The 144,179-nt window shown below is 42.9% G+C and overlaps 2 protein-coding genes, 2 long non-coding RNA genes and 2 pseudogenes across 7 annotated transcripts; 3 read left to right on the forward strand and 3 right to left on the reverse strand.

Moving 5' to 3' along the window:
* The first annotated feature begins 387 nt into the window (after positions 1-387).
* Positions 388-3,181, forward strand: LOC149354272 (uncharacterized; annotated as a pseudogene). Its single transcript, XR_016289641.1, has 3 exons — positions 388-1,210; positions 1,288-1,514; positions 1,643-3,181. The product of XR_016289641.1 is annotated as an uncharacterized LOC149354272 (transcript).
* Positions 3,182-3,852: 671 nt separating this feature from the next.
* LOC149354273 (uncharacterized) lies at positions 3,853-16,495 on the reverse strand (annotated as a pseudogene). Its single transcript, XR_016289336.1, has 4 exons — positions 16,178-16,495; positions 14,924-15,047; positions 6,249-6,640; positions 3,853-5,748 (listed from the first exon to the last, which is right to left on the reverse strand). The product of XR_016289336.1 is annotated as an uncharacterized LOC149354273 (transcript).
* Positions 16,496-18,030: 1,535 nt separating this feature from the next.
* LOC149354274 (uncharacterized) lies at positions 18,031-29,077 on the reverse strand. Its single transcript, XM_089577478.1, has 2 exons — positions 28,070-29,077; positions 18,031-18,205 (listed from the first exon to the last, which is right to left on the reverse strand). The coding sequence occupies exons 1-2, from the start codon at positions 28,901-28,903 to the stop codon at positions 18,032-18,034; spliced, it is 1,008 nt and encodes a 335-aa protein (XP_089433604.1). The 5' UTR covers positions 28,904-29,077; the 3' UTR covers position 18,031.
* A 4,379-nt stretch (positions 29,078-33,456) lies between these two features.
* LOC149354275 (uncharacterized) lies at positions 33,457-107,235 on the forward strand. Of its 2 annotated transcripts, none has more exons than XR_016291263.1 (4): positions 33,457-33,507; positions 36,432-36,734; positions 57,409-57,523; positions 103,104-107,235. It is a non-coding gene; the product is annotated as an uncharacterized LOC149354275 (long non-coding RNA). The 2 variants fall into 2 exon arrangements; XR_016291264.1 differs by lacking the exon at positions 103,104-107,235 and adding an exon at positions 93,322-94,066.
* Positions 78,721-90,926, forward strand: LOC149354276 (uncharacterized). Its single transcript, XR_016289642.1, has 3 exons — positions 78,721-78,879; positions 79,555-79,645; positions 90,467-90,926. It is a non-coding gene; the product is annotated as an uncharacterized LOC149354276 (long non-coding RNA).
* A 2,669-nt stretch (positions 107,236-109,904) lies between the features above and the next one.
* Positions 109,905-117,839, reverse strand: LOC149354277 (uncharacterized). Its single transcript, XM_089583254.1, has 2 exons — positions 115,419-117,839; positions 109,905-112,376 (listed from the first exon to the last, which is right to left on the reverse strand). The coding sequence occupies exons 1-2, from the start codon at positions 115,635-115,637 to the stop codon at positions 112,212-112,214; spliced, it is 384 nt and encodes a 127-aa protein (XP_089439380.1). The 5' UTR covers positions 115,638-117,839; the 3' UTR covers positions 109,905-112,211.
* Between the last annotated feature and the right edge of the window lie 26,340 nt (positions 117,840-144,179).

A 144,179-nucleotide genomic window follows, 5' to 3' on the forward strand; every position in this document is an offset into this window, starting at 1 on the left:
TTGGCCACCGCGTAAACAATCTGAAATACGCTCCAATGAAACCAAAACAGGAATTGTGGGCAAGTTGCTTCATCAACCGGTGGGTGTTTTAAAAAAGGTTTGAGCGGCACGCGAGCAATCCGAAATTCGCGCTAGTGAAACCGAAACAGGAATTGTGGGCAAGTTGCTCACACTAACGGCTAGGGGGGCTAGAATCGACCGGGCCTCTAGGGTCTAAGGGAGTGTCCTCTCTTATTCTACTTTCAATATGCTAAATCACTATTTCGCTAACGTCGTCGCGCAAGCAGTAGGCCTTCCACTAAGACGACGGACGAGCCGTCGCCGCCTCGGTTTTCTCGCCTGTACTGGACGGCTGGTGCGTCGCAGAAACGACAGGGTCACGTTCGACGGAGAGTGTCTAGTGACGCGACCTAACAATGCAAAATCATCCGCATTAGCCAAACAACAGAATCGCACGCCAGAGTTACAACTTGTCGTTGGTAGGCTGGATTGTGGTTCTAATCAACACTAAGTAATGTCAAGCTCAAGTAAATATCAGCGATGTTACCTGGCGAATTCCACCTGAAATTACGGGAAAACTCTCTTTGAAAATTTGAAACTTGAAATTGATTCGTAGGTTACCAAAAAGCTATATAGAGAAGGTCCCAGAGCCAAAGGCTGCATAGGGGCCTCCTCTTACTTGGAAATAAGCACGGAGCAAGACCGCATTACATTGGTATATAAGGAAACGGGAAAATAAAAAGTATTGCAGCGTCCAAGAAACCCTCATGGCCATTTTTAGGCATTTAAAACTTCGAAAACATGGTATAATGTTTAGAAAATAATACATAGCTTGCACCGACGTCACATCCGGTGGCCGTCGGCTGCTAGTCGGCCATGCTGCCGAACCACCGCCGCCTATCCGCTTCTAGCATACTGCCGGCGTGGAAGCATTTGTCATCGCGCGTCGTTTTTGTCTGCGTCTCTCCACAGCTTCAGTATGGTTTTGTGCGCTGTAGTAGGTTGCTCAAACCGTAGCGATAGCTCAAGGAGAAGAAGAAGCCGACGAACAGAAATTTCTACCGAATTCCGAGGATCATAGCAGACAAGTGCGAGCGTTCAAAGGCGCTTAGTACAAATCGGCGCACATTGTGGTTGTCACTTATTAAGCGAGCCGATTTGGACCCGGACAACCCCAACTTACGTGTGTGCGGAGCGCACTTCATAACAGGTAAGTGGCTTGTGTCATGAACTAAATGTTAGCGAAAACTTGGGAAGCAAGGACTACACCCTGATTTTGAATTGCAGGGGCGCCGGCCGATTTGTTTGTAAACACGAACCCAGACTGGGCCCCGTCATTGCAGCTCGGCTACAAAACTAGGCGAGTCGGCTCGGATCGCCACGAGCGCAGCCAGCAACGGCGGCAGCGAAAACGACGTGCCGAGACCGAGATGACTGGGTCCGAAGAGCCATGCCGAATGTTCCCCCATCGCCGCAGCAGGCTGAGGAGGTCGACGCCGGAGAAGAAGAAACAGGTGAGTCGGCCTTGCACCATGCCTTCATAGCCTTACCTTAAGAAATAATTACGTGGTCGTCCTACAGTCTGGCCCTTTGCCAACTCCTTCGTTCACACGACCGCTAAACGATGAACGTTCTCTTCCAGGTGTTTATGTGCAGACAGATATGGGCTTGAGCGACATTGGGGCATTGGAACAGGAATGCATCAGACTCAACGATTGCTTGTACACTGGACGTTCCGAAAAGGTGCAGCTTGAGATGACAGAAGAATCATTGAGAAGTTCAGAGCCCAAGGTAGTGTTCTACACAGGGATGACAAGTTTCACGATGCTTCTTGCAATTTTCAAAATGCTAGAACCATTTGTTTCACATAGTGTGAACAACAGCCTGGCAAAGTTTCAAGAATTCGTGCTTTTCCTAATGAAGATCAAGCTAAGTATTCAAAATGCTGACCTTGCCTTCAGATTCAATGTGTCTGAATCTACTGTCTCGCGCATTTTCAAGAAGTGGCTTCATGTAGCTTACTGCCGCTTGAAGTCTCAAGTTAGGTGGCCTGAACGAAGTGCGCTGCAGCGCACCATGCCGCTAACATTTTATGATTCATTCAGCAGTGATGTGGCCGTCATCGTAGACTGTTCTGAGATCAAGATTGAGAGGCCGTCGTCATACTTTCCGAGGAGTGAAACCTGGTCGACTTATAAGGGCAGCAACACTGCAAAGTACTTGATAGGAATTGCCCCACAGGGTATTGTTACGTTCATCTAGGAGGGCTGGGGAGTCCGAGTAAGTGACAAACATATCACGGAACACTGCGGGCTCCTAGACAACTTACTCCCTGGAGACGTCGTTCTAGCAGATCGAGGGTTTAACATAGCAGACAGTGTTGGTTTCTACTGTGCCCGGCTACATCTGCCAGCATACACAAAAGGGAAGAAACAGCTGTCGGCTGCAGAAGTGGAAAGTACAAGGAAGCTTGCTAATGTACGCATTCACGTGGAAATAGTAATTTGACTCATAAGAAACAAGTTTCTGTTGCTGAAGTGTGTCATTCCGATCGACTATGTGACATGTCGACAAGGTGACAGCATCACTCCACTCGACAAAATTGTGACCGTGTGCTGTGCACTGTCCAATTTATTCCCTTCTGTTGTCGCAGCATTGAAGGAACCGAGCAAAGGGAATGTGTCCGAATCTGTTGATGGGTGTCCACCATGACTGGTGATTTATGCACGAGTGCAAGAATGTGGTAATTGAAGAAGTTTATGGGATGCAGATGAGCAGAAAATAATTTATTTGTGCCTCCTCTCACTAGTCAATCAAATGGTATTTTTTCATGGAATGGAGCATACATGGCCCCTCATGCTTTTTGCCTGAATACACAAAAGTAAATTTTTTCGGCAATTTGGCATCCTACAAACTTTTGTTACACTGTACCTACTTTTACAGGTGTGGGCATAAGCAAGTAGAGCACACTGTAGTGCTCTGGTTTGGTATGGTTTGCACTTTGTGTGAGGAATGCATATACCAATTACTGGTGGTATATGTGGTACTTCCCTGTCCTTATATTTTTGTCAGCTGCATATCAGGTGTTTAGAATTAATTTTAACAGTTGCCATGACCAACAAGTATCCTTTCCTTTTGTATTTGCATTTTTAGATTTGTAATAAACCACTTCATCGTCAAACATTGACATGTGTGAACAGTTCATATGTGAAAACTTCTATGAGTACAACAGGTTCTACTCAGAGTGGTAGCTAAGCTGGTGCAAGACTTCAAAGCTTTTTATTACACTGACTTGGGGTCAACTGAAAAGTTTGACGCCAGTGGATGGCATGGCTAACACTAAAAATTCCCGTGTGCTGTTCAGTGCACGTTAAAGAACACTTTTGGATACGACAAGTTGTACTGTCAAGAATATTGGGTGGCAGTGATTGACATGGCTAATAAGCTAAAAAACCCTGTGTGCTGTTCAGTGCACGTTAAAGGACGCTTCAGGATATGACAGGTTGTACTGTCAAGAACAATTTTCAAAGTCCAAAGCAAACATCATGTGTTAATGCGTCATACCTGCACTGTTCGTACTATACATGGAGTTGCAGAATCAGTGGGCAGCTCTTTAATGGCAGGAAGTGAAAGGCTGCGAAGCTTCATTTTTGCTTGTTTTGGCTGCAGTTTCATAACACTTATAGACAGCAGCTGTTGTATGGTACTGGTGTGGTTAGCTTTACACTGATTTATCAACAGCTCCATAAACCCAGACAGACAGTATTTCCCAAACAAAGCAACACATGGGAAGTGTAACTGGCCACAGGTTATAATACACTGAGCTCTTGTGATAGCAGTACACATATGCACTACAGAGGAAAAGGCTTTTTTATTTGAACATACTGCTAGCCTCACATTTGAGGCCGTCGCAGGAGAGGGGCATCATATACACGAAAATAACACAGTGCAAGTATATGTGAACACAAAGGCAATCGTAGTCCAGCAAGGCAATATGCATTTTACAAACACTAAAGAAAATGACAAAACAGGAGCAAGTCGCATATTTCGGCAAACAAAACAACCACAGTAACGAAAATGCAGACAAGTTTTAAAGTTAGGAAGCAAGAAATGAAACAATAGCTACTGACGAATAATACTGTCGTGAGTAACGCACAATAAGGTTAGAAAAAAAACAATTTAGATAAAGTTAGGATGTCAAGGCAACTAAACATCCGCTGTAGAGACGCATAAAAGTTGGACAACAGTCTGAAGCACACTGAAGCCTCTGCCACCACAACTACCGTATGCAAGAAAACCAAAATTAAGCACACTGCTTCTCGTTGCTTTCTCTGCACTGTGGGCAGTACCACTGCTTTGTTTTAGGTGCTCGTGTTAGTCCAACACGAGATAAATGGAACCATTTGTATATGCAGGCTTCACTTTCGCAAGCAACCATTTTGCCAGTCTCTGGTCCATTGCAACAACAATGCACTTGTTCACGCATTGCAGTTGTTCCAACACTGTTCTTCTGCCTGGTGAAATACTTGGCATACAGTTCGGGGAGCACTGCGTTCACAAAAAACCTCTCTGAAATTGAGAAAATATTTCCACAGAAATATTCATCCAACTTGATGCGTTCGATGTGAACAAGACTCGGTGCCCAAACTACAAAATCACAATACTTCACTTGGCACACAGCCATCTGTGTCTAAACGTGATAATAATATGCGTGTGTTTTCTGAAGCTGCATGATTCCATTGACTTCAGTCAGGCACGTGTTTTCATCAGTGAATGCAGTTGCATTCATAAGCACGTATGGGCATTTGAACTCTGCCACACCTTTTCGGCAGCAGCTACATGAGACCAGAGCATCTGGTGTAGCCCCAGGAAAAGGGTACCTAGTGCTGAGGTGCAGGCCTGACTTAGACAGTTTCAAATTTTCATGTTTTGTGCTTTCACTACGTGCGTAAGCCGCTAAGGCATCCGCCTCATGACTCCTACCCCACATGATAGCTGGCACCTTCATAGTTTGGGCTTCTGGGTAGCAAATCTCTTTGATTAGGGACACACTAGGATTTGCTACTTTCGTGTGGCATGCTTTCTTCATAAAAGAAGCAGCTATTCTTCCTGCTCTGCGAAGGAACCGTTGTGGAGAGTCACTCTCCTGCTTCGTTAAAGACTCTACTTCCTTAACGGTGTCCTCTGAAATGCTGAAAATAGACATGAAATCCTTTGCTTTGTTCACGAGCACCTCGTAGCTGTCGCCTAACGCATCGTCAATGAAGAGATTTCTTAGGTGTGCTGCTGGCTTTTTAATTGGTTCCTGGAACACATCGCATCTATCCTCAAGCACAGAGAAAAGCGCTGGTACTGCACCATCTTTTCCGATGTCTTTATAAAGTGCACTCAACTCCTCTGCAGAAGTTTCTGGGATTTCCAACCTCCTCTTCTTCTGCTGGCCTTCAGCGCGTGTGCCATCGATCTGCTATTTGCGCCCCCTCGATGAAGTGAAGTTTATGTCTCTCAGCCGTTTAAACTGCACCTTTTCAACATAGGCTGGCAGCCAGATATTCTTTTTCTGGGTGCATGAAACTGAGTTTCTCATGCGCACTCCAGTTTCCGCAGCAAAGAGACAAGCTCCAACATGCGAGCACTTCCACCTGTACCTGCCATGCAGGTGCAATGAGCAACAAGCACAGTGCCATTTGTCTTGCATAATATCCAGGCTTTAAGTGGGTGGTCGCTGAGCCTTTGGGAATGGTTGACCTGCGAAAATATTATGAAGTTGTACATAACAGTGCACTTTTTTTTGTTTGCACAAAATGAGCATATGCACACCCCACAAAGTGGTCTCGGACAGAACAAGTTTCCAGTGCTCCGGCATTGTAAGTGGACAGGCATAGTTTATCTTCATTACTGCATTTTTGCAGTGAAATTTCTGCTAATCGCCATGCTCCGTTAATTTTCCTACTAGGACGTCTTGAAATTTTCCTCTCACTAAGTCTCGGACAGAACAAGTTTCCAGTGCTCCAGCATTGTAAGCGGACAGGGATAGTTTATCTTCATTACTGCATTTTTGAAGTGAAATTTCTACTAATCGCCGTGCTCCGTAAATTTCCCTACACGGATGTTTTGAAGTTTTCCTCTCACTAAGCGCTGCCGCCATAGGCAGAAGCACGGTTTATTTTTCATTTGCATAAATTTCAACTGTCTTTTTTTTGCGTATGTTCACTGAGAGACATGCCAAAAAAGTTCCTTGAGCTTACTTCTCCGAGCAGAAGCACCTTTTCGTCTTGTAGGCGCACCGCAGATAGGCTTCTCACCCACCCGCTGGTGAAATAGTTATGCGCCTCTAATGATTTAAATGCTTTCATTTCTTCTAATGTCACAAAACTAGAGCAGTACACTAAATAGTTCACGATGTCCCCGCGAGTCACTTCAGGGAACACACCAGCCTCCATCGTTGTATCAACACCCAGTCGCAGCGTGTACGGATCTCTACCGTCGCACATTTGCACTTTTTCTTCATAGCGTACGCCCGCCGATCCAACAAGTTCAGAGACATAGCTCGCATTGAACGGCTCATTCCTCTGAGGAGGAGGCGTCGCGTCCGGATATGTAGGAATAGTCCAAAGCGTCTCGGGAGCGGTCCGGTGTCACGGGTCTACGGAGCGGACGCATGCGGACGGAGGAATGGTTCGGCAGCATGGCCGCAAGCGCCTCATATGGCCGGAAGTGACGACACGTGCAAGGTAAAAGGTAAAATGCGCGCGGTCCCTTCACTGCCCCTCTGCAGCTCTAACCGTTTCTCCTACAACCTCTTCCCCCTTTCGTGAGAAAGGGCGAGAAAATACCTATTCGGCCCCCAATGCGTTTAATTTGTACGTTATCCTTTCAGATTTTTAGGAAGGGCGCGTGTCTTGTCCGGCTTCTTTCGGGCTCTTTTGCCAAGGATTTTGTTTTCTACCGTGAAAGGCCAATTCTTCTGGAAACGCTTTAAATTCATTTTCACTTTTCTGTGAAACCCCTGTTTTGAAATGTTGTTCATTGCGGACTACTGTGCAAAAGATATGGGCAGCCATTGGTCAATGCTTCCAACCTCTTCCACGCCCTTTCGCAACAGGCATCAAGGTACGTAGGGGCGCTGGTTCAATACAGAACGCCACGCGCGCCTTCTTGCTACGCCTTCGCGTCACTCCCTTCAGGCTGCGAGGCCCTGATTGGTGCGTCGTGCCGGCAGCAACACGTGGAGTCTGCTCGACAGCCAATAGGCCAGTGGCTGGGATCCAGCATCGTGAGACCGGATGCCGTCTGCGCACCGCGCCTATGGCTCAGTTTTCTTTGGGATGGCGCGCCGTGCATGCGCGTGCTATACACGTGACGGAAATGTACGTGTAACAGACCGGATTCCGGAACGTGATCGGTCCCAGAGAACAATCGGCTCCCGCATAGCGCCCGCGCCTGTCGGCCAGCGCGCTGTCGCTAGGGCTGCGACAACCGTCCTTCTGGGGGGTTTTCCATTGCTGGGCGCGGCTTCTCTCAATATATGGCGCTGTCAGGCTGCCGAGGCGCTCTACAGTTAGAAAAAATTTTTTTTAGAAAGCACTTCGTCGCTCTTAAAGATCAGAGAGCGGCTACGGCACACAGAAGGGGCACCGCTCAACGCCCTCACTCGCGGCAGAACAGTGCTAACCTTTCCGGAGAACAACGGCAAGGAAGGGGTCAAGGTTTAAAAATAATCGGACATGTAGAGGCTATATTTTTATATTGTCACAAAAGAAATGCGTATGAATTTTGCTTATCACTGGTTTTTCATATGAGAAGAGAAATTCCAGTCAAGTTAAGCGAAAAAACAATAATGAGAGAGAGGCGGTTTTGCACATCTTGTATTCTTTATTTTTTTCCGAGAAAATGCTATGGAAGAACGCTACTCTTTTTGAGTGGCACTTTTTGTTTCTGTCAACAGGAAGCGCGTGATGAAAAATGTATGAGACTAAGTATTCTTTTACAACATTTAAAGGGCGCCACATTCGCCAAAGGCGCAATTTGACGTTACTTTCCACCCTCAGTTCTATATTTTTGCGGTATGAGTAGAATTGTTTTCATCTTTTTGTGTCAGCTAAGAACTCTTTTAGAGCTCTAAAGCTCTTTGGGGGACTTGAAGTATTTCCGTCGTGCGAAGAAGCCTCAGGCTTAATGAAGTCAGCATTACCTAACTGGTTGGTCGGGCTGCGAGGTTCGTGAGCGCACCGTTTTTGAGTCGCTTACTTCTGTTGTCCAGAAGATGGGGAACCGATGCAGGAGTCGAATAAGAACCTCGCGAATGTCGTTAGGATCGGGTGAAGATCCGAAGTTTCGCGCCCATGAAGCGGAGCGAAAGCTTCAGACGGGAGCGGACCCTCCTCTGCACGCTCGCTATGCTGAGAAGGCGAGAAAACGGAGAGAGGATCAGGAAATTCGCGTACACGAAGCGCAGGGCACCGGATGCCGAAAACTGAAGAACGACGCTGGTGCCACACTGGCGATTCAGGGACAGTTCTAGGACAGCCCGTTCGGCTAGGCGTGCTTGTTTAACGGCAGAATCTCAAAGTTGATGGTAATTTCTGAGGTAAAGCTGTACGCTTATCGGCCTAATTTATCAGCAACACCAATGTGAGGCAGGGTTTAGCCAGCAGCTACATCTGAAATTCGCACCAGGTAATTTTTTTTGGTAATTCGCGCCTTTCGCTTTTTCTCCAAGGACGAAGCCAAAGCAATGGTTGTAGTGCTCTCCGTGAATGCATGTGCTCGCAGGGAAACCGTGGTAATGTGAAGAAAGTGGCGTATTCCAACCGGACGCACTGCCCAGCCCACCAAGGGGTATATATAGTGGGCGTATGGCGAGACTACCCTTCTTCCGCATGCATGCCCTCTTGCGAACGCTCGAGCGCTGTCTGCTGCGGATGTTATGTCGCCAGATGCCGATTGTGTCAAACGTTTGTCCTCATATCTTCTCTAGAAGTTCGTCAGTCCTGCGTTCATTGTTTACCCCAAAATGTCTAGCCTTATACCTTTCAGGACAAGCAGCGAAGCAAGTCTTTACTTTACCACCAGCCTCTTCATGTGATCTGAATCACACAGCAGTCGCTCGAGTGCTTCACTTCCTAGGGGTAGCCAGGAAGCTCGCATAAATGAGTTCCCCGGACAGTTTTTTCACCTCTATGAACACCCCACTACAAAACTGTTGTTTTCTGGTATCGTTGAGAGCTTACGTGAGGCAAGAGCTTCGACTGACCGCGATTATAATTTGTCGCGCACCTTTTGCTCCGTAAAATGCAAGAACACAGGTGATCGGCCGTCTCCAAAAACATTTCACAATAAAGAAATGAGTTTAGCTGCTGATAAATCCCTTGTATGAATGAATAGATAATTGAAATGCCTCCTATAGAAACTAAGCTACTGACGAAATGTCTAAGCAACGCCAGTCGCACTGTATTAGGCGGAGGATATATAATGATCGTAAAGAGAATAGTGTTCAGTGTAAAAAAAAGCCAAGAAAAAGTACGTGTTGAAGAAATTTGCAGCTTGTTGCCAAAATAAAAGGAAAGAGAGCTTGGGGTTTGGTTAATGTAATGGTGTTAATGGGGTGGAGCGGTAATGGTAGGTTCTCTCATGTCATGAATGGCAGTTTATGTCTCAAGAGAAAAGTAAACAACAGCTGTATCTTACCGGTACTCACCTACAGGGCAGAAACATGGAGGCTAACCAAAAGGTTTCAGCTTGAGTAAAGGACCACGCAGCGGGCTACGAAGATAAAAATGGTAGGTGTAACGTTAGGAGACTAGAAGTTGGCAGAGTGGGTGAGGAAACAGACGCGGGTTAATGACATCCTAGTTAAAATTAAGAGGCAGGGCATGTGTTGTGAAGGCAAGATAACAAGATAACCGCTCGTTCTTTAGGGTAATGGAGTGCATTCCAAGAGAAGGCAGGCGTAACACGGGCGGCAGAATGTTAGGTGGGTAGATCAGTTTAAGAAGTTTGCAGGGATACGGGGGCCGCACCTGGCAAATTGCAGGCGTATTAGCCTTTGCCCTGCAGTGGGCGTAGTCAGGCTCATGATGATGATGTTGAATGGTAGGCAGGCGCCTGAAAAAAATTTAAGCGTTTTGATGCAAGAAGCTTTTCCGTGTTACTCTCATCTTACTCTCGCTAATGATTTCAAGAAGTATACTTTGAAGAGTAAGCGGTAAACTAGGAAAATAAAATCAGCGAAAATAAAATACTGTATAATCACTCTAAAACAAACGGTCAATAAAACTTCGGTTACGGCTAGTTAGTGAATGGTATTCTTTAGGCGAAAAAGTAAACTGAAGGCACAGCGCACGAAAGACGGGACTGAGGCAGAGACAGAAGAGGAATTTCTTCTTCTAAATAAATTCTGTCCGAATAAGGCAAGAAAGGAAGCACTGCTCAGGTGTGAAAGGCTTGGCTTGGACAAGTTGGCGAACAGTGTGAAGAAAAGCACCGGCTTGAGCTTGCAATGCTTCTCTCAGCCAAAACCCGCAAGAAAGAATGTCCTTTCCATTCCATTATAACCGAAAAGAGTACTTGGCAACTTGCCCTCGGGTCCTACCTGAAAAACTGTTTTTTCGGAACTAACCATCAATAACCCTTTCCTTTTACGCCGCCCAGCAGCTGTGTCTGATTTTTTTCAGGAGAAACCTTTAAAAAATGTCAGCGCCTTGTCTGTTGACATCAAGGACATGTTCTACTCCGTCCCTCAAGACGCCGTGCACACCGCCGTGGGTAGAGCAATTGACTTGTACGGTGCCACCAAATTCCAAAACCACTGTGGAATTGAGGTTGCCAGCCTCCTTAATCTACTAGATCTATATCTGCGCTCGACGGTCGTGTCATTCAACGGCAGCTACTTTATCCAGAAGGAGGGCGTCTGTATAGGCTCGGGCCTCGCTCAATTCTTCAGTGACTGTCTACTAGCTTCCTTGGACCAAAAGCTACACCATGCCTTACTTCGATCCTCAGTGGTACGTGTGTTCCGATACGTTAATGACTTTCAGCTGATTTTCAGATTAAGAAGTGGCCACAGTGTTGCAAAGCAAGCCAGTATTATACTCACTTTATTCAGATCTAATCTAAAACCATTTCAACTAACGATGGAAGTTTCGGATCATGACGGCATACGCTTTCTGGACCCACAGATAATGGAGTGCGACGAAGGGGTATGCTGGCACTACGCACCCCGAGCACAAAAAGGGATTTTATCATACTCATCCTCTCATTCAAAAATAGTAAAACTAGGCGTCGTGACAGCAGCCCTAAAAAATGCCATTTCCAGGTCATGTTCTCATGAAATGCAATCTAGCTTCAGATGCCAGATCATGAGGCTGAAAATGGCGGCTTTCCAAACCACATCCTGCGTGCTGTAGCGGAGAAGATTGTTGCCTAATTCAGACAAAAACAACGAGTTTTCTTGTTGCAGATAACCGAAACTTCGCGGTGATACCTTATGTGCACAAGGTATTACATAGCCTGAAAAGAATTGTTGGAAAATCCGGGGTCAGAGTCCTCTTTTCTGCCCCAAACTGTAGTGCTTCTGTAAAACCGTCAACCGTGAAGGACCTCCACCTGCCGAATGTCAAAAAAGTCACGATTCATCATATGTGCAGTGCCGTAAAAATGTTCTGTATAAGAAAGAGTTATCCTGTGGGCGGTGCTATATTGTTCAAACAGGCCGTTGCCTCAATGATCACCTAATTGAACATAAACGCTCCCTAAAACCATCCCCCAAAAGCAATCTAGCTCTACACTGGCTTTCTTTTAAATGCACCCCTTTTTTAAGCGGTACTTCAATACTGTATAAAGATAAGGACCAACGTACACTGGAAATCGTTGAAGCTCTTTTAATTCACCGGGGTCTTGACAATTGCGTCAGCAAGCCTTCCGTCGCGCTAACACAAAAAGAAATTGACTATCTTAATAGTTGAGTACGCTAAGCTGCCATTGCGTGTTTGTTTTTTTTTTTTTTGACGATCATCACTGATGCTGCTGTATCTTTTGATTGTGCTCCTTTTCGCCTATTTATTGCGTGCGAACAGTAAACCCTTTTAGTCGCAAGTCAGCGCTGTGTTTGTCTCTGCCTTAGTCCCGTCTTTCGTGCGCTATGCCTTCAGTTAGAACAATGTGCCGACAAGCCCACACAAAAACCTTTCTGGAAAGGTAAGCCCAACCCCAAGGCGACCCGCAAAGGAGAGACAAGTAGAAGCGCTGCACTAACAACTGCTTTATTCCTCCTGTAGCAACGTATACATATAACCACTGGTCTTACATGTGCAAGCATAGGAAAAAAAAATACATATGTCGTTCCAGAGGAAGTTACCACAGCAGCCTGCACAAGAACTTATATGCGGCTATGTATAAAGACAAGGAAGTATCGCCGATACAGTCATCTGCTTTTCTTCTTTTGGTGATAAGCCTCGACGGCCACCCGCGCCTTTTGTTTTTACTTCTGCCGAAAATTGAAGTCTGATTGAGCCCTGGTGCACAACTGCGACCGTAATTAACGTAAGGCACATGATTTTTCTCCTTCGACAACACTGTTATTTTCTTTTTGCGCATGTTCCCAGAGTGTCTCGTTTAGTGAGCGCCCTGTGTGTCTGATATCTGTTTTTCCACGCGAAAGTTGGAGGTTGGAGGGCGTACACCCTCACTGAGTGAAAATGGGATGTAGGATATCTCGTGCCAGAATTGGCATAAACGTCAGCTTTCACCACATATGCGGGAGCACAGCTTAGCCAATTTATTTGGCGCAGAAAACAGCAGAGAGGCTCCATTGCTACCTGAAACTCTCTTGAGGCGATGAAAAACCTCGGGTAAGCTTCACGTCAAGCCGGCGCAGTAGCTTGGTGGTTATGGCGCTCGGGTTCTCACCCCAAAGACGCAGGTTCGATTCCGGCCGCGGAGGTCGCATTTCGATATAGGCGAAATGCTAGAACCGCGTGTACTGTGCAATGTCAGTGCACGGTAAAGTACCCCAGATGATGTAACTTTCCAAAGCCTTCCACTACGGCGCCCCTCATAGCCTGAGCCGCTTTGGGATGCCCCTTAAACCAAAACCAAAGGCAAACAGTTTCATGTACCACTGCCGCCCTCCGACTCGGCGATCTGCCTTTCCTGCTGGGTCAGGCCCTCGGAGACAGCTGACAACAGCTACATAAGAAAACCTGCTCCCACATACCAGCTTCTTAACAGCTTTCCAGTATATCTTCTCCGCACCCAACTTGCTAGTCGCGCTGAATTTTCATTTTCCACACATACGTCGCTCCTAATTCGTTGAGAACTACATATGGGCTCTGCTTGCCGCCTATTATTGTACAAATGAATTAAGCCAACGAGCCAGACAGTTGGCTTCCTTCATATGGATCTCATAAACGAGACACTCGATATTTTATTAAACGATATATGAGCGTAGATAAGTTGTAATAGGTAAGAATGCGGAAGCTTGGATGCAGTATAAGAGGAGCTGTCAACGGAAAGAAGAATTAAACGAAGGCCAAGCAATTGACTGTTGCGGGCAATACCTTCCGCCTCTCTTTCCCTGATTTGTTCACTACATTGCAAAGAATCTGCAATCAACTTCACTTCACTAAAGGACTGTGTCTAATGTTAAAGGGATGCTGAAAGGTTTCCCAAAAAAATTGAGTGAAGAGATGCACTTTACAGTTTTCCACCCTCGGAATTCGAATTTCTCATCGAAATTAGGCAAAGGAAAGCGCAACCCATTTTATTTTGGCGAAAAGTGCAGCAGCAGCCTCGGGCCAGCTCGCGCGCCTCGTTGCCGCCTGTGATTGGTTGAGCGCCTCGTGACGTAAACACTGGCGTTGGCTCGGAGAGCCCGGCTCGGTCGCCGCCGATGTAGTACATGAAGCGCGGCGCGCGGTGGTTCGGGCTGTTGGTTTGATGCTTATATCACGATATAACACATCGAAGATTACCAAGAGGATCTTGGCGTCATCCCCAACATGTACGAACCAATCGCAAAGAGCAAACCGCTCCAAGGAAGCAACGATGCAGGCGCAAGCGGTGCTTTTGGCTTGAACGAAAGCGAAGTGTCAGCATCTCCACGTGTTGGAAATGTCCATTGGTAAGCATACTTTTCTAGCCAAACTTCATTCAGTGATACAATAAATTAATTTTGAAGCGAGCAAATGTAGTATAGCACTGCCCCACGAAATTTTCCTAATGCAATGTAAGCGGATGCGACCGTCGGCATTGTTGTCTTGCCGCTTGTCGGTGCTGCCGCAAATCTGCTTGTAATCCACACAGGCCATTCACATGCGCAAGAAGTTATCAGGCTCTTTTTAGACGCAAATTTTATGCTGGCATCGCTTCATGGTCGCTGCGTGCAGGCTCGGTGCATAACACACGTGGAAAACAGAAGTTCGCGGCGCTTTGCGGCAGAACTCGTCGAGGTGACAAACGTGCGCCCTCCGTTCTGCGTGCCAAGATGGGATCTGGCAGTAAATTGAAATCCTTGTTTAGGCGAGTTGCTTCATACTGCAAGCCCTTGTAGGAATATCTCCATCCGTTTGCGGTCGCCTTTATCGCGCTGTTCTCAGATAAAGCGAGAAGTGATTTTTTTTCACTAACTCGATGGCCTCGTGCTGCAACCCAGCAGGCCGAATCGCAAGGCTGGCTGTAGCACACGTGGCGCATAATTATATATTATTATTAATGTATGAAGCCATGTTGCACTCGGCAATTTTTTACGACTACATGTGTTATTATAAATGTATTCCTGGCAGAACACTTTACTGGTATTTGCTGCATTAGAACTTCAACAGACTTGTGAGCCTTGTCATCACTTTTAGAAAAGTTCGATGCAGGGTTCTCAGCAGCATCTGCCAGTGGCATTCGACTTGTTGCACAGTCATGATTGTATTGCTGTTTGGTGTGCATTCTTGACTGTCTGGTGTGCAGCCTCCAGGTGTGATGTTATTTTCCATGCACTCTTGATTAGCACTATCGTCTGGTGTGCAGTCTTGATCTTGCAGCAGTTCGGCAAGAACCTGAAAGGCATAAGCCATATGATGTTATTGTTGCAAACAGAACAAAAGTGTGCTTCAGTATGAGTAAAATCTTCTGGTTTATTTCATAAACCATTTTGTTGATTGGCGAGCTCCGTGAAAAGTGAGATCATTTATTATATACCAGGTGTTTATTTAGAAGGTCCAAAATTTATTTTTAAAAACGGGTAACTAACATTGTATTAATTTTATCCCTGGGGCTATATTGGGGGATAAGGCAGACACCAGAAATAGGCAGAAGGCTTCCATTAGCTCACTAAACTGCATATCTTAATTAAATTTTTATTTTCATATTATGTTGTATTTGCAGATTTGGAGCACCTCCTATATATACTATAGCCAAGCAAAAAAGATCGCTTTAAAAACTTACACCCTGACAGGCAACTTCAAGCGCTAACACAGCGCTAGCGGCCGCGTCCGACGTAGATCGCTAAAAAAAAAGTGGACGCTTTGGGGCCAGACTGCAAGCGCCATGACTGCGCACATTTCGCGCTGAGGAGGCGGCTATCAGCCAGGCCCCAGGCGAAACCAAACTGAAAACGAAACGCCGCGCGCCCGTATACCAGAAACATCTGCAAACAGTTTTCTCGGCGCTCCGAGCACGAAGAAAAATGTGCCCCGTACTACTCCCTATGTTCTCGCCACTGAGGGCTACGCATGAATCCTAGAATATGTGAGCTCAAATGTAATTGATTAAAGATTCTGCATATAACGTCTTTTCACGTGCTCGCTTACCGAACGAAGTTCTCTGCTCACGCGCGGCGCGCAGTCTCCGGTTGTGAGGAGCACTTCGCGTCGCTCCACCTCTTGCAGTATTAGTAGCAGTTTAAGATTTTTATTCTTCCAAAAAATTTAGGGCCGAGCTCTGATATGAGTAATGCTGTACGAGATGCATGATGCATCTCATACAGCTAAGCACTTATATCAGATGCATAACAGCTAAGCACTTATTTTGTAAGCTGCAGTTTGCTGCCGTCCTGCCGTTCTCATTCCAGCGCCGTTCATCTCACTACTACCGAAAGTCTTGCATCCACGAAATTACGCGCCACACACTACACACAACACCGGTTCGCGCAGTCAAATTCTCATAGAGTTAATACACAAATACTTACCTTGAGCTTCCTCCTTTTCGCGAAAGCTGGCCTCGGTGGCGGTGACGAGCTCCTGTGCGCGAAGACAGACGGTATTGCGCCGGGTTTCAGTCGAGCTGACTTTGTTGACAGGCCCAATGAACGCATTATCGACAGGCTCTGGTTATAGTCTTCATCACGAAAGTGTTCAGAGCATAGCACTGTAGTCTTTGACGGCTTGAAATCCCTTCGCTTCACAGCAGCGACCCACCTCGCGGAAAGCTTCTTATTTTGCGCGAAATAATGAAAGACCACATCGTCGCGGCCGCTGGTGTTAGTGCAGCCGAAGGCTGCGCAGAACGCCGGTATGATGGTCCACCGCTTCACTCGATGCTGCAAACGTTTCTGTACGTCACCACAAACATAAAAACGCACAAATACACAAACACACGGCAGATCGAAGCAGCTTACGATGACACGCACGCAGAAACAAGCACGGTCGCGGAGGCTGCGAGGCGACGGAACACCAAGGTTTACGTCACCACCCCACGGTTTCCGGTTTCGGCTCGCATCGTCAGTGTCATCAGCAGCGCTCGGCGGACAGCGGGGGGCGGAGCTACCGCGCAATTTTAAACGGCGATTTACGTCGCTCCTAAGTGATTAATCTGCAAGAAAATTTCACCCGCATGATTTTTAAGGTTCCCACATCCATACGTGAGCATCTTAATGAATTCAAAAATCTCTTCAGCTTACCTTTAACAAACACGCGTATGTCTGGCTCAAAATGACACTCTGCATTCACAAATTTAAATCCAACTTGCTTTTTGTGCCTTCTACAAACGGTGCCCTTCATGCTGCTAGCGTGAGTTTACGGGTGGTGTTTCCTGCCATGGTCCCATTGTTGCAGCACTCATGAGCATGCGAATTACTCCGGAAAAGAATAAATTCTTGACCCGCACTAATGAATGTGCTGTTTGTCAAGTTTTCGCCTAATACACTTGTCGGCTGCTATACCCACTTGACAGCATGTAATAATCCGTGTTTTTATCCTGCTTCATTGACTCGTCTCAGCTGATTTCCCACATGTAAGTGCATAGTCCAAATTATCAATCAGAAGCAAATAGTGCCAGTGGACCCCAGCTGCACTCATTTGGCTGCATTTGCACATGACGTGCGCTGGGTCCTTTCTGCAGTTTCAACGGATATAATAAATTTTTTGTGTCGTGTTGAGAGGGTCTGTGTCAACTGAGAGTGGCATAAAATATGCCAGTACAGAAAGGTAATAATCTACCAAAGAGGCGACTAGAGACGCAATCGCGAAAAAGAAAACAACCTCATAATCCAGTTGAAAAACATCCGTGTTCGTGCTGCATTTTTACGTCACTTAAGGCAAAAATAACTACTCCGACCTGCAGACAACTCCACGGGCTGCCAGGATTCAGGCGTTTGAGCATCTGTGCAAGCTACGCTGCCATTTTACACCCCGAACTATAAAGGCGGTGTTGTTGATAACGCCTTTAACATCAGTCAAGTTCTCAACATTAAACATTTGTAGTATAAAAATATATTTGAAGCCGCATGAGGCCCCTTGACTGAACATTGCACGAAGTAAATTTTTATCTCTACAACTCTAAATCGCAACTGGCGACCAAGGCACGAAAATGAGATGCATGTGCAGGAAGCGCCAGTAGAAGGGGAGAGATTATCCGTATCAAAGCAATGATTATTCCATCAGTACCAATGAAAAGCACACCTCTTTCTTTGTTCTAAATAACTCTCCTCGGCGCGGATAATAACCAAGAAACCTTATAGACTTCAGTGAAGAAGTTATTGGGGATACCTGCACGTTCTCATGTTGTGTATTTTTGGCACGCAATTGCAACCGCCTGTCTACGTTCAAGTGGTATAAGGCCACCCACAGATCTTAGCTCTATGGAACAATTTTAGGAGCTCACCTTGATTGCATTTAATGTGGTGTCGGTGCCCTGTCGCCCGGTTTGTGCACTGCTCGTCCCTCTGGCTGCAATCCGCCTTCTGCGTCGGTATGCGCCACGTCATGTTCACAGGGTCCTGAGAACAAAAGATATGCCGAGCAGCAGAGGCAGCAGTCAGGGCATGGTGTGAAAGAAGACGCGCCGTCGCCGATTCCCTTTTCTACCTCGGTGTTGGGCGGCTGAGGCGTCCGCAATTCGACGGGGTGACGCGCAACCAATGGTTTCAAGTGACGGTGTCTAAGAACGCAAAATCATCCGCCCTAGACAATCAACAGAATCGCATGTCACGCTATTGCTAAGGCAGGGACGTTCGTGCTTGTGATCAACGCAAATACGGAGCCGAGCACGTGTCAGTACAGTCCTTATTCATAACCTGTAGAGGTGTGCTTATATCATGGTTAGCCAATTACTGACAATGAAACGGTCCAGGTCAAATTAAGACAGTTCAGACTTGAAAGCGACTGACAAACTTGAATTCTGTTGCATTGTGCATCATGTTTTCATGAAAAAAAAACGCCTTTGGAACGCAGCCAGGTGAGGATAAGAGATGTATAACTCTATTAAATAGTAAAGTAAGAAGGGAATTAAAGGTTGGAACAGCAAAACAGGGAGATGCACGCCAGAAGGGTCCTGCTTCTCCAAGCGGCCACCAAGCGATAACATGTTTTTTGCGCAAGGTGAGGTTTTGGTAATGTGGCGAACTTGCGACTGTGTTTGGCTCAGTTCCGTTTGTGTGTGGATGAGCATAAAGAGGCTTATCCAGAAGAAAGGCCAAAATAAGGGTATTAAAGAGATGTGGAGTATACCTACAAGCTTTCGATAATCTAAGCTTCCGCCACATCGAACAAAAATTTGCTAAACCTACTAGCAGTTAACGCGAAAACACTTTTCATAATAAGGGAGTATTTGCACAATACGATACACTCAAGCGCCGTTATACTGCATCAAAGGAAATCTTCATAGCTTCCTCAGAAACTTCGTAGTTAAAGAAAAAGAAACTTTCCTAATGCGCCCTTGTTCCTTCATTACTAATCTACACCACCCTAGGGAATTCCCATAAACATGAGAGCTAGGATTCTATGTGTCAGTGCTGCATCTCATGAGGGGAAATATGCCACGAAAAGCTGGTGCATTGTGTTGTAGGCCTGCACCTGAATTCACCATTTCGAAAACCTTGTCGTTCAAGTAGTAGGCCTTCCACTAATCCGCGGATTTTATTCACGTAATTAGTACATTAATCTGTAAGAGGAAACAGCGTAATGTAGAACAAGGGAGTGATTTGTACAGAGGTGAAAATTTCTTCCGAGTGCTTGAAATTACAGCAGATAAGACAACAGGCTGTAGATATGCAGGACAAGGACGGAGGAGACATCGTTTAAACGAAAGAAACTTCCACCCTGGGAATGAATGCTGCTTGACCTCAAACGTGCCGAAACTTGAGAACTGTGATGAAACCGTACTAGTTCATTAGGAGGGTGGCACTTAAAGAATTCAAAAAAATAATTGACCGATAAGATTATTGTACCTTCCTAACAATATATGCGCGAACGCTGAACGAATCAGAGAAGCCTTAGACTTCAATCAGCAAGAACAACGAGATTTTTAAAAAAAGCATTTGATAACAGACTATTTTCGCCCCATCAGTCAACTGATCAGAAATTACCGAAATGTTCTCTAACATGGCTTTCATATAAAGCATTAATCATTGTAGCCTATCTCCTTGATATATGTAAACGTGAAACGGACTGGAGGAGCTTCGTAGGCTACTAGCTGGCGGAAGCTGCCCACTTGTACTGGCCAGGTACTTGTACTGCAGAACATGACTTGGTTGCTTTCCCGACTCCACGAGCTTCGGCATCTTTTCTCAGCTGGCCAGTATGCTCGGTTTCCTTCGCCGCTTTGGGGCTTTACGTGCAGGCGCGTGGAGGCAATCGTTTTTCTTTTAATTTTTGGCAAAGCTGTCTCCATTCTCGCTGCTGTCGTTCTTTGACTGACTGCAGAAAATTTTCGGTTCTCAGAACAAACGGCTGAAAGTTGAAGAAGGCGAAGATTTGGAATACATGCAGGAAGCTGGAATTATTTAAAACACTCAGCACGTGTGGTTGCGCAGATGACGCAGTGGTCAAATGTGGCGGCAAAACAAAGCTTCCTTTCTTGCGCCGCCGTTGATTCCAGCGCATACTCAAGTATAAAGTATGAAGAATCTTATACCGAAATTTTACACTGAATGTTTCCTCGAAGGATTAGCAGCATCACGTCAAGTGGCCAGATGTAATTGGCCCCGTTACCGGAATGAGATCACGGGTTATCACGTGACCAGCGCCGGCAAGTTGCCTGTTGAGATCGTTGTGCTGGCTAAGTTACCACAAAGTCTATAGGTTTTAGCGATTAGGGAAATACAGGAAGCAATACAGCGACAGCACAGCCATACCCAACAATTCTGGACAAAATCATTTTTAAAAGAAAAAAAGTATTGTGCGAAATTTTTTATATATCGTAAGATTTCACAATAACAATCAATACCTCCCCAGATCTGCCATTGGCAGGCGTGCATTTTTTTGCTACTAATGTGTTTGCTATCGTAAGAAGCGTTTCCTATTGGTTTTCTATGGCAGTCTTAGCTGCCGGATGCGAGCGATTTTAGAACTTTACGAGAAGGATTTTGGGACACATCTTAAGAATGGACCATTACCTTCAATATTTCTGTAACACTGCCTTACAATTTTCAAATATTCAAAATTTTTGTGCAAGAATGTTGGATACAGAGAGGCTCAATGAGTTCAGCTCGCTGCGCAGCAGAGCGTAAACACTTGAAAAATTTTTTTCTGGTGTATAGCATACTGAGGGAAAGCTTCAGAATGTTTCTAGTAAGTTATTCATGTCATGCTTCTGGTTCGCCTCGACACCGGGTCGATCTCCGCCTTAGCCTTTTTTGGAAGAAAGGGAGCTGAACGTAAAGTATTTCATGCTTCACGGGATTTCATTCGGTAGAAACATCGGTAATCACGCGAGCATTCCGCATTCATGCTGTAGAAGAGACGCGTAATGGGGCCAGCAAGTATTTGCGTTGTAATAAAGTTACTGCTGTCTCTGTACGTATCTATACGTCTGCACAGAACGATCGTAGCTCTGCACCGGAAAAGTTCTTAAATACAAGTCAGGAAGGGTGACGGATTCTCGCCACGACTATTAATCGCATGCTTTGAAGTGGTATTCAGAATTGTTGGAGCGACAAAATATGGGGATTAATGTAACGGGCGAAAACCTGAGTAACATTTGATTTAGTGATACCATTCTCCTCCTTAGAAAGTTAGGGAAAGAATTACAGCGCGTAAAAGATTACAACTTGATGTGTTATCGACGATTCAGAAAAATTTTGACTCAGAACTTCGCATTTATGGACGCGTAGACACTTCTGTGGTTAGTTTCAGCCCGATGTTGCAGAAATCGCCTTCTGGGAGTTTGGTCACATCCTAGTCCTCCTTTTTTGCGCTAGTTTGCAGTCACTGTATGAACTTCATCAAAAGTTCCCCGACGTTGTTCGAGTTACCGCCAGTGAGGACACCACGCTTTCTAAGCGCCGCCGCGCTTCCGCGAGGCGATGCCGGACTTCGTGGATGAAAAATTGCCAATGAATTTCTCAAGTTTTCACCTGCCGTTATGCAGAACATGTATCGACATCCACCCTGCCACGCAATGCATAGTTTGTCCTTTTAAAGACAGCCCCTGAAAGAGAATTGTCAGGGCGGACTCAACGCCACCGCACTGATTACGCCGCGTACATACGTTCTCTTTTCGAACATTGCATGGTGTCCTTCTTTACAGTTTAGGAAAAGTAAAGGGAGAGCAACGGGTCATTTGAAGCGCAGTGGATTTGAAAATAGAGACGGCGGTTGTTGCGCCTGCTTCCGGTTTATTACGAGACACAAAGAGCGAAAAAAAAGAGAGAAAATAAGTTCAGAGGAAGCGCACTAAAAGTACCGACCCGCTAAGTCGTCGCTAGGTAAACTAAATACAGCAGCCCTCCAACTATGTTGATGTAGTGACAAGTGATGTGGAAAGATAGCTGGCGTTGATATTTTATTTGTTTTACTGCTTTTACTACTGCCCATGGCCCACCTATAATTCTGTGCTTCTGTCTGCAACAAGCAATCATCGAGTTAAAAAAAATCCCCAGACTCATCGAAACTTTACTTTACGGCTGCGGTCTGAGACCTTAAATGCCTTCGAACGTATATGTTCTACAACGGGGCTTGATCGTTTGACCTATAAATTTCAGATATGGATTGTACATGGCACTAACACAGGAGAGCTACTCGTGCGTGGTGTTTCTAAGTTCGAGCCGCACAATTCCTTTGAAATTTTCAGCTAGTCGGTGAATGAGGCAGGCTAAACAACTCAAGGTTTCTCATCGGTCTGGTGGCAAATTTTTTCGTATTTGTGTGGCTTGCCTCGCAGACGGCACTCTTTCCTCTCATTTTAGTAATTTCGTAGATTGCGCGCTCTCTGCAGGTTATCGAGTGCAGCTCTCGATGCGTTAACCTGTGCCGCAAAATATCTCATTTTTTCTGAAAAAATAAAATTGCGATGTGTTGTACCAAAACTTGTGTTGAACCGTGTCCTGAACCAGTTTAAAAGGGATCCTTCGAATCGTTCTAGTTCGGGTTTTCATTCAATATGGCGAAAAACAAAAGGCTTGGTTCAGTATTGATTGCCGGAAAAAATACGGGCTTATTTGCGGTTTAGGGCTCGATTTGGTCCTAGTTGGACACCCTGTTCGCATACAATGCAGCTTTCCAGAGCTGAGTTTAAAGTATTCCGTCTAACTCTTGGTGCTTGACTATCGAATCTTTTTCACCTGAAGCCTTGAGGGGCCGGCCACAAATAGTGACCAATCCCGGCAAGGCCCCAGGATAGACACCCAATTAGCACGGCGCCTCGGCCTCACATAGGGCACGCGAAGTAGATGTGGATCTTCCTTTAGAGAGGACGTATAAAAAATTTCGCTGGCTAGAGTTCAACGCCCAATCCATGAAAGAAAGTGCCTTGGAGGGGTGCACGGTGTTGTAGCATGGCGATATTGATTGTCTGGGGCGCCTGTGAAGGCGTGGTTCGCGAGCGATTTCGGATAAAAGAAAAAAAACGGGTTTATAGAACGTTTCTTGGAAAATGTTTTGGGGGCCACCGGATTGTTAAAAAATGTCGACCTTTAAAAAATTTGCCCTTTCAAAATTGGAAATGCCAGCGGGATAAACACCGGGTAATTCCAGTAGACCGAGAGGCACCTTCTTCTGATGATGGGGCAAGTGGGCAAAACGGAAGGTTTAGCATTGAGATCGCTTCACGCTGATGGCGAATAGCCGATGTGTAGCGAGCGTTTGATGCTTCCAATCTCTTTTGCGTCCCTTCCCAACGGGCACCAAGCGTTGTCGGGGCGTTGGTGCGATACAGTATACCACGCATGGCTTCTTGCTTCGCCTACGCATCACTCTCCTTGTGCTGCGACCCTCTGATTGGCGCGTCTTCTCAGGCAGCAACATGCCGAGGCTGAACGGGCACTAGTAGGATAGCGGCTGGAATCCTCCATTGAGAGACGGGATGACTACGGATGACGTCCGCGCGGCGTACCTTGCCTCGGTTTGCTCATTCATTCATTCATTCATTGTACTCTTAAAGGCCCTTTTCGGGCATGGCATAAGGGGGGGAACAGTTGAAATACAAAGTAATGAGAATAACAATGTTAATACAGTAAAATACAACACAATGCAATGCAAGAAGAAAAAAAAGAAAAACAAAAAAAAAGAACTGGAATACACTGTGAAATGTTAAGATGCAGTTCTAATCAATACATGGTGGCAGATAGGCTAAAGGAGGGAATAGTAACAAGAAAAACAAATGGTAAAAATCAAAGCATGAGGTTGTTTTTTCATTTTCTGTGATGTTCGATTAGTGCTTCTCTAAATTTACTAGCGTCACGCTTGTTTACAATGTGGTCTGGTAACTGGTTCCAATTTTCTATTGCTGTAGGTAGAAATGATTTATTGAAGGCTATTGTAGAACCATGTAAACGGTGAACACTCAGGGAATTGAGGAGGCGACGCGATGTTCTGGTGGGAGGTAGGAGTAATGAGTCGCGGAGGTGAGGAAAGTTGTAATACACTTTATGAAAAAGGCAAAGTCTTGAGATTTTTCGACGGTTCTCAAGTGGTAGAAGGTTGAGTGTTGATTTAATCCTGGTGATGCTGTGGTATCTGCCATAATTTGAGGTGATGTAACGTGCTGCGCGGTTAAGAATAGCTTATAGGGTGTTAATTAAGTATGCTTAATGAGGGTTCCATATAGAAGATGCATATTCAAGTTTACTACGGATCAAGGTTTCATATGCTAATTTACGGACAGAAGGAGGAGCCAAGTATAACGATCGTCTGATGAAGCCGAGTGATTTTGATGAATTGGCTGCTAATTTCAAGATGTGTTCGGACCAGGTTAAATTGCTGGAAGTGGTGACTCCGAGGTATTGGTAGGATTGCACGTTTGTTACTGTGTTTAAAAGCAATGAATAAGCGTAATTGAGGTTGGAATGTTTGCTAGATACTTGCATGTATTGGCATTTTGAGATGTTTAGCGATATAAGCCACTCAGAGCACCATCGTTCAATTATGTTCAAGTCGTTCTGGAGTAATAATTCGTCCCTGTTAGCAGCAATGCGGCGATAAAGAATGAAATCATCTGCAAAGAGGCGAATTGTGGAAGAAATACCAGAGGTAATATCATTAATGAAGATGAGAAAAAGAAGAGGGCCAAGGACCGACCCTTGTGGTACACCAGACAGCACTTTAGTAGGACCTGAACAATGATTGTCTATTACCGTGTACTGAGAACGATCTATTAGAAAACAGTGTATCCATGCTACAATTAGAGGGTCAATGGACAGACCGGAAAGTTTAGACATGAGACGATGGTGGGGTACGCAATCGAAAGCCTTAGAAAAGTCTAAAAAAATGATGTCAGTTTGGAATGAAGAGTCCAGATTTAAGTGCAGATCAGTAGTCATTTCAAAAAGCTTAGTTTCGCAGGAGAGACCGGAGCGGAAACTATGCTGTTTAGTGAAAAAGAAAGAGTTATGATCGAGATGCGATGCGACTTGTGAGTATATTATGTGTACGAGAAGTTTACAGGCAATGCATGTCAAGGAAATGGGGCGATAATTGGATGGGTCTGAAGGTTGCCAGCCTTAAACACCGGCACAACTTTACTTATTTTCCAATCTTTAGGTAGTTCACCCGTTGATATAGACTGTTCAAAGATTACTTTCAGGAATTTACTGGAAATGTCCTTAGTACTTTTAAGTAATTTCGCGGGCATTCCATCAGGCCGAGGTGCGCTCGATGTTTTAATGTTGTCAATTAATTTTGTAATACCATCTGTTGTAATGCAAACTGGGGGCATCTGAGAAAAATTTGAATCTGGAAATGGTGGTATGTTCAAGGGAGGTTCGTGGGTGAAAACTGATGAAAAATATGAATTCATGACGTGTGAACGGTGTTCAGTGGGAAAGGATGATCCATCTTGGTTAACCAAGGTGATGCTTTGTGAACGACTGGTGCCTGGTGTCAGTAAGGTCCAAAACTTCTTCAGGTTTGTGTGCATAATATTCATCAGGTCCTGGTGGAAGAATTTTTTTTAGTGCTCCGTAACAAACCTGTATATTGGTGAACACATGGAAAGTATTTTTCCATTTTGAAGGAAAATTAGAATTTTTGGCCTCACGGTAAAGGCGTTTTTTCTTTGTGATAGTCTTCTTAGCGCGCTAGTGTACCACGGTCTTCGAGCATCACCACGTATACGAATGAGGGGAACGTACGTGTCAACGAGTGATAATAGTTTGTTTTTATAAAGTAGCCAGTTTTGGTTTGGTTTATTCGTTTATTGGGGTTTAATGTCCCAAAGCGACTGAGGCTATGAGAGACGCCGTAGCGAAGGGCTCCGGAAATTTCGACCACCTGGGGTTCTTTAACGTGCACTGACATCGCACAGTACACGGGCCTCTAGAATTTCGCCTTCAAGAAATTCAGCCGCCGCGGCCAGGATCGAACCCGCGTCTTTCGGGTCAGCAGCCGAGCGCCGTAACCACTGAGCCACCGCGGCGGGGTAAAGTAGCCAGTTTTCCTCCACTGTTCGACTACATGGCGATAATAGGAAGTGCGAAAAGAACTGGCTCAGCTCGATGTTGATCTTAGCGAAATCGGCTTTCTTGTAACTGCGGACGTATTTTATGGAAGGTTCACTGACGGGAATTGAAATCGAGAGATCGAAAAGTAACATTTTATGATCACTCAGGAAATCAACACATGACAATGGCTGGATGAGTTCGGGATCTGAGGCAAAGATAAGGTCAAGAATGTTTTTGCCACGAGTTGCTGTTTTAACTGTTTGGGTATGGTTAAATGAGAGAGTCATATCAAGAAATTCGTTTGACTGATGAGAAGGTGCATGCAGATGATTCCATTCAATGTCTGGGAAATTGAAATCCCAACAAACCACGTGTTCAGCGTTTGGAAAGAGGGAATGCAAGTTCAAACGGACACTGTTAAGCTCGTCAAGAAAACAGCGATCACAATCAGGCGCGTGGTAGCAAGCAGTAATAATGACTGTAATTGACGGTAGGGATATTCGGACACACATTATTTCGTGGCTGCAATTAAGTTTGACAGGAAATGAGGGTATACTAGATTTTATAAAAACAAGCACTCCGCCTCCCCTGCGCCCCTCTCTGTCAAGCCTATGAATGGTGAACACTTTGTCATCATGAAGTAGCTCGCGGTTTTCGATGTCAGAACTTAGCCATGATTCAGTAAAAATGGCGATGTCGGTGTTGTTATCATGCAGGAGGGATTCTATGCCTTCTCTTTTCTCTTTTTAACTGCGGATGTTTGCGAGCATAACAGCCATGTTCTTATAAGCAGGTTTTCTATTCCGACTTGTAGAATAGGGAGGACGAAGGGAAAGCGCAGGCGTAGCCGCCGGCGATAACCGCTATGTCTTGGTCTCTAAAACGGAATCAGACTCGGCATCCATCGTAGAAAAGCTGCTTTTCGTCCATGAGAAGTTTATCGAAGCGGATCTTGTACTTTCTACCATGCTCCTGAGCAAAACTGTACATTTTTTGACGGGCTAATTGGACACGTGCTGAGTAGTCTTCTCGAATTGAGTAGGCTGAATTTTTTTAGCTTTGGAGTAGCAGACAAAATATTTGTCTTATCTTTAAAGTTAGTAAATGCGGCAATAATGGGGCGGTTCTTTCCGGGTTTGAAACGGCCAAGTCTGTGAGCGCGTTCAATCGCATTCTCACTGATAGTTATGTCTAGTTCCTTTGAGCAGACAGAGATTGCATGCGACTCAGACTGTGTCCATGCTTCGTCACTGGCATCGGGAATTCCTAAGAACAGTAGGATTGATCGGCGAAGACGGTTTTCCGCGTCATCGCATTTGTCGTTCGGCCGTTTAACTTGCGCTGTCAGTTTTTGCACACAATATGAGTCTACATTGCTTGACTTCTGATTTTCTGCTTTTTCCAATGCGTCTACCCGCAAAGAAAGGCTGCGCACAATGTTATTGATGTCTGAGCTGAACCGATAAGTGTAAGTTCTGAGAGTACGGAATTTTGTGCGACTTCTAATCGGGCTATTGTCTCACTTGAAACAATTGCCTCAGCAATTGCTTCAAGTGAGACACCTGCGCCATTTTTGTCGGGTCCGGGATTGAGTTCCACATCACCAGACACGACAAGCCGTAAGTACACAGAACACGCATTGAGCGAGGTCCAGCATACATAACATAATAGACGACGGCAAAAATCACTCGTGCCTGGGGGGCACGACACCACGAGAAAGAACGGATCACTAGTGCGAACGCTAGCAGCGTGCGGAAAGTAACTGACCTGCATTGCAAAGGGCATGTTCATGACCGTATCCTCTGCGGCGTCGTGCCCCAACTGATTCCAAGGTGTCGGTGGCTTTTCCAGTACTCGAGTAACGCCTCCCGCGCAGATAGCGGGGTTAGGTTGCCAGACAGGTGGTTGGTAGAGTGCTGCAAATGGCGGGCGGGAAGTGGCCTCAGCTGCAGGATAATTCTTTGCCCGTAGGTTCCAAGCAGATCCGTTGCTGTGGTCAGCCGGAAAATCGCTGTCGCTGGCGTTGAAGACGAGCGTTATGCTCCATAGGATAGCCGTATCCTCTGCGGCGTCGTGCCCCAACTGATTCCAAGGTGTTGGTGACTTTTCTAGTAGTCGAGTAACGCCTCCCGCGCAGATAGCGGGGTTAGGTTGCCAGACAGGTGGTTGGTAGAGTGCTGCAAATGGCGGGCGGGAAGTGGCCTCAGCTGCAGGATAATTCTTTGCCCGTAGGTTCCAAGCAGATCCGTTGCTGTGGTCAGCCGGAAAATCGCTGTCGCTGGCGTTGAAGACGAGCGTTATGCTCCATAGGATAGCCGTATCCTCTGCGGCGTCGTGCCCCAACTGATTCCAAGGTGTTGGTGACTTTTCTAGTAGTCGAGTAACGCCTCCCGCGCAGATAGCGGGGTTAGGTTGCCAGACAGGTGGTTGGTAGAGTGCTGCAAATGGCGGGCGGGAAGTGGCCTCAGCTGCAGGATAATTCTTCGCCCGTAGGTTCCAAGCAGATCCGTTGGTGTGGTCAGCCGGGAAATCGCTGTCGCTGGCGTTGAAGACGAGCGTTATGCTCCGTAGGATAGCCTGCATTGCAAAGGGCATGTTCATGACCGTATCCTCTGCGGCGTCGTGCCGCAGCCTTAATCAAGCGGTAATCAAGCGGTAAAAAATATGCGACTATGCTACAGCAAGTTTAACCGGCGCAGGTTTCTTCGTTACTTAAAAAGGGCTGAGGGTGCAAGTAGCGTCAAATGTCCTCTTTCGCCGACGATGTGCCTTTTAATTGTCGTGAAAGAATGGTTAGTTCCATGTGTTTTTCTTCGCGCACTTTCTGTTCGCGCAAAATAAAAGTAACACTCAAAGAGAGTAGCGTTTCTGCGCAGCCATTTTCTGTGTAAAATTATAGAATACCCCATAAGCACGCTGCCTCTATTTTATTTTTGCCTTTTCGCTTAACTTGGCTAAAGTTTCTCTTTCCATATGAAAAATAAGTGACAAACAAAATGCATATGCAGTTCTTTTGTGACAATTAAAAATATAAGCCCGACATGTTCGATTAGTCTTAAATCTCGACACCACCTTGCTGTTGTTTTCCCGGATGGTAAACTCTGGTCGGTCACGAATAAGGGCGTAGAGCAGTGCTCGTTTTGTATGTCGTACGGCACTGCGGTCTTTAAGAGCGATGACATGCTTTCTGAAAGTCTTTTTTTTTTCTAATCGTAGAACCGGCCTCGACCGCCTGACATCGCCATGTCTTGAGAGAAAGCCGCGCTCAGCGACGGGAAAAACCCCAGAAGGACAGTCCCCGAGAAGGAACCCCAGCGGACGTCATCCATAGTCATCCGGTATTTCGGTGGAAGATTCCAGCCGCTATCCTACTGGTGGCCAATCAGTCTCGGCATGTTGCTGCCCGAGAAGACCCGCCAATCAGAGGCTCGCATCACAAGGAGCGTGATGCGCAGGCGTATAAAGAAGCCATGCGTGGTATGCTCTATCGCATCAACGCCCGAATAACGCTTGGTGCCTGCTGGGAAGGCACGCGAAAGAGATTGCGAAGCATTCAACCGCTTGGTACACATTGGTTATTCGCCACCAGCGTGAAGCGATCTCAGTACTAAACCTTATTCTTTTCCCCCTTCCCCCATCATCAGAAGAATGTGCTTCTCGGTCTGATGCAATCACCCGATCTTTTTTCCGGCTTGGATTTCCTGTTTTGAAAAGGCAAATTTTCTAAAGGTCGACATTTTTTAACAATCGGGCGGCCCTGCACCATTATCCAAGAAACGCTCTAAGCCGTATTTTTTTTCCATTCTATCTGAAATCATTCGCGAACGGCGCCTTTACAGCCGCCCCAAAGAACAAGTCTGGCCAGCCTACAACACCACCGTGCACCCCTCCAAGGCACTTTCTTTCATGGATTGGGCGCGGGGCTTCAGCCAGCGAAATTTCATATACGTCTTCTCTAATGGAAGGTCCACATCTACCTCGGGTGCCCTTCATGAGGTCGAGGGCGCCGTGCTAATTGGGTGTCTCTCCTGGGACCTTGCCGCGATTGGTCACAGCTTTGTGGCCGGCCTGCTCACGCCTTCAGGTGAAATAGATTCGACAATCAAGCACCAAGTGTTAAACGTAATAATTTAAATCCACCTCTAGAAAGCTGCATTGTATGCGAACAGGGTGTCGAACCGGGACAAAGCTTGAGCTCGAAACCGTAACTAAGCCCGTATTTTTGTCCGCAACCAATACTCAAACGAACGATTTGCTTTTCGCCATCTTGGAACTAAACCCGAACTAGACCTATTCAAAGCATAAACTCCTGACCGGTTCAGAAAACGGTTCAGCCCAGATTTTCGTACAACACATCGAATTTTTTTTTTCAGAACAAATAAGAGGTTGTGCATCAACTCAAAACTGAATATCGGCTACGAAGGCATATTGCTAGTGCCGGAACAATAAGCCAAAGTGAGGAATAAAATATGCCAAAATCTGAATGACCTATATTGCTCAGAACACGGGCCGAAATTTACCGAACAATGGATGGGAAGTATACGCCTAAGTATAGGTGAAAATATTGGAAGATATTTATAACGACTGCGCAGCTACTATAGTTCTCCATAAAGTCAGCAATAAAATTCCAATACGGAAAGGTGTCAGGCAGGGAGACACGATCTCGCCAATGCTATTCACCGCCTGCTTACAGGAGGTATTCCGGGGCGTGAAATGGGTAGAGTTGGTGATGAGAGTGAATGGAGAATACCTGAGTAATTTGCAATTCACTGATGACATTGCCTTGCTAAGCCACTCAGGACAAGAGCTACAAAGAATGATCTATGAGTTAGACAGGCAGAGCAGAATGGTGGGGCTAAAAATTAACATGCAGAAAACCAAAGTAATGTTCAATAGCGTAGCAAGGGAGCAGGAGTTCGCCGTTGATAGCGAGATGCTGGAAGTAGTAAGAGAATATGTCTACTTAGGGCAGGTAGTGACCGCCGATCCGGATCATGAGAGAGAAATAACTAGAAGAATAAGAATGGGGTGGAGCGCATATGGCAGGTTCTCTCAGATCATGAATGACAGTTTACCATTATCCTTCAGGAGAAAAGTATACAACAGCTGTATCTTACTGGTACTCACCTATGGGGCAGAAACGTGGAGGTTAACAAAGAGGGTTCAACTTAAGTTAAGGACAACGCAGCGAGCTATGGAAAGAAAAATGATACGTGTAACGTTAAGATATCGGAAGAGGGTGGAGTGGGTGAGGGAACAAACGCGGGTTAATGATATCCTAGTTGAAATCAAGAGGAAGAAATGGCCATGGGCAGGGTATGTAATGCGAAGGCAAGATGACCGCTGGACCTTAAGGGTAACGGAGTGGATTCCAAGAGAAGGCAAACGTAGCAGGGGACGGCAGAAAGTTAGGTGGGCGGATGAGATTAAGAACTTTGGGGGATACACTGGCCACAACTGGCAAAGGAAAACGTTAATTGGAGAGACATGGAAGAGGCCTTTGCCCTGCAGTGGGTGTAGTCAGGCTGATGATGATGATGATGATGATGATGATGATAGGCCTAACTTGCGTCCTAAACAAACCCTGGTAAGCAAATACAACGCGGAACGCTAAAATACGGGGCTCATTAGCCCAAGTGTCGATTTACGTTATCAAATAGTATTAATTATCATTAAGCTGAGCTTTACTCCCGTGAGTTCTCAGGTGGCCGAGATATGAAGATAAAGGAAAATATTTTTTCTATTCCGCGCCTGATGCATAGCGTGGAGCATCTGGAGCGCCGGGCAGCACATAAGCATTTGAGCAGTAAATCAGAAAATTGCCTTCACGATACGACAGCGCCATCTGCGCTGACAAGAACCGCCCTCAAAGGTGGAAAAATACCAGGTACTGTTCTCGCAGACATGGCGACAGCGTGCTGCGCAGTCGTATATAGTCACGGACTGTACGCGTGTGCATCGCTGTCTGGAAGAGATCGGTTTCTGCCATCCGGTCTGTCACCAGAAGCTTTCCTTTGTGAGTCTTGAGCGCGCGTTCGCCGCCGACCGTCCGGGTAGAAAACCGAGCCAGGCGCTGCGTGCAGTTCGTCATCCGGTCCCACGCTGGCCGACTCACGCCACCGGCGCTGCTCTGGGCTCCCATTGGCTGCCGAGCTGCCACGACGTGTTGCTGCCCGAGCCGGAGAACCAGACGACGGGTCTCAGAAAAGCGCAAATAAAGAATCGGTGACGCTGGCGCTCAAATAAGACCCGTGTTGCTTTTCGATGATCACCTTCAATATTTAGGGCTACCGATCTATCAATTTTTTTTTTCAACTTTGCGTTATGCAGAACCCACACGGCCTTGGCGGAGCTAGGATTATTAGAGTGCTCAGAGTTATGCGGGTGCTGGTTGACTTTTGTGGAACTAAGATCGCACTATGAACGAGTTATTAAAGAACTGGACATAGTTTACGCCAACAGCAAGTTTTTTTTTAACACTAAAGCGTACTTTGTTTATGGCATTGGTTACATCGCAGTCGCGTCCTGCGTGGTCCAAGCAGTAAGACAGAACGTGATCTACGTTGTACATGGACTGAACCCGGACGCCCGTACCTCTGCGCATGTAATAACAGGTGGCGTCGCGAAACCCGCTACCTGCTGCTCTGTGCAGGGGTCCACGCTCTGCTCGCTAAGCTGCCAGATATGTTGCCGCTATTAGTGTACGTCTTGGTGCGCCACTGATGCTGAGGAGAGCGGCGCGCAACGACGGAATATCCCCATAAGGGCAAGTGTTGCGCCCATAGCAGCAGCGCGTATTGGGGCAGACTCAGAGATAGTGTGCGAGGCGCTTGGTTTCTGAGAGCGATCGCATAATGCCATCCGGTCTGTCACCAGACGCTTTACGTCGCGCGTCTTGCGTACATGAATTCGTTGCCGACCGCGTTGGAAAAAACCGAGTTACGCGAGGAGCCCAGGCCGCCATCCGGTGTGACTGTTGTCAATGCGTGTTACCTTTTTTTCACTGCGCTGCCATTGGCTACCGCGTAATGTCGACGCTTTGCTGCCCGAGCCGAAGCACCAATCAGAGGATCGCGGCTCGAAGGGATTGAAGTGCAGAGGTAGCGAGAAGATATTGGAGAGTCTCCGGTAGTCGCAGCACAGTAGGCGTATACCGGACAACCTCCTCACCTGGCCACTGCGCATGCTGAGCAAGCATCCGATTGGTACGCTATAGGTCCACGCGACTATGTTGCCGCTGCATGCTAGAACTCTCCAATGCCCGAATACTGCTTATGGGTAGGAAAACTCCTTGGGTAAAAAAAAAAAACAAGATTCGTTGAAAGAATCTGTTTCAACTTCGCGTACACTGAGCTTCAGCCGTGCTAAGGTTGCATTAAATATTTAACCCTGTTCTTCACAGGTCAGCAACTGTGTTGTTTAATTAAGAGTTGCAGTGATTTAATTTCGAGAAATTGAAAACAGGCAGAAGTACACTTGTGCCTTGAGGGGGGTCTTACCGAAGCCGGTGCGAAGTGCGCAGCGGAAGCCCAAAATTGACGACGGGGGAGCTTAGAGTAGAACTTGAATCACTTGTTAGATGTATTACATACAGTTGGTCTCAAAACAAGAGAGCTCGAAAGTGCCTGTTAGAATCTGCAGGGCGTAGCCCATCACCAGGCAATGTTTGGAAGGCACTTAAAGTTGCAACCGGAACCTCAGCAGAGACAGTAAGTAAAATAATAAAAGATGGAATAGAGTTACAAGGTGCTGAACTAGCCAACGCCTTTAATACTTTTTTTCTGTCACTTGGCGACTTTAGCGAACCAACCGCTGACTTTTCTCTTATGAATGACCGAAATGAACAAACAATATTTTTAGAACCAGTCTCGGAAAGTGAAGCTGTTACTACATTTTTGGCAGTTAATAACAGCAAAGCAACTGAGGCCTGGGGCTTTCAGATAGAGCCTATAAAGTCTCTAATAAGAGAAATAGCCCCTTGGGTTACCCACATTTTCAATATATGCTTGTTGACTGGAATTTTCCCGCATGCCTTGCAAACAGCAAAGGTAACTATTATATTCATGAAAAGTGACAGGAATGATAGGTCAACTTATCGTCCTATATCGATTTTACCCATTTTTTCCAAAGGCCTGGAGAAAATAGTTCTGAAGAGCCTATCCTCATTTACTGATCGTCGTAACATTATATGTTCCGTCCAATATGGGTTTCGAAGGAACACGTCGACAGAGCTGGCACTTTTGGCTCAAAAGGAATTTATTTTGTCAAATTTCGAACGCAAAAATATAGTGCTTGGACTGTTTCTAGTTTTCTCAAAAGCGTTTGACCTCATAAATCACAATATTCTCATTAAAAAACTGGAGCATTATGGCATTAGGGGGAAAGCACAAGAATTAATCACATCTTATTTGCAACATAGATCTCAGTTTGTAGTAATAGGAGGACAAAATTCTGCAGTTCAATCAGTAAAAACAGGTGTCCCACAGGGCAGTATTCTGGGCCCATTTCTGTTTATCCTGTACATAAATGAAATAGTACGCCTTGACGAAAATGCCCACTATATAATCTATGCATATGACACTAGTTTATTTTTTTTCAGACAACTCATGTGAGACCTTAGCTAATCAAGCCAATAGCGCGCTGTCTAACATAAATACGTGGGCTAAAACAAACTGTTTAGCACTTAACCATCGCAAGACAAAAGCTGTACTATTTCACCCCCGCCACAAGCAAATCCAGTTGGCGCACATCGTGTTGAAATAGCAAAATTGAAATAGCAAAAACTTTTAAATCACTAGGTGTACACTTTTTTGCAGATATGACATGGGATGAACACGTCGGGTATATCGTAAATAAGTTGTCGAAGACTATTGGCATCATACGCCGCCACTGTTATTATTTCCCTACCTCAGTTAACGTCCTTTTATATAACTGTTTATTTTCCTACACATTTAAGCTTTGCCTTTTTAGTATGGTCCACAACAACACCACCAAACATTAGCAAATTGTTAATATTGCAGAAACGGGTCTTACGTCTGGTCTGCAATGTTCCGTACCACTCCCATACTGCGGACCTATTTAAAAAACACAATATCGTTCCTATTACGTCGCTGTACAATTACAAACTATCCCGCCTTTATCAACAGGGAATACTAAAGAATAATGATGCATTAACTAACCTAGCAGGATTGCAGACAAACACCACCACCTATAACGTACGTTATTTGGAACCCTGGAATGTCACCAAATGCCGGACTAAGTACGGGAAACAGATGTTGAAGTGCTCATTGCCGACGGTTTTAAATAATATTTTTATTGAAACAAATAATGACATTTCCGCGATTTCCTCACATAAATTGCGTACCTTGTTTTTATAACCTGTTTTCTTTTTCTTCCATTGGTTAGATGTTGACGTGTACGCCTTCGCCGCACGCTGCTGCGCTAGTGTGTATGCTGGGAGGTCAGGACTCCTCAAGCTGTTTTTTCAGCTTTTTACCCGCCCTCCTCGCAACATTCCTTTCTTGTTGCGGAATAAAAATTTCAGTTTCAACGTGTTGTAACCTGTTCTAGCGGACTCGAAAGTCATTAGCCTCGTGGGCTTCCAGCGTGCAATAGCGGGGCGACACGGAACTCACCCTTGGCCGAGCGCAGCGCAAAAGCGCATGTTTGGTTTTTGGTGGCGCAGGGTAAGAGCGTTGGCACAGGTATCTTGCGACCAGACGCCAAACTAAACAATTCACCCTTTGGTGAGGATGATGGACTAATGAAATGCGGGCGGACCCGCTATGTAGCAGGTCCGCCTTCTCCCGGAGCCGCTGAAAGATGATGTGGTTGAAGGGTTTGGCTGGGGCGTTGAGAGAAAGAGCGCAGGAGGGTTCGGATTGAATTTTTGCCCTTGGCAACGCGCATGGCTGAACTATTTACAGATGCGGTTGCGGCAAGCTCTTAACATTTGGAACGTTTAAAGGCAGCTTGGGGCCTCTGGATGTCATGGACAGGAGTGGCTTCAGAATGGCAACAGCTCGCGCCGATATGATACCCTTTATACTGAGCAGAGCTGCGACATACTCGCATAAACTTTAATGGAGAGCCTCCCTTATACAGCAAGATCATGCCGTGCCTTTCGCAGGCGATTCTGTTCCGGCTGGGGCAGATAACGTCGTCACATGCAACGGTGTCACGAGACGCTCGCCGTTGCACTCCCCCTGCCGTCGTGCGTGCGCATTAGCCGCCGACTTTGGCGAGATATCCGAGTCGCCGGTAAGGCCTCGTGGTCCTCCCTCCCACCAGGCCACATTGCCCTACTCATCGTCGCGGCCTTTCTTTCGTCTCGGCGCGTACCGACGCAACAAGGGGATCCCAACCAGTGCAACGCTTAGGGCACAGACCGGCCAACAGGGCGCCGACAACATATATATCCAATGTCCTTAAGGTAAGCACTGTGGGGGAGGTTTGTTTTCGAAAATGAACATCTCGATGAGCGACCCTGCTTCGGATGACTGGCTATTTTAACTCGACGGCCAAGGTTAGACTCTGCACGGGACTCTTATACGCATAGAACCTTCTCACCTCACCCCATAGAAACCTCTCATCCCCGTCACCAGCCTAATTCTGACTACTTCAGCTACTTTTTCCTTCCTGGGAATTTGTGCAACCGGGCGACCAAAATGCCAACAACGACCTACTCCGCCAACATTTACCTCATACTGCGTGAACTATTCGTAGGCGCATTATTGAACGAGATATCAACGTCCACTCAGGCTCAATAAATCTCTCTGCGGACAAGAATATTGGGTACTGAGACAGTGAGAAGCACTGTCTGCAGTCACAGACGATCCGTCATGCGACTTCCTGTGTGAAATTGGTTGATGGGATAGATGAAAGCTCCCAGCGCCTTGCTACTCTCAGCTGGCATCGTGATTCCAACCTATGCCCTTCGAGTCATTCGCCTGTTACGGCGAGTCACTGAGAGGTCCGTGCTGTGTCATAACGCAAGTAGTGCCGCCCATCTGGTCTCGCAATCGGTTTAAGCTCAGTGGGTCACACCCGACCTTTTCGGTCCACGTACGGGGGACGATTTAGCGGCTCGGCATGCAGCGACTCTTGAACCTGGATGATGCTGGCATTTCTTCTCATAAGAAAGTAACACCCCCAGAGTCGCACACGTGCACTTGTTCTCCATAACAAACATGGCAGCAGTCAAAGTGCAGTAACACAGTTACATTAATTCAATAATTTCAAAATAAATTGTGGTCTTACGTATCCTGCCCATTAAATTAATAAGGCAATGAATCAGTTTGGAGCAGTAAATTACCGCAAAAAGTATTATTACTTTTTAAGTTGTTTTTATTAAAATGAACAACGGCTCTTTATGTCGTAAAGCTACGCTATCTTGCTATCTGCTATCTTGCTATCTACTTAAGTTGTATGATACTATTATATTTCGTTTTCCAATGAATACATAGTAATTCATAAATAAAAAACTAGCCGCAGCGTACGATCCACGCCATAAAAAGGTGTAGAGGCAGCACCAACCTTAAGTCGCATCATGGAGTCAAATCAAACCTGGACGGAGCCGAGCACCGGAATTTGAACACAGTCCAAGGACTCTGCTTCTGAAATTTGTTCAATTTAATTTGATCAAAGTGAATTCAGTGTATCGCAGATCCTTGAAGGCTTGAAGACGTTACAGATATGAGTGGTAGTTACATATGAAAAAGCGCAATTTCAGAAAAATACAATGCGGAAAAGTACGGCAGAATTGTGTATTATGCGCTGATCAAAGCAGATGCAATTACTTTTTTAAACATGGTTCGGTCGGTTATTTCGCAAAGTGACCCCTTCGTTATATTTGATTGTTAGTGATATTTAGATTCGATAAAAAAAGACTAGATGCGGCTGTCAGAGACAGCTATGATTAGTACATGAGGGCGCCGGTTTAGAAAGCAATTTCTTCAAAGGTTAGTAGCGATGGCTGCTACGATATTCCAATTGTATACCCCATAATTTCTTACTAAAATAAATTTGACGTTTCTACGTTTCATTATGCAACGGTCCAGGACAACCCCGGGAGTAGTCATGGAAAAGAAGAAAAGAAATTATTGCGAAGTACATTTAAAAACAAAATTTCAATTTATTTGATTTTCTCCACTTCTTCACTTCTCCAATTAGGCTTTCTCACCTTAAGTTTTCTCCACTACATCATGCCTCATGGCTCGTCTAGCTTCAACAGTTATAATAATGGATTATTTTTTTGTTGAATGAGGCAAATCCGGAAACCGAAACAAAGTCCAGTTATGCTGCAATGGCAAGCACGTCCATCATCCTTTTGTGTAAAAACCATTGGAACGAAATGGGCCCGCAACAACTAACATGTGGGCAAATCCTACGTCAAATAAAACGTGAGGCAGAACCTGCTGTTGTATGGATAAAAATAAGCAAAATTCACTCGTAAGAGCCTTTTTCGTTAGCTTGACCTTAACAGAGTGGGCTGTTTTGAGCGTGGTTTCATTTATTCCGTCTTCAGCGCTACATTCTGATCGGCTGCGAAGGACACGAAGACATTGGCGAAAGATCTGAACCCTGCAGACGACGATAACGACGATGGGGTAACGATTAGCCTCGTCGCCGAAGAAGGAAGGATGCGTGTGTACTACACGGAACGCTAAAGCATTTAGTTGTACTAGTTGTTCCTGGCTTCCTAAATACTCTGCTAGCGATATGGCAGTCAGACAAGAAACGACAGGACAGCGGTTGTCTCGTTGCTTTGTATTGTGTTTCATTCTACCCTTTCGCTTACTAATCATTGATTTAGGATTCTGCAGCGAAGTTGAATATATATCTGATCTCATACACCCTCACATTGTTATTTTTTCGCTGTTGAAGTGTGAACAGAAGAATAGAAAGCTGTCATGTCAGAGCTCGTGACAGCTATCCTGCTGTCTCCTTCACTTGCTTGCGTTGGTGGACCACAGCAGTGCTCTTTACTGCACACAATGAATTGTTATGACTCGCTATTCTGCTGAATTCACAGGATATTCATTTTAAGCATTATTTTTATAAGAGAGCTGGAATTTTTCTGTAGAAATAAGGTATTCTGAACAAAACTAGGTTGAATCGGGCGAGCCACATCGAAAATATCCAAATCCAAAGTTTACAAACGCCTCAAATATTATGAGAATAAGAGAAGGTTGCAAGTGCGGACGAGCAAAATGGATGCGGCAAGGCCTATACAACAGATGTCTTGGAGGGGTTTTAGAAATTGCGAAGCTCATTTCAGACGGCAATAGACTGTTTATGTGCTCGGTGGAAAGGAATGCTGTGCTAACACCAGGACTGATGTGGAACCAGGCCATTTTCTGCAACGTATTTAGGAAACTTGCAACAAAGGGTAGGCATATACACTCGCGAGAATCCTCGCGAGACACCAGAGCGAGTGTTTAGTCATACGTTTTTTCTATTCCAGCTTTGATCTGGTCGTTCAACAGTATTTTCCCTTTTCTGTCACTGACGTTTCGTCTGTTAAGGACTAAGCATAACTATAATTACTGATTATTAACCTCTGTTGGAAGCTCCTCGCGACAGCAGCCGGACAAGTCTCACGGCGAGGGTTAGAGTCGAGAGGCCCGGCCGCTGCGGGAGTCATGCTGCACTCAAGTGATTCCAATCCGACGAGCGCACCCACTTTTTTCAAACCCTCTTGTTGACAGTCACTGGAGAGGCTTCTGTGCCTGCACGCGGAATCGCAATAAGGAAAGCGCTGAATACGTCAAGTGATGAACGTTGCGACCTTTGTGCCATTTCGGCTCACGAGACGCTATATGACCTGGCCATCAGACGGGTGGTTTACCATGCGGTCTTACGAGCTTTTAGGCAAAATACTTGAGTTTTCTCGACGCTTCCTTGAAGGCTGTCGGTGTAGATGGATGCGGTAGAGCGTGACTTAAGGCCTACCGACAAAAGTGTCCTGCAAAGTAAGAAATCCAGTGGGCGGGCATAAGTGTAGTTTAGCTAGGGGCGAAGGAATATGTTCTTTGCTCCCCACGCGCGCCAAGAGCAAGCACGTCTGGGGACCAAGCAGAATGCTGTCACTGCATCGAGAATGGCAGATCACGATCACAAAATGTAATTCCTCTAAAGAGCTTTTTAATTATTGTTAAACTGCATGACAAGAAGAACCTGAGTATAAAAACTTTTGGACAACCTTGGCCAATTGCCAAGCTAACGCAGAGTGCTATGGACTTAAAAATTTAGGTAATGATTTTTGCACTCGGTTCTAGTTATTTCAGCCTCTCAATCTGAAAAAAGCGGAAATCAGGCACGCTTTTCCGAGCCATTATTTACTAATCTTGAGTCTACGCTTTACGCGAGAATGGGGAAAAGCACGACATTCTGTTACTTTGCGCCTCGAAACTTTTAAACGTGCATTAAAATTACATTAATATTTTACTTTCGTCACCCACCACGTGCCTAGAGCAACTCATCTTATGGCTGACAAAATTGGTCGTTTCCGTGCTGAAAAAAGAATTGCGGGATGAGACTTGGCAAAGGAGACAGCAGCCGTAAATGAGCGATTTTCGTCAGGCCGCCCTTGTTCGGTACTGTGCAGGGCAACCGAAAAAATTGCCCTGAATTACGGAGCATTTATTTATGGCAATAAGTTATTCGTCTTAACTTTTGAAGCGTTTATCAGTGTTTGCTCCTCGTGTTCTTAAAGTGAAAATCTCTTAGCAGCAGGCTACACGTGGGGCAAAAAGTGAAGTCGTGGTTTTATGCGGGGCCTAAATTAAAGACATTTGTTTTGTGGCTCACTCCAAAACATTAACCTCGTTTTGTCGATCTCTGGGATTGTCCGAACGTACAAAAAAAACTGATGATTGGTGAAAAGAAGACAAGAAGGAAGTTCTGGAGAGCATCAAGAAGCGCCGGGGCAACGAAGCCTTTTGGGGCCCTAAAGACGCCCGCCACAAAACAGTAAAGAAAATGACGGAGCGGGAAAAACAGGAACTGCAGAGTGTTTCGTTGAAATCTAAGCGGTAGACTTTTTTCGGGAAATAATAATGTTTTCCCGCACAAATACATTCTGACAATACAACAATCTCTGTTCATTTTGACCTACAACCACGTCGAATAGCATCTGTTCACGTTCTGCGATCGAACCTAGTCGCACGTCCATTTCACTTAGAGGAAAGGGGATGGCTGCAGCTGCGACGGTGAAACAAAAAAAAAAGTTGCCAGGAAGGCAGGAAATTCAAAACGGTTGCGTAGATGGCCTATATACGCAAACCCTGGCTGTTGAACCGCCTGTAGGCTATAGCGGGTCATGGAGCAGAGCAGTTCCGGTTTCTGCCTGGCTACAGTGTTTATCATGTGGATTTGGGTGTCAAATAAAAAAAATCAAATCAAATCAAAATTTTATTCATCTGTATGCGTACACATTCATAAATTCTGATCTGCCTAACCACATTTTGCTTGTTGGCTGATCAGGCAGCGGGTGGAGAAATACCTCCATATGCATACATTACTTGTCTGAACACTCATGCTAACAGTCAGCAAAAAAATAAACAAAAAACAAACAAACAAAAAATTTGAACACAAAATTGCACATACGAAAGAACTCAAGCTATACACAGGGAAATACATTTGCACACCAATTTCTCATGTCAGTCATCATCGAACGTTTGTTTGGTTTGGTTCATGGGGTTTAACGTCCCAAAGCGACTCAGGCTATGATGGACGCCGTAGTGGAGGACTCCGGAAATTTCGACCACCTGGGGTTCTTTAACGTGCACTGACATCGCATAGTACACGGGCCTCAAGAATTTCTCCTCCAAAGAAATTCAACCGCCGCGGCCGGGATCGAACCCGCGTCTTTCGGGTCAGCAGCCGAGCACCATAACCACTGTGCCACCGCGGCTTTTTTTTTTCTTTACTGATGAGCCACCACGGCGGCCCCTGCCCTACGTTTGCTACTTGCAATACATAGATCATCAGGAATTTCATTAAATACTGCCGGTACATAATAACTGCGCATCTTTTTACCATAGTTTGTGTAAACCCGTGGCTTAAAAAAACGTTCCGTTTTTCTCAAGGTGACATCTTTTTTTTACGGCAGTCTTATATTCATTTGAATAATAATACTGTGTCAACACAACAAAGTGAAATAGTTGTCGAATTTGAAGGATGCCTAACTCATCGTATTTCTCTTTAATGTCTACCGAGTGTAGTTTTGTGCCGTACGATATAGTGTTCACTATTCTCTTTAGGATAACATTTAATGCTTCTTTCTTGTATTCGGAGCAGTTACCGTATAGAGTAATGCCGCACTTTAAAACAGGTTCTACTAATGCTGTATAGATCAGTCGCCTAAGATGGAGCGGAGCTTTACCACGAAGGTGATACTTCATAGCCGCAATGGCCCTTATCTTTCGAGAGAGGTAGACGATGTGGTCGCTCCATGTAAGGTGTCGGTCAAAGTGGATGCCCAGATACAGAACTGTTCGCTCTATTTGCATAGGTTTACAATTACACTGGTAACAATGGGATGTATGAAGATACAGTGGTTGGTTGAAAGCAACAATTTTATGAGGGTTTTTAAAGCATGTCAGTTTTGTTTTGCACAGGTTTAAAAAAATGAAATTTTGCGAGAACCAGTCAACGACTTCACTTATATCTGTTTGAAATGACTCCACGCCTGTACGATAATCAGTAGCTTCAAGCGCTAGCGCTGTGTCGTCAGCGTATTGAAAAACGTTTGACTTAAGCTTTAACAAACCCAAATCGGATACATATATGTTAAAAAGTAGTGGGCCAAGTGTACTTCCTTGAGGTAAACCGAATTTAACATTTTTTAAATCTCCGTGTGTATTATCAAGCATTACACACTGCGATCTACCTGTTAAATAATTGACAAAAAAGTTGTTAAAATGACCGCGGAACCCAAGTGAGCTTAATTTTTCGAGTAGTACTGTATGGTCTATTGTGTCAAATGCCTTAGTTAAGTCCAGGAATAAGGCTAACACGATGTGATTATGTTCTAGTGCATTGTAAACATAGTCAGAAAATTCTTCAAGAACTGTAGTCGTACTTCTATTCCTTGTGAAGCGAAACTGCGCAGCATTGTTTAAAGAGTATTTTTCACAGAATGATTCCATAACATATGCAACATGCTTTTGCATAATATGTGCTATTGATGAGAGTATTGCGATCGGCCTACAATTTGTAAAATCACCTTTCTTCCCGTGTTTGTAGATTGGTTTGACAACAGATATTTTATGTTCTTCGGGGATAGCACCAGTTTCGAATATACCATTCAATATGTTCATAAGCACTTCTTTCAAAGCGTCAAAGTTTCTGCAAAGATCTCTCAGACGAATGCCATCATACCCAGGTGGCTTGATCTGCTTCATTCTGCACATAATGCTCCATAGCTCGTCCACTGATATCAGTGGCAGATATGCAGTATGCACACATGCCCGCTTCGGTCGATGTGGTACAGGCCTACTGACAGCTATATTCCGCAACTTTTCTGTTGTGTGTATAAACACGTCATTAAATTTATCACGCAGCACTTTGACGTTCTCTTTTGGAAAATTCTTTTTTACTGCTTCATCAACTGAGGCCTTTTTCTGTCTACCCATCAGTTCATTGGCAATTTGCCACGTTTTCTTTCCGTCATGTTTGTTCAGTGAAAACTGTCGTGCGTAAAAGGATCTTTTCGCAAGTCGTATTTTCGCCGTTACCTGATTCCGCAATGCGCGATATTCATCTCTTCGAGCTTTATCTTCACGTTGCTTCCTACATTTTTGCCACGCTTTATCTTTCGCACAGCACAACTCTGCTATCTCATGAGTTATCTACTTCTGATCTGGTGTCCTTATTTTGATGTTAACAGATTTAGTTGACTGTGCATAGACGTTGTGAAAGATTTCAATAGTTTTGCTATATAAGCTGATATGATCTAAATCTAAAAAGGAACTCCAGTTAAGATTGCGAATTAATTGGTCTACTTTTCTGTTATCTAGAACAGAACCTGTAATAATACCTCCATCAGTTGTATGATCCTCAGAGAGAATTGAAACCGTCACAAAGTAATGGTCAGCTAGTTTTCGCTTGATAACTCTAGAAACACTCATTGTTTATACACAAACATTTTTTATACACCCATGAATGTATGTTTTGGAGAATTCTTTGCAATATTGAGTAAAATAATCTTTTAGTAGCGCGTCTCATTCTTCCCCACATGTTGGGACAAAATTCAACATTATAAATTTTGTAATATAAAATTTTACTGTGTCCTGCCTCTGCTAATGGCAGAGTGGCAGCGAATGATTCTGGTATATTTGCTTGTCGCTGTTTGGGAATGAGAAAAAGAAAGCAATGATTGGTCCGCGTTTTGTCCCACCATCCCCTCTATGTGAGGTATGCCTGCGCTCCTCGCAAAATGTTATTTAGTCTACCGTCTGACTGCGGTGCTCAGACGAACATAGGATGACAGAGGTGCACTGAATGCCACTTCACGTAAATGCGTGCATTTCGCGAAAACAAAAGCAATTGCGGAAGCGAGGTTCAAATGGCCAGATCGCGAAATTGTTCAGAGGTCTCGAACTGTTTCAGAATGTTTGTTCGCCGCACGAAGCCCTTTCACTGCGTGATAAGCACTGTAGCAACAACCTCACCATCCTTCCTTGATTGCCCTCGCAGCAAGCCAATCAGCGCCAAAATTTGTTTCCGTATCCTCGAAGATCAGAATAGTTCAAGAACCGTGCATTTCTACCTGTCAATAGAGCGTAAGCTTGATCAAGGCAAGCGGCCCAACCTGAAACAGATGACCGATGATCAACTGTAATTTTAAGCTACCTGCCGATTGTCTGTAGCGCAGTGACCGCTTTTGGTAACGCCTGTCGCTGAGGGCCGATACCACGTTTTTCAACTCAGCGTGCACTTTTTTGCTCTGTGTGCACGCACAGCGACACCCGGGCACGGAGTCCAGTATTGTACTTTGTTTGGCTAACGCCGGGATGGCACAGGAACCATGTGACAACTTGATGGGGAAGAAGGTTGTGGTTGAGATTCCGACACTACCTTTAGTAACAAAATTTCTTGTGAGTAGGCAAACGTATCTGTATTAAATCGCAGAAGACTGTGAGCGCAGCAGGCTGACAGCTGCTAAAATAGAGACTTCCGCCGGTCGACAGATCGAACATGGAAAGGCACAACGCAGCTCTGGTCAGGACGAGGACAGAGAAGTTGACGGTCACAGCTTTGCCTGATAACTTATGACCCTGATGATGATGTTAACCAAATAGAACACCTCAAGGATGAAGGCAACAGGGCTGGGTCTTTCTGAAATGCGAAAGCACCACTTCACTAGCATTTCTGAAGCAGCCGATCGGTCCCTGAAACCTCGACCTTTTACATTTCACCACTGAGTTGAAATGACCTTGGCTGAATTTTAGTGAAGGTGAACTTGGGTGTGTCTGGGTAGAAGACAGGCATAACATAATCTCAAAATGGAATCGGCCCACCTTCATAAATGGGGTTGCCCACCCCTGAAATATGGGCGTAACACCGGTAATTTGAAAATTGAGTTTACCCACGTTCGGAACCGAGCTCAGACACCGTCAAAATGGGCTGGTCCATTATGAAATTTGGGTGGCCCATTCCCGAAAATTTCAACATTAAGTTGACCGAATTTCGTAACCCAGCTGAGACACCACAAAAATGCGGTTGCCCACCCATGAAATTTGGGTGCCCCACCGGAAATCTGACTATTGATTTGACCCACGTTCGGAACTGAGCTGAGACATCCCTAATTGGGACTTGGCCCGTCCCTAAAATTTGGATGGCCCACCGGAAATTTGAAAATTGACTTAATCCACGTTCGGAACTGAGACACCCCTAAATGAGCTTGGCCCACCCCTGAAATTTGGGTGGCCCCCCAGAAATTTGAAAACTAAGTTGATCCACGTTCGGAATCAAGCTGGGGCATCCCTAAAATGTGCTTGGCCTGTCTCTGGAATATAGATGGCCCACCAGAAATGTGAAAATTGGGTTTATCCACTTTCGGTGTACCCAAGATCTAAAATACCTCAGAATTCCATTTTCAGTTACGTTTGACCAGTTACTACAAAAACAAGACAAAAGGCAGATTTTTTTCCCCGGCTTTTTCTACTGGAAGGTGCAAACCTACTGAACTGTAGAAGGGTAAATATCTACGAAGTAGGCTTTCTTTTTTGTATATGAATTTTATTCTATCAGAAGAGAAAAAAAATTATGGTGTCAGAAAAAAGAGGCGAAACTGAAGATTTGCTACCAAGCCATAATTCTTGTGCAGTAAATATACGCTAAAGTGAGTAATAAAATAAGCGAAAACCCGATTGCGTTATGTTGCTGAGAAAACGGATCCCAAGTATATCGAAGAATGCATGGCAAATATAGGCCTACCCTGCGCCCTTTAGCAATACCAGGCGGACAAATATAATACGGAACCCTCAGGTACGGGGCTCATTAGCCCAAGTGTAGGTTTGTGGCATGGGACTCCTTTAATTATTATGAAGCTGAGCTTTACTCCCGTGAGTTCTCAGGTGGCCGAGATATGAGGACAAAGGCAAACAATTTTTCTGTCTCTGCGTCTGATGCACAGCGTGCTGCATCAGTAGCGCCGGGCAGCACATAATAAGCATTTGATCATTTAATCAGAAAACCGCCTTCACGATACGACAGCGGCACCTGTGCTGAGAACAACCGCGCCAAAAGGTGGAAAATCCCCAGGGCTGTTCTCCCAGCCATGGCGACAGCGTGCTGCGCTGTCGTAGTCGCGGACAGTGCACGTGTGCATCGCTCTGTGGTAGAGATCGGTTTCTGCCATCCCGTCTTTCACCAGAAGCTTTCCTTTGTGCGTCTTCTTCGCACGTTCGCCGCCGATTGTCCTGGTAGAAAACCGAGCCAGGCGCTGCGTGCAGTTCTTCATCCGGTCCCGCGCTGGCCGACTCACGCCGCCGGCGCTGCTGCATTGTCGATGTTCGGTTTTGTTGTACTCACAGTTCAATAATCACTGCCGAAAGTTGGTAGAAAGCCACAGTTGGCACGGTGTACGAGTGGAGCCTACCAAGTGAAGCGATGACTGCCGCAGTTGCAATGGGACATCTGTTGGGATCGGACGACTACTAACCAAGGAACCGTTGCATATCAAGGCTACCAAACAACAAAGACAGACGTACAGCCGCAGTACTAGGAGAAGAGTGCAACCGGTAGATTTTACCATGCGCGAATTGGATGGTTATCTTCACTAATACAAGCAGTGATAAACGCTGCAACACGCCGAATGCCACAGAAACAAGACCTGGAAGCCTCCCATCTAATACAATGTCCACCGTTTATGGCGCAAAAGACAACTTCACCAATCATGTTTATAAGCCATGGGCATTTTATTAGTATTAAGCACAGAATCTCAATGTTTTAGCGTATTCAAACGGTGTGAAATGATATCATTTGCTGCTTAATACCTTTGCAGTATATTTCCTTCGCCTGCCACTTGTCAGTCGCGCTGAATTTTCATTTCCCACACCGACGTCACTGCTAATTCATTGAGAACTACATGTGTGCCTCAGCTTGTCCCCTATTATAATACGAATGAATGTATCCAACGAGCCAGACAATTGTCTTCCTTCATATGCATGTCATAAACGCTCCACTAATTATTTTATTAAAACATCCGATCATATATAGGCTACAATAGGTAAGAAAGCCGATGCGTGGACGTGGTATAGGACAAGCTGCAAGTGAAAACGAAAATTAAACGAAGGGCAAGCAATTGACAGTTGCGGGTAATACCTTGTGCCTCTCTTTCCCTGATTTCTTTACTACATTGTAAAGAATCCGAAACGACTTCACTTTATAAAAGGCTGTGTCTAATGCTAACTCACGCATTTCCGGTTCTATATGACATTCCCTTTTCACACATTTAAATCCAACTTGCTTCTCGCGCCCTCTTCAAACGATGGCCTTCATACTTCTAGCGTGAGCTTACGAGTGTTCTTTCCTTGCATGGTCGCAATGTTCCAGCACTCATGACCATGTGAGTCGTTTCCGAAAAGAATAAATTCCTGACCCGCACTAATAAATTTGCCGGTTGTGAAGTTTTGGTGTAATACACTTGTCGCCTCTTATTTCTACTTGATACATTGTAATAATCCGTGTTTTTTTCGTCCTTCGTTGAATCGTCTCAACGGCCCAAATTTGCAATCTGTTACAAATGGCGCCAGTGGGCCCCAGCTGCGCCCTTATCGCGTCATTTGCATATGCGCGTGCTGGGCCCTTTCTGCAGTTTAAGCGGATATAATAAATTTTTGTTGTCGGGTTGGGAGGATCTGGCTAAAATGTGAGTGCTATCAAATAAGCCAGTGCTGAAAGGTAAAATTCTACAAAGAGCCGACAAGGGACGCAATCGCGAAAAAGAAAACAATCGCATAACCCTGGTCAAAAACGTACAGGCGAGGCCATAAGTAAACGGAGCACGCTTTTGCGTTCGAAGTGCAATCACGCTTTCTCCATTGGTAATGAAGAAGCGTTGTTTGTCTACAAAAAAGCCCACCAACCTCCTCTACCAGCATGCGCGAACCACTGCTGGAAATTTCAATTACGTGACGCGTGAAAAATATTCGAAGACAGTTGCGTGCTCTGTTCACTTTTGTCCGCGCCTGTACGTGTTTGTGCTGAAAGTTTACGTCACTTACGGCAAAAATAACTGCTCCCAGCTGCCAAGGACTCCACGGGCTGCTAGGATTCAGGCGTTCCAGCTGTCATTTTACACCCCCAACTACAAATCCGGTGTCGTTGATGACGAATTTAACATCAGTAAAGTTCTGAATTTAACATCAGTAAACTGTTTCAGTATAAAAATATATTTGAAGCCGCATGAGGCCCATGAGCGAACATTCCAAAAAGCAAATTTTTTATCGCTGCAACAGTAAATCGCAACAAGCGACCAAAACCCGTATGTTTGATCCATGGGCGGGTAGTGCAAGTGTGGAAGGGAACAGAATATCCGCATCAAACTATTATTATTCCAATGAGAAGCACACCTCTTTCTTTGTTCTAAATAGCTCTCCGCCGTACCGATAATAACCAAGAAACCTTTTAGTCTTCAGTGAAGAAGTTATTGGACATACCTGCACGTTCTCGTGTTGAGTATTTTTTGACACGCAATCACAACCGCCGTTCTACGTTCAAGTGGTACAAGGCTGCCTTCAGATTTTAGCTATATATGGTATAACTTTAGGAGCTTACCTCTATGCCACTGAATGCGGTGTCGGTTCCTTGTCATCCGGTTTGTGCAGTGCTCGTCTCTCTGGCCCCAATCCGCCTTGTGCGTCGGTCTTTGTGCTAGCACAGATTGGAGTAATATTTTAAGACAGGAGGATGCATGCCAATCGTACACAAATTTTATATCTACTATTCAAGAACACTACAATACTGCATTTCCGCAAGCAACGCGCAGAACTCATAGAAAATCAAGAAAGCCGTGGATTTCAAAACAACTATATGACCGCATACAGGAAAAGAACAGACTTTTTTCTCGTTTTGTGGGAACAAAATACACTGACATTCTCCGTCAATTCAAAACGTTCCGCAATAAGTTAGGCGCTGACATTAAAAAAGCAAGAAGTGATTATTACGCGAGAAAGTTCTCCATGTCTGATGGCTCGAAGGGAACATGGAATACACTTAACGATCTTCTAGGTAAAAATAGAACCAACGCACCCGTCTCACTCCACATTCATGGCGCGAACTATGATGGCGCTGACCTAGCAAATGAATTTAATGGGCATTTCTTATCTGTTTTTCCGCCAAAATCAACTGATGGTCCACATCAAGATGCCTCAGTCTATATAACCAGTAAACAAAGTAATTCCATGTTTTTGTTACCATGCACTGACTCAGAAATAATTACCATTATTCACTCCTTACGCAGTAATAGTCCTCCAGGTGTCGATGGCATAGCTCCAGTCCCGATCAAGAAAGTAGCAGATGTCATTGCGATACCATTAGCACATATAGTTAACCTAATGTTGACGACAGGCACATTTCCACATCAGTTGAAAATAGCTCGTGTCACTGCCATTTACAAAGGGGGTGACATTAATGATTTAAATAATTATCGGCCGATCTCCATTATTTCAGTTTTTTTCTAAGATTGCAGAACTTGCAATCAACACACGTCTTTCTCAATATCTCGACAAAAACCATGTCATCTCCAAGCAACAGTACGGATTTCAAAAAAACAAAACAACTGAGGCCGCCTTACTGGAAATCAAAGAAAAGCTAATTGAAAACATAGAAAATAAACTGCTAACAGTTGGCATATTCCTTGATATGAGGAAAGCGTTTGACTCGGTTAACCATAAGATATTGCTTGAAAAAATGCAGTGTTATGGAATACGCGGCGTTCCTTTAGCCTTATTTGCTAGCTACCTTGACAACCGATCTCAAACAACTATAATTAACGGTATTTCATCTGGGATCGGTCAGATTGTGTCTGGTGTGCCACAGGGCCCCGTTCTAGGACCAACGTTGTTCTTATTATATATTAATGATATCGTCAACCTTCGTCCAGCAGACAACATTATAATCTATGCAGACGATACTAACGTATTTTTTTCAGGGCAAGATAGTAATATTTTGCAAGCAGCCTCCAATAGTTGGTTATCTCAATTGTCTGTTTGGTTAAAATCAAATAGGTTAGAGCTTAATGTCAGGAAAACAAAGTACATACTGTTTAGAGCCAAAAATAAGGAAGTTCCGAACAACTTCCAAATTCACTTCGAACAAGCTCCTATAACTCGTGTCAGCTCTATAATGTTCCTTGGAGTCATTTTTGAAGAACATTTACTCTGGACAGATCATGTAAACTACGTTTGCACTAAAATGGCTCGCTCTGTTGGTATCCTAAATAAATTTCAACAATACTGCCTCGAAAATTCAAACTACAAATTTATTTCTCTCTAGTCTTCTCGCATATACAATATTGTTTGTTGATCTGGGGAACGACTACCTGAACCAATCTTGTGAAAGTACTTACTTTACAAAAAAGAGCTGTACGAGCGATTGATTATTTACATTACAGTGAGAGCACGGGTCCTTCCTTCCTCAACCATAGACTGCTAACCATCACGGCGGCTTACCACAAGAAGCTTGCTGTTTATATCAGAAACCTTATGAAAGGAAACTGGCAGACTTTCGAGAACACATATTTAATTGCCCAAACAGCATACAGTCTTAGGCACCCTCAATACCATGCATCAAAATCCCGTACAAACTATGGGTTCCAAAAACTAACTCACATAATTCCTCATACATTAAACACCTATCCATATTTAACAGAATTGTCACTACAAAATATGTCCGAGGTCAGATTTAGGAAAACTGCAGTTCATGAATATTTTTGTTATAGCTAGTTGTGGTGTGTTTTTACCTAATCAGTTTTTGTCTTTGTTATGTTTTGATCTTAGTTTTGTTGTGCTTAGCTCTATGCATGCCTGATCTCTGTTTCGTTGTCAATATATCCGCTGCTTTTCTAGTTTTTGTTACTTATGGAAACTTTGTACCATTGCCAAGTGCCACTTTGTTTTTGTTTTTTTTTTTACATGGGGAGGGCAGGCCTCTGTCAGGCGCTACTAGGCGCCTTTAGCTTGCTCTCCCTTGTTTGCAGTCTCTGTACTGGCCAAACAAAACCAATAAATGAAAAATGAAAAATGAAAATGTATGCGCCATGTCATGGCCACGCGGTGCTGAAAACAAAAAAATATCCAGAGCAGTAGCGGCAGCAGTCAGGGCATATGGTGTGAAAGAAGACGCGCCGTCGCCGATTCTATTTTCTACCTCAGTGCTGGGCGGCTGAGGCGTCTGCAAGGTGACTGGGTGACGCGCAACGAAGGGTGTCAAGTGACACAGTCAAACAACACAAAATCATCCGCCCCAGAGAAGCAGCAGAATCGCAAGCCAGGCTTATGTTACGCTGCTGCTATGGGAGGGACATTCGTGTTTGTGATCAACCCAAATACGGAGCGCAGCTCGAGCCAGCATGAGCCTTATTCATAATCTGGAGCAGTGTGCTTATCGGACGCTAAGCCTATAGCTGACAATGAAAGGCTCCAGGTCAAATTGATACATTTCAGACTTCGAAAATGATTAATAAACTTGAATTCGGTTGCATCGTGCATCTTATCTTCGTGAAAAAAACGCCTTTCGAAAGCAGCCAGATGGGATAAGACATATATCACGCTATTAGATAGTAAAGTAAGAAGGGAATTAAAGGTTGGAAGAGCAAAACAGCACCATCCCCGCCAGAATGGTCCTACTTCTAGAAGCAGGCACCTAGGGATAGGATTTTTTTTGCGCAAGGTGAGGTTTTTGTAATGTGGCGAATTTTTGACTTTATTTGCCTCAGTTCCGATTGTGTGTGGATCAGCATAAATAGGCTTATCCTTGAAAAGAACGAAATAGGAGTATTAAAAGACGTGGACTACACCTAGAAGCTTTCGATAATCTAAGCTTCCGCAAGTTCGAACAAAAATTTGCTCAACCTATTAGCAATTAAGGCGAAAGCACTATTTATAATAATGGAGTAATTACACAAAAGCATCCACTCAAGGGTTGTTATACTGCAACAACAGAAATCTGTATAGGTTCCTCATAAACTTCGTTATCAAAGAAAAAGAAAGTCCCCTACTGCTCTCTCCCTTATTTCTTTAACACTAATTCCACGTGGAGGAATTCCCTTAAAGATTAGAGCTAGAAGACTGCATGCCAGCGCTGCATAGCATGCGGGGCAATAAGTGACTAAAAGCTGGTGTGTTCTTTACATGTACACCCAAATTCAGTATTTCGCAAGCATCGTCACTAAGTAGTTGGCCTTCTACTAAGCCGCAGATTTTATTCACGTCATTTAATAACAAATACTAAAGATAGGCTCATAGCTATATTAATCTGTAAAGGGAAACAGCGTAATGTGGAATAAGGGATAGAATTCGGCAGAGGTAGAAATTTTTTCGGAGTGCGTGAAAATGAAGCATCTAAGACAACGGAGATGCGCAGATCTTTCTGTAGATATACTTGAGAGGGACGGAGGAGACATCGTATAAAGGAAAGAAACTGCCACCCTGAGAATGAATGCTGCTTGGCCTTAAGCGTGCTGAAACTTGAGAAGTGTGATGAAACCATAATATTTCATTAGAAGGGTGAGACCTAGACCATTAAAATTGACGGATGCGAGAATTGTACCTTCCTAACAAGGTACGCGTGAAGGTGATCGCTGAAGTAATCTGAGAAACCTTACAATTCATTCAACTAGAACAGCTATATTTTTAAAATAGACACTCCATAATAGCTCAATTCCATCCCATAAATAAGTTCATCACAAATTATAAAAAATATAAGCAGCCGTCTAACACAGCTTTCATAGATTACATCAATTATTGCAGCCCATCTCCTCGTAGAGAGTAGATTCGCACTTTCTGGACCTTAAGCTGTAAGTATGCGAACGACATGTTTGTTGGCTTACCAAGCATTTCATGCTTCACAGCATTTCATCCGGTAGGAACATCGGTAACCACGCGAGCATGCACCTTCAGGGTGTAAAAGAGACACGTATTGGGGCTAGGAAATATCTGCGTTGCAATAAACTTACAGCTGGCTCTGTATATATTAAATGTCTGCACAGAACGATTAGTTCCGCACAGGAAAGTTCTAGAATTCAAATCACGAAGGGTGACGCATTCACGTCACCCCTTGCGTCACCCTTCGTGATGTGAATTCTTGAACTCTTCCTGTGCGGAATTAATCGTTCTTTGCAGGCATTTAATACATACAGAGCCAGCTGTAAGTTTATTGCAACGCAGATATTTCCTAGCCGCAATACGTGTCTCTTTTACACCCTGAAGGTGTATGCTCGCGTGGTTACCGATGTTCCTACCGGATGAAATGCTGGATTGGTTGGATTATGGGGTTTAACGTCCCAAAGCGACTAAGGCTATGAGAGACGCCGTAGTGGAGGGCTCCGGAAATTTCGACCACCTGGGGTTCTTTAACGTGCACTGACATCGCACAGTACAGGATGAAATGCTGTGAAGCATGAAATGCTTGGTAGATCAACAAACATGTCGTTCGCATACTTACAGCTTAAAGTCCAGAAAGTTCGAATCTACTCTCGTCGAGGAGATGGGCTGCAATAATTGATGTAATCCATGAAAGCTGTGTTAGACGGCTGCTTATATTTTTTATAATTTGTGGTGAACTTATTGATGGTATAGAATTGAGCTATTATGGAGTGTCTATTGTAAAAATCTAGCTGTTCTAGTTGAATGAATTCCAAGGTTTCTCAGATTACTTCAGCGATCATCTTCACGCGTGCCTTGTTAGGAAGGTACAATTCTCATACGATTTTAGCAGCGCGACACGGTTAGGAAAAAACAGACAGAAAGGGGGACAGGACAGAGCGCTGAACTATCAACTTTATTTCAAGAAGGACCAAGACCCCGCTCTTAAATACACACGCCACAGAAACGCCCATTTGGGGGATCTATCTAAGCACAACACAATCAGAGCGCGAACGAGTATATTATCACTTTTCCCCGGTTATCAAGGATACAAAGAGCATGAGTACTAACAAAGAAAAGACTAAAAACCGGTGAAAGACATGTAAAAAGCATGGAACAACAGGGCTGAGGTTGCATGAAGGTCTGAAGAAAACACAAGGGGAAAAGTGATAATATACTCGTTCGTGCTTTGATTGTGTTGTGCTTAGATAGATCCCTCAGGTGGGCGTTTCTGTGGCGTGTGTATTTAAGAGCGGGGTCTTGGTCATTCTTGAAATAAAGTTGATAGTTCAGCGCTCTGTCCTGTCCCCCTTTCTGTCTGTTTTTTCCTAACCGTGTTCGCTCTGCTGAAGTCGTATGGATTCCCACCAACTAGCCCGCCAGATTGTGTTATTTACAATTCTCGCATCCGTCAATTTTAATTGTCTAGGTCTCACCCTTCTAATGAAATATTATGGTTTCATCACACTTCTCAAGTTTCGGCACGCTTAAGGTCAAGCAGCATTCATTCTCAGGGTGGCAGTTTCTGTCGTTTATACGATGTCTCCTCCGTCCCTGTCCGGTATATCTACAGAAATATCTGCGCATCTCCGTTGTCTTAGATGCTTCATTTTCACGCACTGCGAAGAAATTTCTACCACTGACGAATTCTATCCCTTATTCCACATTACGCTGTTTCCCTTTACAGATTAATATAGCTATGAGCCTATCTTTAGTACTTGTTATTAAATGACGTGAATAAAATCTGCGGCTTAGTAGAAGGCCAACTACTTAGTGACGATGCTTGCGAAATACTGAATTTGGGTGTACATGTAAAGAACACACCAGCTTTTAGTCACTTATTGCCCCGCATGCTATGCAGCGCTGGCATGCAGTCTTCTAGCTCTAATCTTTAAGGGAATTCCTCCAGGTGGAATTAGTGTTAAAGAAATAAGGGAGAGAGCAGTAGGGGACTTTCTTTTTCTTCGATAACGAAGTTTATGAGGAAGCTATACAGATTTCCGTTGTTGCAGTATAACAGCCCTTGAGTGGATGCTTTTGTATAATTACTCCATTATTATAAATAGTGTTTTCGCGTTAATTGCTAATAGGTTGAGCAAATTTTTGTTCGAACTCGCGAAAGCTTAGATTATCGAAAGCTTGTAGGTGTACTCCACGTCTTTTAATACTCTTATTTCGTTCTTTTCAGGGATCTGCCTATATATGATGATCCACACACAATCGGAACTGAGACAAAGAAAGTCGAAAATTCGCCACATTACCGGAACCTCACCTTGCGCAAAAAAAAACCCTATCCCTAGGCGCCTGCTTGGAGAAGTAGGACCCTTCTTGCGGTGATGGTGCTGTTTTGCTCTTCCAACCTTTAATTCCCTTCTTACTTTTCTATCTAATAGCGTTATATATGTCTTATCCTGATCTGGCTGCTTTCGAAAGACGTTTTTTTTTTCACGAAGATAAGATGCACGATGCAACCAAATTCAAGTTTATTAATCGTTTTCGAAGTCTGAAATGTGTCAATTTGACCTGGAGCCTTTCATTGTCAGCTATAGGCTTAGCGTCCGATACGCACACTGCTCCAGATTATGAATAAGGCTCATGCTGACTCGAGCTGCGCTCCGTATTTGGGTTGATCACAAACACGAATGTCCCTCCCATAGCAACAGCGTAACATAAGCCTGGCTTGCGATTCTGCTGCTTCTCTAGGGCGGATGATTTTGTGTTGTTTGACTGCGTCACTTGACACCCTTCGTTGCGCGTCACCCAGCCACCTTGCAGACGCCTCGGGCGCCCAGCACTGAGGAGAAAAGAGAATCGGCGACGGCGCGTCTTCTTTCACACCATATGCCCTGACTGCTGCCGCTACTGCTCTGGATATTTTTTTTGTTTTCAGCACCGCGTGGCCATGACGTGGCGCATACCGACGCACAAGGCGGATTGGGGCCAGAGAGACGAGCACTGCACAAACCGGATGACAAGGAACAGACACCGCATTCAGTGGCATCGAGGGAAGCTCCTAAAGTTATACCATATATAGCTAAAATCTAAAGGTAGCCTTGTAGCACTTGAACGTAGAACGGCGGTTGCGATTGCGTGCCAAAAAATACTCAAGTTTGTCAGTCGTTTTCAAGTCTGGACCGTCTTAATTTCACCTGGAGTTTTTCATTGTCAATAATTGGCTTAGCGTGAGATAAGCACACTTCTACACGTTATGGATAAGGACTGTACGGACTGTAAGGACGTGCTGGGCTCCGTATTTGCACGAACGTCCCTGCCATAGCAATAGCGTGATACAGGCCTGGCATGCGATTCTGTTGTTTGTCTAGGGCGGATGATTTTGCATTGTTAGACACCGTCACTTGAAACCATTGGTTGCGCGTCAGCCCGTCGAATTGCGGACGCCTCAGCCGCCCAGCACTGTCGAGAAAAGAGAATCGGCGATGTCGTGTCTTCTTTCACACCATGCTCGTATTGCATGCTGCCTCTGCTGCTCTGCATTCCTTTTCTTTTCAGGACCGTGCGAGCAGGATGTGGCACATACCAAAGCACAAGGCGGATCACAGCCAGAGAGACGAGCAGTGCACAAACCGGGCGACCAGGTGCCGACACGACATTCAATGCCATAAAGGTAAGCTCCGAAAGTTGTTTCATACAGCTAAGATCTGTGGGTGGCCTTGTACAACTTGAACGTAGACAGACGGTTGCAATTTCGCGCAAAAAAATACACATCGTGAGAACGTGCAGGTATCCCCAATAACTTCTTTACTGAAGTCTATAAGGTTTCTTGGTTATTATCCGCGCAGAGGAGAGCTGTTTAGAACAAACAAAGAGGAGTGCTTTTCATTGGTACTTATGCAATAATCATCGATCTGATGCGAATAATTTGTCTCCTTCTACACTGGCGCTTCCTGCACATGCATCTCATTTTCGTGCCTTGGTCGCCAGTTGCCAGTTAGAGTTCTAGAGATAAAAATTTACTTCGTGGACTGTTGAGTCAAGGTGCCTCATGCGGCTTCAAATATATTTTTATACTGCAACTCCATAATGTCGAGAACTTGACTGATGTTAAAGGCGTTATAAAGAACGCCGCATTTATAGTTCGGGAGTGTAAAACGGCAGCGTAACTTGCACAGAAGCTCAAACGCCTGAATCCTGGCAGCCCAGGGAGTCCTTGGCAGATGGGAGCAGTTATTTTTGCCGTAAATAACGTAAAAGTGCAGCACGAACACGGACGTTTTTCACAGAGGTTATGAGATTGTTTTCTTTTTCGCGACTGCGTCTCTAGTCGCCTCTTTGCAGATTGTTACCTTTCAGTACTGGTTTATTTGATAGCACTCTCAGTTGAGATAGATCCTCCCAACTCGAAAACAAAAATTTATTGTACCCGCTTAAACTGTAGAAAGGGCGCTTGCCGGGCCCTTATTGTACCCGCTTAAACTGTAGAAAGGGCCGGGCACGCGCCATGTGCAAATAAAGACAAGGGAGTGCAGCTGGGGTCCACTGGCATCATTTGTAACGGATTGCCAATTTGGACCATGCACTTACATGTGGGAAATCAGCAGAGACGAGTCAACGAAGCAGGATAAAAACACGGATTATTACATGGTATCAAGTGGAAATATGAGCCGACAAGTGTATTAGACGAAAACTTGACAACCGGCACAGTTATTAGTCGGATCAAGAATTTATTCTTTTCCGAAGCGATTCGCATGCTCATGAGTGCTGCAACAATGGGACCATGGAAGGAAACAACACCCGTAAACTCACGCTAGCAGTATGAAGGCCACCGTTTGTAGAAGGCGCAAAAAGCAAGTTGGATTCAAATTTGTGAGTATAGATTGTCATTTTGAACCGGAAAAGCGCGTGCTTGTTAACATTAGACACAGTCTTTTAATAAGCGAATTTGATTTCGGATTCTTTGTAATGCAGTGAACAAATCAAGGAAAGAGAAGCGGAAGGTATTACCCGCAACTGTCAATTGCTTGCCCTTCGTTTAATTTTGTTTCCGTTCACAGCTTTTCCTATACTGCTCCCAAGCTTCGGCATTCTTGCCTATTACAACTTATCTGCCCTCATATATAGTTTAATAAAATATTGAGTGCCTCGTTTATTAGATGCATATGAAACCTGTCTGGCTTGTTGGCTTCATTCATTTGTATAATAATAGGCGAGAAGCAGAGGCCCAGATGTAGTTTTCAACGAATTAGGAGCGACGTGTCTGTGGAAAATGAAAATTCAGCGCGACTAACATGTGGGGTGCGAAGAAGATATACTGCAAAGCTATTAAAAAGCTGGTATGTGGGAGCAGGCTTTCCTATGTAGCTGTTGACAGCTGTCGCCGAGGGGCCTGACCCAGAAAGAAAGGCAGATCGCCGAGTCGGAGGGCGGCATCGGTAACTGAAACGGTTTGGTTTTGGTTTTTGTTTAAGGGGCGTCCCAAAGCAACTCAGGCTATGAGAGACGCCGCAGTGTAAGGCTCTGGAAAGTTCCATCATCCGGGGTACTTTACTCTGCACTGACTACTCTGCACAGTACACAGGGTTCTAGCATTTCGCCTATATCGAAACGCGACCGTTGCGGCCGGGATCGAACCCGCGTCTTTGGGGTGAGCAGCCGAGCGCCATAACCACTAAGCTACTGCGCCGGCTTGACGTGGAGCTTTCACGAGGTTTCTCATCGCCTCATGAGAGTTTTAGGCAGCCGTGGAGGCGCTCTGGTGCTTTCTGCGCCAACTGAACTAGCTAAGCTGTACTCCCGCATGTGCAGTGACAGCAGACGTGGCTGCCAATTCGGGCACGAGATATCCTACATTTCAAGTTCATTCAGTGAGGGTGTACGCCCTCTAACTTTCACGTGGAAAAACAGATATCAGACATACAGGGCGCTCATTAAACGAGACACTATGGGAACATGAGCAAAAAGAAAGGAACAGTGTTGTCAAAGGAGAAGCATCCTGTTTATAACGTTAATTCTTGTCGCAGTTGTGCACCACGGCTCGATCTGGCTTCGATTCTCGGCAGAAGTAAAAACAAAACGCGCGGGTGGCCGTAGAGGCTAATCACCAAACGAAAAAAAGCGGATGACTGTATCGGCGGTACTTCCTTTTCTTTATACATAGCCGAATATAAGTTCTTGTGCAGGCGGCTGTGTTAACTTCGTCTGTAACGAGATGTGTATTTTTTTACTATCCTTGCACAAGTCAGAGCAATGGATATACAGGGTGTTTCACCTAAGACTTTCTGCAATTTTTAAAAATAAGCTACTTGAATTAGATGCGCGCTTTTTCTGCCATAGCATTGTCAGTGGTGTAGTACATCATAATGCAGCTAAGACGTGCTGACTAGCAGGCTTGTTAACCAATATTTCATAGTTAACTTTTAAACTATTACCGTTGGGCTGCTTAATTATTAAGAGGCATGTAGCCCACCATAAGTAATGTCCATATCCGTTTTTAGAATTTCGAGAACGCAATTATCCTCGGCCCTGTGGCCCAACAAATTTTGGCTATTTCGACGAGTTACGTGCACTGGAGAGGTTGCTTTGCCTGCAAGCTTCTCAAACCGCATGTATTTTGGCGCAATGTAGGCGAAATTTGTTGGGCCACAGCGCCGAGGATAATCGCGTTCTCGAAATTCTAAAAGCGGATATGGACATTACTTACGGTAGGCTGCATGCCTGTCAATAATTAAGGAGCCCAACGGTAATAGTTTAAAAGTTAACTATTAAATATTGGTTAACTATTAATATTGGTTGCTGCTGCCAGAGACTGACGTTGCATTTGTGCTATCAAACTGCGTTTTTTGTTGCTTTCTTGCTATGGCACCTGATGTGATTAAGCTCATAAAAGATGTTCGAAAAGATATACAAGATATGCGAGCAGCTCTCGAGAGAGAATTCAGAAAAGAGTACAGGGAGGTGAAAGCTAGCCTTGAATTCTTTAGCAAAACCTTTGAGGACATGACCGATAAGATGAAAGTGATCGAAAATGACAATGCAGAACTCAGGGCAGAGAACGCTTCACTGTCTTCTGAGTGCGCAGTCCTAAGGAAGCAGATGACTGAGCATGAAAAGAAAATAACAAATCTTGAACAATACTCAAGGAACAGGAACCTGGAAATTAAAGGCGTTCCAGCAACCGAAAATGAGAATTTGCCTACCGTCTTGGAAACCATAGCTACTCTGATAGGAGAGCCGATCAACAGCTGTGATGTGGAAGTTTGCCACAGAGTGCCTAAGAAAAATTCCACTGAGACTAACATCATTGTTCAGTTCTGCAACCGCTCAAAACGGGACGCTATTTTTGAAAAAGCACGGAAAAAACGCGTTTGCACAACTGATCTTGGCTTTGAAGAATCGTCTCCTGTGTTTATCAATGACCACTTGTGCCAGGAACTAAAAAAGCTTTTGGGGATGACTGTCGCGAAAAAGAAAGAAAGGAAGTGGAAATATGCGTGGACGACTGGCGGCAAAATTTTTGCAAGAAAGACTGACAGTTCAGGCGTACTGCACGTCACGTGCTTAAGTGACCTCGATAAGATAAACTGATTTCTGGTATCAGATGATGCCGTGTGCTTCCTCGGAAATGAACAACGCCTATCGAACTCCAGCCGAAGTAGGCGCTTTGCTCAAGAATAATCATGCCAGTCTTTCTTTCATACACATCAACGCGCAGTCGGCACGCAACAAGGCAGATCAGATTCTTGCACTTATTTCCACCTTCGGTTTTGAACCCGATGTGATTATGATCACCGAAACGTGGTACCGGGATGAGTCTGATGTTCTTAGGCCTCCTGGCTATACAACGTACTTTCTCAATAGAACCTGCCGGAGGGGAGGTGGCATTATGATGATGGCAAGAAAAGAGATAACATGTCATCTTGTATCGAGTTACAGCTCCATTAGTTCCGATTATGAAATACTCACTATCCGTTCCAATAAAACTGTATTCTGCACTTTGTACAGACCCCCTGCAGGCAGCACAACAAATTTCATTAGCTTTATCGATGGTTACTTGGGATGGATAAACGACAATGGTTATGAACTAATACTAGCAGGAGATTTGAACATTGATTTGAGCAGAACTTCTGTGCCACAGGTTGAACTTCGCAGATTGCTAGACGCAAATGGATTTTCCAATGTTATACATAACCCAACGCGCATTCAGGACCTTTCCTCGACGTTAATTGATGTCTTCATAACAAACATTCATGACTCAAAGCTTATATCGGGTGTTGTAGGCGCACATATAAGTGATCACTTGCCGATATTCTTAATGACCACTCACTCGACTCACACGCTAGAAGTACAAGAAAATATTCCTGTAAGAGTAAGAGACATAAATGATTTCACTCTAGATACTTTTCGTTGCAATATAGCAAAGGCCGACTGGTCAGAAATTTTGAGCATGAAGGACCCTGAAGCTGCTTACAGCTGCTTTCACACAAAATTTGTCAGTATTTATGATGAGCATTTTTTGTATAAATCATTCAAGCCATCACGCAGAGCAAAAAAACCGTGGATCACAAGGAACTGCATAAAAGAAATGCGCAGGAAAAGTAAATTGTACCAAGTGTTTTTAAAGAATAAAAACGATAACACGCTCAAACAGTTCAAAGCAGAAAGAAACAAAGTAAACAGCCTACTGCGCTACGAAAAAAGAAGGTATTTCCACAACTTATTCAATAGTGAAGTAATGAAAAAACCTGACCTCGTTTGGCAGCACCTTAATCGCGTTCTCAATCGTAGCCCTGAATGTGCAAGCAAAACACACTCGATTACTTTAGAAGGCGAAGTAATATCAAACGCACGTTTGGCAAACTCATTCAATGAATATTTTGTATCGCTATCAAGCAGTACTCATGATTCAAGCTGCGTGCAATATTTAGGTGCAGGGACGAGCGACAGTGCGTTTTTAGCGCCAACTGATACAAATGAAGTTTTCAGCACTTTCATGCCAGTCAAAAACAGCAACTGCTGCGATATTGACGGGCTTCAAATACGACCGGTCAAACATGTCTTAGACCTAATCTCTCCTATACTCGAACATATTTTTAACCTCGTTTTTCAGCATGGCATTTTTCCGAAACAGTTGCAGCTTGGAAAGGTAACAGTTTTGCACAAAGGCGGTGACAAAAACGAACTCACAAATTACAGGCCTATTTCAATTTTACCAGTTTTTTCAAAAGGTCTGGAAAAAATAATCCATTCCCGCGTAATGTCATTCGCAACAAAACATAAACTAATCGCAGATGCGCAATTTGGGTTTATGAAAGGCCTGTCTACTGAGACGGCACTTTTGACACAGAAGGAAATAATATTAGACGCTTTCGAGCGAGAAATGTGTGCATTAGGCATATTTATAGATTATTCTAAGGCCTTCGACACCATTAACCACGATACCCTGTTATTAAAGTTGCAACATTATGGCTTCCGTGGCGTTTTTCTTCAGTTGCTAAAATCCTATCTTCAATACCGCCGCCAGCAAGTTGTTATCAATAATCATCTGTCTGATGTACGAGCAGTTCACGCGGGAGTACCTCAGGGAAGTATTTTGGGGCCTCTGCTGTTTTCTTTTTACATCAATGATCTGGTAAACATTGACAACACAGCAAAATTCATCATATACGCTGATGATACCAGCATACTTTTAATAGGGTCTGATGCCGAGCTTCTTATCTCACGCGCAAATGTACTTCTAAATAAACTACATTCCTGGAGTATCGTTAATTCGCTTGCCATAAACAACAGTAAGACAAAAGCTGTTTTTTTCAGGCCGAAAAACCGAAACATAGACACGCAGGCCATACTCCATCTCGGCACTACAAATATTCAGATAGCGTCGCAAGTTAAATGTCTTGGTGTTCTGTTCGAAAAAAATATGTCCTGGAATGCTCACATAGATGCAGTTGCAACTAAAATTTGTCGCATTACAGGGATCCTGTGCAAATTGCGATATTTTGCTCCTGTTTGCATTAAACGCCTTATTTTCAGTGCCCTTTTTACTTCAATAATTAACTACTGTCACCTAGTGTGGGGTACAACTACTTTGTCAAATATTACTAAACTTCACCTCCTACAAAAAAAGGCAATTCGTATAGTTGCAAACGCTGCATACGATAGTCATACTGCACCTCTCTTCAGGGAACTAAATATTATCGCACTTCCTGACATTTATAAAACAATGTTCCTTAAGCGTTATTCTAACGGAATTAAACAGAATAAAAACATTTTAGGCGGCATAGCAAACCTGACACCTAAACGAAAAACACGGAATACCCGCAGTACTGAACTGTGGGAAATACCTCGAGCACGCACTAACTATGGATACCAGATGCTACATAATATGCTCCCGTCGCTTCTAAACAAACGAGTTGCTTCATAGCCACAATACTGTTTTTTTTTTTGTTGTAAATATATCATAGCCACAATAATTGCACTTTCTACCTTTTTCTGTATTACACCGTACATTGTATAATGCATTAAACACTCTACTAATCTTGTAATTGTTTTGCTTATGTCCTGAATTTGTGCCACATCCTCCCATGTCTGATGCGTTGTGTTTGTATCCTAGTTTTGTTGCCATTGCCATGATTTTTAGGGGCCGTGAACCCCGTCAAGCCCAGCTAGAGGCTTTTTGTTCACGGTCCTCAGCATCTGTAATGTTGATGTTGGAATAAAATGGTGATGATGATGATGATAACAAGCCTGCTAGTTAGCTCGTCTTAGCTGCATTATGATGTACTACACCACTGACAATGCTATGCCAGAAAAAGCGCGCATCTAATTCAAATAGCTTATTTTTAAAAATTGCAGAAACTCTTAGGTGAAACACCCTGTATGTATACGTTGTTATAGGAAGAATAAAGCAGTTGTTAGTGCAGCGCTTCTACTTGTCTCTCCTTATGAGGGTCGTAGTGTGCCTCGGCTTACCTTTTAACCTTAAGAATTCGATGCATCAACTAGCCGTAACCGAAGTTTTAGTGACCGTTTGTGTTAGAGTGATTATACAGCAGGTTATTTTCACTGATTTTATTTTCCTGGTTTGGCGCTGACTCTTCAAAGTATACTAATCGAAATCATTAGCGAGAGTAAGATGACAGTAAACGGAAAAGCTTCTTGCATGAAAAAGCTTAAATTTTTTTCAGGCATCTCCCTACCATTCATTATCATCATCATGAGCCTGACTACGCCCACTGCAGGGCAAAGGCCTCTCCCATGTCTCTCCAATTAACCCCGTCATTTGCCAGGTGCGGCCCCCATATCCCTGCAAACTTCTTAAACCGATCCACCCACCTAACTTTCTGCCGCCCCTCCTACGCCTGCTTTCTCTTGGAAAACACCCCGTTCCCCTTAAGGATGAGCTTTTATCTTGCCTTCACAATACATGCCCTGCCCAAACCCATTTCTTCCTCTTCATTTCAACTATGATGTCATTAACCCGTGTTTATTGCCTCACCCGCTCTGCCAACTTCCAGTCCCCTAACGTTACACCTATGATTTTTATCTTCGTATAGCTCGCTGCATGGTCCTTTACTCAAACTGAACCCTTTTGGTTCATTAACACCATTACATTAACCAAACACCAAGCTTTCTTTCCTTTTATTTTGGCAACAAAGTGCAAATCTCTGCAACGGGTAGTTTTTCTTGGCTTTTCTTACATTGAACGTTATTCTGTTTACGATTATTATATATCCTCCGCCTAATACAGTGCCACTGCCGTTGCTTAGAAATTTCGTCAGTAGCTTACTTTTTATATGAGGTATTTCAATTATCTATTCATTCATGGAAGGAATTTATGAGCTGCGAAACTCATTTCTCCATTGTGAAACGCTTTTGCGGACAGGGACTGGCTGTGTTCTTGCATTTTACGTGGTTAAGGTGCGGTCAAGTTATAATCGCCGTCAGTCGGAGGTCTTGCCTCACGTAAGCTCTCAACCATAAGAGAAAACAACAGTTTGGTAGTGGGCTGTTCGTAGATGTGAAAACCCTGTCCGGAGAACTCATTTATGCGAGCTTCCTGGCTACTCCTAGGAAGTGAAGCCCTCGAGCGACTGCTGTGTGATTCCGATCACATGATGGGGCTGGTGGCAAAGTAAATACTTGCTTCGCTGCTCCTCCTGAAAGGTACAAGGCTAGACATTTAGGGTTTAGTGATGAACGCAGGACCGACGAACTTCTAGAGGAGATATGAGGACAAGCTTTTCACACAATCGGCCTCTGGCGACAAAACATCCGCAACAGACAGCGCTCGAGCGTTCGCATGAGGGCATGCACGCGGAAGAAGAGTAGCCTCGTCATACACGCACTATACCGGGTGTCCCAGCTAAATGTAACCAAACTTTTAAAGAAGGCGAAGTGCCCTAGTCCAGTGAAACCAACTGAGGGTTGTTCATAGTCGTGTGGCATAGTCTTGAGTATTTTTTTCGCTCTTCAAAGTTAATTAATTAGCTAAGTTTAATTAGCTAACTTTTTAATTAATGACATCAGGAAGAAAGTGTAAATGAAAAAGTTTTAGATCGCCTCGAAAAACCGCTAGTAGTGCAGTTTCCGTCAAGTTTCAATTTACGTAGCTTTATTTATTGACCTTAAAAGAAAGTTATCACGTGACCAGCTGCTCGCTCACTTCTCTGCCTCAATGTGCACCCAAGGTCTCATCGAGGAGAGGACTTCAGAAAAAATGGATGTTATTCTTGAAGGCGCGTCTTAGGACGTTGAAGTGGCACAATTGTCATGTGGAAGCTTTTTCTTATTGTGCGGGTTGTGGTTAAAGGCCGGTAAAAAAAACTACTTTACGTAAATATTACTTTGCTGCAAATGTGTCAGTAGGCTGTTTCTCAAAGCGATCTACAACTTTTCGATTGACACTTTGTTCCTCAAGGCAATAATTAAAAAGGTGGTTAATTAAGCTTAACTAATTAGTCAACCTTGAGGAACGAAAAAAATACAGCAGACTAGGTCACGCGGCTCTAAACAACCCTCATTTGGTTTCAGACGGCTAGAACATCCCGTGTTTTTGAAAAGCTTGGTTACATTTAGCTGGGACACCTGGTATATAGCCGTTGATAGGCTGGGCATTGCGTCCAGTTGGGAATACGCCACTTTGTTCACATTACCCAGGCGTCCCTGCACCGGCATACATTCACGGAGAGCATTACAATAATTGCTTTGGCTTCGTCCTTAGAGAAAAAGCGAAAGGCGCGAATTACCAAAAAAAATATTACCTCATAGCCATCATAAATGATGCAAATTTGAGATGTAGCGACTCGCTTAACCCTGTCTCACATGGATATGTATCAGCAGCGCGACACACAACACAGGAAGAAGAGAAGATAGAACCGAGCGCTCTGTTCTATCTTCTCTTTCTTCTTCCTGTGTTGTGTTCGCGCTGCTGATACATATGGATCGCAACCAACTAGCTCGGCAGATGGTGTTACTCACATGGATGTTGCTGACAAATTATGCCGATAAGCGCACAGCTTTAGCTCAGAAATTCTCATCAACTTTGAGATTCTGCGGTTAAACAAACACGCCTTGCAGAATGGGCTGGCCTAGAACTAACTGTCCCTCAATAGCCAGTGTGGCACCATCGTCGTTCGCCAGTTCTCGGCATCCGGTGCCCTGCGCTTCGTCGACGCGAACTTCCTGAGCTTCTCTCCGTTTTCTCGCCTTCTCAGCGTAGCGATCGTGCACGGGAGGGTCCGCTCCCGTCTGAAGCTTTCGCTCCGCTTCATGGGCGACAAATTTCGGAGCTTCACGCGATCCTAACGACGTTCGCGAGGTTCTTCTTAAACTCCTCCATCGGTTCCCCATTTTCTGGACCACACAAGTAAGCGACTCAAAAACGGTCCGCTCACGAACCTGGCAGCCCGACCAACGAGTTAGGTGATGCTAACTTACTTCATTAACCCGCGGCTTCTTCTCACAACGGAAATACTTCGCAAGTCCCCCGAAGAGCTTTAGCGCTCTGAAAAGAGTTTTTGGTTGACACAAAAGGATAAAAACAAATGTAGTCATACCGCAAAAAATATGCGCCAGCGCTATAGCAAGTTTAGCCTGTGCAGGTTTGTGTGTTGCTTAAATATAACTGAGGGTGTAAAGTACGTTGAATTGCGCCTTTGGCGGATGTGGTGCCCTTGAAATGTTGTGGAAGAATACTTAGTTCCATACTTTTTCATCACGCACTTTCTGTTGACAGAAACAAATAGTGACACTCAAAGAGAGTAGCGTTCTTGCGCACCATTTTCTCTGAAAAATATAAAGAATACCAGATGTGCAAAGCTGCCTCTCTCTCATTATTGTCTTTTCGCTTAACTTGACTGAAATTTCGCTTTCCATATGAAAAACCAGTAATAAGCAAAATTCATACGCAGTTCTTTTGTTACAATAAAAACTTAGCCCAGACGTGTCCGATTAATCTTAAATCTTGACCCCTTCCATGCCGTTGTACTCCGGACGGGTTAGCTCTGTTCTGCCACGAGTAAGGGCGTTGAGCGGTGCTCCTTGTGAGTGCCGTAGCTGCTCTGTGATCATTAAGAGCGACGAATTGCTTTTTAAGAGATTTTTTTCTAACTGTAGAGCGCCTCGACAGCCTGAAAGCGCCATCTATTGACAGAAGTCGCGCTCAACAACGGAAAAACACCCCAGAAAGACGGTTGTCGCAGCCCTAGCGACAGCGCGCTGGCCGATAGGCGCGGGCTAGTACGGGAGCCGATAGTTCTCTGGGACCGATCACGTTCCGGCATCCGGTCTGTTACACAACCATTTCCGTCACGTGTCTAGCATGCGCATGCGCGGCACGCCATCTCAGAGAAAACTGAGCCATAGGGGCGGTGCGCAGACTCCATCCGGTCTCACGCTGCTGGATCCCAGCCACTGTCCTATTGGCTGTCGAACAGACTCCACGTGCTGCTGCCGGCACGACGCACCAATCAGGGCCTCGCAGCCTGAAGGGAGTGACGCGAAGGCGTAGCAAGAAGGCGCGCGTGGCGTTCTGTATTGAACCAGCGCCCCTGCGTACCTTGATGCCTGTTGCGAAGGGGCGTGGAAGAGGTTGAAAGCATTCACCAATGGCTGCCCATAGCTTTTGCACAGTAGGCCGCAATGAACAACGTTTCAATGCACGGGTGTCTCAGAAAAGTGAAAATGAATTGAAAGCGTGTCCGAAACTTTTGGCTTTTCACGGTAGAAAACGAAATCCTTGGCAAAAGAGCCCGAAAGCAGCCTTAAACAGTACCCAGACAAGACACGCGCCTCTCCTAAAAAACGAAAAAGATAACGTACAAATCAACGCATTGGGGGCCGAATAAGTATTTGCTCGCCCTTTCCCACGAACGGGGGAAGAGGTTGTCGGAGAAAGGGTTAGACCTGTAGAGGGGCAGCGAAGGGACAGCGCGCATTTTACCTTTTACCTTCTTTCGCAGCCCGGAGAGCTCTATTATTTCGTAAAGAATATACCATGTTTTCGAAGTTTTAAATGCTGAAACATGGCCACGAGGGTTTCTTGTACGCTGCAATACTTTTTATTTTCCCGTTCCCTTACATACGAATGTAATGCGGTCTTGCTTCGTGCTTACTTCCAAGTAAGAGGAGGCCCCTATGCAGCCCTTGGCTCTAGGACCTTCTGTATATAGCTTTTTTGTAACCTACGAATAAATTTCAACTTTCAAATTCCCAAGGACAGTATTCGCGTAGTTTCAGCACGAATTCGCCAGATAACATCGCTGATATTGACAACAGCTAGACATTACGTACTGTTGATTAAATCCACGATCCAGCCTACCAGCGACAAGATGTAACCCTGGCGTGCGATTCTGTTGTTTGGCTAATGCGGATGATTTTGCATTGCTAGTCCGCGTCACTAGACACTCTCCGTCGAACGTGACCCTGTCGTTTCTGCGACGCACCAGCCGTCCAGTACAGGCGAGAAAACCGAGCCGGCGACGGCTCATCGTCTTAGTGGAAGGCCTGCTGCTTGCGCGACGACGTTAGAGAAATAGTGATTTAGCATACTGAAAGTAGAATAAGAGAGGACACTCCCTTAGACCCCAGGAGCCCGGTCGATTCTTGCCCATCTAGCCGTCAGCGTGAGCAACTTGCCCACAATTTCTGTTTTGGTTTCACTGGATCGTATTTCAGATTGTTTACGTGGTAGCCAATGTATTTTAGCTTGTGCTGCAAAACTTTCAATATACTATCGATGCTATTGATAGTTGAGCCGCTCTCGAACTATCGATAGTATTGTTGATAGCGCACTATCAATACTACTATCATTAGTTAGTAGTTTCGATAGTAGTATTGATAGTACTATCGTTAGTTAGTACATTCGAAAGTAGTATCAATAGTACTATCGATGATTCTATCCGTAGTACTTTCGATTGTATTATCGATAGCCATATTGATACTGTTTGCTGTATTTAGTTCTATTCATTCTATCAAATCAGCCACGCGTGTACACTGCTTGATAAACTTCGCTTCTGGAGTGTGTGGTATGGAGGTGATGATATGAGCAACTGACAGGACTCGCCCGTTTTCGCCGCTTAGGCGTCACCTAGCTGTGCATACGTTCCCGACGTAAAGTTACTGGACAAAGTGTTAGTGCCGCGAATGTCCTAGTTCCGAAGTGCGAAAAGCATTTTTCCAGCGGTTACGTGAGCAAGACGACGTGTGCAGTGCAAGATGGTGTGTTCGCCAGCACAACTCGTAGCGCTGCTTGTTCTTTCGTCGGATGCATTTCCCAGCTACCTCTTAAACTTAACTTTCCCGCTTTTTAGTCTCAGTCTAAAGTGGTAGTCATTTTGTTTTTACTCGAGTGTGCTGTCACAGCCCTGCCAGTTATTTTTAAAATAGGTAAACTTGTATATAGGTCGGCGTATAATAGAAACAGCCACCTGGCATGCGCAGTGCATATGTCATGCTATCACGGGCTTACAAATAATAAGATGTACAGCAATTAACGTTCTTTGTTCTTGTTCCTGCCATCATGCTGTCGAATGCCTTCATTACGATGTGATATATAAATCGATATATTTATGTGAGACTGCTTCCTGTAATCTGTGATTTTTTTGCTCATATTTAGCTTTTGTCTAGCTGATGTATCAAGATGTCCTTTTCATCTAGTATTGAATTGAAAATACTTCCAAGCTTCGAGCGATAAACCACTGCCACGCCTAGAACCGCACCATCGATGAAATGCTTGATAAACATCCCATTACATTTCCATGCCCTGAACACAAGGTAGATATGACCGCGCACGCTCCAGGTTTCCTTCTTCGAACGAGGATGCGGCATTTCAGTAAACAAAGAAGATCGGACACCTCAAATTCGCGCCACTGGCGAAAAGCTTTACTTTTGGGTATGGATGTATCGATGAACATACTCCGGGTCCTTTACTGCGGAATTAAACATTGCATTCATCCAAAAGACGTTCATAAATATATGCATTGAGTATTGCTGGTTGTCAGTTATCACAAATGCCGCCACGGTGGCACGGAGGTTGTGGTACTCGGCTGCTGAATAGAAACACGCGGGTTCGGTCCCTGGCCACGGCGGCTCTATTTCGATGGAGGCGAAAGGCAAAAGGCCTGTGTACTAAGCGATGCCAGTGCACGTTAAAAAACCACAGCTGGCCCAAGTTTACCCGCAGACCTCCACTACGGCATCCCTGATAGCTTAAGTCTCTTTGGAGCGTTAAGCCTCATAAGACCGTGAAACCAACCAGGTATCGCAAATGTTTCGCTATATCGCTGGCCAACAAATGCATAACATCAACAGTGTTACTATCGATAATGTTGCTCTCGGCAGTCTCAGTATCGATAGTCTTGCTATCGATAGCAGACTATCGGTAGTAATACTATCGATAGTAATACTATTGATTTTTCTATCGATAAAGCTATCGATAGTGTATCGATAGTAGTACTATCAATAGTTTGTTTACACTAGTGATAGCTAAACAAGCTATCGATATTATCGATAGTCCATTTCCCGATAGTTTTGCACTGCTAATTTTAGCGCACCCAGCGGTTAGGGAAAGCCACTGGCACACAATTCTTTTTTCGGCTTCACTGGCGCATATTTCAAATTGCTTGCGCGTTACCCACATTTGGCTCTGGCAGGAGGTGGACCATGTCTCGTTTAATCCCTTCTGCAAATTTCGTCGTACCGAAATTATTACAATGTAAGTTGTGCAGGAAAGTATGCCTATAATTCAGTTTCAGTTAAGATAAGATAAACTTTATTTTCCATCAAAAAAAGATGGAGGGAGACGGGGCTAAAAGCTGCAACCGCAGCTTGACTGGTCCCCGCCCCCCTATATGGAAACGACAGGTGGCACTTGACAAACATTTAACAACAAAAAGCATGTCAGAAGAACAGTCGTTTTGACACGACTAAATGAAGAAATGCCTATTGTAATAATAAATGGCAACAAAACATGATACTGAAAAAAAAAATCTCAGGAAGGTACATTGAACATAGTTAATTGAACATGGAATTTGAACATGGTTACCGAAAAAGTGATACATCAGATTTCAGGACTAATAACAGAACATCTCTATGAATTATACAATATTAATAGCGGTTACATACAGTTTGCGTTTTATTGAAGAAAAATATTCTTAAGCTGCGTAGAATTCAGCGCTAAAATGTCTACATCTTCAGAAAAAAAGGAGTTTAAGACCGAAGGAATGCGGTGTTTTAGGGTTTGTGCAGCGTAATTTGTTCTGCAGGAGCCAACTTTCCAGTATTCTGGTTTTCTTGTGAAGTGACCTGACGAACTTTTAACGGCTAGTTGTGCTAATTTTGTTAGGATTTTGCTATTTTGCCTCCTTTCTCGAATTAATGCGAGACATAGGTTGTACTTGTACATCTCTTTAATGTGTAATAGGCCCAGCTTGTGGAATAATGGCTGTACATTAGAATCATGTGCAGAGTGTGTAATGATTCTAACTGCCTTACTCTGTAGTCTGCTAAGTTTCTGGATACCAGTCATTGTGGTCGTTCCCCATACGAGTATGCAGTAATTTAAGTAAGACAGAAAAAGGGAGTTGTATAGAAGCATCATGACATTTTTCGGTAGAAAATATTTGTTTCTATGGAGAATTCCAACTACACTCGCGATTTTTGAGGCTATATATTTTGTGTGCCTGTTCCAGGACATCGTTTCTGTAAAAATAACCCCTAGTGTTTTAAATTCGTCGACAACATCTATCTCCGAACCATTTAACTTAAGCCTTAACTCAGACGGAACTAGTCTTGATTTCGCGCGGAAAACGATCGCTTTTGATTTCGAGCTATTAATTATTAGTCCATTGTGTTTTGCCCAATCACTTACTTTAGCTAACACGGAATTTGCAGTGCTAAACAATTCTGTACATTTATCGGAAGCACAAAAAATGCTAGTGTCATCGGCATAGATGACGAACTTAGTCTGCATATCCACGTTCACAATGTCATTTAAGTATATATTAAATACAAATGGCCCCAAGATACTTCCTTGCGGGACTCCTGATTTAGTACAAGTCACGCTTGAAGAATAACCATTTAGCTCAACATATTGTACGCGATTTGAGAGGTATGATTTAATTAGCTCAAATGGTAGCCCGCGAACACCATAATTTTTTAATTTTTCGAGGAGGAGATTTCGGTTGAGGTAGTCAAATGCCTTGGTAAAATCCAGAAATATGCCTACTACATACCTTTTACTATCTATATTGGTTAAAATGTATTCTTTCTGGTCAAGCAAGGCAAGTTGGGTAGATCGAAATTTCCGAAAACCGTACTGGGAATCAGTTATGCTATTCATTTTTTCAAAAAACGTTTCTAAACGTATTAGAATCAGTTTTTCTAACCCTTTAGAAAACACGGGAAGAATAGAAACTGGGCGATAGTTATTAAGATTGTTATGATCACCTTTCTTGTGTATAGCTCGTACTTTTGCTATTTGCATATCATTAGGAAAGACTCCAGAGCTTATGCACAAATTAAAAATGTATGACAGGATAGGTGATATAACATCGAGGACATACTTTACGGGCTTGATTTTCACGTCATGGGCATCACAACTGGTTGAATTTTTTAGTTGCATCATTGTTAAGTACACTTCATTGGGGGTAACAGGATTCAGGAAAATACTACTAGGATATTCTTTATTGAGGGACTTTGCATGATCATGATTAGGTAATGCTGGTACAGGTAAATTGGCAAAGTGGTCGTTGAATGCATCCGCTAAGGCATGGCCAGATACCGTCGCGCCATTTATCTTTAGCTCGCTAACCGAGCCCGAAATTGATGAACGGCCAAGAACATCATTGAGTTTTCGCCAAGTAGACTTGCAGTCATGCTTGACTGCATTAAAATAGTTTTCAAAATAGGCACTTTTAGCTTTCTTGATTTCTTTATTAAGACAATTTCTATACTGTTTAAATTCTTTCAGCTTAGCCATATCTCGGGTCTGTATAAACCTATAGAACAAGTCATACTTAACTCTAATTTTACACCATAGGTGATCGTTTATCCAAGGTTTCCTGATCTTCCTAGACACACTAATAGTTCGGAAAGGAAAATGTTTTCTGTAAAGCTCATTGAACCTATCTGTGAATAAACAGAAGGAAACATTAGGATCATCTGATTCTAGAACGTGTGACCAGTCCTCCTTATTTAATTCATCCCGAAATTGGTCTAATTGCGCTGGTAAAATTTGCTGGTAGGTAACTACGCGATTTACTTTTTTTCCCTTTTCTAGAGGCTTCACACATATAAAAATAGGAAGATGATCACTGAGATCGCATACAAGGACACCTGATTTAGTTTTATTGGCTGTGTAATTAGTTAAGAATAAGTCAAGCAGTGTTGATGTGCTGGATGTAATTCGTTTTGCAAGGTAAATGGTGTTTCTTATATTTTGTGCTTCAAGCAACAGCTTAAATTCTTTGATACGACCTGAAGTTGTTTCAAGCATGTTTAGGTTGAAATCTCCCCCGCAAACAAGGCCAAGTTCGCAGTCATTAACGTAAGAAAAAAGGGACTCAAGAAAATCGAAGAAAACTGGCAAGTTTCCTTCGGGGGGTCTATATACCACAACAAGAACCATCTTGTTGCAACGTAAAGACAATACCTCAAAATCTGTTGTTGATTCCGTGAAAGCTGTCAGCAATTCGTATTTTATGTCCTTCCTTATCAGCATGGAAACACCGCCTCCTCTGCCGTAACTTCGGTTGAGATTACATGCCTGATATTCCGCCGTACAAAGTGCCTCATCTTCGTGCCGATACCATGTTTCTGTCAACATGAGTATATTAAACTGGGTCTTTATTTGACTGAGCAGAACCTCTAGTGGCGTGCTTTTATTTCGAGCAGATTGCATATTAGCATGAAATATTTTAAAGGACGAGTGAAAGTCTTTGCCTACAGATGTGTCAAAGTTATTCAGAGAAACATATTGTGTATCCATGGCAGAATCTGAGGGAACAAAATAAAAGCACAAACGTGGAACTATCGAGGGCCACTTCTTGCAACTTTGTTCAGTTCATTCAAAGCCTGGATGCGCCATGCACGCTCTCCGTCTCTGCGCCGTAGAAAAATCCTAGCATTTCTGTGCCACACATACTGGAAGTCGTGCTCTTTGGCCCATTTCTTCGCTTCAAAAAGTAGTTCCCGTGAGTGCTTTGTCAAGTTCTCTTGTATGTAAACCTGTGATGAGTGGGTGCTTAAGGCACGCCTCTTCTCAAACCATTCTTCTCGTGTGTCTTGTCTGGCGAAGCGGAGTATAATGCCAGGAACCCTACCGGGCTTTGCCGGAAGGCGGTGAATGGCTACACTGTAAAAAATTTCACACCTTTAAAGGGAACAAACTGACTAACACACCCTCGCACCCGAAAAAATAGGAGTTTCTGTTACTCGTGCACCCGTCCTGCACCCGTCCTGCAACCTAGCATTTTAGGGGCGGGTGCATATGGCCAAAAAACCCCCCAGTGCAAGCAAGGGTGTTCCTTTAAAAAATGTAAAGCTGGCTTCACCTCAGTTAAGCATGCCGGACTAATTGGGGAAGGGAAATGTAAAAAACAAAATATAGCTGTAGCTCGTGTGTTTTATGGGACAAAATATGTTGGCGTGGTTCCTGTGACAACAACACGTGCACGTGTGAAGCAGTAACATGCGTTTTCGGCATTTTATCCACGTTTCGACGCGATTGTTACGGCAACATTCCACATGGCGATCCCAACTTAACTAATTATGAAGTCAGTACAAACGCTCTGACGGGGGCGATAGTATGCGCTTTTGAGGATTGCACTTTGAGGCATGGTTTACATCTTTCGCAGCCGAGAACATACATGCAGTGGCGAGAAAAATATTGGTTCACTCGCAGCTGAAAAAAAAAGTTATTGATTTTATTACAAATGCCAATAAAAATTGCTGGAATAATATCTATGCCACGAATGTGGGTGCTCATTGCTTGTTTTGATAATAACGTGCTCCTGTACTGAATCCATATCAAGGTGAAGCAGTTACGACTGCATCGCAGTGAATAGAAAAATCATTACGTTAATGTCTTGCGATAATACAAGGTGTTCCACGTAACTTGAATCAAGTATTTCAAAAAAGTGGTTAACTGCAGCCCGCTAAAACCAACGATACATTGTTCGCCATCATGTGGCACTCCTCGGAATATTTTTTATTGCGCTTAATTAGTTAATTAACTAAGATTAATTATGCAAATTTTCAAATATTCATTTTAGTGCCAAGACCGTTACGTTAGGTTGTAGAGCAGGTTTATAAAAAACCAATCCAGTTTATTGTAGCATGGTATCTCATACGGGGTCCTTTTTTCCGGCATCTAAAGAAAGCCCGCGAAATATGAAAAAATACCATGTGACTACGCTCGTGCGCTACCAAATTGCAGCGCTCTCAACGGCGTTTCGAGCAAACGCAGCGTGCCCGCTGACCGTGGCGAAGTGAACGGCCGCCGCGCCGCTGCAGAAAGTGCTGACGCGCGGGCTTTTTTTAGATGCCGGAAAAAAGGACCCCGTATGAGATACGATGCTACAATGAACTGGATTGGTTGTTTATAAATCTGCTCTACAACCTAACGTAATGGTCTTGGCACTAAAGGGAATATTTGAAAATTTGCATAATTCATCTTAGTTAATTAACAAATTAAGCGCAATAAAAAATATTCTGAGGAGCGCCACATAATGGCGAACAGTGCATCGTTGGTTTCAGCTGGCTGCGGTGTACCGCTTTATTAAAATCCTTGGTTCAAGCTACGTGAAACACCCTGTATATGTTTCAAACGGAGTACTGTCTACGCGAAATCATTCTACTTTACACACGAAACTACGCACAAACAACAAGACTCAAATTAGCAATTTCTTGAAGCAACCTCTGTGTCAACTGGAAGAAAGGTAACTATGGAGACCTGAAGTTAATTAGGTTCCCATAAGAGCTTGAGAAGGTCAAAGATCAAAGGGAGGAGAACAAAAACTGAACGAGTAGCAGAAGGTACCTGTGCAAACCCATTACAAAAAAATGCTGTGGTATACGGCGTTTAATGTCTGAAAGCTAAACCTGAGCTATCGGAGACACCGTAGTGGAGGCCTACATACTATTTTCGGCAATCGTGGGTCCTTTAACGAGCACTGACATTCGCACAACACACGGACAATTTAGGCATTTAGTGCTTCCGGTTTCCGTTCTGTACAAACTAGCGAACATCGTCTACGCACAGCAGCGCACAGGACATAGAACATGAGCTAGAACTTTTAGAACCTTAAGCGAACATTTCCATCCTCCCGCTGATCTTGTAACAGGCGCGCCGCGAGTGGAAGCACGCTGTGCGGGGCCATGAGAGCGCCAAGGGAGCCGAAGGTCTACTTGACCGCAGAAACATCTGTCGCGATCAGACCTTGCAGTACGCATTCGGCCTTCTGTGTTCCTCTCAATCACCGCTGCGTTTTGTTGATTAATTTAGTTTTATGAAGAGCAATGCCACAGGCCTAGGGGCATTATGCCTATCCATCATAACCTAGCGCCCTCCCGCCCATCTTCTACCTCTCTGAGCTACCTCACCACGAATGCCCTGGCACCGTCCCTGTGCGGCGCTTCGAAGTTGTCGCTTGACGGTGAGGCCGCCGACCTAAAATGTGCTACGACCTGCCTGCCATACATTTCATGCTTCCTCCACTTTTGACGACGATATAGGCTACACTTTTTTTAATATATATTTTGCCACCACCGAATTGCAGCCGCTGGAGTGAACGTAAAAGAAAAAAACGGCAAGGGGGCCAATTCATGATAACTTTTGAATCCGAAGAAATATATCTAATTTAATCACTTCGCATTTTCCGTAGCTGGTAACGGTTGGCAATCGTTGCGTATGCTGTTCCGGTGCTGCAAATACATTCTAGCTTACGTACGCACTGTAAAAAGCCCAATAAACTGAATTCAAAACTGAAACTGAAACTGCATTTCCGCCGCTAGGCGGCCATCGGTACCTTCGGGCCTTTGTTGATTTATTCCCGCCCTTCTTTCCTTCCTCCATGTTCCCGCCTGTTGTGTGTCACGTGGTGTGGCCGCGGCGTCGTGGTGTGCGGGCTTCAGTGGTTGACGTGAACTGCGTTTTCGACCGCATTTTCCGAGGTACCGCATTGAACTGAAGTGTTTATTGTGCATATATAACTGGAGTAGTGCGTAGGTTCGTTCACTGCTGTCCATGTACTCGTATCTCACGTATCGGAACAGAAACAGCCTTTGGAGGCTCTGCCGAATGCGTTTCTTTGTTGTAGATTGGCAGAAAGGCCGACGCTCGCTCACGTTTTAAAGGGTTGATATCAGGAAGCAAGGGCGAAGTTATAATGTGAGCGTGTTTATGCACCACAATGCATTTGTAATGTAGAAACGTTGTCCTGAAGTCGGCGTTAATGAAAAACACGAGCGTTGCGGTGGTTTGGAGACGTACTTCAGCTCGGCACGGCAACGCACCTGCCTCGAATGGTAAGCAATCCTATGTCTTCATGCATGCTGGTTTGCATTATTCAAAGCATATTTTACGGAAGAGCGGCCTCAAGGCTTGCCGCTTCTATTACCAAAGTGCCGAGATCTGCAGACAGGCAGCTCTTTCCGTGTATCGAGGGAGAGAAGCAGCACTGAACAGAGTTCGCCGAGAATCATTCTACGCAGAGCTGTTGTTGTTTTGACGAAACGAATGTTGCAGAGTACTGCCTCATGCTACTTAAGAGCTCTAGTATGTGTGTTCTGGCAAATTTAAAGCCGTTCAACGCTATTTCGTCAAATTCGTTGTCCTACGGTTTATCTGCACATGGTAATTTTTCCGCCCGTGCGTAAGGTCTATTCTGTATCTCTGCGTAAAATGCGTTGCGTCAGCGGGACGTCTGAGATAAGCTTTCAATTTTGTGTGCTGCAGGCGCTGACCGCTGGTCGTTTTTGCATCAGGCCAGGTTTTTGCATAAATTTGTTGACGCTGCTATCTATTTTGGTTTTTAATTGTTTTTACAACGTCATCCAGATAAAAGAATCCTGTGCTGTGCCAGCTAGGTATATTTAGCTGGCTTTTTCAAGTTTTTAAAAGCTTCATTGTTTGGCCATAGTGACCTAATTTCTGAATTTTGGCGGTCTGTAATCGTGATGGTATTAAATGGATGTCTGCAGGGGGAAACATCTACATCCACATGGGAGTCCACAGCCACAGCTTGCACCTTGTTGCCGCTGGGAAATATTCACGAGCAGTATGGAAGCAAAGGTGGGTTTTAGTTCTTGCTGCGAGCTTCTTTTTATGTTGTATGCTTGGTTCTCTTTTGGGCCATTTTCCCTTCTTTCCTTCATCAAGCTGCTTCATGAAACAGAGTACATAGCCTAACTATGCCCTCATTTATTTGTACATCCTTGCTAGTTCGTTGTCAGCATAGGGTTATTGCAAACCAGTTTGAGTGTTGTTGAACGTAGTTTTCTCGTCATCATCATCATCCTGATTACACCCACTGCAGGGCAAAGGACTGCCTTTGCCAGCTGCGGCTACCATATCCCTGCGAACTTGGCACTAGCATTTGGTGATAAAAAGTGTGCTACCGCATAATGTCTTCACCTCATCCACCCACCTAACTTCCTGCCGCCCACTGCTACGTTTGCCTTCTCTTGGAATCCACTCCGTTACACTTGAGCCCGTGTACTGTGCGATGTCAGTGCACGTTAAAGAACCCCGGGTGGTCGAAATTTCCGGAGCCCTTCACTACGGCGTCCTTCATAGCCTGAGTCGCTTTGGGACATTAAACCTCATAAGCCAACCAACCAACACTTGAGGACCAACGGAGTGGATTCCAAGAGAAGGCAAACGAAGTGCCAAATGTGTGGATGGGTTTGTTTTGTATGATGTGAATGGGATTAGGACAAAAGCTAGAGCTTCTTGGTGCATCTTTATTTGTGTGTCACGAAGTTGGGAATTTCTAAACATTGTCGTTATCAGTTGTTGATAATGGAAAATGGGTTGTTACAAAAGTGCTGCAAAATAAAATCCTGTGCTAAAACAGAACCTCTACTCACTGGGTGCTCACTTTAAGACCTGCTTTTGTAACTAAATATATGTGGGCATATGTAAGGGTCTCAGTATGACAAATATAATGTAGGTACAGTCATTTAAATAAGCCAGTCAGAAGCCCAATGCAGAAGCAGGTATGAATACTTAGATAATGAAGAGTGATAATAAAAAAAAACCTAGACCCTTACTGTAGCATCAGCATTCAGGTTAGTTAGCTGTAGCTAGAATCAACTAAAAGCCACTGATAACGGTGGCATAGAAAGCCTAGAGGGTTAGTTTGTGGGACATCTGGCACCAAGAGCACACTTACAGATGTAGGCAAGAGCAAGCTGAATGGCTTTTTGGCTTTAATACATCTTCCATTTCCTGTACAGTCACTTATGCCAGTCCGGTCTATGTTAAAGCAGAATAGCCAACTGTGTGACTCATAACCCCACTGTTCTTTTTTTTTTTTGAGGTAGCAGTAGCTGGCATCACAATTATTTCAACTGTGCAGAGCATGGGCCGCAGTGTAATCAGTAGCAGTTACCTGCTGCTCCTAATCCAGCATATCTGTGACTTGCAAGCAGAGTAGTATATTTCACCTCACCACTTGCAGTGCATTAGAAGTTGTTAGTGAAAGGCAACGTCTTCCACCTAACATGGCCAGTCACAGTTTCGGAAGCTGTTGCCTCACTAGCATAGGTTCGGCTCCATTTTACGAAGGTGTGAAATGGAACATACTAGAAGTGTGGCTAAAATGTCACTCTGGTTGTTTAAAATAAGTGTTTTCTCTCGGGTATAAGCATGCATTTGGGAGGTAGCTGCTTATCTGACTAGTGTAATGGTAGCCACTGTGTAGATTGTTTTGTTTTGTTTTTTTCAATTAATGCTGTTGTTTGTCGCTTTTGTTTCTTGTGTCTGTGTACAAAGCCTGCAGTATGATAGTGGATATAGCACTTGTGTTCATATTGCCTTGTGATTACACATATTGGCAGTAAAGTACGTGGAGCACATGTGATCATTCCCAAGGAACAGCTGGAAGTCAACAAACGGTCTCTGATCACTTTTGGGGAGCTCATGGTTAATCTTTAAGGTTTCTTTAAGCTTAGCCTTTGGTACGCAATGAATTTTCATGCTGCTGTGAGGTGCCTGCAGAACTGCATTATTTTACATTCTAGTACACTCTCGTTTGTGATTACTTAGCGATTATTGATGTCTGTTTTGACTGAAGTAGTACCAAAAATGTTTCATTACATTGTGAAGCTATCACTTAAAGGTATAGTGCTGACTCACTACTGATCTTTATTGCTGTTAAGCAATAAATAGATGAAAAACGAGCACTACCGACACGTGGCACTGCATCAAAGATTGACTACATAAAGCAAAACAAACATTGGCGAATAAAAACAAAAAGAATAAAAGATGTTGAAAAAATCACTATTCTGCCTTCTAAGCTGCTAAGGTAGCCTATAGTCGGGGACAGCTTTCTGTGGCTATGCAGTGGAAGGTACGAGCACGTACCGCCAGCTTAACCACCTATCTCTGTCCCTCTTGACGGTGTGATAAGAGGCACGCTTGTAAAAGCCTTGCCCTCATAGCTTCCACTGCATAGCCACAGAAAGCTGACCCCAAGTATAGTTCTTTTCGTGTGAGCACAACAGAATGTTTGCTGACACACTTGTCTTGCTCCTGACGGATCAAACGCATCAACAACAATCTCGTCTCACACGTGTCTCACAACTTGAAAAGAATAGGAGCTAGGGCCGGTGTGCGAGTAGTATTCTCAGCTCCAAGCAAATTGCAATGTCTCTGCAAGAGTGTCAACTGTGAAGGGTTGCCACCCGCAGAATGCGAAAAGAACCAAGAATTCTCTTATGCACAAGTGCCCCAAAAATGTGGCACACAGAAGTGAGCTATCCCGCGGAACGGGCTGTATCATTCAAACAGGAGATGCCTAAACGACTGTCTGAGCGAACACAACAGCTCCTTAAAACCACCTCCCGAAAGCAATATGGTTATATATTGGCTGTCGTGTGAAAACTGTGCCTCTGCTTTCAGCCAACCATACTGTGCACTTACATAAGGACCAGCATACGCGGGAGATTGTTGTTGATGCGTTTGATCCGTCAGGAGCAAGACAAATGCATCAGGAAACCTACTGTTGTGCTCACGTGCAAAGAACTAGGCTACCTCAGTAGTTAAGACGGCAGAGTAATGGTTTTTTCTACATTTTTAACACTTTTTTTTGTTTTTATTCGCCAGGGTTTTTGCCCTTCGCAGACAATTGTTAATGCAGTTCCAAATGTTTTGCAAGCAGGCAAACTGTTGCAAAAAAAAATGTTGGTTGTGCCCTTTTTTCACTTGTTTATTGTGTGGCAGCAATAAAAATCGTCAGTCAGCGCCGAGTCTGTCTAGTTCTTTCACCCCATTATTGTCATGGTGTGCCCTTCATGCTGACGAACATGTACCGACTAGTTCAAGAAAGTAACTTTTTACATTGTGAAGCCATTTTACCAATTGCATTCGCATGGTTTGAATGAATGACCATTCAGATTGCTATTGCATCTTTTTGGAAACGAACAAGCTTAAATTTTGCAATCTTACCTAACTCTTAGGATGCTTATGTTTGTTATTAGCAGCATTAAGTCTCCTTTGCTGCTCACGTCTACAGAAGGCAAAATGCTCGACTCATTATGATATTGCGGGGACCATATTTGGTAGACTGGCAGGAACAATGCCACCATCCAAGTAGGGGAGTGGGAGTTCTCAGTGTCAGGGTTATACATCTGTACAATGTAAAGATTCAGATTGGTGTCCTCTTTGTAACTTGCAATTGTAATTTTTCTAGTGTTACAGAAGCCTCTTAAAGTCCAGCCAATATATTGACCTATACGGAAGCTGCTATATGCCTGATGAGAAGTAGGCTGTGTATTTTGTTCCTGTGCAATACTGAATAAGGTGATTCCAAGCCACCTTATCCAGACTTTTGCACTCGACTCCACTTGATTTCTTAAAGAAACAAAAAAATCATGGCTTACTTTATTACTATGACAAAGATTTTTCCATCATGTTCTTGGCAGAGAAAAAGAAGTTTCATGTCGTGGCCACCGTCCTATGCTTACAAGCAATAGCAAAGCTAAGTCTTGCAAAGAAACATGTAAAAAATAAATGTTTTACGCATGACTGAAACTTTTTCATATAAATGATGTGCTTTCATATCCAATAAATTGGACTCATGTATAAAACATGAAAGAAGGTACAAAAATATTGGAAATTGATATATGTTATCCAATTTATGTTCTCATAACAGTCAATTGAACCATTTTTCTGGGTTATCCAAAAGGCAAAGGATGGAATAAAAGTGTTTCAGAGATGAAAAAAACGCGAGGCATGTCAGTCAGCTAAAGAAAAGTATATTTGAGGCATATTCAGCCACCAGTTGCACAGTGAGGTTGGCCTCATTTATTTTCTAATGGCTGTGACATTTCTAAAATTTGAATTGGAGCAATTTTCGTTTTAGGCAAGAAAATAATTTTGCAATTTGAGTCTACCTTCAACCGCAGCATTGCTGGCTGCTTGCTCGACACTGCGGTGCATGCTAGAGCCGGCATCAAGGAGACACAAAGCTTTGCTGCACGGTACTCCATGTGGATGCTCCTCATATTTTGGTTTTGAGAAGTCTGCTGGCATATTCGCTCAAATTTTGTCAGTTTAAACTCAAGCATGACTTAAGTCCAGCATGCACCATTGAGAGAAAGATAAAGGCTTGATGTGGTGAAAAATGGGTATTCCTTGTAATGGTAGCACTCTTGTAAACCGACTAGTGAGTTCACCTTTGTTTTCTTGAATATTTTGTTGGAGCACCCAGAGGGCTACGACAATCTTAATGGTTGTCTCCGCCCATGTAAATAGCTTATACAAGAACAGTATTTGACCTTTCTATGGCCTCTGAATGCTTGCTGTTGCTGCAGGGGGCCTCACACTTCCACCAATGCTGTCACAAGCACTCCTCCCATGTGATGTGGTGAAAAAGTCCATTCCACTGAAAAGTTTAAATAATTTTCATGGTAGTAGAGGTTTTAACTCTGATTGGTCAGACCGCAAGAGTGCTTCCCGGCTGAGTACTGTTTGTGCCGAGGAACGAGAGTCATTCTGCCATGTGGCCACTTCAGTTTTACTTCTTGTAAATCTATCGTTCAGCAGATTTCTTTATTGCCGAAGCTGGTGCCATCGAAGACCAGCACACCATTGTATTCGTGCAGTGGAGTGCTGGTTTTGTGTAATTTACAGCCGGTGGCAAAGTGTGCTGGAGTGAAAAGGAAGCACTGTGCAGTGTCAATGTTGAACGCTGGGACTCAACTTGCAAGATTGTTTTCTCGCTTAAAACAAAAAAAGAGCTCCAATTGAACTAAAAATAAATGCCATTAAATGGTGCTGTTTAACTTTCTATCTTTCATAATTTAATTAAGATCACCTTATTATGTAGTAGACTACTGAATATGTCACATAAAGCAAATTTTCTCGACTTTAGGATCCTTTCGCTGACTTGCCTTACTTGTTTTGCTCTCTGAAACATTTTTATCACCTTTGCCTTCTCGACAGCTTAGAAAATAGAATAATACTGTGAGAACATAAAATTTGATAAAAGATCTCAAATTTTCATATTTTGTACTTCTTACATGTTTTATTTAAAACAAATTAAGTTCAATTTACTGTATTGGATATAGAATACCTTTAATTTATATAACAAAAACTTCATAGTCCTGCTTAAGAATGTTTCTTTTTACAAATTTTTTTGCAAGGTTAGGTTTGGCTATCGCTTACAAACGTGAGATGGTGGCCACGATGGGAAAAAATTATTCCACCTAAAACAAGCTGGGATAATGTTTGCCTAAGTAATGCAATAAGCCATGAATTTTTTTTAAGAAATCGAAGATTCAGTGGTAAGCCTGGAACAGTTGGCATGGAATGATCCAATGACATATAAATGCCAACTGTGTGCTGGTTGGTTTGAAAAAGCCTTTATGATATTTTTGTAACTCGATTAATATTGCAGTGTAGGTTGAATGCAATTTTTTCTGCTTGCATAATTGGAATGGTTCCATATCATGCCGTTTATTTCGCATCTTGTATGCGAACTTATATTGCATCGCCAATATTTTTTCCTGCAAGCATTCACCCCATATGGATATTGTCTCCTGAGCAGCGTACTCAACTGATCCACTGGAATGGTATCACTGTGTGTACCTTTGGTAAATTTCTGGGAAAAATGTATGCATTCACCTGGGTGCTTGGCATTTTCATGTTTCATTTGTAATTGCAGATGAAATGCAGATCTGTCCTAAGGATGAATGTGGCCATTTGTTAACACCATTTTACAGTAGTGATATTTGCCAAATGATTTATTCTATTTATCTAGTTTGTACTTTTGTTCACTACATGGTGCATGTATGCCTCAAAGAAAGAGAACGCAAACCAGAAAGGAAACAGCTTGGAACCCCTTGTGCTCTTTTTCCAGATTTAGATTGTCTATTAGTCTAGGCAAAGCAGCGTGCAGGGTAACAGGACACTGACAGGAAGACGCAGATACTGTGCTGACTAACAATTGAGGAATTTATTGCTTTGCTCACTATAGATACAGGAAATATCATCCAAAATACAAAAGAAGGAAAGTCATGGAATCATCATTTGGTCATATCTGTCGTCATTATTTATCCAGATAGTCAATTTATTTTTTCGTTGGCGTTAGTGATGATGTGCTTGCGTAGGTTGAACAATTCTTGTGTGTCATGCATGTCTCATATGTCTCGGCATGAGCTGTTCATTATATTTCCTAAGAATTTTACATTGTCGAAGGTGTGGGGTGCACTCACAGTTCGACACGTGTCTTGCTAGTTTGCTATTATATCCTGTCTCAGTGTTGCTGACTTGTTCTATTAGACAAATGTTGACACGCTCACCTTATTTCCCAACATACGACGCTTTGCATGAGAGACGAATCTTGTAAACTAAGCCACAGTCGCATGCTGTGAATTTGTTTCAGTGCTTCATCTTGTGCTGGGCTGTTTTTAAAGCACCTTTGCTGGGTGCGTTGCATACTACGTTCAGCTACTTTCTGCAAAAAAGCAAATGAAGCCATCGCAAAGAACTTCCGCAAGCTGCAAAAGAAGGTCAAGCGCCATACAGTGAAGAACGAAACCTAAAAAATTGTGTCAAGCCAGCAACTTGACCAAATTAGTGCTGGCTATGAAGAAAAGTGATGGCCTATGCCTGAATGCATTCTCTATTGAAAAAACGCTCAGCAATAACTGGCCTTTGAGAGTAATTGTCGCTGAACAAGGATCAAGGCAGCAACCCTTAGGGCAGTATCTGCAAGAATTACTCTCCTTGTTCACTGTGGGAGACCTCTTCCTGGTAAAGAAGCCAGAAGTGTCCGCATTCCTCTCGAACAGCTGTACAGAAGAATTGTCTTCTCATTCTGATAAATGACTTACATTGCACGCTGCTAAATGCCGCCTTGTTTGAGACGATAAGAGAAGGCATTAATTCAATGGGAGCAGTACGATTCCAGAACCTGTGCAGAATTAATGCGGATAGATTCCTCGAGTTGCTAACCATCTACTTCCGTTCTACCTATGTAAAGTTTAATGATGTATGCATACAGTGGCAGGGAGTATGCACCAGTTCCGGCGTAGCACTAATTCTCATTGTGCTGCTAGCCTGTCAAGATAGCCAACTATTAAAAAGCTTTGCATGGCACCAGTTTGATAATGACCTTCCGATTTGGGGACGACTTCGTAGTAAGCACAAGCTTCATAAACAAGGGCAATACAACGGCATTGTTGACATCTTCAAGACCTTCTACAAAGTTCTTGCCAACTTTGAGCTGACCAAAGAAATGCCACTGGAGGTGCAGCTTCCCGATCTATGGCTGTACTTTGTAGAGACCCATATGTGCTGGCGTTTCTTCCCAGGGTCGAAAAAAAGGCTGTTGCTACTGGCGCACTGAAAAATATTCTAAATAGGTCGTGTATTGACCGTCAGCAGGAATGCCTTGAGGCCCACCTGACATGGCTACCTGAAGCTGATTTTCCAGATGACCTCATCTGCAGCCTTGGCTTCAGGATAAAGAAATTTGCCTATCTACCTCTAAAAGGCTTCAGAAAGAACGGACCATAGCTGTCATAGAATATTATTATGGGGTTTAGCTCAGCAGCAGGCGCGACAGGTCGCACTCAGAAGGCACACCAAACCAAGTCACCCCAAGCACTAGCTGCAGCGTCCCCGTTGTCGACTGTCCAGCGTCAAAATGTCCTCTTCACCTTGCAACTTGCACTGTGGCACTACCCCCTCCGCCTCGCGGAAGGAAGCACAGTCCCTGGGTGCCTGAAGGTGGTGTGATTGGTAGGGCTTAAGACGGGTGACGTGCGCGAGCTTTGTGGGGGGGCCGTGGGAGGAGTGTGGTAGTGCAGGGATGTGATTTCATAGGTCACATTGCTCAGTTGCCTTAAGAGAAGATGCGGTAAGGACCCATGCAATGAGGCAGCAGCTTCTCACCCAGGCCCACATGGCGCGCAGGGAGCCAGAGGAGTACGTGGAAGCCAGGAGGGTAGTGGGCAACATGGTGATTAAGGTCATAGGTGCATGGTATCAGCCACGCGCTAAAGAATGGTCAGGCAGGCTGGTGTGAACTTAGTATGCAACATGCCCAGCAAGGGTGCTTCAAAGACAGCCTGGTATAGAAGGCAGTCAAATTCACAGCATGCGACAGTTACTTAGGCGCCTTGTTTACTAAGTTCACACCAGCTTGCCTGACCACTTTCTCTAGCGCATGGCTGATACCATGCACATACGCCGTCACAGCTAACTTCCATTCTTTCTGAAGCCTCGTTAGGGTGGATCAGAAAATTTCTTTCATTATCTTCAAGCCTACGCTGCAGACCAGGTCATCGGGTAAACCAGCTTCAGGTAACTATGTTAATTGGGCCTCAACGCTTTCCTGCTGACGGTCAATACACAATCTGTTTGAGACATTTTTTTAGTGTGCCAGTAGCAAGTCTTTTTTTCAACTGTGGGACGTAACACGAACACATATGGGCCTCTCTGATGTGCAGCCATAGATCGAGAAGCTGTACCTGCAGCAAGAACTTCGGAGAAGGTCTTGAATATGTGAACAATGCCGTTGTATTGCCCTTGTTTATGAAGCTTGTGGATTACTAGGAAGTCGTCCAAGAATTGGAAGGTCATTATCAAATTGGTGCCATGCAAAGCTTTTTAATAGTTGGCTATCTTGACAGGCTAGCAGGACAATGAGAATTAGTGCAACACAGGAACTGGTGCATACTCCTTGCCACTGTATGTGCAGGTCATTAAACTAAAATAATAGATGGTTAGCAACTCGAGGAATCTATGAGTATTAATTCTGCATTGGATCTGGAATCATGCTGCTCCCATTGAATCAATGCCTTCTCTTACAGTCTCAAACAAGGTGGTATGTGGCAGCGTGTAATGTTAGTCCTTGATGACAATGAGAAGACACTCCTGGCTTTTTTACCAGGAAAAGGTCTTCCACGGTGAGCAAGGAGAGCAATTCTTCCAGATACTGCCCTAAGGGTTGTTGCCACGATCCTTGTTCAGAGACAATTACTCTGAAAGGCCAGTTATCATTGCGTTTTTGCCACAAAGAAGGCATTCAGGCATAGGCCCTCACTCTTTTTCACAACCAGCCCTAGTTTGGTCAAGTTGTTGGCATGACTTTCTTTTGCAGCTTGTGGAAGCTCTTTGCAGTGGCTTCATTTGCTTTTTCACAGAAAGTAGCTGAATGTAGTATGCAGTGCTCCTAGCAAAGGTGCTTCACAAACAGCCCAGCGTAAGACGCACAGAGACAAATTCAGGCATGCGACAGTGGCTTAGTTTACAAGATCCCTCCGTCACGCGGAGCGTCCTGTGTTGGGAAATAAGGTCAGCATGTTAACATTTATCTAATGCAACATGTCGGAATACTGAGAAAGGATATGGTAGCAAGCTACCAAGACACGTATCGGACTGTATATCACACTTTCGACAATGTAAAATTCTGAGGAAATGTAAGAGACGTGCATGGTACATGAGAATTGTTCAACCTGTTTAAGCACATCATCACTAAATCTAACGAAAAAGAAATCAACTACCTGGATAAATAATCACGACAGATTTGACAAAATGACGATTCCATGACTTTCCTTCTTTGTATTTTGGATGATGCTTCCTGTATTCATTGCAAACTAAACAATAAATTCCGCAGTTGTTATCGCTGCATCTGTCTTGTCTGTGTCCTGTTATCCTGCGTGGTTTTGCAAAGATTCATGCACCAACTGGCCGAGCTCCTTTTCTTGTAGTAGTTTAGTGGCCTTGTGCAAATGTTTCTTTTTGGATTTTTGAGTTTACTGGCTGCAGACATGGGAGATATGTTAACTTAGCACTGTTGCCTGCCTTTCAAGATGTCACTTGCTTGGTATAATAATGAATGCATGCTTTGCGTTAGTTGCAGCCGACCACTCTCATGGAAGGGGTCGTATTGCTGACTTTGATCAGATACTGTGCTTTGTGTTACAGTGAATGTTGCACATTACTTGTCATTCGGTTTATTGTAAAGCATTTTGAAGTGCTCTATTTTCGCCTTTGTTGTCATGGTGTTTTGTGCCTTTTATAGTCAGTTTACCCGCCAGGCAGGCCAGTGGTTTGCACTAGCTTGTAGCAGTTCGTGCAGAATTAATTGCATGGCCTGACCACCTTCATTCCATTTCATAACATCTAGCTTTTTAGCTAAAACATTGTTTATATAATGCTGCTTTGAGCTATTTTTTCTAAACCACAGTGGCCTCTTTGGAATGGTTCAAAAGATAACAGCTGGCGCTTGCTTGCCACTTGGGCAGATTTTCTTCTTTCTGTTAGCGTTAGCATGCATTATAAAACACATTGTTAATGAGCAATATGTTGGCGTTTATAAGGACCATTGAGCAGTGTAAACTGATGTGAAATATTTTACTGTTTTTGTCTGAAATGCAGACTCACACCATGTATGCTGTTCACCGAAGACAATCCCGAGGTGGCTGAGAACCTGTTCGTCGAGGGAGGATGACTACTCAGCAGGCTTACCACTGCGGCTCACTCCACAACTGCCATAATGTCAGGAATATGCGTGTTCAGCATAAGCTGCCTTAAGTTTGCTTTTTTGCTTATTCCTGGGAGTTAGCGTCACAGTCCAAGCCTTCTTCAGGCTGGTATAGAAGGCTGCACAGGCATGAATTTTTCATTCTGTTTGCTCTGAAAGGCTGCACAAGCATTAATTTTTCATTGTTTGCTCTGGAAAATTAGGAGGTAGAGTAAGTGCAATGGAACCTTATTCTTGCAGCACCATAAACCCAAGAACGGCAGGTATGGTGCTGTTGTACCTTAAAATTTTAAGTTCCTTGGATGGCAGTGAGGAATTCATTGGAGAAGCTTCTTGTGCATTGTTTTATGGATGTTTTGTTATAATAAAAATTTTCAACATTTCTGCAGTTTTGTGTGTTTTGTCAATAAACGTTTTTCTTAGGTGCATACAGCCTGTTTACTGCTATGAAGAGCTCCAGTAATACAGGTATATTGAAATACATAGGCATTATAATGGTAAATTTAAAGAACGCTTAAGAAAAGTAATAAAAGTGGGAACAAATTATGAACCCATTGCATGCTTTTTCCTGAAGGGTGTAGGGGTGTAAGAAGCATAAAACTCCTGTGGCTCGGTGGTAAAGTGTGTGATATACCTCAACACCTTTGGGTCAAGTTATATCATTTTCGGGTTGGTTTTTTCATGAAGCACCCCATGTGAAAGGTGTATTGAAATCACAAAACACCCTTCTGGGCCGGGTGTAAGGGTGCGAGTTATAGACACCTGGAAACTCCTTTAAGGGTGTTTTATTTTTTACAGTGTACAACTTCATGCTTGGCTAACTCTGGAACATCAATTGTCTCAGCGAGAGCGTTGATTTTGTCAAGCAGATTTTCCTGTTCACTCTCTGCGACTCCGTGAATCTCTAGGTTTTGCTTACGGTTCCTCCATTCAAGGTCATTTAGCTGTTCTTGCATAGTTCGCACTCCCACTGTGTCCTGCTGTTCAAGTTTTTCAACCCTAGCCTTAATTTCCTTGATTTCTGTTTCATGACGTGCTGTGTCCACGAGAATCTGGTCGTACTTGTCAGACATTAATTGCACAGCTTGTTCGATGTTTTCGACGGTGCTCTTCAGGCTCAGAAGGGTTGCAAGTTTTTCCTGTATGTCCACAAGAGCTAGACTAATGTGGGACATTTCGTTAGTCTCATCTGCAGCCTCTGAGGAACTAGCTTTCTTCGATGCACCTCGTGATCGCCCTACTCGGCACGTCTGGCATCGCCATGCCTTTTTTGTCGTTTCCCTCATGCCGTTAAACTGAGCTTCGGCGATACCAGTGCATTTCCCCAAGTGATAGACATAATTGCACTCATTACACTTCAGGTAGGATTCATCCTTGTCTATTTCTGTTGAACATGTCAAGCATATCAAATCATCACCCATGTTTACAGCACAAGTTTCTGGCAGCAACAGAGAACACACAAAGTAAAAAAAAAAAAACCGCGCGATCGGTACAAGAAAAAGAAGACTGACCTGTAAAAAGTCACAAAATTGCCTTAGCCGGAGCTGTCAGCGTGTCCCCTGTCGCTGCCAAAATGCCCGCAGATGCGTGCCGTGTCTTTTTTATAGTCCGTGTTGCGGGTGGGTGTGGCTCCCGGCAGGCTTCACCACGGCTATGATAAGGTCAGTCCCCTTCGTAATCGATGGTCCTCTGATATGGCTTCGCCGACTGCAGCAGGCCGCACGGTGCTACGCGCAGGTCAAGCGCTGCCGATGCCAACTGTAAAAAGTCACAAAATTGCCTTAGCCGGAGCTGTCAGCGTGTCCCCTGTCGCTGCCAAAATGCCCGCAGATGCGTGCCGTGTCTTCATTGAGTTTGGATGAGGATTATACAAAAGAGGGTGATAGAAGCATCTGCGGCCTTAGCAAGCTGTTAGTTCGGGTCCATGCAATCAGTGCGCAAAATATCATAATCAGGCATCAACAATAAAAAATGTGTACATTTTTTATGCATTGAAGATATTAGCGAAAACTAACAATCAACTAAAGGAAACTTATTCAACCAATGAATTGAAGGAAACGACAACAGAGAACGTTCGTTACAAAAATTGAATAATACATAATTACAGGTTGAAGAGTATTAGATCAGTCTATACAAACAAAGTAATACACTTTTAGTACACTACATTTCGGCAGGAGATCGAAAGTTATTTTTATAGATAATGTCCTTTACTGAGATAAATTTGGGCTTCTTTAACCCTTACTGGGAGAGCGTTCCAGAGTTTTATAGCAATATATGTTAATAATCGTCTGCTGTATATGTTGTAAACAGTGCATAAGTTAAAAATATAATGATCTACACTGCGTATGTGCTTATTTGGTTTGGTTTGGTTTATTGGGGTTTACCGTCCCGAAGCTACTCAGGCTATGAGGGACACCGTAGTGAAGTGCTCCGGAAATTTTCACCACCTGTGTTTTTTTTTTCGTACGCTTACATCGCACAGCATACGGGCCTCTAGAATTTCGCCTCCAAGCGCATTTTTGGGGCTATAAAGATGGTGGAAGGAAATGGGCTATTGCTTGACAGAATTTTGTGTAAAGCGAACGCTGTTTTGTAATAAGGGGCGACTGAGAATGGCATAATCTGCAGTTCGGAAAATAGTGCTGCAGTGTGTTCTCTGTAAACTGAAAAGGTTAAAATGCTTTTGTGACTCTACCCCCCCCCCCCCTAACTCTCTTTGTGTGTTCCCGTCACATCTGTGTCCACTTAGGCCATGCCCAAAGGAAGTGCGTGGTTCTGCGAAAGTGGTCTTTCTCCGTGCACGCGCTCCCATGCGTCCTGAAAAGAAAGGTGGAACCGAACACGAGGGACGCATACGACTCCTGGATTCCACGTACCTCCACTTCTGCCTAACTGCCACGACGTGTTTTTCCCGAGTTCCCCTTAAACGGCACCCAACGCAGCAGTATTGACCCTGCGACCTTGTGTGTGCAACCGTCAGGGTGACATGACTCAACGCCATGCTGCCACGTGCGGAGACGAGCGTCTGCCATTCAACCGCGCCTGGCTCTTTTGTCAACTGCGTGGGTGACGCCGCTGCAGGTGTTCGCCTTTGGGCGTTTCCTTGAAACAAGATATGGGATCCACCTGGCCGGAAGTGACACTTTCGAGTATCCAAGTGCCTCAGCCGAGGAAGACGATGAAGCGGGGGTGACGCCGCTGAAGGTGTTCGCCTTTGGGCACTTCCTTGAAAGAAGATATAGGATCCCCCTGGCCGGACAGCACACTTCCAGGAAACTTTATCCAAGTGGCTCAGCCGAGAAGACGCTGGAGCGCGGAACGCCCTTAAGGAGCACCCGGACCAAGTCCCTACGATTGGTCGAAAAAGGCGGGAAGACCTCGGGAGGGACTGTTTCTTTCTTTCTTTCTTTCTTTCTTTCTTTCTTTCTTTCTTTCTTTCTTTCTTTCTTTCTTTCTTTCTTTCTTTCTTTCTTTCTTTCTTTCTTTCTTTCTTTCTTTCTTTCTTTCTTTCTTTCTTTCTTTCTTTCTTTCTTTCTTCTTCTTTCTTTCTTTCTTCCTTTCTTTCTTTCTTTCTTTCTTTCCTTCTTTCTTTCCTTCTTTCTTTCTTTCTTTCTTTCTATCTTTCTTTCTTTCTTTCTTTCTTCCTTTCTTTCTTTCTTTCTTTCTTTCCTTCCTTCTTTCTTTCTTCCTTTCTTTCTTCCTTTCTCTCTTCCTTTCTCTCTTTCTTTCTTTCTTTCCTTCTTTCTTTCTTCCTTTCTCTCTTTCTTTCTTTCTTTCGTTCTTTCTTTCTTTCCTTCTTTCTTCCTTTCTTTCTTTCTTCCTTTCTTTCTTCCGTTCTTTCTTTCTTCCTTTCTTTCTTCCTTTCTTTCTTCCCTTCTTTCTTTCTTTCCTTATTTCTTTCTTTCTTTCTTTTTCAAAGTACACATGTAATTACATGAAGACACTCAAGGATCCTTAGCCAGAGGCTAGTCGTGGATCCCAAAATGAATAGAAATAAGCCTACTGACGATTCAGGAGGAAAAAAAACATACAAATTTGTTGGTGTAGAATGAAACAATTGCAATGCAAAATACAATACAAAATACAGACTGAAACACTATCGTATGACATTCATATAACCGAATAAAAAATAAATGTCATTTTACATTCAGATTGCCTCGTTCAATAGATTAGTGGTATTATGCCACTCCACAGACGGATATAGTGTCGCTTCACTCAGACGCTTCTGTTTGAAGGGAAAAATTCTTCAGTGCTCTAAATGTATTAGGTGAAGATATGACTGAACATGGGATAGCATTCCAAATTTTGACACCAGAAAAACAGAGACATCGATGACCATAATGATTGTTAGATATTGGAAGCAAGAACTTTCCATGAGCGGCTGAGCGAGAACTGGACGGTGGAGCCTTGTATGAAACTAAAGGAAAGGTGCTAGGGTTGCTAGGGTTAAAGCGCTCGACGCGTTCATCGGGCAGCGATTCTCTGAGCGATTCCCTCAGCATTTCATTGAGACTTCTCAGCTTTTACCCTGTTTGTCATTGTTTGTAAATAACTTTGTATATATGTGAACACAGTTTTTCCTTTGCTTCTCCTACTCCCTCTCTCCGGCCCACGTTCCTTCCTCCGTCCTGGACCCGATGCCTGGTGGAACACGCTACTAGCACGGCAAAACATATCAATGCGGAGAGCACATTTCTGCACAAGGATGAATGGTTCTAGATATGAAGGATAGGTACAGCCCCATGATTCAACGCAGTATGGGAGACGAGAGAGAAAGATTGCGAAGTATATTACTCTGCGCGGTTTTAGAGGAAGGTTTTGTCGTGCTTGAAAAAGTACAAAGCATGCATGGCTTAGTTTCTTGCAGACGTTACTTATGTGCTCCTTAAAATGCAATGACGAGTCCAGGGTGACACCCAGGTATCAGCATGATTCGACTTGAGTAATGTCTTCCTGACCAAACCTTAAGTTAATAGAACCTTTGTTTTCGCGGCCTAAAGATGTGAGATTTACGCAATTTGTTTATGTGCAGTTCACCGTTAATTTATTAACGGCGAACCATACAGCTATATTATTTATTTCTTAATTAGCTGCTTCTTCTATTCGATTAATATCTTTACCGGAAACGAGTACAGCTATATCATCGGCGTATATAACGGCATCACCAACTTTTTTGCAGTTGGAGAAATCATTTATGTATAAAGAAAACAGAATTGGCCCTAATACCGATCCTTGTGATACCCCATGTGACACTGGCAGAAAGTCGATGGTGTCTGTTTCTATATGTACTCTTTGCTGTCGGTTTGTGAGATAGTTTAGAAAAAAGTTTAACGCTACGTCGCGGAACCCATAGCAAGCTTATTCCATTAATAATAATTTATGATCAACCGTATCGAAAGCTTTCTTTATGTCCAAAAATATCTCCCTAACTGTTTCCCTCATATGTGAACTATTATATACATCATTTACAATGGCTGTAACGGCTGTGCTGTTGATTTGTTCGGTCGGTATCCGTGCTGATTAGATACAATCAGGTTGTATTTTAATAAAAAGTTTACCACTCGTTTTGTTATAATTTTATCAAATAATGTGTTAATTGTAGATAGGACTGATACAGGCCGGTAGTTTTCCAACAGATCTGGATTCCCATACTTGAACACAGGAAACACCCTTGCCTTTTTAAGATTATCAGGGTACTTGCATGCTGGAGTGAAAGGCGGTGTTAAATATCTTCTCTAGGAATGGACAAGGTGTATCTCTATTCGATTTTTGAAACTTTTTGGCTATAGCATCAAAACCGACGGTTTACCAGTGGGTAATGACAACACCAAGGACCTTAATTCGGTGATTGTTATATCGAAAAATACAAAGGACTGTACAGAACTGGCAGGCAAACGAAAATGACTAATTTCAGGGATTTACAGAGCTAGCTTAAGACCAACATTAATGAAATATTCATTAAAGTTTTTTGCCACCTTCAGATTTGAAAAATACATGGAGCAATCTAGGAGCATCGGCATTTGCATTTGCTTCTTGATAACCAAGTTAATTGCCTGCCATAGCTTTCTAAAGGCTGATATCGATTCATAAATCAACAAGGGCTCTTCCTATCTGGCGCGCTTGTCTTCTGCTCGGAGCAAGTGGTCCTTCAGAAAGGAGTATTCAATAAACAGGCGGAGTGTCAAGGAAGCTGTTTATTCCGGGGTAGTATAAAGAAAGAGCACATAAAGGCTGAACACAAACCAATACCAGCATAAGGCAGAAATGTTTGATAGAAAGATAACTGCGTGCCTTATTAAAAATAATAAAAAGCGTGAGCTGTACCCAACCCGAAAAAATTCCGGTTCAACGCCGTGCATGAGCGTGGGTCTAAATGCCGCCAAACTCGCACTGAGCGCCCAGAGCTAGCAACCCCACCGAATCTGAGAAAGCTGCGGCACAGAAAAGAAGAAAAGAAGTAAGTTAGGCAGTGACAAGAAAATACGAGCTGCGCTAGACAACTGGACCAGAAAAAGGAGGAGGCAAAACACAGCGCTGAAGGCAACCTCACAATGCGCAGGCCTCACGGAAGAAGGGATGGACAGCGGAGCGAAAAAATACAGCGGAGCGAAAAAATAGCATGCGTCAATGGACCAAACGGCCCGCAGATAAAACAGCACATAGAAAAAAGAGCACGACGACGATAGAGCGCAGGGGAAACACAGCACGAGGACATAATAGCATAGCGATGTACGGTACAGCGCTGCTGGAGGGGTGAACTCATAAGCGTAACCGCAAACGGTAAGTTACAACATACACGGCAGCGACAGTGTTCATTCGCTGATTAATTAATAAACAGGCTTGAGCAATGTTCGGGACATCAAATTTCTAGTTTTTTTTCTGGTTTGTAATGGAATGTCTAACGTTGAAGAAATTGTTCAGGAAGGATCGATTCTGCGGGTTGACCATCACCCTGTATGACAAGGGTAACTACAATGCCATTAATCATGAACTGAGCATTTTTCTCCCACTCTTCGAAGCCGGTTATAACCAGAGATCTGTTAACGAGAATTGGCTAATATTTAAAGATAAACTTCATGAACTAACACAAAAATTTATCCCTAGAATAACTTTTCGTGAAAATCGCTCTAAAGCCTGGTTTTCTAAGACACTAAAAAGACTGGAGAATAAAAAGAAGCGGCTTTTTCGCGCTGCCAAATTTAAAAGCAATTCCGAAGCGTGGGAGAAGTACTTTTCAGCCGAAAAAGAATACTTGACTTCCGTCACCAACGCTAAACACTCATTTTTTAACAGTGACCTACCGCGCATGCTATGCGATAACCCCAAAAAATTTTGGCGCATCATCAATCCCGCACCATCACACTCAGTCACTCTCACTCATGCATCCGGTATTCAAGCCTCCGACACAGAGTGCGCTAACATCTTCAATACGGCGTTCTCGTCAGTTTTCACCCAGGAGCGCAACCCGCCTCCAAGGATACCTCCTACTAATGCCACCTCACCGATGGACGCAATAACTTTTTCTTCAACTGGCATCTCGTCTTTAATTGAGAAAATGAAACTTTCCTTGTCAGCCGGCATCGACGAGATAAACACTAAACTACTAAATAACACGAAATGTATCAGTGCAGTGTATCTTGAATTATTGTTTTCGCAATCACTCTCTACAGGTCTCATTCCGGAAAACTGGAAAGTTGGGAAGGTCGTTCCACTCTACAAATCAGGTGACAAAAATTCCCCTCTGAACTACCGTCCTATTTCTCTAACTAGCGTCCCCTGCAAGATCATGGAACATGTCATATACTCTCATGTAATGGACTTCTTAGACGCTAACAATTTCGTCCATCCATCCCAGCACGGTTTCCGCAAGGGGTATTCATGCGAAACACAACTAGCCATGTTCCTCGACGACTTACATGCTGACCTGGACGCTAACCTTCAAGTTGACGCCATCTTTCTGGATTACGCTAAAGCATTTGATGAAGTTCCACACCAACGTTTAATACAAAAGCTTTCTATTCTAAACCTTCATCCTAACGTGCTAAACTGGATCAAGGCCTTCTTAAGAAATCGGTTTCAGTCAGTCATTGTCAATAACCAGTCTTCCATCCCTCTCCCTGTAACATCCGGCGTCCCACAAGGCTCTGTTCTTGCACCCCTATTGTTTTTAATATATATTAACGATCTCCCACAGTATGTATCCTGCCAAATTCGAATGTTCGCTGACGACTGCGTAATTTACCGCCAAGTAACAAACATAACTGATCAAGAAGCCCTCCAGCAGGACCTTAACCAAATTGAACAGTGGTGCGCAGATTGGCTTATGACCCTCAACCCTAGCAAATGCAAGCTTCTTTCCATCACCCGTCGCAAAAAGAGTCATGCCTTCCAATACAAAATCGCTAACGAGTCCGTAGAATCTGTATCATCTTTCAAATACTTAGGCGTCACATTATCTAATGACCTAACATGGAATGCACATGTTGCTAACGTGATATCATCGGCTAACAAAACTCTGGGATTTCTTAAAAGTCACCTTCGCCTCACCTCACATCACGTTAAATTGCTCGCCTACAAGTCACTCATTAGACCTAAACTTGAATATGCATCCGCCATATGGGACCCGCATCATATAAACCTCGTAAACGACCTAGAAGCCATTCAAAACCGCGCTACAAGGTTCATTCATTCTTCTTACTCCTACGACGTCAGTGTTTCAGCCTTAAAAACCAAATCAGCACTATCGCCTCTTTCCGTTCGTCGTCGCATAGCCACGCTATCACTGTACCACAAGTTCTTTTACTCATCACTTAACCGTGCCCCTTATATCACGCCAGCATCATACATTTCCCACCGCACTAGCCACACGCTTCAAGTTTTTCGCCCACGTGCCCGAACTGTTACTTTTTCAGCCTCATTCTTCCCACGTGCAGCTAAAGATTGGAACGGCCTTCCCCAGCATATCGTCGACATCACCTGTCCTTCATCATTTGCAAGCAATCTAAACAACATTTTTTGTTCATGATCACAAATAGCATTTGTCTTGTACCTTTTCTGCTAATCCCAACCCTTATCTTTAAGGTAATAAAGGTCTTTAAGGTAATAAAATGAAATGAAATGAAATGGTGCTGAACTCCGCCACATACGGCCGACGTATGGCTCAGGGTGTACCACAAGTTCTTATTCTTCAAAACTCTCGCTGTCGGCAGTTGAACTTTCATCAAATTTATTTGGAACGAGCAACAGGGTCTTCATGCACTGCAAATATCCAGTATGCGATTTAGAGACGGGAGGATAGCCCGAGCGAACATTTTCAGGTTGTTTGGTGTTTGGTGGCTGTCTGAGGCGGACCGGCGGTTACTTCGCGGAACGGGCTGTACAGCGTACGTGAAAATTCTCGCGTCGGCGCGCATTTGTTGTGTAGCTTGATATTGAAGCTGTTTTTTCTTTCACTCCGAAGTGAAATAATCGAAAGATCAATCTTCAGAACATTTCATAGAAAGGCATCAACTTTCGACAGATTGGACCCTTTGGCTCAGGAACCGCAAAAAAACACCTATCAAACACACAGCTAACATAACAAACACAGGTGGGAGTCTCCTGACGCAGACTGTGGAATCTAATGAAGGAGACTTGTTTAATGGGAGGGATTTTCGTTTCACAGGAAGTTTATTGCCCAATCGGGCTTGAAGATAGGGAGGGTCCAGGAAAAAAACCAAGAATAACGAATTGGTAATTTCCTATGTTCTTGAGTAAACACGCCAAGAAAAGATTGTCTTAATTACACCGGTGGGATGGCTCTAGCCCTGGTATAAAGGTAGCATAAGACATTTGTTCGGCCCACCGTTACAGGCCGAGGATATTCCTGAAAGATACTCGTAAAAAAGGCCTACAACGGCATGGCTTCCGTACAGGGTGCTCGAAAACTGCCAATAAAAGAAGAGCCGCACGAACTGAAATATTGACGTCGAGCGTTACGGACCTGCCGTCGTACGTTTAAGTGAGAGCAACGACGTTGAACTTTATTTCAAACTGTGCGTTATTTCACCAGAGACATCTGACCGAAGAGCGGATCCCCGGGCCAATTTTATCTCTCAATTGCCGAGATTCTGCGTACATAATACAGAAAGAAACCCGGTCATTTTAGCCAAGCAAGCAAGGACTGCATAGCCACTAGTTCTGCTATATTCACCGTTCAAGCAACGCAGTTCTTCAGTAAATGATCTTGCCCTCTTTCTTAATGAATCAGCGAAGTGAGCGGTCACTAACTCGAAAGGTCGCTGCATTATGTGTCGTAATTTACCGTTTGCGGTTATGGCTATTATATTTCACCCCTGCAGCAGCGCTCCACTGTACTACACTGAGCTGCTATGTCGTCGTGCCGATTATTAATGCGAAAGCATTCCTAGGCTATGTCGGCGAGGTCGTGTCCGCAAAACGAATGGCTATAATTGAAAGAGGATGATTGGAGGATGCTGGCGAAAAATTAGGTCTATAGGATTAGTTAATTAGTTAGAGTCAAATACCACAAAAAAGTCGAAATAGCGCAGACGTAGGTATAGTGAGTGGATGGGCAAAGAGCCGTAGACAGCAAAATAGTGGAAGGAAATGCAAAGGAATCAAAATAAAATTTCAAATGAATAGAACTGTAGTTGGTGAGTGATAACTAATGGAAAAAAAGTTTCATTGACATCAATTAGGTAGTTAATGAATTATGAGCAAAAACATTCAATGGTTAGATAGGCTGGATGAGGATATAGCAATTGTACGGGAAGCTAACCACGGCGCCACATTTGAAAAAACTACAATGGCTGATAGAGAAAAAAGAAGGTATTGTGAGAGTAAATAAATGAATTTTTAAATAAAGCACCAGATAATTTCGGTAATTCAGTGGCTACATTAAATAAAACAAAAAGAAAATGATAAAGAGAGGCAAAGAGAGACGACGAGTCACGAGGTTTTTTTCGTTTTTCAAGCACATGATCTACAGCTTGGTTTACACAGCCTAAAAATACATACAGCATTGGAGCCGCATGTGCCCGAGTAAAAATACCATTCCACTTTAAATAGGACCGGTCACTGAAAACGATCAAAGTGACATGAAGATAATATTCAAAAAGATTTCGGAAATTCCTCACTAATACCTCACAGGAATAAAAAATTCACATTGTGTCACATCATATAATAAATCTTCTATATTCATAGTTTTATAAAAAGCAAAACCTCGTCTTGTCAGTCTTAAGGTGAGCTATAGAGGTGTGCAGAGATTAATGCAAGCTAAATATTTGTTTTGTTTTTGTATTCAAGCACATGGTCAATAGCTTGGTTTACACAGCCTAAAAAATACACAGAGCACTGCAGCCACAAATGACCTATTACAAAGGCCATTCCACTGTAAATACGATTGGTCATTGAAAACGATAAAAGTAGCATTAAGGTAATATTAAAAACGACTTCGGAAATTCCTCCCTAATAGTCCGACAACATACTGGAACAGAATCTCATCATCTTCCTGAAAGCATAACGACACAGAAATCAAAAGTTCACATCGAGCAACTGCATGGAATAAATCTTCTATATTCATAATAAACAGAAAAACCTTACCTCGTCAGCCTTAAAATCAGCCGCAGGGGCATGCAGAGATTAATAAAAGCTTTCATTTTTCTAGCTTTCAAGTACATGATCAACAGATTCGTTTACACAGAGTAAACAAAATACATGGAGCACTGGAGCCACACACGACTCTGTGCAAACGACACTCCAATGTAAATGTGACTGTTCATTGAAAACGACAAAACTGGCATTAAGGCAATATTCAAAACATTTCCGATATTCCTCACTAATAGTCCGACAACGTGGTGGAACAGAATCTCATTCTTTTCCTGAACGCATGAATTCACTGGAATAAAAAAATCACATCGTGCCACTGCTTAGAAAAAATCTTCTATATTCATAGTAAAAACAAAAACCTCGTCGTGTCAGTCGCAGCCGCAAAGGCATGCAGAGATTAGTGCAAGATAAACATTCACTTTTTTAGCTTTCGAGCAGAAGATGAACAGCTTGCTTTACACATACATACAGAATACATAAATCACTGGAGCCACTGATGACCCTGTACGAACGCCACTACAATGTGAATAAGACTGCTCAATGACAGCGATAAAAGTGGAATGAAGGTAATATTCAAAAATAAATCTGAAATTCCTCACTAATAGTTCGACAACGTAGTGGAACAGTATCTCCTCCTTTTACTGAACGCATAACTTCACAGAAATCAAAAGTTCAAGTCGTGCCACTGCAAGGAATAAATCTTCTATATTCATAGTAAAATGCAAAACCTCGTCTTACCAGTCTTAAAGTGAACAGTAGAGATGTGCAGAGATTAGTGCAAGCTAAATATTCACTTTTTTTAGCTTTCAAGAACATGAGGAACAGCCGGCTTTACACAGCCTAAAAAAATACATAGAATACATGCGTGGAACCGGCATGGCTGAAGCACTGCCGCTCACGTTTTTCCTGTTGCTTTTGCAGACACATGGCGTCTCAGCTTTGAAGGAATGTTGCGGTTGCGCCGTTTCGTGTTCATCGTCTACGAGTTCACCCTTTTCGTCTGGGATATGCGCCGACGGATCAAGGAACGCAACTTCGTCTTCTGCTGCTAGGGGCGATTCGACGTGCGTCGCCGCTGACTTCGACAGATGTGCCGTACCGGTCTATGAACATTGGTGGAGTGATTGCCTTATCGACAACCTACAAATACCGGGATCTGACAGTCAACCAGGGGGGCGTGGAACCGGCATGGCTGAAGCACTGCCGCTTACGTTTTTCTGTTGCTTTTGCAGGTTAGTAATACAAACGTGCACTGTTTTCGCGCGCATTTCCTTTTGCCGGTTCCCCCCCCCCCATGTGTTATTTGCTTGTCTCAGAACTCGCTCGCAACCGAAAGGTTACTCGCGTCGTCGTTTTCGGTTATTGCGTCGTATTTCATTTTATCTGTTGCTGCCACTTCTATGTGGTGATGTTGAGCCTAACCCGGGTCCGTCTACAGCAGAAACTCTGCAGATGCTCCTAGATGGCCAAGATACGATTAAGGCCAAGTTGAGCGCAATAGAACTGACCCAAGTTGAAAGTAAGAGAGCCATGCATGATCTCGGCAGCCGTATTGCATCAATCGAATCAAGAATAGCGAGCCTTGGTGAAATGAACTGTGCAGTTGGTGAATGGAAAAAAACGATTTGAAGATCAGCAGCGGATGTTGAGTTCAGTAATGGCAAAGGTTGAGCATCTGGAGAACCAGAGGAAGCGTTGCAATTTGCTTTTCTTTGGTGTCGAGGATACAAAACCAAACGAGTCAAATGAGGACTCAGCAGAATGCGTAATTGACGTGTGTAATTCGAAATTAGGTGTTCAATCCGTAAAACTAGAAATTGCTCACAGGTAGGCAGATTCAAGTCTGGTAGCAACCGTCCTTTAAAAGCGATTTTCGCCTCATACGCTGACAAGCAGAAGGTTTTAAAGAGGGCTTTTAAATTAAAAGGAAGTGATGTCAGTATTTGAGAGGACTTTTCTGAGGAAGTACGTAGAAAGAGAAAGTTTCTATGGCAGTTTGCAAAATCACGAGAACAAAGTGGCGACAAGATCAGCCTCAGGTACACTCTTATTATAAACGGCGAGAAGTACTTGTTTGATGATAATACAAATCAGGTCGTACCGATAGTAGGTGATAAGGCCAGTGCTACAAAGGAGGTAGTACCGGTTGAGTGACGGTGTCGGCGTAATGCAACGCTTATTTCCTTTCTTGTAATTAACTGCCGTAGCATAAAAAACAAGGTTGATGAATTTGCAGCTCTAATTGATATGGTGAAGCCGTCCGTTATTCTCGGCACTGAATCATGGTTAGCAAATGAAATTACAGATGGTCAAGTATTCCCAGATCGATTTAAATGTTATAGAAAGGACAGACACTTGCATGGAGGAGGTGTATTTATTCTTGTGGATGCTACAATTTCTTCTTACCAAATAAATGTTGCAGATGAATGTGAAGCTGTATGGTGTAAACTGGTGCTTAATAACAACAAAGTTATAACTGTGTGTTCTTTCTACCGCCCGCCTGATTCATCCGTTGATGTCTTTGCGCAGCTGGCAGGGACAGTTGACGCAATTCAAACAGATTTTATGGTAATCAGAGGTGATTCCAAGCTGCCTAGCATTAACTGGACTCATCAACCTAACTTCCAGTCCTTTACGAGTCGCTCCTGCCAAGAACTGATCAACTTGGTTGAACTTTATGCATTGCGTCAAACGGTTCTGGAACCGACACGTGGGGATCACATCCTAGATTTGTTGTTCACAAATCAACCTGAATTCGTCAATTCCACTCAGGTGCTACCTGGAATAAGCGATCACAGTGCTGTGTTTTGTGAAATGAAAGTTGAACATGTAAGGAGCGCTGGTACAGCACATAGGCGAGTATATAACTATGAAAAAGCAAACGTAAGGGAGATAAACGAAGAGTTGAATAAGTACCGAACGATCTTTGAAACGCATGCCGATAACTCTGGAGTGGTTGAACTATGGTCTAGATTTAAGGATAAGATATTTGAACTGAGGCAGTGCTTTGTTCCGGCATGCATATTAACGAAAAGGAGGAGCAAAAGCAAACCATAGTTTACTCGGGAGCTACGCAGTCGTACGCGCAAAAGGCAACGTGTTTACGTTAAATTTAAAGGAAATCCGACGCGTGAGAATTGGTTCAAGCTGCCGGAAATTGCCGGAAGAATGAAAGTTGCTGTGGCAGCTGCAAAGAATTCGTTTGGCATTTCAATGGAGACGAAATTAAAAGAAAATCCAAAGGAATTTTGGAAACATGTAAAGAGAAATGGAAAAGACTCTGTAACTATACGACCTCTTGTTTCTGGTGACTCCTTTGTTGATGATGATGCACAAAAAGCTGAGTTCTTTAATAAATATTTCAGCTCTGTTTTCAGCTATGAAATCGATCATGCTGATATGAATACCCCGAGTTTCCAGCCAGTGGCGAGTGTTATGGATGATGTTGTGGTCAGCATCACCGGTATACAGTCTCTGTTGCAGAATATGAAGATTGCTAAGGCTGGTTGTCCTGATGACTTGCCAAACAAATTCTACAAACTGTGTGCTGAGTCGGTTGCACCCAACTTAAAGTTAATTTTTGAAAAATCGCTTGAAGAATCCTGCCTTCCAGATGACTGGAAAATTGCAAGTGTTGTGCCAATCTACAAATCTGGCCCTCGCAACAATGTATCAAATTATAGACTGTTATCTCTAACTTCAGTTGCGTGCAAGACACTCGAACATATTTTGTTCACCAGTATAGCAGCACATATGGACGCACATTCATTGTTTAATCCTCGTCAGCATGGTTTTCGAACGGGCCTATCGTGTACTACGCAGCGGACTGAATTTGCGCACGATCTGGCTGAGGCACTGGACAGGCGACTTAGCGTGTACTGCGTGTTTTTGGACTTTAAAAAGGCCTTTGATGCCGTGACGCTTTCCTTATTAATTCAAAAAATGTCTTTTTACAATATTAGCCCTCAAGTGTTATCATGGGTAAAAGATTACCTATGTTTACGGCAGCAGTTTGTGGTTATGAATGGCGCCGAGTCTCAAAGAGTGCAGGTTGTGTCTGGTGTTCCCCAGGGCTCCGTGTGAGGACCACTATTGTTCCTGCTTTACGTAAATGACATTGGTGACGGAATAGTATCTCAAATGCGGTTATTTGCGGATGACTGCGTTCTTTATAGTGTTGTCACTAGTGATCGAGATGTTGAAATGCTCCAAGAAGATTTGAACAGAATCTCAGAGTGGTGCGTTAAATGGAATATGAATTTGAATTTGTCCAAGACTGTCCATATGAAGTTTACAAGAAAGAAAAACCCTGATGTGTATTCATATGTTATTAGGAACACAATTTCAGAACAGGTATTCGAATTTAAATATCTAGGCGTTTATTTTACTCTTGATTTGAGCTGGCGTCGTCACGTCGATTATATCTCTGCTGAAACATGCAGAAACTTGGGATTTCTTCGCCGAAATGCAAGCACTTTTCCACAGTCATGTCGTGACATTTTATTCAAGACTTATGTCAGGTCGGTTGTGGACTACGCGTGCACTGTCTGGGACCCGCCTACTGCTAGAGATAAAGATAAGTTGGAGAGGGTGCAGAACATGGCCTCTCGTTTCGTGTCTGGCACACGCGGGGCTCGTTACAGTGCATCGCGTACGAAGGATGCACTCAACTGGGAATTGCTTGACACGCGCCGAAAGAAGTTACGTCTGAAGCTATTTCATGCTGTTTATTATTCAACTGTTCGGGTTGAACGCGAAAGGTATGTGCAGGAGACTTTTTATAGATCCAACCGTGTTGACCATGTTTTTAAAGTCCGCGAATTCGGGGCAAAAACTGAATTGTTTAAAATGTCATTTTTTCGAAAACCATTAGAGAATGGAACAGACTACCGAGCGATGTTGTGAGTGTGACATGAAATGATGCGTTACTTCGTTTTTTAATGATGTGATGCGATTGTGATGCGTTCTTTTGAAGTGAGATGTACATGGCGAACGCTTTATGCTTGTAACTCTGCCTGCGAGCGGAGGTGTCATGTGTGCTTCTTTTTTGTACATTGACCCCCCCCCACTGTAATGCCACGGCGCTGTGGGTTCCTTATTAAATAAATGAATAAATAGATCACTTGAGCCACTGATGACCCTTTAGGAACGCTAAAACAATGTAAAGAAGACTGGTCATTGACAGCGATAAAAGTGGAATTAAGGTAATATTAAAAAAGAATTCTGAAATTCCTCACTAATTGTTCGACAACGTAGTGAAACGGTATCTCATCCTTTTCCTGAACCCATAACATCACAGAATTCAAAAGTTCAAATCGTGCCACTGCAAGGAATAAATCTTCTATATTCATAGTAAAATGCAAAACCTCGTTTTGCCAGTCTTAAAGTGAGCTGTAGAGAACTGCAGAGATTAATGCAAGCTAAATATTATTTTTTTGTTTTCCACCACCACTTTCCTGAATGCATGACTTCACAGAAATCAAAATTTCACATTATACCACAGCATACAATACATCTTCTATATTCGTAGCAAAAAGAAAAATCTCGTATCGTCAGTCTAAAGGTGTGCCACAGAGACATGCAAAGATTAATACAAGCTAATTATATTTTTTTTTTCAAGCACATGATCAGCAGCTTGGCTTACACAGCCTATAAGAATACACAGATCACTGGAGCCACTGATGACCCTGTACAAACGCCACTCCAGTATAAATGAGACCGGTCGTTGACAACAATAAAAGTGGCGTTAAGGTAATATTCAAAAAGATTTCTTGAATTCCTGCCTAATAGTCCGACAGCATATTGTACCTGAATCTCACCATGTTCCTGAATGCATGACTTCACAGAAATGAAAAATTCACAATGTGCCACTGCTTAGAATAAATCTTCTTTATTCATAGTAAAAAGCAAAATCTCATCTCATCAGTCTTCAGGTGAGCACTGAGACGTGCAGACATTAATCCAAGCTAAATATTCATTTTTTTTTTGTTTTCAAGCACACGATCAACTGCTTGGTTACACAGCCTAAAAATACATAGAGCACTGCCGCCACTCATGACCAAGTACAAATACCATTCCACTGTAAATGCGACTGGTCATATAAAATGGTTAAAGTGGCAACAAAGTAATATTCATATGATTTGGGAACTTCCTGACTAATAGTGCGATAGAATACTGGTACAGAAACTCACCATTTTCCTGAACGCCTGACTTAACAGAAATCAAAAGTACACATCGTGCACTGCACAGAATACATCTGATATATTCATAGTAAAAAGCAAAACCTCGTCTCGTTGGTCTCATGGTGAGCCGCAGAGACGTGCACAGATTAATCCAATCTAATATTAATTTTTTTTCAGGCACATGATCAACACCTTGGTTACACAGCCTAGAAAATACATAGAGCACTCAAGCCACTCATGACAAAATACAAATGCCATTCCACCATAAATGCGACTTGTCATATAAGAAGATTAAAGTGACATCAAGATAATATTCCAAATGATGTCGGAACATCTTACTAATAGTGCGACAACATAGTAGAACAGCTTCTCACCGATTGCCTGAATGCAACCTTCACAAAAATCATGTTTACACCGTGAACGGCATAGAATAAACCTTCTATATTCACAGTAAATAGCAAAACCTCGTATCGTCGGTCTTAAGGTGAGCCGCAGAGACGTTCATCTTTTAATCCATGATAAATATTTACTTTTTTTCCTTTCAAGCCCATGATTAACAGCTTGGTTTACACCGCCTAAAAATACATACACCACTGCAGCCACTCATGACCAAGTACAAATACCACTCCACAGAAAATACGACTGGTCAATTTAAACGAAAAAAGTGACATTAAGGTAATATTGAAAATGGTTTCAGAAATTCCTCACTAAGAATCCGACAGCATACTGGAACCGAATCTCACCGTTTTCCCCAATGCATGACTTCACACAGATCAAAGGCTCATATTGTGGCACTGCATAGAATAAATTTTGTGTATTCCTAGTAAAAAGCTATACCTCATATCGACATTTTTAAGGTGGGCTGCCGAGACGAGCAGAGATTATTGCAAGCTCAATATTCAATTTTTTTCTTTTCCAGAACATGATGAACAATTTGGTTTACACAATATAACAAATATATAGAGCACTGACGGCACACAAGACCCAGAACAAATGCTTTTCCACAGTAAATACGCTGGTCATTTTAGACGAAAAAAGTGGTATTAAGGTAATATTCGAAATGATTTCGGAAATTGCTCTCTAAGAGTCCGACAGCATACTAGAACAGTGCCTCACCGTTTTCCTGAATGCATTACTTCACATAAATCAAAATTTCACGTTGTCCCACTGCATAGAATAAATCTTCTATATTCCCAGTAAAACGCAAAAACCTCGTCTCGTCCGTCTCAAGGTGAGCCGCGGAGACTTGCAGAGAATAATGCAAGCTAAATATTCCTTTTTTTCTGTTTTCAAGCACCTCATCTACAGTTAGGTTTACACAGGCTAAAAAATACATACTGCACTGTCGCCACACATGACCCAGTAGAAATGCCATTCCACTATAAATACGACTGGCCTTTGAAACCAATAAAGGCGTCATTAAAATAATATTCAAAAAGATTTCGGAAATTCCTCATTAATCGTCCGTCAACGTAGCAGTACGGAATCCGACCGAGCTCCTGAATGCATGACTTCACACAAATCAAAAGCTCACATCGTGCACTGCATAGAATAACTCTTCTATATTCATAGTTAAAGGAAAACATCGTCTCGCCGGTCTTAAGGTGAGCCGCATGCAATAATGCAAGCTTAATATGCAATTTTATTCTGTTTTAAAGCACATGATCCAAAGCTAGGTTTTCAGAGCCTAAAAAGATACATAGAGCACTGCAGCCACACATGACCCAGTACAAATGCCATTCCACAGTAAATACGCCTGTTGATTTTATGCGAAAAAAGTGGCATAAAGGTAATGCCCCCCAAAAATTCAAAATCCCTCACTATGTGTCCAGAAGCGTACTGGAACAGAATCTCACCGTTTTCCTAAATGCACGACTTCACAGAAATCATAAGTTCAAAGTTTACCACTGCATACAACAACTCTTCGATATACATAGAGAAAGCAAACCTCAACTCATCACTCTTAAGGTGAGCGGCAGACACGTGCAGAGATTAATGCAAGGTAAATATTCATTATTTTGTTTTCAAGCACATGATCAGCCACTTGGTTTACACACCCTACAAATACATAGTGCACTGCCGCTACACATGACCCAGTACAAATGGCATTCCTCAGTAAATACGACTGGTCTCTTAAAACGATAAAAGTGACATTAAGGTAATGTTAAGAACGATTTCGGAAATTACTCAATAATAGCGCGACAACATACTGGAACAGTATCACACCGTTTTCCTGAATGCATGACTTCACACAAATCGAAAGTTCACAGTGTGCCACGCATAGAATAAATCTTGTATATTGATAGCAAAAAGCAAAACCTCAACTCGACAGTGTTAAGTTGAGCTCCAGAGACGTGCAGAGATTATTGCAAGGTAAATATTCAATTTTTTTTCTGTTTTCAAGCGCATGATCTACAGCTAGGTTACACAGCCTAAAAAATATCTAGTGCACTGCAGCGACAAATGACCCAGTACAAATGCCACTCTACAGAAAATAAGAATGCTCAATTTAAACAAAAAAATGACATTCAGGTAATATTCAAAAACATTTTGCAAATTCCTCACTAATAGTGCGACAACATACTGGAACAGTATCTCAACGCTTTCCTGAATTCCTGACTTCACACAAATCAAAAGGTCGCATCGCGCACTGCCGGAATCAATCTTCTATATTCATAACAAAAAGCAAAACCTCAACTCCGCACTCCTAAGGTGAGCTGCATAAATGTGAAGAGTTAAATGGAGGGTAAATAATGAATTTTTTTTCTGTTTTCAAGCGCATGATCTACAGCTACTTTTACACAGACTAAAATACCTATTGCACTGCCGCGACCCTTGATCCAGCACAAACGCCACTCCACACAAAATAGGCCTGGTCAATATAAACGAAAAAAGTGGCATTGAGGTAATAATCAGAGATTTTGTAAATTCCTCACTAATAGTGCGACAACATACTGGAACAGTTTCTCACCGCTTCCCTGAATGCACGACTTCACACAAATATAAAAGCTCACATCGTGCAATACATAGAATAAATCTATTATCATAGCTCAGGTAGCAGCATCCCATCGCTGCCACCAGTTATCATAAGTCAGGTAGTATGGCCAGTTGTTGTGATGCAGGTTAGCGTGGTTCGGCCGGATAAGGGACGAGGATAGATGGAAGTCGACATTTGGGAACGAGAACACAAACAGGTTTACTGACACTTTTAAGAAACTATTTACATACTGAAATGCAAAAGAGGAAAGAGTAAGAAATTTAAGAGTTCATAGCATGGAGCGTCTGGATGGGCCTTTTCAGCAGGGCCCAGAGCGTTCGTTCTCAGTTTGGGCGCCGGTTAAATACCCTAAGGCTCCCCCCCCTTCACCAGGCGGTGGCCAATTCGCCACGACGCACAGATCGGCACAGCACAGCAAAGCAAACGGAGGCACTTGTTGCAGAGTCCACCCGTGGGAATTGGCGAGGAGGAAATGCAAGTCTGTAGCTGTTTCGCACTGCGGTGCAACATTACTGCGAGCAGCACGTGCCTATCGAACACAGGTGTGACGTGCTTGCGTCGCGGCCGCAACTGCGCTGGCTCCCTCAGATTCGTTGCGGCTCCTCTCAGACGCGGTTAATCCTTTCTTCCCCTGTCGTCGGTCCATCGTCGGTCGCTTCTTGTGGGGAACCGAAGGGGCACTGAGCCGAGCGTGGGAAGAACTCCGCTGGTTACTCCCCAGCCAGTCATCCTTTTATTTTTGGTGGGTCACCGTAGGGTCAAACGACATGTCGAAATTGCCGCTACTGTTGCCGCCACCGTGATCATCCCGGTCGATGGAATCTGCGCCTGAATATCTCTTCTGCTGGTTTACATCCCGGTCAGGACAGCACCCCCGCCGCCAGACAATACGTCCGGAAGATGAGCTGCTCCTACGCAGCTCGGCTGACTGGACGTGCGAGAAGGGGCTTTCGTTTGGTTGTCCTCCAGGACTCTCCTTGTCGTGGTGTCGGAAGTCCAGCTCTGGGAGTTTCTCTGCGAGGCGAGGCAAACGGAACCACAAACGCCAAGCCACACACAACAAAACAAGTGCCGCCTGTAGCCCACTCGTCCCGCGAGGCCATCACCAAATAAAAACTGATTACGCTGCAGAGATCTCTCTAAAATCACTCTCAAATTAAGCGAAATTTTCGAAACGAACACGAAACGTGAACCGGAGACAAGGTTCAGGTGTTCGGACCTCTACAAAATGTTGTCACCAGGAGTGGCCCTTCAAGACAGATGGAAAATTATAAATTGGTTTGGAATCGGTCTCTTATGGGGAAACAATCTCGGACGGCACCCGGACAGGGAGGAATCCACAGAGAGGTCAGACAGAGACCCAATTGTGCCCCAGCCTATTCTCACTTTGCAACCAGCCCATTTGCTTTCATCCTTTCCGTCTTTCATGACGGCAAACGCTACGACACCTGCCGTAAATGTAAAAATACATACGCTACGACATCTGCCGTAAATGTGCAAAACTTGCACCATAAAACTTAGCATACTTAGCACCACTCAAAACAACTTAAAACATACTGCAGGACTTCAATACTGCAGCTAACCTACTTGCAGAGCCACAGAACAAGCTGAACAAATTATAGCTCGAAGTAATTTCGTAGCGCCCACGCGAGGGACTACGTCACATTGGCCCACGAGTTACTTTGCTGCACTTCCTTTCGTCAGAGCTCGTTCAGAGCTCGTTTCCCTTACTCTGCACAACACAATACTTAGTTACTTTACAAAACACAAACATCTTCAAAAGCTACATCACTGAGTTAAAATCAAGAAACGTACAAAACCCACTCAGGTATAAACCTCAAATTAACATTGTACAGGTGTATAAATACCACTCGCTATCCCTTTGAAAACCATGTTGTGACTCAAGGAAGGTACTGGTTTCTTTAACAATGTTTTAACAACGTACCGACTAGCCCAAACAAATACCTTAGTGGTTTCTTTTCTTCAGCCGCGCCCTGCGCGGTCGCAGACCGACAGTAGCTTCAGCAGGCAGGACACGACAAAAACCGAAGGTCTTATGTGCGCGTTGACCCCTGCAAGCCACAGACGCCACTCGACAATGATTCGTTCCGTCCACTGCCGCGCGTCTCCAACACCTGAGCAGCACTTGAAAAGTTGAATGCAAGGGGGGGACGATCAATAATGAAAAAAATGCCTGCGTGCCTTCCTTTCTCAGTTCCTGAATACCCCTCGTTTCCAGTTTTTTACAAGCGCACGTACTGCTGCATTCTTTCACGCGGTGGCAGTCCGTGCTTCTTTGTGGCCCACTACGAGTTTCACTCCTGGTGCAAAAACTTCCGCAGTGTCGCCACAATAGGGCAGGTGACTTTCGTTTTCTTTGAACCCGTCTAGTCAGTTTGGCCTTCGTGCGGTGCCTATCGCATCTGGAGTGCCGCGGTGAAAGTCTTGGACGACTACATTGTTGACCAGCCTACACCCTTACGATGATTTGGGCCTGTCCTTTGTCCTTTCTCTGCGGACTACCCCTTGGCTTGGCTCTCTTTGCGCGGCACCGCTTTCTGGAAACTGCCCTAGCTGTTCTGTCTTGCTCACTTCCCTTTCTTTCGGGGCCTTCACCCTTCACACCTACATTTTGACTCAGCACCGAGCCTCCTTTCCCACTTTAATTCAAGCTATCGGCTCGCGCTTTCGACGAGTCACTGCGCTTCGTAGCCCCACATTTTTCCGACTGTACTTTACTTTCCGCTGAACCTAGCAACCTACTTTCCTGAGGATTGCTATCCGACCCCATGATCCTAACTACCTGCCCCGCAACTCTATCTGAACCACACTTTTTGGCTAACGTTGCGTTCTGGCCTGGGGTTTCAGCGACGCATTCAGGTAACTCACACTCACTCTTATTACAGTCAAGCGTCTCCAACAATTGCCTACTATTGCTCGCCAGCCGCATCGAAGGAGGGTCTCCTTTGATTCCTTCACTGCTCTGGGCTCTGAGCTCACTACTCTCTTCCTGAGAGAAAATAACTGACTCACTTATAAGAGCAGCCTCTGCTTCTGGGCTAGAGACGGCTGCTTTGCCTTTGTTCTCGTACAGTTTGCTACAACTTTTTTTCGCCGCCTCAAAATCAATAAATGCTGCCCCTGCAGCTGCCGAACTGGCGTTGCCCTCTGAGCTCGAGCCTGCCCTTTCGTTACTCCCCTGAGCGACGGCTGTGTTCCCAGCTGACCAAGCGGAGTTCCTAGGGTGGTCGCTGGCACACAGATGGGAGCGCTGCCCGCTTCCATCACTTCGCACTTTAGAATCCTCCTCTCCACGAATGATGTAATAGCCGTAAAGTGCGCTCCTCGCTGTCTCATAATTGTTGAACTCCTCGTCTTACAGGCGCGCTAACACTTCGGCTACATCACATGGGAGGATGGCTACAAACATAGTTGACGACTAACCGTGGTCCAGCTCCTGCTTAGTGCAAATCCGCTCGAATTTTGCGAGGATGTTCTGAAATTTTGTCCTCTTTGAAAAAGTCTCAAACGATTTCTCGCTCTTTCCCAATTCCGTAACTGAACTATACGCGTGAGCTCCTGCTGCTGTTCTTCGCGTAGTTTCTCTAGTTCAGACCATCTCTGACTACACTTCGCCTTCCATTCTCTTTCTTGTTCCTCGCGAAGTTTTCGCGTTTCGTGTTCTTTTTTTCCTCGCGAAGTTTTCGCCTTTCCTCGCGGCGCCTTCGCTCCAGAATCAATTCCCATGTCTCGTCAGCCTTCTCGACCGTTACCACCTCGGCCTGCATAATGTCCAAAATCGCTTTTCTTGTTTTAGTGGGGCCTACTGAATTGCCCAGATCTTCCAGAATTTCAAGGAGGTCCTCTACCTTGAACTTATCCATCGCGGACCACACTTTGTGCCGCTAATCCCCACTAAATTACAAGCTCTAGCTGGAAGCGATCAAAGGACAAAATTGTAAAAATTTAATTTCCCAGATACCCAAATTCCCGCACCTAACATCTGCACTCGTTAGTGCGGTCTGGCGAAATGAGTGGCAAACATCGGGCACTTACCCTGTCGAGTATTGCTGACGCCGTCAGTTCCGTAGCTTCCATCCAGATGTCGTCGCCTGTGGCTTCAGATCCCCATCGCTGATCCACAGTTGTTGGGTCGCCCAGGCTTCGGATCCCACCGCTGCCACCAGTTATCACAAGTCGGGTAGCATGGACAGTTGTGATGCAGGGTAGCGTGGTTGAGCAAGATAAGGGACGAGGATGGATGAAAGTCGACATTTGGGAACGAGAACACAAACAGGTTTACTGACATTTTTAAGAAACTATTTACATACTGAAATGCAAAAGACCAAAGGGTCAAAAATTTAAGAGTTGAGTAGCGTGGAGCGTTGGGCCTTTTCGGCAGGGCCCAAAGCGTTCGTTCTCACTTTGGACGCCGGTTATATACCCTAAGGCTCCGCCCCTTCACCAGGCGGTGGCCAATATGCCCCGACGCACAGATCGACACAGCCCAGCAAAGCAAACGGAGGCGCCTGTTGCAGAGTCCACGCGTGGGAATTGGCGAGGAGGAAATGCAAGTCTGCAACTCTTTCGCACTGCAGTGCAACATTACTGCTAGCAGCACGTGTCTATCGAACACAGGTGTGGCGTGCTTGCGCCGCGGCCGCAACTGCGCTGACTCCCTCCGATTCGTTCCGGCTCCTCTCAGACGCGGTTAATCCTTTCTTCCCCTGTCGTCGGTCCATCGTCGCTCGCTTTCTGCGGGTAACCAAAGGGGCACCGAGACGAGCGCGGGAAGAACTCCGCAGACTACTTCCCAGCCAGTCATCCTTCTTTTTGGGTGGGGTCATCGTGGGGTCAAATGACATGTCGAAATTGCCTCTACTGTTGCCTCTACCCTGATCATCCCGGTCAATGGAATCTGCGCCTTAATATCTCTTCGGCTGCTTTACATCCCGGTCATGACACTATATACATAGCAAAAAGCAAAACCTCAACTCGGCACTCTTAACGTGAGCAGCACAGATGTGCATAAATAAATGCAAGGTAAATATTCAATTTTTTTCTGTTTTAAAGCACATGATCTAAAGCCAGGTTTACACTGCTTAAATAAATACAAATTGCATTGCCGCCAGAGATCACAAAGTACAAATGCCACTCCAGAGAAAATACGACGGGTCAATTTAAACGAAAAAAAAGCGGCATTAGAGTAATATTAAAAAAGGTTTCGGAAATTCCTCACTAACAGTGCGACAACATACTGGAACAGATTCGCACAGCTTTCGCGAATGCATGACTTCACAGAAATCAAAACCTCACATCGTGCACTGGATGGAATAAATCTTCTATATACATAGCAAAAAGCAAAATCCCAACTCGGCACTCTTAAGGTGAGCTGCAGAGTCGTGCAGAAAAAAATGCAAGGCATATATTCAATTTTTTTTCTGTTTTCAAGCACATGATCTACAGCTAGCTTTAGAAAGCCTAAGAATAGGTAGTGCACTGCCGCGACTAATGACCCAGTACAAATGCCACTCCGCAGAAAATTGGACTCGCCAATTTAAACGAAAAAAGTGGCTTTAAGATAATATTCAAAAAGATTTTGTAAATTCCTCACTAATAGTGCGACAACATACTTTAACGGAATTTTACCCCTTTTCTGAATGCAAGACTTCACACAAATCAAAAGCTCATATAATGCACTGCATGGAATAAAACTGATATAATTTATTTATTTATTTATTTATTTATTCTATACTGTCAATCCCATCAGGGATCGTAACAGGAAGGGCATTCAAAAGTACAGAGGCACACAAAAAAAATAGCAATAGTAATTAATAAAGTACATAAAAAATATGACACGAGATTATACATTAGAAGATACGTATAACAAAAAAAAACCAGAATGAGGAGCATGTGACGTGATTTTGGCGGACAATAATACCACAAGTGAAAACACAAACGGAAGGAATAACTTCGTAATGACATATATAAACTCAATAAATACTAAGATATAAGTAGTTGATTTTCTACACGTGTGCTAAAGGAATTCAATGATGGATTACTAACAATGGATGTGTTCAAGGTGTTCCATTCGCGTATAGCACGAGGGAAGTATGAATATTTGAAAGTGTCAGTACGGAATGAAAACTCGTTTAGAGTGTGTATTGTTTTATTACGTGCTTGTCGCGTTTGTGATTGTGATATGTATCTTGAAGTGTCGACTTTTAATTGATCGTGTACGAGTTGGTACATGGTTTTAAGGCGCGCTAGTTTTGCCCTGTTTCGAAGGGTTAGTAGTCCTCCTTGTTAGAGTAGGTCTGTTGGTGAGTCTGTCAACCTGTGTTTATTAAATATACATCTGACCGCCTTCCTCTGCACTGCTTCTATTGATAATAAAAAGCAAAACAGCAATTCGGCACTTTTAAGGTGAGCTGCAGAGACGTGCAAAAATAAATGCAAAGAAAATATTCAGTTTTTTCTGAATATTTCAGAACAGAATTTCACCGCTTTCCTGAATGCATGACTACACATGTATCAAAAGGTCACATTGTGCACTGCATCGAATAAATCTTCTACATATATAGTAAAAAGCAAAAGGTCAACTCGGCACTCTGACTTCCCACAGATCAAAAGCTCACATCATGCACTGCATGCAATAAATCTTCTATATTCATAGCTAAAAGCAAAACCACAACTAGGCACTCCTAACGTGAGCTGCAGAGACGTGCAGAAATAAATGCAGGGTAAATATTCAATTTTTTTTCTGTTTTCAAGCCCATGATCTACAGCTACTTTTACACAGGCTAAAAAAATACCTAGTGCACTGCCGCGACACATCAGCAAGTACAAATGCCACTCCATAGAAAATACGACTCGTAAAAAACGAAAACCGTGGCATTAAGGTAATAATCAAAAAGAGTTTGTGAATTCCTCACTAATTTTGCGACAACAAAGTAGAACAGAATCTCACGTCTTTGGTGAATGCATGACTACACACAAATCAAAAGCTCAAATCATAAACTGCATGGAAAAAATCTTCTATTTTGATAGTAAGATGCAAAAGAGCAACTGCAAACTTTTAAAGTGAGCTGCAGAGGCGTGCAGAAATAAATTCAAGGTAAATATTTCATTTTGTTCCTGTTTTCAAGCACATGATCTACAGGTAGGTTTACAGAGCCTAAAAAATACTTAGTGAACTGCCGCGACACATGACCCAGTACAAATGCCACTCCACAGAAAATACGACTCGTCAATTTAAACGAAAAAGTTGCTTTAAGGTAATACTCAAAAATATATTGTAAACTCCTCACTAATAGTGCGACAACATACTGTAACAGAATCTCATCGCTTTCCTGACTGCATGACTTCAGACAAATCAAAAGGTCACATCGTGCACTCCATGGAATAAATCTTCTATATGGATAGTACAAAGCAAAACCTCCACTTTGCACTCTTAAGGTGAGCTCCAGAGACGTGCAGAGATTAATGAGAGGTAAATGGTCATTTTTTTCTGTTTTGAAACATGTTATCTACAGCTAGGTTTACAAGAAGCTAAAAAATACCTAGTGCACTGCCACCACACATCACCAAGTACAAATGCCACTCCACAGAAAATACGACTGGTCATTTTAAACGAAAAAAACGCATTAAGGTGTTATTCAAAAAGATTTTATGAATTCCTCACTTATAGTGCGACAGCATAATAGAACAGCATCTCAGCGTTTTCCGGAATGCATGACTTCAAACAAATCAAAAGGTCACATCGTGCACTTCATGGAATAAATCTTCTATATTGATAGTAAAACGCAAAACCTCCACTTTGCACTCTTAAGGTGAGCTCCAGAGGCGTGCAGACATTAATGCAAGGTAAATGTTCATTTTTTTCTGTTTTGAACCATATGATCTACAGCTAGGTTTACAAGAAGCTAAAATACCTAGTGCACTGCCACCACACATAACCAAGTACAAATCCCACTCCACAGAAAATACGACTGGTCATTTTAAACGAATAAACGCATTAAGGTATTATTCAAAAAGATTTTATGAATTTCTCACTAATAGTGCGACAGCATAATAGAACAGATTCTCAGCGTTTTCCGGAATGCATGACTTCAGACAAATCAAAGGGTCACATCGTGCACTCCATGGAATAAATCTTCTATATTGATAGTAAAAAGCAAAACCTCCACTTTGCACTCTTAAGGTGAGCTCCAGAGACGTGCAGAGATTAATGCAAGTTAAATGTTCATTTTTTTCTGTTTTGAAGTATATGATCTACAGCTAGGTTTACAAGAAGCTAAAAAATTCCCAGTGCACTGCCACTACACATCACCAAGTACAAATGCCACTCCACAGAAAATACGACTGGTATTTTTAAACGAAAAAACGCATTAAGGTATCATTCAAAAAGATTTTATGAATTCCTCACTGATAGTGCGACACCATAATAGAACAGTATCTGAGCGTTTTCCGGAATGCATGACTTCAGACAAATCAAAAGGTCACATCGTGCACTCCATGGAATAAATCTTCTATATTGATAGTAAAAAGCAAAACCTCCACTTTGCACTCTTAAGGTGAGCTCCAGAGACGTGCAGAGATTAATGCAAGTTAAATGTTCATTTTTTTCTGTTTTGAAGTATATGATCTACAGCTAGGTTTACAAGAAGCTAAAAAATACCTAGTGCACTGCCACCACACATCACCAAGTACAAATGCCACTCCACAGAAAATACGACTTGTCAATTTAAACAAAAAAAGGCATTAAGGTAATATTTAGAAAGCTTTCGGGTATTCCTTAATTATAGTGCGACAACATACTGCAACAGCTCTCACCGCTTTCCTGAATACATAATTTCACACAAATGAAAGGGTAACATCGCACACTGCATGGAATAAATCTTCTATATTCATAGTAAAAAGCAAAAGCTCAACTCGGCACTCTGACATCACACAAATCAAAAGCTCATATCATGCACCCCATTAAATAAATCTTCTATATACGTAGCAAAAAGCAAAACTTCAACTCGGCTCTCCTAAGGTGTGCTGAAGAGATGTGCAAAAATAATCGCGGGGTAAATATTCAATTTTTTTTCTGTTTTTAAGCACATGATCTACAGGTATGTTTAAAAAGCCTAAACAAAAACCTAGTGCACTGCCGCGACACATGAACCAGTACTAATGCCACTCCACAGAAAATACGACTCGTCAATTTAAACGAAAACAGTATCATTAAGGCAATATTCAAAAAGATTTTGTGAATTCTTCATTAATAGTGCGACTACATACTGGAATGGAACTTAACTGCTTTCCTGAATGCAAGACTTCATACAAATCAAAAGCTCACATCATGCACTGCTTGCAAGAAATCTTCCATATTCATAGTAAAAAGCAAAACCTCATCTCGGCACTCTTAAGGTGAGCTGCGGAGACGTGCAGATATTAATGCAAGTTAAATAGTCAATTTTTTTCTGTTTTCAAGCACATAATCTACAGCTACGTTTAAACAGCCTAAAAAATACCTAGTGCGCAGCCGCGACCCATGAACCAGTACTAGTGCCCCGCCGCAGAAAATACGACTTGTCAATTTAAACGAAAACAGTGGCTTTAAGGTAATATTAAAACAGATTGTGTGAATTCTTCACTATTAGTGCGACAACATAGTGGAACGGAATTTTACCGCTTTCCTGAATGCAAGACTTCACACAAATCAAAACGTCACATCGTGCACTGCATGGAATAAATCTTCTATATTCACAGCAAAAAGTAAAACCTCATCTTGGCACTGTTAAGGTGAGCTGCAGAGAAGTGCAGAAATAAATGCGAGGTAAATATTCAATTTTTTTTATGTTTTCAAGCACATGATCTACAGCTACGTTCACACAGCCTAAAAAAATACCTAGTGAACTGCCGCGACCCATGACCCAGTACAAATACCACACCACAGAAAATAGGACTGGTCAGTTTAAACGAAAAGAGTGGCATTAAGGTAATATTAAAAAAGATTTCGTAAATTCTTCATTAAAGTGCGACAACATACTGTAACAGTATCTCACCGCTTTCCTGTAGGCATGACTTCACACAAATCAAAAGGTCACATCGTGCACTGCATGAAATAAATCTTCTATATTCGTAGTAAAAAGCAAAAGCTCAACTCGGCACTCTGATTTCACACAAATCAAAAGCTCACATGATGCACTGCATGGAATAAATCTTCTATACTCATAGCAAAAGCAAAACCTCTACTCGGCACTCTGACTTCTCACAAATCAAAAGCTCACATCATGCACCCCATGGAATAAATTTATATTCATAGCAAAAAGCAAAACCTCTACTCGACACTCTGACTTCACACAAATCAAAAGCTGACATCATGCAATCCATGCACTAAATCTTCTATTTTCATAGCAAAAAGCAAAACCTCAATCTGGCACTCTGACTTCACACAAATGAAATGCTCACATCATGCACCCCATGGAATAAATCTTCTATATTCATTGCAAAAAGCAAAACCTTAACTCGGCACTCTGACTTCACACAAATCAAAAGCTCACATCATGCACTCCGTGCAATAAATCTTCTATATTCATAGCAAACTAGAACACCTCAACTCGGCACTCCTAAGGTGCTGAGGAGATGTGCAAAAATAAATGCAGGGAAAATATTCAATTTTTTTCCTGTTTTTAAGCACATCATCTAGAGGTATGTTTAAACAGCCTAAACAAATACCTAGTGCACTGCCGCGACACATGAACCAGTACTAATGCCACTCCGCAGAAAATACGACTCGTCCATTTAAACGAAACCAGTGGCATTAAGGTAATATAAAAAAGATTTTGTGAATTCTTCACTAATAGTGCGACAACATACTGGAACGGGATTTTATCGCTTTCCTGAATGCAACACTTCCCACAAATCAAAAGGTCACATCGTGCACTGCATGGAATAAATCTTTTATATTCATAGTAAAAAGCAAATCCTCAGCTCGGCACTCTGACCTCAAACAAATCAAAAGATCACATCAAGCACTGCATGCAATAACTCTTCTATATTCATAGCAAAAAGTAAAAACTCATCTTGGCACTCTGACTTCACACAAATCAAAAGATCACATCATGCACCCCATGGAATAAATCTTCTGTATTCATAGCAAAAAGCAAAACCTCAACTCGGCACTCTGACTCCACAAAAATCAAAAGCTCACATCATGCACCCCATGGAATAAATCTTCTATATCCATAGAAAAAGCAATACTTTAACTCGGCACGCTGATTTCACACAAATCAAATGCTCACATCATGCACCCCATGGAATAAATCTTCTATATTCATAGCAAAAAGAAAAACCTCAACTCTGCACTCTGACTTCACAAAAATCAAAAGCTCACATCATGCACCCCATGGAGTAAATCTATATCCATAGCAAAAAGCTCGGCACTCTGACTTCACACAAATCAAAAGCTCGCCTCATGCACCCCATGGAATAAGTCTTCTATATTCATAGCAAAAAGCAAAACCTCAACTCTGCACTCTGACATCACACAAATCTAAAGCTCACATCATGTACCCAATGGAATAAATCTTCTATATTCATAGCAAAAAGCAAAACCTTAACTCGGCACTCTGACTTCACACAAATCAAAAGCTCACATCATGCACTCCATGGAATAAATCTTCCATATTCATTGCAAACTGGAACACCTAAACTCGGCAGTCCTAAGGTGCTGAGGAGATGTGGAAAAATAAATGCAGGGTAAATATTCAACTTTTTTCCTGTTTTAAGCACATCTTTAGAGCTATGTTTAAACAGCCTAAACAAATACCTAGTGCACTGCCGCGACACATGAACCAGTACTAATGCCACTCCGCAGAAAATACGACTCGTCAATTTAAATGAAACCAGTGGCATTATAGTAATATTCAAAAATATTTTGTGAATTCTTCACTAATAGTGCGACAACATACTGGAACGGAATTCCCACTTTCCTGAATGCAGCACTTCACACAAATCAAAAGGTCACATCGTGCACTGCATGGAATAAATCTTTTATATTCATAGTAAAAAGTAAATCCTCAACTCGGCACTCTCACCTCACACAAATGAAAAGATCACATCAGGCACTGCATGCAATAACTCTTCTATATTCATTGCAAAAAAAAACCTCATCGTGGCACTGTGACTTAACGCAAATCAAAAGCTCACATCATGCACCCCATGGAATAAATCTTCTATATTCACTGCAAAAAGCAAAACCTTAACTCGGCACACTGACTTCACACAAATCAAATGCTCACATCATGCACTCCATGCAATAAATCTTCTATATTCATAGCATAATGGAACACCTCAACTCGGCACTCCTAAGGTGCTGAGGAGATGTGCAAAAATAAATGCAGGGAAAGTATTCAATTTTTTTCCTGTTTTTAAGCACATCATCTAGAGCTATGTTTAAACAGCCTAAACAAATACCTAGTGCACTGCCGCGACACATGAACCAGTACTAATGCCACTCCGCAGAAAATACGACTCGTCAATTTAAACGAAACCAGTGGCATTAAGGTAATATAAAAAAGATTTTGTGAATTCTTCACTAATAGTGCGACACCATACTGGAACGGGATTTTATCGCTTTCCTGAATGCAACACTTCCCACAAATCAAAAGGTCACATCGTACACTGCATGGAATAAATCTTTTATATTCATAGTAAAAAGCAAATCCTCAACTCGGCACTCTCACCTCACACAAATCAAAAGATCACATCAAGCACTGCATGCAATAACTCTTCTATATTCATTGCGAAAAGTAAAACCTCATCTTGGCACTCTGACTTCACACAAATCAAAAGCTCACATCATGCACCCCATGGAATAAATCTTCTATATTCATAGCAACAAGCAAATCCTCTACTCGGCACTCTGACTTCACACAAATCAAAAGCTGAAATCATGCACCCCATGCACTAAATCTTCTATTTTCATAGCAAAAAGCAAAACCTCAACCTAGCACTCTGACTTCACACAAATCAAATGCTCACATCATGCACCCCATGGAATAAATCTTCTATATTCATAGCAAACTGGAACACCTCAACTCGGCACTCCTAAGGTGCTGAGGAGATGTGCAAAAATAAATGCAGGGAAAATATTCAATTATTTTCCTGTTTTTAAGCACATCATCTAGAGCTATGTTTAAACAGCCTAAACAAATACCTAGTGCACTGCCGCGACACATGAACCAGTACTAATGCCACTCCGCAGAAAATACGACTCGTCAATTTAAACGAAACCAGTGGCATTAAGGTAATATAAAAAAGATTTTGTGAATTCTTCACTAATAGTGCGACAACATACTGGAACGAGATTTTATCGCTTTCCTGAATGCAACACTTCCCACAAATCAAAAGGTCACATCGTGCACTGCATGGAATAAATCTTCTATATTCATAGTAAAAAGCAAATCCTCAACTCGGCACTCTCACCTCACACAAATCAAAAGATCACATCAAGCACTGCATGCAATAACTCTTCTATATTCATTGCAAAAAGTAAAACCTCATCTTGGCACTCTGACTTCACACAAATCAAAAGCTCACATCATGCACCACTCTGACTTCACGCAAATCAAAAGCTCACATCATGCACCCCATGGAATAAATCTATATTCATAGCAAAAAGCAAAACCTCTACTCGGCACTCTGACTTCACACAAATCAAACGCTGACATCATGCACCCCATGCACTAAATCTTCTATTTTCATAGTAAAAAGCAAAACCTCAACTCGGCACTCTGACTTCACACAAATCAAAAGCTGACATCATGCACTCCATGCAATAAATCTTCTATATTCATAGAAAAAGCAATACTTTAGCTCGGCACACTGACTTCACACAAATCAAAAGCTGACATCATGCACTCCATGCAATAAATCTTCTATATTCATAGCAAACTGGAACACCTCAACTCGGCACTCGTAAGGTGCTGAGGAGATGTGCAAAAATAAATGCAGGGTAAATATTCAATTTTTTTTTCTCCTTTTAAGCAAATCATCTAGAGCTATGTTTAAACAGCCTAAACAAATACCTAGTGCACTGCCGCGACACATGAACCAGTACTAATGCCACTCCGCAGAAAATACGACTCGTCAATTTAAACGAAACCAGTGGCATTAAGGTAATATAAAAAGATTTTGTGAATTCTTCACTAATAGTGCGACAACATACTGGAACGAGATTTTATCGCTTTCCTGAATGCAACACTTCCCTCAAATCAAAAGGTCACATCGTGCACTGCATGGAATAAATCTTCTATATTCATAGTAAAAAGCAAATCCTCAACTCGGCACTCTCACCTCACACAAATCAAAAGATCACGTCAACCACTGCATGCAATAACTCTTCTATATTCATTGCAAAAAGTAAAACCTCATCCTGGCACTCTGACTTCACACAAATCAAAAGCTTACATCATGCACCCCATGGAATAAATCTTCTATATTCATAGCAAAAAGCAAAACCTCAACTCTGCACTCTGACTTCACGCAAATCAAAAGCTCACATCATGCACCCCATGGAATAAATCTATATTCATAGCAAAAAGCAAAACCTCTACTCGGCACTCTGACTTCACACAAATCAAAAGCTGACATCATGCACCCCATGCACTAAATCTTCTATTTTAATAGTAAAAAGCAAAACCTCAACATGGCACTCTGACTTCACACAAATAAAATGCTCACATCATGCACCCCATGGAATAAATCTTCTATATTCATTGCAAAAAGCAAAACCTTAACTCGGCACTCTGACTTCACACAAATCAAAAGCTCACATCATGCACTCCATGCAATAAATCTTCTATATTCATAGCAAACTGGAACACCTCAACTCGGCACTCCTAAGGTGCTGAGGAGATGTGCAAAAATAAATGCAGGGAAAGTATTCAATTTTTTTCCTGTTTTTAAGCACATCATCTAGAGCTATGTTTAAACAGCCTAAACAAATACCTAGTGCACTGCCGCGACACATGAACCAGTACTAATGCCACTCCGCAGAAAATACGACTCGTCAATTTAAACGAAACCAGTGGCATTAAGGTAATATAAAAAAGATTTTGTGAATTCTTCACTAATAGTGCGACAACATACTGGAACGAGATTTTATCGCTTTCCTGAATGCAACACTTCCCACAAATCAAAAGGTCACATCGTGCACTGCATGGAATAAATCTTTTATATTCATAGTAAAAAGCAAATCCTCAACTCGGCACTCTCACCTCACACAAATCAAAAGATCACATCAAGCACTGCATGCAATAATTCTTCTATATTCATAGCAAAAAGTAAAACCTCATCTTGGCACTCTCACTTCACACAAATGAAAAGCTCACATCATGCACCCCATGGAATAAATCTTCTATATTCATAGCAAAAAGCAAATCCTCTACTCGGCACTCTGACTCCACACAAATCAAAAGCTGAAATCATGCACCCCATGCACTAAATCTTCTATTTTCATAGCAAAAAGAAAACCTCAACATAGCACTCTGACTTCACACAAATCAAATGCTCACATCATGCACCCCATGGAATAAATCTTCTATATTCATAGCAAACTGGAACACCTCAACTCGGCACTCCTAAGGTGCTGAGGAGATGTGCAAAAATAAATGCAGGGAAAATATTCAATTATTTTCCTGTTTTTAAGCACATCATCTAGAGCTATGTTTAAACAGCCTAAACAAATACCTAGTGCACTGCCGCGACCCATGAACCAGTACTAATGCCACTCCGCAGAAAATACGACTCGTCAATTTAAACGAAACCAGTGGCATTAAGGTAATATAAAAAAGATCTTGTGAATTCTTCACTAATAGTGCGACAACATACTGGAACGAGATTTTATCGCTTTCCTGAATGCAACACTTCCCACAAATCAAAAGGTCACATCGTGCACTGCATGGAATAAATCTTTTATATTCATAGTAAAAACCAAATCCTCAACTCGGCACTTTCACCTCACACAAATCAAAAGATCACATCAAGCACTGCATGCAATAACTCTTCTATATTCATTGCAAAAATTAAAACCTCATCTTGGCACTCTGACTTCACACAAATCAAAAGCTCACATCATGCACCCCATGGAATAAATCTTCTATATTCATAGCAAAAAGCAAAACCTCAACTCTGCACTCTGACTTCACGCAAATCAAAAGCTCACATCATGCACCCCATGGAATAAATCTATATTCATAGCAAAAAGCAAAACCTCTACTCGGCACTCTGACTTCACACGAATCAAAAGCTGACATCATGCACCCCATGCACTAAATCTTCTATTTTCATAGTAAAAAGCAAAACCTCAACCTGGCACTCTGACTTCACACAAATCAAATGCTCACATCATGCACCCCATGGAATAAATCTTCTATATTCATTGCAAAAAGCAAAACCTTAACTCGCCACTCTGACTTCACACAAATCAAAAGCTCACATCATGCACTCCATGCAATAAATCTTCTATATTCATAGCAAACTGGAACACCTCAACTCGGCACTCCTAAGGTGCTGAGGAGATGTGCAAAAATAAATGCAGGGTAAATATTCAATTTTTTTCTCCTTTTAAGCAAATCATCTAGAGCTATGTTTAAACAGCCAAAACAAATACCTAGTGCACTGCCGCGACACATGAACCAGTACTAATGCCACTCCGCAGAAAATACGACTCGTCAATTTAAACGAAACAAGTGGCATTAAGGTAATATAAAAAAGATTTTGTGAATTCTTCACTAGTAGTGCGACAACATAATGGAACGTAATTTACCCCTTTCCTGAATGCAACACTTCCCACAAATCAAATGCTCGCCTCATGCACCACATGGAATAAGTCTTCTATATTCATAGCAAAAAGCAAAACCTCAACTCGGCACTCTGACTTCACACAAATCAAAAGCTCACATCATGCACGCCATGGAATAAATCTATATTCATAGCAAAAAGCAAAACGTCTACTGGGCACTTTGACTTCACACAAATCAAAAGCTCACATCATGCACCCCATAAACTAAATCTTCTATATTCATAGCAAAAAGCAAAACCTCAACCTGGCACTCTGACTTCACACAGATCAAATGCTCACATCATGCACCCCATGGAATAAATCTTCTATATTCATTGCAAAAAGCAAAACCTTAACTCGGCACTCTGACTTCACACAAATCAAAAGCTCACATCATGCACTCCATGCAATAAATCTTCTATATTCATAGCAAACTGGAACACCTCAACTCGGCACTCCTAAGGTGCTGAGGAGATGTGCAAAAATAAATGCAGGGAAAGTATTCAATTTTTTTCCTGTTTTTAAGCACATCATCTAGAGCTATGTTTAAACAGCCTAAACAAATACCTAGTGCACTGCCGCGACACATGAACCAGTACTAATGCCACTCCGCAGAAAATACGACTCGTCAATTTAAACGAAACCAGTGGCATTAAGGTAATATAAAAAAGATTTTGTGAATTCTTCACTAATAGTGCGACAACATACTGGAACGAGATTTTATCGCTTTCCTGAATGCAACACTTCCCACAAATCAAAAGGTCACATCGTGCACTGCATGGAATAAATCTTTTATATTCATAGTAAAAAGCAAATCCTCAACTCGGCACTCTCACCTCACACAAATCAAAAGATCACATCAAGCACTGCATGCAATAATTCTATATTCATAGCAAAAAGTAAAACCTCATCTTGGCACTCTCACTTCACACAAATGAAAAGCTCACATCATGCACCCCATGGAATAAATCTTCTATATTCATAGCAAAAAGCAAATCCTCTACTCGGCACTCTGACTCCACACAAATCAAAAGCTGAAATCATGCACCCCATGCACTAAATCTTCTATTTTCATAGCAAAAAGAAAACCTCAACATAGCACTCTGACTTCACACAAATCAAATGCTCACATCATGCACCCCATGGAATAAATCTTCTATATTCATAGCAAACTGGAACACCTCAACTCGGCACTCCTAAGGTGCTGAGGAGATGTGCAAAAATAAATGCAGGGAAAATATTCAATTATTTTCCTGTTTTAAGCACATCATCTAGAGCTATGTTTAAACAGCCTAAACAAATACCTAGTGCACTGCCGCGACACATGAACCAGTACTAATGCCACTCCGCAGAAAATACGACTCGCAATTTAAACGAAACCAGTGGCATTAAGGTAATATAAAAAAGATTTTGTGAATTCTTCACTAAAAGTGCGACAACATACTGGAACGAGATTTTATCGCTTTCCTGAATGCAACACTTCCCATAAATCAAAATGTCACATCGTGCACTGCATGGAATAAATCTTCTATATTCATAGTAAAAAGCAAATCCTCAACTCGGCACTCTCACCTCACACAAATCAAAAGATCACATCAAGCACTGCAGGCAATAACTCTTCTATATTCATTGCAAAAAGTAAAACCTCATCTTGGCACTCTGACTTCACACAAATCAAAAGCTTACATCATGCACCCCATGGAATAAATCATTTATATTCATAGTAAAAAGCAAATCCTCAACTCGGCACTCTCACCTCACACAAATCAAAAGATCACATCAAGCACTGCATGCAATAATTCTCTATATTCATAGCAAAAAGTAAAACCTCATCTTGGCACTCTCACTTCACACAAATCAAAAGCTCACATCATGCACCCCATGGAATAAATCTTCTATATTCATAGCAAAAAGCAAATCCTCTACTCGGCACTCCGACTCCACACAAATCAAAAGCTGAAATCATGCACCCCATGCACTAAATCTTCTATTTTCATAGCAAAAAAGAAAACCTCAACCTAGCACTCTGACTTCACACAAATCAAATGCTCACATCATGCACCCCATGGAATAAATCTTCTATATTCATAGCAAACTGGAACACCTCAACTCGGCACTCCTAAGGTGCTGAGGAGATGTGCAAAAATAAATGCAGGGAAAATATTCAATTATTTTCCTGTTTTTAAGCACATCATCTAGAGCTATGTTTAAAAAGCCTAAACAAATACCTAGTGCACTGCCGCGACCCATGAACCAGTACTAATGCCACTCCGCAGAAAATACGACTCGCAATTTAAACGAAACCAGTGGCATTAAGGTAATATAAAAAAGATTTTGTGAATTCTTCACTAATAGTGCGACAACATACTGGAACGAGATTTTATCGCTTTCCTGAATGCAACACTTCCCACAAATCAAAAGGTCACATCGTGCACTGCATGGAATAAATCTTCTATATTAATAGTAAAAAGCAAATCCTCAACTCGGCACTCTCACCTTACACAAATCAAAAGATCACATCAAGCACTGCATGCAATAACTCTTCTATATTCATTGCAAAAAGTAAAACCTCATCTTGGCACTCTGACTTCGCACAAATCAAAAGCTTACATCATGCACCCCATGGAATAAATCATTTATATTCATAGTAAAAAGCAAATCCTCAACTCGGCACTCTCACCTCACACAAATCAAAAGATCACATCAAGCACTGCATGCAATAATTCTTCTATATTCATAGCAAAAAGTAAAACCTCATCTTGGCACTCTCACTTCACACAAATCAAAAGCTCACATCATGCACCCCATGGAATAAATCTTCTATATTCATAGCAAAAAGCAAATCCTCTACTCGGCACTCTGACTCCACACAAATCAAAAGCTGAAATCATGCACCCCATGCACTAAATCTTCAATTTTCATAGCAAAAAGGAAAACCTCAACCTAGCACTCTGACTTCACACAAATCAAATGCTCACATCATGCACCCCATGGAATAAATCTTCTATATTCATAGCAAACTGGAACACCTCAACTCGGCACTCCTAAGGTGCTGAGGAGATGTGCAAAAATAAATGCAGGGAAAATATTCAATTATTTTCCTGTTTTTAAGCACATCATCTAGAGCTATGTTTAAACAGCCTAAACAAATACCTAGTGCACTGCCGCGACCCATGAACCAGTACTAATGCCACTCCGCAGAAAATACGACTCGTCAATTTAAACGAAACCAGTGGCATTAAGGTAATATAAAAAAGATTTTGTGAATTCTTCACTAATAGTGCGACAACATACTGGAACGAGATTTTATCGCTTTCCTGAATGCAACACTTCCCACAAATAAAAAGGTCACATCGTGCACTGCATGGAATAAATCTTCTATATTCATAGTAAAAAGCAAATCCTCAACTCGGCACTCTCACCTCACACAAATCAAAAGATCACATCAAGCACTGCATGCAATAACTCTTCTATATTCATTGCAAAAAGTAAAACCTCATCTTGGCACTCTGACTTCACACAAATCAAAAGCTCACATCATGCACCACTCTGACTTCACGCAAATCAAAAGCTCACATCATGCACCCCATGGAATAAATCTATATTCATAGCAAAAAGCAAAACCTCTACTCGGCACTCTGACTTCACACAAATCAAACGCTGACATCATGCACCCCATGCACTAAATCTTCTATTTTCATAGTAAAAAGCAAAACCTCAACTCGGCACTCTGACTTCACACAAATAAAATGCTCACATCATGCACCCCATGGAATAAATCTTCTATATTCATTGCAAAAAGCAAAACCTTAACTCGGCACTCTGACTTCACACAAATCAAAAGCTCACATCATGCACTCCATGCAATAAATCTTCTATATTCTTAGCAAACTGGAACACCTCAACTCGGCACTCGTAGGTGCTGAGGAGATGTGCAAAAATAAATGCAGGGTAAATATTCAATTTTTTTTCTCCTTTTAAGCAAATCATCTAGAGCTATGTTTAAACAGCCTAAAGAAATACCTAGTGCACTGCCGCGACACATGAACCAGTACTAATGCAACTCCGCAGCAAATACGACTCGTCAATTTAAACGAACAGCGGCATTAAGGTAATATAAAAAAGATTTTGTGAATTCTTCACTATTAGTGCGACAACATACTGGAACGGATTTACCGCTTTCCTGAATGCAGCACTTCACACAAATCAAAAGGTCACATCGTGCACTCCATGGAATAAATCTTTTATATTCATAGTAAAAAGCAAATCCTCAACTCGGCACTCTCACCTCACACAAATCAAAAGATCACATCAAGCACTGCATGCAATAACTCTTCTATATTCATTGCGAAAAGTAAAACCTCATCTTGGCACTCTGACTTCACACAAATCAAAAGCTCACATCATGCACCCCATGGAATAAATCTTCTATATTCATAGCAAAAAGCAAATCCTCTACTCGGCACTCTGACTCCACACAAATCAAAAGCTGAAATCATGCACCCCATGCACTAAATCTTCAATTTTCATAGCAAAAAGGAAAACCTCAACCTAGCACTCTGACTTCACACAAATCAAATGCTCACATCATGCACCCCATGGAATAAATCTTCTATATTCATAGCAAACTGGAACACCTCAACTCGGCACTCCTAAGGTGCTGAGGAGATGTGCGAAAATAAATGCAGGGAAAATATTCAATTATTTTCCTGTTTTTAAGCACATCATCTAGAGCTATGTTTAAACAGCCTAAACAAATACCTAGTGCACTGCCGCGACACATGAACCAGTACTAATGCCACTCCGCAGAAAATACGACTCGCAATTTAAACGAAACCAGTGGCATTAAGGTAATATAAAAAAGATTTTGTGAATTCTTCACTAATAGTGCGACAACATACTGGAACGAGATTTTATCGCTTTCCTGAATGCAACACTTCCCACAAATCAAAAGGTCACATCGTGCACTGCATGGAATAAATCTTCTATATTAATAGTAAAAAGCAAATCCTCAACTCGGCACTCTCACCTTACACAAATCAAAAGATCACATCAAGCACTGCATGCAATAACTCTTCTATATTCATTGCAAAAAGTAAAACCTCATCTTGGCACTCTGACTTCGCACAAATCAAAAGCTTACATCATGCACCCCATGGAATAAATCATTTATATTCATAGTAAAAAGCAAATCCTCAACTCGGCACTCTCACCTCACACAAATCAAAAGATCACATCAAGCACTGCATGCAATAATTCTTCTATATTCATAGCAAAACGTAAAACCTCATCTTGGCACTCTCACTTCACACAAATCAAAAGCTCACATCATGCACCCCATGGAATAAATCTTCTATATTCATAGCAAAAAGCAAATCCTCTACTCGGCACTCTGACTCAACACAAATCAAAAGCTGAAATCATGCACCCCATGCACTAAATCTTCAATTTTCATAGCAAAAAGGAAAACCTCAACCTAGCACTCTGACTTCACACAAATCAAATGCTCACATCATGCACCCCATGGAATAAATCTTCTATATTCATAGCAGACTGGAGCACCTCAACTCGGCACTCCTAAGGTGCTGAGGAGATGTGCAAAAATAAATGCAGGGAAAATATTCAATTATTTTCCTGTTTTTAAGCACATCATCTAGAGCTATGTTTAAACAGCCTAAACAAATACCTAGTGCACTGCCGCGACCCATGAACCAGTACTAATGCCACTCCGCAGAAAATACGACTCGTCAATTTAAACGAAACCAGTGGCATTAAGGTAATATAAAAAAGATTTTGTGAATTCTTCACTAATAGTGCGACAACATACTGGAACGAGATTTTATCGCTTTCCTGAATGCAACACTTCCCACAAATAAAAAGGTCACATCGTGCACTGCATGGAATAAATCTTCTATATTCATAGTAAAAAGCAAATCCTCAACTCGGCACTCTCACCTCACACAAATCAAAAGATCACATCAAGCACTGCATGCAATAACTCTTCTATATTCATTGCAAAAAGTAAAACCTCATCTTGGCACTCTGACTTCACACAAATCAAAAGCTCACATCATGCACCACTCTGACTTCACGCAAATCAAAAGCTCACATCATGCACCCCATGGAATAAATCTATATTCATAGCAAAAAGCAAAACCTCTACTCGGCACTCTGACTTCACACAAATCAAACGCTGACATCATGCACCCCATGCACTAAATCTTCTATTTTCATAGTAAAAAGCAAAACCTCAACTCGGCACTCTGACTTCACACAAATAAAATGCTCACATCATGCACCCCATGGAATAAATCTTCTATATTCATTGCAAAAAGCAAAACCTTAACTCGGCACTCTGACTTCACACAAATCAAAAGCTCACATCATGCACTCCATGCAATAAATCTTCTATATTCTTAGCAAACTGGAACACCTCAACTCGGCACTCGTAGGTGCTGAGGAGATGTGCAAAAATAAATGCAGGGTAAATATTCAATTTTTTTTCTCCTTTTAAGCAAATCATCTAGAGCTATGTTTAAACAGCCTAAAGAAATACCTAGTGCACTGCCGCGACACATGAACCAGTACTAATGCAACTCCGCAGCAAATACGACTCGTCAATTTAAACGAAACCAGCGGCATTAAGGTAATATAAAAAAGATTTTGTGAATTCTTCACTATTAGTGCGACAACATACTGGAACGGATTTACCGCTTTCCTGAATGCAGCACTTCACACAAATCAAAAGGTCACATCGTGCACTCCATGGAATAAATCTTTTATATTCATAGTAAAAAGCAAATCCTCAACTCGGCACTCTCACCTCACACAAATCAAAAGATCACATCAAGCACTGCATGCAATAACTCTTCTATATTCATTGCGAAAAGTAAAACCTCATCTTGGCACTCTGACTTCACACAAATCAAAAGCTCACATCATGCACCCCATGGAATAAATCTTCTATATCCATAGAAAAAGCAATACTTTAACTCGGCACACTAAAAAGCAAAACCTCAACTCGGCACTCTGACTTCACACAAATCAAAAGCTCACATCAAGCACCCCATGGAATAAATCTTCTAGATTCATAGAAATAAGCAATACTTTAACTCGGCACTCTGACTTCATTCAAATCAAAAGTTCGCCTCATGCACCCCATTGAATAAGTCTTCTATATTCATAGCAAAAAGCAAAACCTCAACTCTGCGCTCTGACTTCACGCAAATCAAAAGCTCACATCATGCACCCCATGAAATAAATCTATATTCATAGCAAAAAGCAAAACCTCTACTCGGCACTCTGACTTCACACAAATCAAAAGCTGACATCATGCAACCCATGCACTAAATCTTCTATTTTCATAGCAAAAAGCAAAACCTCAACCTGGCACTCTGACTTCACACAAATCAAATGCTCACATCATGCTCCCCATGGAATAAATCTACTATATTCATTGCAAAAAGCAAAACCTTAACTCGGCACTCTGACTTCACACAAATAAAAAGCTCACATCATGCACTCCAAGGAATAAATCTTCCAGATTCATAGCAATCTCGAACACCTCGACTCGGCACTCCTAAGGTGCTGAGGAGATGTGCAAAAATAAATGCAGGGTAAATATTCAATTTTTTTTCCTGTTTTTAAGCACATCTTCTAGAGCCATGTTTAAGCAGCCTAAACAAATACCTAGTGTACTGCCGCGACACATGAGCCAGTATTAATGCCACTCCGCAGAAAATACGACTCGTCAATTTAAACGAAACAAGTGGCATTAAGGTAATATAAAAAAGATTTTGTGAATTCTTCACTAGTAGTGCGACAACATAATGATACGTAATTTACCCCTTTCCTGAATGCAACACTTCCCACAAATCAAATGCTCGCCTCATGCACCACATGGAATAAGTCTTCTATATTCATAGCAAAAAGCAAAACCTCAACTCGGCACTCTGACTTCACACAAATCAAAAGCTCACATCATGCACCCCATAAACTAAATCTTCTATATTCATAGCAAAAAGCAAAACCTCAACCTGGCACTCTGACTTCACACAAATCAAATGCTCACATCATGCACCCCATGGAATAAATCTTCTATATTCATTGCAAAAAGCAAAACCTTAACTCGGCACTCTGACTTCACACAAATCAAAAGCTCACATCATGCACTCCATGCAATAAATCTTCTATATTCATAGCAAACTGGAACACCTCAACTCGGCACTCCTAAGGTGCTGAGGAGATGTGCAAAAATAAATGCAGGGTAAATATTCAATTTTTTTTTTCTCCTTTTAAGCAAATCATCTAGAGCTATGTTTAAACAGCCTAAACAAATACCTAGTGTACTGCCGCGACACATGAACCAGTACTAATTCCACTCCGCAGAAAATACGACTCGTCGATTTAAATGAAACCAGTGGCATTATGGTAATATTCAAAAAGATTTTGTGAATTCTTCACTAATAGTGCGACAACATACTGGAACGGATTTACCGCTTTCCTGAATGCAGCACTTCACACAAACCAAAAGGTCACATCGTGCACTGCATGGAATAAATCATTTATATTCATAGTAAAAAGCAAATCCTCAACTCGGCACTCTGACCTCAAACAAATCAAAAGATCACATCAAGCACTGCATGCAATAATTCTTCTATATTCATAGCAAAAAGTAAAACCTCATCTTGGCACTCTCACTTCACACAAATCAAAAGCTCACATCATGCACCCCATGGAATAAATCTTCTATATTCATAGCAAAAAGCAAATCCTCTACTCGGCACTCTGACTTCACACAAATCAAAAGCTGACATCATGCACCCCATGCACTAAATCTTCTATTTTCATAGCAAAAAGCAAAACCTCAACCTAGCACTTTGACTTCACACAAATCAAATGCTCACATCATGCACCCCATGGAATAAATCTTCTATATTCACAGCAAACTGGAACACCTCAACTCGGCACTCCTAAGGTGCTGAGGAGATGTGCAAAAATAAATGCAGGGAAAATATTCAATTATTTTCCTGTTTTTAAGCACATCATCTAGAGCTATGTTTAAACAGCCTAAACAAATACCTAGTGCACTGCCGCGACACATGAACCAGTACTAATGCCACTCCGCAGGAAATACGACTCGTCAATTTAAACGAAACCAGTGGCATTAAGGTAATATAAAAAAGATTTTGTGAATTCTTCACTAATAGTGCGACAACATACTGGAACGAGATTTTATCGCTTTCCTGAATGCAACACTTCCCACAAATCAAAAGGTCACATCGTGCACTGCATGGAATAAATCTTCTATATTCATAGTAAAAAGCAAATCCTACACTCGGCACTCTCACCTCACACAAATCAAAAGATCACATCAAGCACTGCATGCAATAACTCTTCTATATTCATTGCAAAAAGTAAAACCTCATCTTGGCACTCTGACTTCACACAAATCAAAAGCTCACATCATGCACCCCATGGAATAAATCTTCTATATTCATAGCAAAAAGCAAAACCTCAACTCTGCACTCTGACTTCACGCAAATCAAAAGCTCACATCATGCACCCCATGGAATAAATCTATATTCATAGCAAAAAGCAAAACCTCTACTCGGCACTCTGACTTCACACAAATCAAAAGCTGACATCATGCACCCCATGCACTAAATCTTCTATTTTCATTGCAAAAAGCAAAACCTTAACTCGGCACTCTGACTTCACACAAATCAAAAGCTCACATCATGCACTCCATGCAATAAATTTTCTATATTCATAGCAAACTGGAACACCTCAACTCGGCACTCCTAAGGTGCTGAGGAGATGTGCAAAAATAAATGCAGGGAAAGTATTCAATTTTTTTCCTGTTTTTAAGCACATCATCTAGAGCTATGTTTAAACAGCCTAAACAAATACCTAGTGCATTGCCGCGACACATGAACCAGTACTAATGCCACTCAGCAGAAAATACGACTCGTCAATTTAAACGAAACCAGTGGCATTGAGGTAATATAAAAAAGATTTTGTGAATTCTTCACTAATAGTGCGACAACATACTGGAACGGGATTTTATCGCTTTCCTGAATGCAACACTTCCCACAAATCAAAAGCTCACATCGTGCACTGCATGGAATGAATCTTTTATATTCATAGTAAAAAGCAAATCCTGAACTCGGCACTCTCACCTCACACAAATCAAAAGCTCACATCATGCACCCCATGGAATAAATCTTCTATATTCATAGCAAAAAGCAAAACCTCAACTCGGCACTCTGACTTCACACAAATCAAAAGCTCACATCATGCACCCCATTAAATAAATCTATATTCATTGCAAAAAGTAAAACCTCATCTTGGCACTCGGACTTCAAACAAATCAGAAGCTCACATCATGCACCCCATGGATTAAATCTTCTGTATTCATAGCAAAAAGCAAAACCTCAACTCGGCACTCTGACTTCACAAAAATCAAAAGCTCACATCATGCACCCTATGGCATAAATCTTCTATATCCATAGAAAAATCAATACTTTAACTCGGCACACTGACTTCACACAAATCAAATGCTCACATCATGCACCCCATGGAATAAATCTTCTATATTCATAGCAAAAAGAAAAACCTCAACTCTGCACTCTGACTTCACACAAACCAAAAGCTCACATCATGCACTCCATGGAATAAATCTTCCAGATTCATAGCAATCTGGAACACCTCGAATCGGCACTCCTAAGGTGCTGAGGAGATGTGCAAAAATAAATGCAGGGAAAGTATTCAATTTTTTTCCTGTTTTTAAGCACATCATCTAGAGCTATGTTTAAACAGCCTAAACAAATACCTAGTGCACTGCCGCGACACATGAACCAGTACTAATGCCACTCTGCAGAAAATACGACTCGTCAATGTAAATGAAACCAGTGGCATTATGGAAATATTCAAAAAGATTTTGTGAATTCTTCACTAATAGTGCGACAACATACTGGAACGGATTTACCGCTTTCCTGAATGCAGCACTTCACACAACTCAAAAGGTCACATCGTGCACTGCATGGAATAAATCATTTATATTCATAGTAAAAAGCAAATCCTCAACTCGGCACTCTGACCTCAAACAAATCAAAATATCACATCAAGCACTGTATGCAATAACTCTTCTATATTCATAGCAAAAAGTAAAACCTCATCTTGGCACTCTGACTTCACACAAATCAAAAGCTCACATCATGCACCCCATGGAATAAATCTTCTATATTCATAGCAAAAAGCAAAACCTCAACTCGGCACTCTGACTTCACACAAATCAAAAGCTCACATCATGCACCCCATGGAATAAATCTTCTAGATTCATAGAAATAAGCAATACTTTAACTCGGCACTCTGACTTCATCCAAATCAAAAGTTCGCCTCATGCACCCCATGGAATAAGTCTTCTATATTCATAGCAAAAAGCAAAACCTCAACTCTGCGCTCTGACTTCACGCAAATCAAAAGCTCACATCATGCACCCCATGGAATAAATCTATATTCATAGCAAAAAGCAAAACCTCTACTCGGCACTCTGACTTCACACAAATCAAAAGCTGACATGCAACCCATGCACTAAATCTTCTATTTTCATAGCAAAAAGCAAAACCTCAACCTGGCATTCTGACTTCACACAAATCAAATGCTCACATCATGCATGCACCCCATGGAATAAATCTACTATATTCGTTGCAAAAGCAAAACCTTAACTCGGCACTCTGACTTCACACAAATCAAAAGCTCACATCATGCACTCCAAGGAATAAATCTTCCAGATTCATAGCAATCTGGAACACCTCGACTCGGCACTCCTAAGGTGCTGAGGAGATGTGCAAAAATAAATGCAGGGTAAATATTCAATTTTTTTTCCTGTTTTTATGCACATCTTCTAGAGCTATGTTTAAGCAGCCTAAACAAATACCTAGTGCACTGCCGCGACACATGAACCAGTATTAATGCCAATCCGCAGAAAATACGACTCGTCAATTTAAACGAAACAAGTGGCATTAAGGTAATATAAAAAAGATTTTGTGAATTCTTCACTAGTAGTGCGACAACATAATGGAACGTAATTTACCCCTTTCCTGAATGCAACACTTCCCACAAATCAAATGCTCGCCTCATGCACCACATGGAATAAGTCTTCTATATTCATAGCAAAAAGCAAAACCTCAACTCGGCACTCTGACTTCACACAAATCAAAAGCTCACATCATGCACGCCATGGAATAAATCTATATTCATAGCAAAAAGCAAAACGTCTACTGGGCACTCTGACTTCACACAAATCAAAAGCTCACATCATGCACCCCATAAACTAAATCTTCTATATTCATAGCAAAAAGCAAAACCTCAACCTGGCACTCTGACTTCACACAGATCAAATGCTCACATCATGCACCCCATGGAATAAATCTTCTATATTCATTGCAAAAAGCAAAACCTTAACTCGGCACTCTGACTTCACACAAATCAAAAGCTCACATCATGCACTCCATGCAATAAATTTTCTATATTCATAGCAAACTGGAACACCTCAACTCGGCACTCCTAAGGTGCTGAGGAGATGTGCAAAAATAAATGCAGGGAAAGTATTCAATTTTTTTCCTGTTTTTAAGCACATCATCTAGAGCTATGTTTAAACAGCCTAAACAAATACCTAGTGCATTGCCGCGACACATGAACCAGTACTAATGCCACTCAGCAGAAAATACGACTCGTCAATTTAAACGAAACCAGTGGCATTGAGGTAATATAAAAAAGATTTTGTGAATTCTTCACTAATAGTGCGACAACATACTGGAACGGGATTTTATCGCTTTCCTGAATGCAACACTTCCCACAAATCAAAAGCTCACATCGTGCACTGCATGGAATGAATCTTTTATGTTCATAGTAAAAAGCAAATCCTGAACTCGGCACTCTCACCTCACACAAATCAAAAGCTCACATCATGCACCCCATGGAATAAATCTTCTATATTCATAGCAAAAAGCAAAACCTCAACTCGGCACTCTGACTTCACACAAATCAAAAGCTCACATCATGCACCCCATGGAATAAATCTATATTCATTGCAAAAAGTAAAACCTCATCTTGGCACTCGGACTTCAAACAAATCAGAAGCTCACATTATGCACCCCATGGATTAAATCTTCTGTATTCATAGCAAAAAGCAAAACCTCAACTCGGCACTCTGACTTCACAAAAATCAAAAGCTCACATCATGCACCCTATGGCATAAATCTTCTATATCCATAGAAAAATCAATACTTTAACTCGGCACACTGACTTCACACAAATCAAATGCTCACATCATGCACCCCATGGAATAAATCTTCTATATTCATAGCAAAAAGAAAAACCTCAACTCTGCACTCTGACTTCACACAAACCAAAAGCTCACATCATGCACTCCATGGAATAAATCTTCCAGATTCATAGCAATCTGGAACACCTCGAATCGGCACTCCTAAGGTGCTGAGGAGATGTGCAAAAATAAATGCAGGGAAAGTATTCAATTTTTTTCCTGTTTTTAAGCACATCATCTAGAGCTATGTTTAAACAGCCTAAACAAATACCTAGTGCACTGCCGCGACACATGAACCAGTACTAATGCCACTCTGCAGAAAATACGACTCGTCAATGTAAATGAAACCAGTGGCATTATGGTAATATTCAAAAAGATTTTGTGAATTCTTCACTAATAGTGGACAACATACTGGAACGGATTTACCGCTTTCCTGAATGCAGCACTTCACACAACTCAAAAGGTCACATCGTGCACTGCATCGAATAAATCATTTATATTCATAGTAAAAAGCAAATCCTCAACTCGGCACTCTGACCTCAAACAAATCAAAAGATCACATCAAGCACTGCATGCAATAACTCTTCTATATTCATAGCAAAAAGCAAAACCTCAACCTGGCACTCTGACTTCACACAAATCAAAAGCTCACATCATGCACCCCATGGAATAAATCTTCTATATTCATAGCAAAAAGCAAAACCTCAATTCGGCACTCTGACTTCACACAAGTCAAAAGGTCACATCATGCACCCCATGGAATAAATCTTCTATATTCATAGAAATAAGCAATACTTTAACTCGGCACTCTGACTTCACCCAAATCAAAAGTTCGCCTCATGCACCCCATGGAATAAGTCTTCTATATTCATAGCAAAAAGCAAAACCTCAACTCTGCACTCTGACTTCACGCAAATCAAAAGCTCACATCATGCACCCCATGGAATAAATCTATATTCATAGCAAAAAGCAAAACCTCTACTCGGCACTCTGACTTCACACAAATCAAAAGCTGACATCGTGCAACCCATGGACTAAATCTTCTACTTTCATAGCGAAAAGCAAAACCTCAACCTGGCACTCTGACTTCACAAAAATAAAAAGCTCACATCATGCACTCCATGCAACAAATCTTCTATATTCATAGCAAACTGGAACACCTCAACTCGGCACTCGTAAGGTGCTGAGGAGATGTGCAAAAATAAATGCAGGGTAAACATTCAATTTTTTTCTCTTATTAAGCAAATCATCTAGAGCTATGTTTAAACAGCCTAAAGAAATACGTAGTGCACTGCCGCAACACATGAACCAGTACTAATGCCACTCCGCAGCAAATACGACTCGTCAATTTAAACGAAACCAGTGGCATTAAGGTAATATAAAAAAGATTTTGTGAATTCTTCACTAATAGTGCGACAACATACTGGAACGGGATTTTATCGCTTTCCTGAATGCAACAGTTCCCACAAATCAAAAGATCACATCAAGCACTGCATGCAATAACTCTTCTATATTCATTGCAAAAAGTAAAACCTCATCTTGGCACTCTGACTTCACAAAAATCAAAAGCTCACATCATGCACCCCATGGAGTAAATCTATATTCATAGTAAAAAGCAAAACCTCTACTCGGCACTCTGACTTCACACAAATCAAAAGCTCGCCTCATGCACCCCATGGAATAAGTCTTCTATATTCATAGCAAAAAGCAAAACCTCAACTCTGCCCTCTGACTTCACACAAATCTAAAGCTCACATCATGCACCCCATGGAGTAAATCTATATTCATAGCAAAAAGCAAAACCTCTACTCGGCACTCTGACTTCACACAAATCAAAAGCTGACATCATGCAACCCATGCACTAAATCTTCTATTTTCATAGCAAAAAGCAAAACCTCAACCTGGCACTCTGACTTCACACAAATCAAATGCTCACATCATGCACCCCATGGAATAAATCTTCTATATTCATTGCAAAAAGCAAAACCTTAACTCGGCACTCTGACTTCACACAAATCAAAAGCTCACATCATGCACTCCATGCAATAAATCTTCTATATTCATAGAAAACTGGAACACCTCAACTCGGCACTCGTAAGGTGCTGAGGAGATGTGCAAAAATAAATGCAGGGTAAATATTCAATTTTTTTCTCCTTTTAAGCAAATCATCTAGAGCTATGTTTAAACAGCATAAACAAATACGTAGTGCACTGCCGCGACACATGAACCAGTATTAATGCCACTCCGCAGAAAATACGACTCGTCAATTTAAACGAAACAAGTGGCATTAAGGTAATATAAAAAAGATTTTGTGAATTCTTCACTAGTAGTGCGACAACATACTGGAACGTAATTTACCCCTTTCCTGAATGCAACACTTCCCACAAATCGGTTTGGTTTGGTTTGGTTTATGGGGTTTAACGTCCCAAAGCGACTAAGGCTATGGGAGACGCCGTAGTGGAGGGCTCCGGAAATTTCGACCACCTGGGGTTCTTTAACGTGCACTGACATCGCACAGCACACGGGCCTCTAGAATTTCGCCTCCATCGAAATTCAGCCGCCGCGGCCAGGATCGAACCCGCGTCTTTCGGGCCAGCAGCCAAGCGCCGTAACCACTGAGCCACCGCGGCGGGCACTTCCCACAAATCAA

The sequence above is a fragment of the Amblyomma mixtum genome, chromosome 3 (genome assembly GCF_055824585.1).
Source record: "Amblyomma mixtum isolate Tamu chromosome 3, ASM5582458v1, whole genome shotgun sequence".
Classification (NCBI taxonomy): Eukaryota; Metazoa; Arthropoda; class Arachnida; order Ixodida; family Ixodidae; genus Amblyomma; species Amblyomma mixtum.

Coding starts and splice junctions, on each gene's coding strand:
- LOC149354274 (XM_089577478.1), bottom strand. CDS start 28,903: ATGAACATGCCCTTTGCAATGCAGGCTATCCTACGGAGCATAACGCTC. Junction 18,206..28,069: donor ACATGCCCTTTGCAATGCAG/GTCAGTTACTTT, acceptor TTTTGTTCTCAG/GACCCTGTGAACATGACGTG.
- LOC149354277 (XM_089583254.1), bottom strand. CDS start 115,637: ATGTCGACTTTCATCCATCCTCGTCCCTTATCTTGCTCAACCACGCTA. Junction 112,377..115,418: donor CGTCAGCAATACTCGACAGG/GTAAGTGCCCGA, acceptor CTCGCCTCGCAG/AGAAACTCCCAGAGCTGGAC.